At 43.7% G+C, this 135,161-nt stretch overlaps 5 protein-coding genes and 1 non-coding gene across 8 annotated transcripts in view; 1 reads left to right on the forward strand and 5 right to left on the reverse strand.

The window, feature by feature from the left end:
- Positions 1-5,035, reverse strand: part of LOC143139639 (enhancer of polycomb homolog 1-like) — a 19,895-nt gene extending 14,860 nt beyond the window's left edge. The window contains exon 1 of one of the 2 annotated variants that reach the window (XM_076300272.1): positions 4,769-5,035. Coding sequence is in view for 1 of the 2 variants with exons in the window: in XM_076300271.1 (XP_076156386.1) it covers positions 1,042-1,194 (153 nt within the window). In the remaining variant the exon portion in view is untranslated. Of the gene's footprint in view, positions 1-1,041; positions 1,489-4,768 lie in introns of those variants that run through there. The other variant, XM_076300271.1, reaches the window with a different exon arrangement.
- Positions 5,036-5,701: 666 nt separating this feature from the next.
- On the reverse strand, positions 5,702-35,346 carry LOC143139638 (integrin beta-1-like). 2 transcript variants are annotated; one of them, XM_076300270.1, is made up of 16 exons: positions 34,966-35,346; positions 19,906-19,969; positions 19,386-19,471; positions 18,079-18,304; positions 17,474-17,644; positions 16,675-16,913; positions 16,131-16,286; positions 15,755-15,850; positions 15,483-15,572; positions 15,102-15,242; positions 14,811-15,010; positions 11,343-11,581; positions 10,889-11,111; positions 10,356-10,588; positions 10,075-10,241; positions 5,702-8,378 (listed from the first exon to the last, which is right to left on the reverse strand). In XM_076300270.1, exons 2-16 carry the CDS (start codon positions 19,967-19,969, stop codon positions 8,313-8,315), a joined length of 2,397 nt encoding a protein of 798 aa, XP_076156385.1. In that variant the 5' UTR covers positions 34,966-35,346; the 3' UTR covers positions 5,702-8,312. The 2 variants fall into 2 exon arrangements, with proteins under 2 accessions (XP_076156385.1, XP_076156384.1); XM_076300269.1 differs by lacking the exon at positions 5,702-8,378 and adding an exon at positions 9,602-9,757.
- A 40,741-nt stretch (positions 35,347-76,087) lies between these two features.
- Positions 76,088-113,415, reverse strand: LOC143139497 (integrin beta-1-B-like). Its single transcript, XM_076300083.1, has 8 exons — positions 113,400-113,415; positions 111,726-111,751; positions 111,466-111,606; positions 111,181-111,380; positions 108,373-108,611; positions 88,730-88,952; positions 81,932-82,164; positions 76,088-76,341 (listed from the first exon to the last, which is right to left on the reverse strand). The coding sequence occupies exons 1-8, from the start codon at positions 113,413-113,415 to the stop codon at positions 76,319-76,321; spliced, it is 1,101 nt and encodes a 366-aa protein (XP_076156198.1). The 3' UTR covers positions 76,088-76,318.
- A 2,078-nt stretch (positions 113,416-115,493) lies between these two features.
- Positions 115,494-117,712, reverse strand: LOC143139498 (integrin beta-1-like). Its single transcript, XM_076300085.1, has 3 exons — positions 117,649-117,712; positions 116,853-116,938; positions 115,494-115,757 (listed from the first exon to the last, which is right to left on the reverse strand). The coding sequence occupies exons 1-3, from the start codon at positions 117,710-117,712 to the stop codon at positions 115,494-115,496; spliced, it is 414 nt and encodes a 137-aa protein (XP_076156200.1).
- Positions 117,713-122,834: 5,122 nt separating this feature from the next.
- On the forward strand, positions 122,835-122,967 carry LOC143139958 (U8 small nucleolar RNA). Its single transcript, XR_012990483.1, has one exon. It is a non-coding gene; the product is annotated as a U8 small nucleolar RNA (small nucleolar RNA).
- Positions 122,968-127,020: 4,053 nt separating this feature from the next.
- The window catches only part of LOC143139499 (neuropilin-1a-like), a 49,464-nt gene continuing 41,323 nt past the window's right edge, over positions 127,021-135,161 (reverse strand). The window contains exons 13-17 of the mRNA XM_076300086.1: positions 134,921-135,064; positions 133,262-133,665; positions 130,149-130,245; positions 129,536-129,616; positions 127,021-128,238 (exon numbers count right to left, since the gene is read on the reverse strand). Coding sequence (XP_076156201.1) covers positions 127,907-128,238; positions 129,536-129,616; positions 130,149-130,245; positions 133,262-133,665; positions 134,921-135,064 — 1,058 coding nt within the window. The 3' untranslated portion in view covers positions 127,021-127,906. The remainder of the gene's footprint in view (positions 128,239-129,535; positions 129,617-130,148; positions 130,246-133,261; positions 133,666-134,920; positions 135,065-135,161) is intronic.

Here is a 135,161-nt window from a genome sequence, read left to right on the forward strand (position 1 = left end):
TACTACAGGAAATGTGTGTGTGAAAAGCACAGGTATCTCCCGGCACAGCCAAAGTTACCTCACACCCTCGAAACCATGTAGCCTGACATTAACATAACCTATTTTATAACATAGCAAGGCATGGCTCTAGCTAGCTGGCATTTTTTGGATCACGTGTGGTTCAATCAAGATATGTTAACATATTAAATTCAACACTTAATATGAGAATTCAATGACAGATCAACAGGCCCAGGTAGTAAACATGGCTAACTATATAGCTAATGGCTAAGTGGTGAACAAGCTTGAATGCATAAATGCTCAGTTGTGGATAAGAGGTTGGACGTGGAAACAGTCTCTGGTGAAAGCAGGCTTTACCCACTTACTTTGTTTGACTGATGCAGTTATGTGTGGCTAATAATAACTAGCATGATCATGGGATACCGTTATGGCAAGGTAACGTACGTTAACGGTAGCAGATACGGCTATGCTAACGAGCAGCCTACTAGCTACAAGATACTTGCAATGAGCGTTACTAACAAGCAGCTCTGTTTTGAGCAAAAAGAGAATAACTTGTGGGCAAATCGTTTAATGTTGAGTGATGTTGTAAACCTCTACAATTAGCCGCCATTGTACCGGTACATCTGTCATCCTCCGACCAGAGCCGGACATTCTCTGTTTCGACCAAGTTGTTGTGACAGCGAAGCTCACTAGTGCCCTCTGGCATAAATTCTTCCAAACTGCACCACCAAGCAAGGGAAAGAACAAAATGGTGGAATCAGCTTTGATCACGTGATCCTTTTGTACTTCTCAAACGGTCTCATCTGCAAACCGTCTTTAACAAAACGGATTTTGATAACACTCTGAAAAGGGTGGCATGACATTGTTAGGTTAAACCATGGAATTACTGTCTCGCACGATAAAATGGCTCATAACTGATCGTCTGTCTGGACGTAGAATGGCGGCCATTTTGTGTTGTTTGCGCAGACAAGAGACGGGCGCTCCTTCAAATGTGAAAATACACCAGTACTTGGTATAAGCAGGTTTCTGATCTAATAAACGTACCGATTCCTCCTCTTTTTCCATCCCCGTCGGCATCTGTGGCACTGCCCGGTTAATAGAAGCATATTCGTGCAGGTCGGGTAGGTCCTCGCAACGGAAGACGGGTAGTGGCTTGGAAGCATCCAGCGCCCGTGCCCGAAACGACAATTTGCTCATTTTTATATTTCGAGATACAGCATAAATATATCCGATCTCCTAAAATATAACGTTAACACTGTTCTGATTTGAGTTCTCATGGATAATTCTGTGTCGGTATCCTGGAGTCTGTGGTACCAGTGGCTATAGATAAAATACGGCGAGGCGAACAGAGCCGGGAAGGCCCGGATCTCGGTCGCTCTCTATCGGTCTATTTTCCCAGTTGCTTCGCTGTCTATCCGTGGCTCAGTACGCCATGGCAAACATGGCGGACATTAAAAACTCACTACGCTCCGCTCGCTGTCAACCGGGCCCAACCCACCGCTCACCAACAGCCATCCCCACACGGGCTACAGCGCTTGCGCGTTCTCGCAGGTAAGGAGGGGCGCGCTCAATTGACGTGCACAAGTGAATTCCAAGGAGCTCGAGGGCTCGCAGAATATAATTTCAAATTAACATGTAGTGGCCAGTCCCTGTCTTACTCCTCAAGTATCGATGTTGGCAAACTAGGCAATTAGGTTTAAGTAAACACACAACAATCAGAAAATGTTTAAATTTACTTCATATAATCACATTAATTCACATAACAGCTGAACAGTTTGACTTTCAGTTTGCAGTCACACTGCCAGCATATGAAAATATGAAAAACAAGAATAGTAATATAATCAAATTCTAGATAAATCATGAATTAATTTGGTAATAAACAAATGATCCTTCTATCTAAATCTCAAAGCAGGTCCCTTTCTATGTCTGTTCGTGAGATGCGGGTTGCATTGCACTATTTTGCAAGCTTGGCTAAAACGCCTTCACTTTGGATACTGCATTCATGACACTCCCAAACACATGCACTCATCCTTATGTGATGTTCAATGAAGACTATTCTTTCACACACCACTTAGGTGCAAACAATATCAGGGTTTTGGTTGATTAAACCATTGGTTTGCTTGTTATTTCATAGTGATTAAACGTCAAAAAATAGAGACAGGAGTTACTCAACATTAGGCACCTCTGATATATTTTTAAAGACGTCAAATAGCTTGTTACAAAATGATAGCCAAGGAGCCAGAAGTGAACACACATGAATGGCTATAAAAAAAACGGAGTTTTCATTATACAAATACACATGATAAAATACTTTTAGGTCTAACCCTTGAGCCAGCTTATTTCTATGTGATCTTAGCAACAGCATAGCGTACCTGGTTATCACCCACAAATGCCTGTGTGTTTGTGTGAAAGACCCACAAATGCCTGTGTGTGTGTGAAAGACCCACAAATGCCTGTGTGTTTGTGTGAAAGAATAAAAAAAAATTCTGCCTCGCTCAGATGTTGCCTGGAATCTGACCCTGGATGCACTCACACCATTATTTAAATGTAATCTTCCAGTTAATTTAGATTACTGCAACATGGCAGAGTGTGTGTGTGTGTGTGCGCGTGACAGTTTGTACATTAAGGCCCATGGGTGGAAACTTACCATCAGAATCAGACAATCTTTTGAAGATACGAAGAGTTATGGTATATAATAATATTCAATGATCAGATTAACCCTTCACCTGCTGAATACCATAATAATATTCAGTTTAAACAGATTATCCCTTCACCTGCTGAACAGACCATAATAATATTCAGTGTTTTATCAGATTAACCCTTCACCTGCTGAACCTAAGAACATATGGGCGTTTTACAACCTGGGGTAATTCGTTTTGTGGATCCTTGACTTTTGTGCTTAAATGTGCAAGTAGGCCGTGAGTTAACCCAGCTGGCTTGGGTGGGATTGGGTGGGGCTGCTGCTGCTGCCACACAAACCAGGTTCCCTTTTCCACACAACACCACACACACACACACCAGGTTCCCCTTTCCACACAACACCACACACACACACACACACACACACATCAGGTTCCCCTTTCCACACACCACACACACAGCCAGGCAGAGAGAACATCAGGAGGAGTGGGCATCATAGGAGGAGTGGGCATCATCATCAGGAAGAGTGGGCATCAGGAGGAGGAGTGGGCATCAGGAGGAGGAGTGGACATTATAGGAGTAGTGGGCATCAGGAGGAGGAGTGGGCATCAGGAGGAGGAGTGGACATTATAGGAGTAGTGGGCATCAGGAGGAGGAGTGGGCATCAGGAGGAGGAGTGGACATTATAGGAGGAGTGGGCATCAGGAGGAGTGGACATCAGGAGGAGGAGTGGACAGTGATGACTGAGAAGAGATCACGGTTGTGTGGCCTTAGGAGATTCGTCCTGTTGGGACAGGAACAGCTGTGTGGTGTTGTTGGGACAGCAACAGCTGTGTGACTAACGGGACAGGAACAGCTGTGTGGTGTTGTTGGGACGGCAACAGCTGTGTGGTGTTGTTGGGACGGCAACAGCTGTGTGGTGTTGTTGGGACAGCAACAGTTGAGTGGTATTGGGACAGCAACAGTTGAGTGGTGTTGGGGTGATATGTTATTGTGTTGTGTGTTATTTTTGGCTGACTCCAGTAGCCAGTGAGTTGGACCCCCAAATCCCACCTGACCAGGACCACCACAGCTGGTCTCCCAAACCAGGACCACCACAGCTGACCCAATCTGGTCTCCCCAAATTTACAATCTCTCAACCAACTTGGTTTATTCTCTTAATGTATCTCAGGTTTTCAATCTTGATGATTATGTCCATCACCGTGCCATTAGAGATAGGGAGAAGAATGTGTGTGTGTGTGTGTGTGTGTGTGTCATGGTTTTTCCTCAATGTCCCAGTGACAGGTCCTGACACACACTGCTGTGAAGTTTGGTAGCAGTAGGCCGACACAGTGGTCATTTTTAACAGGCAACTTGCCACACGGCAGTCCTAATCCCAACTGATCATTTTTACAGGGTGTGTTCTGTCTAATGCCTGCTAACACCGTCAGTAGAACACCAAGCCTGTCTAATTCTGCCACTGCGCAGGTCTATCCTGACGCTGACACTTGAGCACCCCCTGTCCAACAGAAACACATGCTGGCCAGGAGAAAGGAGATAGTTTGGAAGCACTCAAGCTCTGAGTCTTGATACATTAAATTCGTGAGCCTACCGAGGTTTACATCGTCTGCTGTTAACAAACATAGCCCATTGTTTATCCCAAGTTTATAAAATGTCAAGGGCGCAAGGAAATATTTGAATAGGACCAGGGTCATTAAGACAAAGATTTGAGCTTACATCTTACATCAAAGTAGCAGCATAGCCGATATAAAATCGGTTGGTCATCGTTGGTTTGATGTGCCATAAAGGGGCGCTGACATAGTGGCTGTAATGTCAGCTGGTGAGCAGTTGTTTCAGTGAAGATAGAGGGGGCGCTGAGCAAAAGTTTTCAATACAATAACAGAAAAACAGTACCTTTCAAGATTAGACATCCTAACAAATCCTGCTGATCAAGTTCACGTCCGTAACGTATGCTGTGGAATATTGTTTTGGACAGTGAACAGACACCGAAACTGGCAGATAGACGGGTGATGGGTGGCGGAATGAATCTGAACTAGTAGCTAATGCTAGCTAATGTTTTCAGTGTTGACAAGGACAATGATAATCACCAGACTCCACCGTATAAAAGCGTACATGTGTGTTTTAAACTTACCGGGTACAGACGTCCATAATTAATTGGCAACAGACAGATGATAACGTAAGTTTAACGTTAGGTATCCAGCTGGTGCTCCACAAACAGTCGCTTGGCAGCCGAGTCCCCAAACACAACACTGCCGAATTAATTTATGACAGCAGGGACAACAAGGGATGACCATTTGCAGCCATGTCTTCTCTGGGAATGAAATCTTCTCCGTTGCAGCTTAACGCCCCGGGATCAGAGCGGAATAAGGGCTTTATAAGCGGCGGGAGGGAGTCGGTAGTCGGTCGGTCAGATGGGGTTAATAAGTTTGCCACGGCAGACAGCCGCCTCCTGATTGGCCATCGCGCAGCACCAATAGCCTTCGGGGAGTTCGGGTGTGGTGGTTAGGTCACTGGACAGGGAACGTTTTTCCTGTTCTGCGTTGAGCGATGTGTTAAATTTCTAGATAACCCATATATGCATGCATGCTATGCGAATTCACTCAGCGCTCGCGCTCTCTCCCTCTCTATCTATATTAACCATATAGTTATTCATTATAGCGCACTTGTATGTAGTTGTCCACTATATATCCTTCTATGTAGTAGTATGTTTATTTGCACTAAACAGAGCGCTGCTCGGGGCCAGATGGCCAGCAGAGGTCGCTGTTGCTCTCATCTCACCTCTGCTCAGCTAGTTCATTACAATGGATGGCTGGATCATGGATGATGAACAGATCAGATAGATGGATGAATGGATGACTGAGTCCCAAAAGCACATTTCACAGAGTATATACCATTTGGTGTAAGAGAAAATACCATTACTGTAGTTTTATCATGTTAGCTTTTATGTGTATCAGCTGGGCAGTCAGTGGGGTTTGCCAGGGTCATGTAGGCCTAAGATCCAGACAGCAGCTAAGATAAAGGATAAACAGTCACATACACAGGAAAATGAGACTCTGAAAACAAGTCGTTTGGGTCTTTACTTTAATAAATAACTTCAGAAAACAATAGGATTGCAAATGTGAACTTGAAGTTTTTTTTTTTCTTCAAAAAAGGCACTTAAAAAACATAGGATTGTAATGCATGGACATGTGTTTAATGTGCATGAATAGGGGTGTGGGTGTGTGTGTGTGTGCGTGCACGTGCGGGAGCATGTGTGTGTGTGTATGGAATTGATTTTGATCATATAACACTGAATTAGGCTATTTGAAAAATCACTGATCTCGAAATCAGTGGATGAAATGTGATAACTGATCACGCTATGTGACCATGGCACGCGTTCAAAAAGGGAGAATTACAAGATAACAAAATAATAAAATAAAATAAAACATCATGGAAAATATCAAGGACAAGCAAGCATAGTGAATCCATTGACAGACAGACAGACAGACGGACCTGTTCCTACCTACACATTGAACAACATAACTAGTGTTCGTGAGCACTTGAGGCTGCTCTATTTGGCTTTGAGGACAGCGAGGAGGCTGGGACCTGAGTACATGCTGTAGTTTAAAACACACACCGCCCTGGGGCCGGCACGGCTCTACGAGTGTGGACGGCTCCTCTCCACGGTACACACCTGAGTCCAGGTGCACCTGCTGCAGAACTCCGTCTCGTTGAAGGGGATGGGAGCTCCACGCTACACAGCAATGCGATTCATGAAGGAGAAGCATCTATGTGCTGTGCATTGCACAGTGTGGAGCCATCAGCAGCCACCAGCTCAAAGGGTCTGAATCAGAGCCGGCTGATGTCTGGCTGACTTCTGGCTGACTGATGACCGCCAGCAGGACACAAATTACTGCAGCACATCGTGAAGCACTGCGATTCTACTAATTACAGACTCCTGAGGGTCCACACACACTTACACACTAGATTTCAATTTGGTCGCCTGGGGCAGGGATGCAGACACTTTAGCTTTCAGTCTGGGGCAGGGATTTACACACTATAGATTTTAATCTGTGGCAGGGATTTACACACTATAGAGTTTAATCTGTGGCAGGGATTTACACACTATAGAGTTTAATCTGTGGCAGGGATTTACACACTATAGAGTTTAATCTGGGGCAAAGATTTACACACTATAGATCTCAGCCTGGGTGTCTGGGGCTGATATCCACCTCACCATATCTGTAATGGGTGTGGGTAGTCATGGCGATGGTGCACGGCACACTTCAGGAGGCACCCTGGCTATGACAGAGAAGGTCCTTGATTGACAGACAGCATTCAGCACCAGGGCTAGCATAGGCTACAGGGCTAGCATAGGCTACGACAAACAGCACCAGGGCTAGCATAGGCTACGACATACAGCACCATGGGCTAGCATAGTCATGAATCGCAGCCGACTGATCTACCAGGGGCTTCTGCCAGCATAACACATATGGCTGGCACACACACACACACACACACACACACACACACACACACACACACACACACCTCAGCCAGTATCCAGGGAGGTCCAAGTATAGGTGTCTATCTTCTATAGTGAAATATAAACGGGAGTCTATGTTAATGGTGACTGCTGAAACTACAGATGTGTCCACCATACCAACACATCACTGAGCAGATATGAAGCATGGCGTCTATTATAGGCCAAGTAATTTCTGATAGGCCGTACTGCAGGTGTCCTCTCAACCCAGACCAGCTAAACATAATATGTGAAATACACATCAGAAGGCATTGGGCAGCTGCGCACCAGTGAGATTGAGATCAGAAGGCATTGGGCAGCTACACATTAGTGAAATACACATAAGAGGGCATTGGCCCACAGACCGCAAGAGCTTTCCTGCAGGGTGAAGTATGGCTCTGTCCACTCTAAACTATGGACACATCTAAATCCCTACAGACAGGGAGGCATAGATAGATATGAGCACATCAGCGTCAAATAGCAGAGGGCAGGTCGCAGCACAGACTACTCCAACCAATCCAAGAATCCCTCCAACCAAACCCAGAATTCCAACAGCCAATCCTAGACTACTCCAACCAATCCCAGATTTCCTCCAACTAATCGCAGAATTCCTCCAACCAATCCCAGACTACCCCATCCTATCCCAGATTTCCTCCAACTAATACCAGAATTCCTCCAACCAATCCCAGACTACCCCATCCTATCCCAGAATTCCTCCAACTAATCCCAGAATTCCTCCAACCAATCCCAGACTACCCCATCCTTTCCCAGAATTCCTCCAACTAATCCTAATTCCTATCCTGCCTCACGTTCCCCCTCTGACCATCTCGAAACTCGCCAGTCCTGCGGCCGAAATGAATCATTAAAAAAAAAAAAAAAATTTCCATTTAAACATTCTCTGTAATTCCACGGTTTAAAAAAATACAGATAAAACCAAGTTTATACAAACTGTACACGTTCTGATGCAGCGTAAAAAATAGGAACACAAGGAGTTAGTAAAACAAATACTCAAAAGTAGTGGCAAAAACGCACAAAGAAGCATTTCGGTGATCCAACGGAAAAAAGGAAGTGATGTAATAACACTCTGATCCCGCCCACTCCAAAACCCCACCCTCAACCCGCAGAATGATTTGCATACAGTGTTGTCCTGGAGACAGAGGAGGCAGCGGCGTGATCATTTGCCCTCGTACTTGGGGTTGACGACGGTTGTCACGGCGCTCTTGTAGATGGGGTTCTCGCCCTGCGGACAGAGGACAAGACAGCGCCAGCGTCAGGAGGAGTGGGACCATGGCAACCGCAGAACAACACACAAGACACGCCATATTCAGCAACGCGTTTCACCCTGACAACGCCTGTTAATGTAGTTAGACCAAAGGTAACACAAACATAACCATACACACACGCGTGCATGCGCACACACACACAAAATTCATCCAGACAAGGCCTGTTACTGTAGTTAGACTAAAGGTAGTACGAACATAAACATAAGCACACACACAGACACACATGATACTCCCACTGACATGAGCATAGGTAAGGCAGGATTGATCAATGCAAGTGTTACAAACTTACCGTACGCTACCGCATTTGTGCAATGATTAACTTTGTTATGTGCACCAGATGGCACACACACACACACACACACACACACACACACACACACACACACACACACACACACACACACACACACACACAGTGGTAGGGCAGAGAGAGTGTGTATTGGGTCCAAGTGAATCCTATAAACATTTTGATATGACTTGTACTTCCCAGCATTAAGACACAAATGCTGTTCCATTATTCTGTATCTGGTCAGAGGGCTCCTTTGCAACGCACCCTAGCATGTACAAGCACATACGCTTACACACACACACGTTGGCACGCACACGCACACAAACAAACACACACCCACACGCACCCACACGCACAGGCAAACCATGAGATGTTTGAGTGAAGGGGTGGGAGGGAATGGGGGAGTTGGGTGATAAGGGAGAAACTAAAAACATGCAGAAAAAGAGAGAGAGAGAGAGAGAGAGAGAGAGAGAGACAGGGAGAGAGAGAGACAGGGAGAGAGAGAGAAATAGGGAGAGGAAGAGGAGGAGAGAGTGAGTGAGATGCAGATAGAGAGAGAGAGAGAGAGAAAGAGAGAGCAAGACAGGGAGAAAGAGAGAGAGAGAGACAGAAAGGGACACAGATAGAGAGAAAGAGTGAAGATACAGAAAGAGAGAGGAAGAGAGTGATGGAGAAAAGGAGAGAGAGAGGGCGAGAGATAGAGAAGATAGATAGATAGATAGATAGATAGATACTTTATTGATCCCCAAGGGGAAATTCAAGAAGGAGAGAAGGAGATTAATGGGGAGAGAGCGAGAGAGAGAGGGGGAGAAATATACAGAGGGAGAGAGAGAGAGTGAGAGAGAGGGAAAGAGATGGAGAGAGAGAGGGAGAGAGAGGGAGAGGGAGAGAGAGAGAGAGAGAGGCTGCAGGCCGATGCATGCATGAAAACAGCACAAGGAGAGCAAAGGTACAAACTGTGGTTGGCCTTTAGAGGGCGCCACCCTTGCGGCCGTAGCTGGGGTTTTGGAACTGGTTTATGGGGCTCTTGTATATGGGGTTCTCTTGCTGGGGGGGCAGGGGGGCAGGAAGAGAAATTCAACAGCAGGACAGAGGAAGACATGAAAAAGCAAGAAATCAGACAGAAATGGAAAAATCAAACAAATAAAAGCTCAGGGGACTAGATGAAGAGATGACAAATCTGTGTGTGTGTGTGTGATCACTTTGCATGCATCTTCTCATCTGCATCTTCTTGGGGAGGTATCTGCAGGGAGAGAGAAAGTGTGTGTGTGTGTGTGTGAGTGTGAGTGTGAGTGTGAGTGTGTGTGTGTGTGTGTGTGTGTGTGTGTGTGTGTGTGTGTGTGTGTGAGAGACGAGTGTCTTACCGTGTCCCACTTGGCGTTCATCTTCTCTTTCTCGAACTTGGCGAACTCACGGCGGTCGTGGATGATAGTCAGCAGCTTCCAGATTAGAAGTAGAGCCAGACCAATCAGAACGATTCCCGCCACAACGCCCGCCACGATGGGGATGATGTCAGGACCGTCAGGGCACTCTGGGAGAGCAAAGGATTATGGGAAATGAGTCAAAAACAGACCTGTTCCAGCAGCTCCAAATCTTAAATGTCCTGAATGAATGCACATATGTGTGTGTGTGTGTGTGTGTGTACCTGCAGTCTCCACCACGTGCACAACCTTGGTGGTGTCGTTCTTGACGGCGTAGGTGTAGTAGAACCAGCAGTCGTTGGCGTCGCGCTCCTTGCAGTGGGAGATGAAGGGCTCGGCCCCAGGCTGTGGGAGGTCATCACGGCTCTTCACCATCTCCAGGTGGAAATACATGCAGTCACGCTCACACGTCTCCTTCTTCTCACCAGTACCGAAGGCACGACACTGCACACACTCCCTACACACACACACACACACACACACACTAATTATACTGCTGAACACAATAACGCAGATACACTGTTGACACGGTTGTGCATGACTCTGGTTTGGTTTCAGATAAGAGAGTAAGACAGTGAGGGGGATTATGCAGACATCCACACCAGGAGAGGGTGTCTACATGGCAAGGCACAAAGTAACAACGCCTTGAATGCGTTCATGTATGTGCGTGTGTGAGAGTGTGTGTGTGTGTGAGACGGAGAGGGTGTCTGTGCAGATGTGAGTATATGATGAGTATGTGAGAGAGAGAGACACTCACTTGTGCTCTGTACACACTCCCGGACAGGTGGGACACACTTCACAGGTGGCTCCTTGGAACTTGGGGTCAGTGCACTTACACACTCCACACTCGCAGGTGCCGCGGCCGTTACAGATCTGCTTGTTCTTGGCCAGACAGGTGGAGGTGTCCAGAGAGCAGTCGCAAGCGCTGCCCGTGTAATTAGCGTCACAGATGCAGTTGCGGCACTCACAGCGTCCGTGGCCTGCAGACAGAAGTAGAGTTAAACACACACACACACACATATGCACGCTAGCCTCCACAGCTTGCACGAGTGGGCGCAGTTAGACGCACTTGTGTACATACACACACACACTGACCTCCGCAGAGCTTGTTGTTGGAGCGGTCACAGTACACACGCACACACACACACACACTGACCTCCGCAGAGCTTGTTGTTGGAGCGGTCGCAGTACACACACTCACACACACTGACCTCCGCAGAGCTTGTTGTTGGAGCGGTCGCAGTTGAAGTTGTCACACTCGCAGTATTTGCCGCTGTAGCGCTCCTCGGGGTTCTCCCTCTTCTTGCACTCGCACGTGCCGCACACACAGTCTCCGTTGTTGCTGCAGATGTCCGTTCCGTTGTCCATGCGGCAGCTGGCGTCCAGGTCCTCTGTCCGCACCTCGTCTGTGCTGCACTCACACTTCTGACCAATGCGCCCGTCATTACAGCTGAGACACACACACACACACACACACACACACACACACACACACACACACACACACACACACTTCTGTCAGTTCTTTCTGTTGTGATGTTCTGAAATGATCTGGTCTCATTAATATCAGGGATGCAATCAGGGATGGGCAGTATTTATGATACATGTATTTAAAATACGGATTTCAAATACAAAATACTATTTTGTCATTTGTACTTCATTGGGTTGAAGAAAATGCCTTCATATTTTGTATGAAAATACTTCATAGGTGTGTACTGTAGTTTAAAAATACTGCCAAATATTTTTGGTGAAACCATTACTGTTGGTGATCTGATGACATAAAAGTGCAAAACAATGAATGCAGCCTCTGACTTGTGCTGTAATTTGCCCACACTTGTGATCAGAATATTGAGATTCAGGAAGATGATCCAGTGCAAGATGAGTAACGTGCAGGTAGCTCACACACACACACACACACACACAAATACAGGTGAGTCACGCCACTCCGTCTGGATTTTTTTTTTTAAATACCCTGCTGAAAAAAACAGCCTGACCAGCTAAAGGTGGTTTGCTGGTTGACCAGCTTGATGACCAGCTTGTTTGATGGTTGACCAGCTAGACCAGCAAATCTCTTGCGAAAACATATCTTCAGCTGGTTTACCCAGTTTACGATGGCGAATCAACTGGTTTTGTCGTACCACCTGAAGCTGGTCATTTTAGTTGGTCTAAATTGCTAGTTTAATTGGCCATGCCAGCTTATGTTGGCCATTCTAGCAAACCAGCATGACCATCTTACACCAACAATGTCAAGCTTGGCAGGCTGGTCACCAGCATGACCATCTTACACCAGCTGTATCCTACATGACATGCTGGTCACACCAGCACGACCAGCTTCCTCAGTTGGTCACACCAGAATGTCCAGCTGGTGGCCCAACCAGCGACACCAGCAAAGACCAACAAGAGCTGGAAGAAAACCAACAAAGACCAGCATAAGCTGGTTTCTAGCTGTTTTTTTTCAGCAGGGTGATATTATAATTTAATGTACAGTAATATTCTTTAAGATAAGAGTTACTCGCTATGCATGGGCGTTATTTTCAGTGCGTTCTGCCTCGCTGTCAATAGCCACTTTACATTGGATAGCCTTTTGGACTGCATCAGGCTAAGTTAACGTTAAGTAACCTTGACCAGAGACGGTTGATAGAGTGTTCTAAAAGATCGTTGCCTTGACGTTAACTCAACGTTCTTTGGGCTGGCTGAGACTAGACTGCATGGCTCTGAAGTCAGTCGCTGGCATGATGAACTGCTACTGCCTGCTGAGTTGCACTTCCAGTGCCTGGTTAAAGTATATATATTTTTGGGGGGGCTTTTTTGCCTTTATTTGGACAGGACAGTGAAAAGTGACAGGAAGTAAGTGGGAGAGAGAGATGGGGTGGGAATCCCCTTGGGAACTTGGACCCGTACATGGCCACAGCACCCCTTCCAGCGCCTGGTTGGGGATCTCTTGGCTCTGGGACATAGGGGGTGCCTTGCCTTGCCTATGTCCACCAAGATGGGCTTTCATGCTGGCTGGCTCCGTGTGGATGTGCAGGAATTCACACTAACGGTAGTGGACTTGTCACTGCAGAGGTTCAACGAGCTGCTGATCAGCGGGATAGTTTTTCCAGAGTCTGTTTGCCCGGAGAAATCCCTCAGGACATCTGAGCTGTGCTTTGGGAGCCCCGAAGACAGCCTGGCGTGGCCCTATGCCGTTAGCCCGTGGGCTCTGTTCAAAATGCATCATACTACAGCCGGTTGGACAACCCCAACATGCTACAGCCGGTTGGACAACCCCAACATGCGACTGTCTGCTGAGTCCCCATTGCCCATGCACTTATTAGGCTACTGTTGTCTCTGTCTACGTCCTTGTGTAAAGTGTGTGTGTGTGTGTGTGGCCTGTTGTGTTATAAATGTGTTTTTGTTTGTTATGTATTGATTTACAGCATGTATGTTTTATGTACAATGGTTGCCTAGTTACTGGTACGCTCCGTCTGGCATGGTGTTTTTGTGTGAAGCGCTAGTTTGCACTCTGTGGGATATAAATAAACATGACTTGACAATACACTCCCTCTCTCACACCAACCTCAAGTTTCATTAGAACTCTACCACAGAACCATCCATTTTTTCTTGAGAACTTTAAACCATCCAATCAGAACACATGGACCCGGTCATGTGGTTGGCCTGCCATATTGCTCAACAAGTTGCCCAATGTATGACCTAAAGCCACACGATGACAAATCCATACTTTCCCCCTTGGCGTCAATATAACACCATTTAGCGCTGAACATGGTACCCAGTTAGTTAAAAACCAACTAGGGTCATGATCCTACCTGATCAACAGCGTTACACAGTGCAATATCAAGCATGTGGCCATGTATTGACAATGTCAGAGACTTCATTCCACGTATTTTACTGTATGTCAGCATAGCAGGAGTTTGAAGTAGTTATTTTAAATGTTATTATTATTATTATTTTAAGGTAATAGAACTGCATTGTATTTTGTATTTTATTTTGATATTAGGGTTTTTGGTATTTTATTTCAAAATACATTTTGATGTATTTTTGTTCATCCCTGTGTATAGGGACACATTAATATGGACATAATAAGTGAGCCCAGGAACATGTGTACAATAAATATGGACATAATAAGTGAGCCCAGGAACATGTGTACAATAAATATGGACATAATAAGTGAGCCCAGGAACATGTGTACGATAAACGCCAACTCAGTCAGATGACTGTGTACCGTATGTCCTCGTAGACATAGTTGTGTGTCTCAGTATAAGCACACATTTGTGGTGTGTGTGTGTGTGTGTGTGTGTGTGTGTGTGTGTGTGTGTGCCAACAATGTAGGTGTTCTACAATGTCTGCGTTCTCTGATTTAAATGCCACCAGGCCTGATATTATAATCATTGATGAGCACGATAGGGATGTGTTCATCCTGGAAGTAGGCTGCTGTTTTGATTCATGTCAAGAGGAGGCTTACTAAACAAAACTAGTAAAATATCACCCTCTTGTACAGCAAATAACTGGCCTTGGCTACAAATGTCAATATCTGGTGCCTATTTTCGGCAGCCTGGACCACGTGCATAGTCTTGTCATTAGGGGTCTCAGGATAGTTGCCTTTACAAAAGCAAGGGCAAAGCAAATTTCCTAAATTTTATAAAGTAAATAAATAAAGTAGTTAAAATGTGTGTGCCTACCGGCAAGCCCCACACTCGAAGGTGCCGTTTCCGAAGTGGCAGATTTGGCTGTTGTTGATGCCGGTCTTGTGGCAGTCACACTCGCAGATGAAGTTGAGCTGCACCTCCACCTCCTCAGTGAAGCCCTGCATCTTAATCCTCACCGTCTCCGTCTTAGTGGACGGGCATCCCTTAGACGTGATGGCCACATCAAACGTCACCTGCAGGGACAGACACGGTCAGAGACACGAATGTGTGTGTGTGTGTGTGTGTGTGTGTGTGTGTGTGTGTGTGTGTGAGAGTGTGTCCCACCTCGTCTCCGATGGAGATGTTGGAGCACTTGCGTCCGTCCTCCCCGGTCCGGCTCACTCCGTTCTTGCAGTGGGAGACGTAGGAGATGGACACGCCCTCAGGAAGCTTATTGTTTTCCAGGATCACCTCAGACGACAGGGACTGGGGGGAGGGGGGGGGGGGGGGGGTTAGAGATGGATGGATGGGTGGTGTGTGTGTGTGTATACTTAAGTAGGCCTCAATGATGAAGTTGATGGTGTGTGTGTGTGTGCGTGTGTGTGTGTGGATGGTGTGTGTGTGTGTGTGTATACTCACGTTGTAGGCCTCAATGATGAGGTTGATGGTGTGTGTGTGTGTGTGTGTGTGTGTGTGTGTGGATGGTGTGTGTGTGTGTATACTCACGTTGTAGGCCTCAATGATGAGGTTGATGACATTGCTGGAGTTCGAGGACAGTGTTCCCACTGCAGATTTGGGGATGAGGTTCTGCAACTCCTGATACCCACACACACACACACACACACACACACACACATTAGTCATTTAACAACCATAGAGAAACACACAGAGTAATAGTGATTGCATTAGTAAAGACACACACACTCGCGTGCGCAGACACACTTACACACACACACACACACACACACACACACACACACACACACCCCCCTTCCTACCTTGTAGACAGGCTGGAACTCATTGGTCACTGCAAAGATGGTCTGGATGTTGTTCTCACTCAGCTTCTGCACCAGGTGGGCAATGGAGGGGTAGTCCTGTTACACACACACACACACACACCGGTCAGAGCGACACATACACCAGTCAGAGAGACTGGTCAGAGACCAGCGCACCGGTCACAGAGACACTGCTGAGTGGCGTGACTTGCGCGCACACGCACACACACACACACACACACACACACACACACATACAAACGGTTCAGGATGGAACACACACACACACACACACACTAACGGTTCAGGATGGAACACACACACACACACACACACAGTAACGGTTCAGGATGGACCACACACACACACACACACTCACATAGTAGTGGCTCATGGTGTACATGTTGTTCTCCAGGTGGCATTTGCCGTCGTTGGGCAGAACGATGCCGCCCAGCTTGCCGTCGCCGGCGAAGTGGAACCCGGCGTCCGTGGAGAACACCAGCAGCCGCGTCACGTTCCGCCAGCCAATCTGGTCCTGAGGGACACAGGACGAGACAGGGAACAACTCAGGGCAGGCTACATTTCAGTGTGTGTGTGTGTGTGTGAGTGCGTGTGTGAGAGTGTGCATGTGTATTTAAGTGTTTGTGTGTGAGTGTGTATATGTGTGTGTGTGAGTGTGTGTGTGTGTGTGTGAGTGTGTGAGTGCATAAGTGCGTGTGTGTGCATGTGTATGTGTGTGCATGTGTATGTGTGTGTGCATGTGTATATGTATATATGTGTGTGTGTGTGCATGTGTATATGTGTATATGTGTATATGTGTATATGAGTGTGTGTGCATGTGTATATGTGGGTGTGTGTGTGCATGTGTATATGTGTGTGAGTGTGTGCATGTGCATATGTGTGTGTGCTTGTAAAACCCTTACCCCACACACAGCCACCTGCATGATGGCGTCGAAGCCCCCCTCAGGGGAGTCCAGGTTTCCGGAGATCTGCTGCTGACTGACCAGCTGGTTGAACTTCTCGCCCTCGTTGGTCAGCTTCAGCACGTTCTTGTAGCTGAACGGACTCGTGCAGTTCTGGTCCGTGCTGCAGGGGTTCAGCAGCTTAGCCGGGGTCGTGCTGATGTACGGCATCACCGTCTTCTCCACAAACGACCCAAAGCCTGAAGAGTGTACACACACACACACACACGTTTTAATGGTCTTGTGTGGACCTTAACACGTAGGAAGAATTTACAGATCCAAACAGTGATGGAAGTAGGTGGCACACTTAGACAGGTCTGATCAAACGCATAATGCATCGTGCTATTTTCATTCTTTTTGCACTAGTGATTATGGGTAAACAGTTGTGCTCATGTGAGAGAGAGAGATGTAGAGAGAGAGAGAGGGGTAGAGAGGGAGGTAGAGAGGTAGAGAGAGATTCCTACTTCCTATTCTAACAGGTAAGCTACACTGCTACACTGTAAAGCCCACTATGCAGTTTTGGTTTCTCGCTTTTTGGCCGCAGTTTCTCTGCAGAGCGCCCCCTACAGCTTCAGAGTATATATTTTACGACACTCCTCGCTCGGTCAGTCTGCCGTTTCCTCTTTTCCCCGTTCCTATGACGACCGTTTACTCACTTTCTGCTTCTTTTCGCCAGACCTGCCATGACGAACGCCAGAGAAACATCTAGAATAGACTGTTCAGAACTCCATGATATTCCATGACCCATGGTTGCCCTTACCAATCCTGAAGTCGGAGGTAATGTCCTGCATCCTACGCCGCAGATCGGTTCCGAGGTTCTTGACGTTCTCCAAATCGTCTTTCATGGACCAGCTGAGGTCCATGAGGTAGTACAGGTCGATAGGGTAGTCCTCCGCCCGCTTGAACTTCAGAGTGAACTTCTGAGCCTCTCCTGAACACACATAGGGAAAGTGTTACCATGGTTACATCACCTGTGTGTGTTATGTCACCTTTGTGTGTGTGTGTGTAAGTGTATGTAAGCGTATGTGTGTACATACAGATGTTGCATTACAGGTGAGGCTACTTGATTAAACAGATGTTGCATTACAAACGGCCTCTTGGGGACTAACACATCCTTTTTATTTATCCAGTATATTTTTGGGCTTATTTTTTGCCTTTATTATGATAGGACAGTGAAAAAACAGGAAGCAAGTGGGAGAGAGAGATGGGTGGGATTGGGAGACAACCCACGTTAGACTCCAACCCGCGTCGGCGTCCCCCTAACCCGAGATATCCTTGACCCTTGACCCTACCTGATCTCAGCTTAGAAACACAACTGAGCCCTAGCAGCCCTGACCCTAGGTAGACGGTACGGGGCATGGTCACCTGATCTCAGATTGAGCTTCAGTTTCTGCGGCTGGATCTGGGTGATCTCATCGGGTTTCAGTTTCTCTGCCATGTCCTTGTCCTTGCGGTTGGTCACGTTCTTGTTCTGTGTGATCTGCAGAGATCCGCGGGGGTTCTCGATGCTGACCGCAGCACATTTCCTCTTGATCAGGGAGTCCACCTCATCACAACGTGCTGATGTCGACTCCCCCTGCTTCAGGAAGTCCTACAGCAGAGACAAGAGCACAGAGGGAAAAGATTCTTAGTTTTACTAAGTTTGACATACACAAGGCCAAAGTCTTCTTCATTCCACCCCAGCAAAAGTGCTAAAATTAGCGTCTGCTTCTTGTGGCTCTCAATTTAGCATCTGCTAACATTAGCTTCTACACTTTATAACATTAATTAGGCTTAGGCTCCTTGTAAAGTAAACATTAGCTTCTGCTCCTACAGCTAACATGTAACTTTGGCTCTTTGTAAAGCTAGCATTAGCTTCTGCTCCTTAAATGTCTTGCTTCTCTGCTCTTTGTAAAGCTAGCATTAGCTTCTGCTCCTTACATTTCTTGCTTCTCTGCTCTTTGTAAAGCTAGCATTAGCTTCTGCTCCTTAAATGTCTTGCTTCTGCTCGTTGTAAAGATAATATTAGCTTCTGCTCCTTACATTTCTTGCTTCTCTGCTCTTTGTAAAGCTAGCATTAGCTTCTGCTCCTTAAATGTCTTGCTTCTGCTCTTTGTAAAGCTAGCATTAGCTTCTGCTCCTTACATTTCTTGCTTTTCTGCTCTTTGTAAAGCTAGCATTAGCTTCTGGTTCTTATATTTCTTGCTTCTCTGCTCTTTGTAGCTTTCACATTAGCTCACTCTGTGTACAGATAATACTGGGAGTCTCTCTCAAATTAGCTTTGGGTGTGGGCTTTCCACAGCTGATGTTTACATGTGAAACTAAACTGAAACCTTTCCTGATGGGTCCAGCAGGTGTCAACAGCTCCCCCCACTCCCACCGCCAACAGGTGCTGCTAAACCCTCAAATGCAACTCATTTCATGCTGTTGAAAAGTCCCTTAGTTCAGTTATTTATTGTGAAGTGTGCAAGCAATTGTGTGTGTGTGTGTGTGTGTGTGTGTGTGTGTGTGTGTGTGTGTGTGTGAGTGTGGTGTGTGTGTGTGTGTGTGTGTGTGTGTGTGGGGGGGATAAGCTCAAGTTTGTAGGAAACAAGTTATGTGGAGGTCTACAGGCACTGGGCCTGTCTAGACGGGACAATAGTGCTTTGAGTGGTGTGTGTGTGTGTGTGTGTGCGTGCGTGAGGAGGACTTACAGGGTCTGTGCACCAGCCACACTTCTCTCCAACCTGGATACAAGCTCCACAGGATTTAGCATTGGCTTTGATGCACTCATTCTCCTCTGGAGAGAGAGAGGGAGAATGTATTATTATTAGAGAAACAGTTCAGCCATCATTATAGAAACACACACAGACAGATAAAAGATCTCTCTCTCTCTCTGTGTGTGTGTGTGTGTGGACTACTGCCATGTGAGGGGACATCCTGTGTTGGTTCTGTGCAGCTAAAATGGCGACTTCAGCTCCAGAAGATAAAGATCAGCCGTAATGCCAGTTTGCTGATTGTCCTGCATACCTCTCTCTCTCTGTGTGTGTGTGTGCCAGTCTGCTGATTCTCCTGCATACCTCTCTAATGAGACGCCATTAGCCATGCGCTCTCTGTCTCTTTCGCTCACACAGGAAAGGATAGAGAGAGAGAGAGAGAAAGAAAGAGAGAGAGAGAGAGAGAGAAAGAGCGAAAGATTGTGTCCTGACAGGCAGACGGACGTTGTGTTCTTACCGAGTTGAGCTTGACTCAGAGAAAACACTCCCAGCAGGGCCAACAACAGGAGCTTAGGATCCATCTGAAACAGAAACACACACAGACACACACAGTAAGAAGTCTGATAATAGATATCTCAGACACATCAACATGAGGTTTTGCATGACATTATTGGAGGTGAAATTCAAACAGACTACAGATTAGGGACACACACACACACACACACACACACAAGGATCTAGAGGGAGTTATCTTCCATGGAAAACCACCACCAAGGCCGGGACAATCAGCATTTCAACACACCAATGAGGACACATCCTCAGAGACAGGCGTCTACGCCAGCCAATCAGGCTGCAGGGATACATCACAGTGGGAGAGGCAGCACCACACACACACACACACACACCGACACACACACACCGACACATACACACACTGACACACACACACACACACACACACCGACACACACACACACACACACACACACACACACACACACACACCCCCCCCACACACACACACACACACACACACACACACACACTCTACAGATGGTCAAATGCCTGTGTGTGTGTGTGTGTGTGTGTGTGTGTGAGACAGTACATGTTAATGAGCTCGTGTCTGAACATGGTGAAGAACATGTAGAGATTCTGTTCATGTGCGTGTTCAACCACGTTCTTGAATTTCCCCTGGGGATCAATAAAGTATCTATCTATCTATCTGTCTATCTATCGATCGTTCAACCCGTTCAACCACACGACCCACATGTGTGGTTCACACATATGACCGCATAATGTCCGCATGTTAGCATCATATCTGAACCACTCGAAGGGTCGGACCGTGTGGAGACTGTGTGTGTGTGTCTGTCTGTGTGTGAGAGACACTTTAAATGTGTATATAATAGTCCTCATTTGGCTGCATAAACAAGATAGAAGGACAGGGGGTATCAGACATGATGTCTAAGTGTATGTGTGTGTGTGTGTGTGTGTGTGTGTGTGTGTGTGTGTGTGTGTGTGTGTGTGTATGTGTGTGTGTGTGTGTGTGTGTGTTAAAAACTGAGATAAAAACTGAGCTAAAAGGACAGGGGGTAGCAGACATAGGAATGTCTAAGTGTACATGTACGTGTGTGTGTGTGTGTTACAAAATGTTTAGACCAGTGTAATATCATAGCAGTGTTTCCTCTATGTTGATTTGGTAGTGGCGGCCCCCCACGGTATCAGAAATGGGGCAGACGCACAATAGTCGCAGTTGCCTTTCAAAATTCATTGTGCAGACCTGTTGTAGATTCTCCAAATATACAGCTCAATCACAACTGAAAATAATTAAGCCTCATTGTGTGTGAATAGAGGTGAATACATATAACTGTTTGTGTTGCAGCAAAGTGTCAGTTGTCAGTTCCGTTGGGGGGGGGGGGGGGGGGGTTCGGACAGGCCTGCCCCCACTGCTTAAAAAAATCCTAGAGGAAACACTGGTTTAGACGGTCTAAAAGTACTGTTCCTCTTGTGATCTAACAAAAAACAGCTGCTCTATTCTCAGGTGGAGAAAATGTACGCCTCTCTCTCTCTCTCTCTCACACACACACACACACACACAGAGCAGCATGTTCACCACAAACCACCAGACTAAGCGGGGGGTGTTACTAATGGGTTTCACAGACAACAGTGTGTGTGTGTGTGTGTGTGTGTGTGTGTGTGTGTGAGAGAGAGAGAATCACAACTAAGCATTTAATCTTACATGCAAAAATCCCACCTTTGGCTTTTATATAATATCATGCTTTAGCAATATTATGTGTAGGTCACACCAAAAGACCTACTCAGATTGGACAATGGAAGAGAGGAGGAAGAGAGAGAAGAGAGACATAAAGAGAGGAAAAGAAAGGAAAGAGAGATGGAGGAATAGAGGGAGAGAGAGAGAGAGAGGGCGAGAGGAGGAATAGAGGGAGAGAGAGAGAGAGAGAGGGAGAGAGGAGGAATAGAGGGAGAGAGAGAGAGAGAGAGAGGGAGAGAGGAGGAATAGAGGGAGAGAGAGAGAGAGAGGGAGAGAGGAGGAATAGAGGGAGAGAGAGAGAGAGAGAGAGAGAGAGAGAGAGGGAGAGAGGAGGAATAGAGGGAGAGAGAGAGAGAGAGAGGGAGAGAGGAGGAATAGAGGGAGAGAGAGAGAGAGAGAGAGGGAGGAGGAATAGAGGGAGAGAGAGAGAGAGAGAGGGAGAGAGGAGGAATAGAGGGAGAGAGAGAGAGAGAGAGAGAGGGAGAGAGGGGGAATAGAGAGAGGGAGAGAGAGAGAGAGGGAGAGAGGAGGAATAGAGGGAGAGAGAGGAGGAATAGAGGGAGAGAGAGAGAGAGAGAGGAGGAATAGAGGGAGAGAGAGAGAGAGGGAGGGAGAGAGAGAGAGAGGGCGAGCGAAAGGGACCTATTCTTAGAACTAAGGAGGAAAAGTAGTTTTGCCCAAGCAGCCGAGGAATGAAAAGTATGTTCTTCTCTGGAAGTAGAAAACAACCACACACACACAGACTCTCTCTCACACACACACACACACACACGCACATACACTTATAAGTACAATCTGTAGTTGAACTTAAGGGGACTCACTGGAGACGATTATGCAGAATTATTTTGGTCAATTATAATGTGTAGTTTTAGAATGTGTGTTTGTGTGTGTCTGTGGAGTTTTAGAATGTGCGTGTGTGTTTATAAGTGCTTTTTGCCTGGACCCTGACCAGCAAGGACCCTGACTGTGACTCGTATGACCCGTGCTGGATATATTCTCTGGCCTTCCGTCCTACCTCTATGTGCATTTCAGTAACTGGCTTTACATTTAATAATAAAATAATTTTTTTGTACGTTCCAGCAATTATAATATAGGCCTACAATAAAATACAATTGCATGCAATACAATTAGAGAAATGAATCCTTATTAGTATTATTATTATTATTATTTACTACCTATCTCATGCTAATGACAGTCCTCACAGAGAGAGAGTAGCTTCACCATTTACTGTTTGATCTTGTGCGTATATGATCTTAATCTCCACTTAATCGCCCACTATGTGGATTTAGATTAAGCGTTATTTAGTATAATTTGTATGTTAGTATATTCTTTATCTTCTACTGTCCTTATTGCTTTGTTGTGTTTTTTTTAATATTATATACTTTTAACTACTATTTTCTGCTGTTAGTGAATGTGTGTGTGATGTCTGTATGCTACTGAGACCTTGAATTTCCCCTTGGGGAAATTATCTATCTATCTATCTATCTATCTATCTACTTATTGGGGTTGAGGGTTCGCTTCCTTCCCAGTAGCGTCTTTGCCTTGCCTGTTGATTGATAGGTGCTGTGTTTGCTTTGCCTGTTGATTGACAGGTGCTGTCTTTGCCTTGCCTGTTGATTGAGAGGTGCTGTCTTTGCCTTGCCTGTTGATTGAGAGGTGCTGTCTTTGCCTTGCCTGTTGATCGATAGGTGCTGTCTTTGCCTTGCCTGTTGATTGATAGGTGCTGTCTTTGCCTTGCCTGTTGATTGATAGGTGTTGTGGTGTTTTCCATGTTTGTTTTTGTTTTAAGAGCACTATGGCTGAACTGCGCATGACTGGCGATGCCAATAAAGGTTCTGGGTAGTGAGCCCGATCGTCCAGACCAAGCGTCTATGGCAGTGTTTCTCAAAGTGAGGTCCGGGGACCACTGGTGCGCAAGCTATCCCAAGTGGTCCGCGAGCAGACGTGATAAAATATAATATAGGTCAGTTGTTTGCAATATTAAACCAACTTGTATGTAAATCCAAACAGTTCTGCAACACTGCCTATGTAAGCTACGCCAGTTTAAATCATATGAATCCTCTGACACAATAAGTAAGGTGCAAAGACAAAAAGCAAGGTGGTTCAGTGAGTAAACCTATTGTGTAATACACTGTTGGAGTAGGTCTACTGTTTTTTTTAACTAGGTGGTCCATGATTTTTTTTTTTTATTGGTTAAGTGGTCCTTGGCCTGAAAAAGTTTGAGAAACACTGGTCTATGCGGATGGACAGCACGGAGGAGGGAACCACTGCAGGAGACATAGCGCTGAACCCACTTCCATATTTGGTAAGCCAGCACTTCTGGGAGTTTGGCTTTTACCCCGTCCCAATTCTCCCCTCTCTCTCTACACCCAAGATTGATAGATCTCTCTCTCTCTCTCTCGTCCAGAGTTCCTGCACTGTTGCTAGGCTGAGTGATGTGTTGAGCCTGACTAAAAGCCTGGTACTAAGAACAGGCAGGCAGGCAGGCACTCACACACACACACACACACACACACACACACGCACACACACACACACACAGCTGATTCAGTCATTCCACTGCATCAGAGACTGAGCTACTGCAGAGCTCAACCATTCCCGCAACGCTGAGTAATGGAACAGCAATTTACCTCACACACACACACACACACACACACACACACAACATGCCCAAAAACAGACTTCACCACCCTCATCCACCCAAACAAACACTCTCTCCCTGTAAAACACACACAACTCCCATGACCTTCAGCATAACATATGCAATTTCACCCATATAGACGGCATAGCAGGTAAACTGGCATATGCAACTTCACCCATATAGACGGCATAGCAGGTAAACTGAGGTGATTTTACTAATGATTATGCAGTAGAATTAAACCTCTACAAATAACTAAAACAAGACCTGTGTGTGTGTGTGTGTGTGTGTGTGTGTGTGTATGTGCGTGCGTGCGTGCGTGTGTGTGTTCGTGCGTTAGGGCTGTCACTTTACGTTCGAAAATCGATTGCACAATCGATTGGACCAAACAACACAAGTTTCGAAAACTAAAATAGGGAATCGATTTTAACCAAATATGAACACTATTAATTTTAAACGAATTAAACAAAATTCACAAACAAGAATATAAGAATATAAAAGAATTCCGAAGTGCAGTAAGCATTGCGAAAGCTAAAAAGAAAATTCCCACCAATTTTACGCACCGGAAACAGCTGTTTCAATCAGCTGCTGTGTTGCTCGGGTTTTGCCAAAAATGGAGGACAACGCGATCAACCTGTTCGACATGAGAGAGAGGAGTGATAGGCCCTAATAACTTGAGGAGTTCGGTGTGGAAGTACTTCGGATTTTTTGGTATATCAAACTATGGAGAAGAACAAAGCGGTAGGCTATGCAAACTGTGCAATGGAGTTCTACGTAGGCGAAATTTGTTTGACATTTCTAATCGTAAACACAGCTACGTTGAAGTCTGCAGTAATGTTTGTCACTGATGTAATGGCAGGATACTCGGCTTATTGTTTTTCGAGAATGTAGCACTCCTGTTTGTCATTGTGCACGAATCTTCACGCCAATAAATCATCAGAAATATTGCTGGCTTGCGTCTACAAGCACCCTCTTTACGTTCGTCCTAATGCCTGTTATTTTTTTGTGGATTGGCCTATATTTGGCGTTGAAAATGGAAACGTCTTTAGACATGAAAAATCGATTTTACAATCGATTCCATGAACACTTATGTCTCAATAATCGAACAGGATTTTTTCACAAAAGTGGCAGCCCTAGCGTGCGTGTGTGTGCATGCATGTACGTGTAAAGTATAACCACTTCCTGTGGGAACAGGGTCTAGTTCCTGTGAGAGCCCTGACCCTTCCCACAATGAAGCCTGACCACACATCAGCAGAACTGCCCTCTCTGACCAGCACCCACAGACCAGAGAGAGAGGGAGAGAGAGAGAGAGAAAGAGACAGACAGAGAGAGGGAGAGAGAGACAGAGAGAGGGAGAGAAAGAGCACAAGAGAGACAGAGAGAGAGTGCAAGTGCAAGAGAGAGGGAGAGAGAGAGCAGGGAAGAAAGAGAGAGGCACCCTCTGAATCTCACACATATACCTACTATAAACTAAACTATGTTTGTTTACCATCAGAACAAACCGACTTAGTTTCTTTACCCCTTACGGTGTTGTTTGCAGACTAATAAGAGAATGAGATGATTATTAGACTGTAAAAATCCCCACTGCAAGAGTAAACAAACTAATCTAATGCAAAACAGTCCCCACTGCAAGAGTAAATAACCTAATCTAATGCAAAACAGCGAGTCAGTCTTTACAAATGGAATCCAAAACTAGGGCTGGGATAAACGATTATTTTTTAAACGATTAATCTAGCTATTATTTTTTCGATGCATCGATTAATCTAACAATTCATTTTTTCAGTCCGATTTGATTTCGACTCAATTATCTCCCCATGAATTAACTAATAGCAATTTATACATGTTGATTTACATATCTGAATGAAAAAACATGAATTCCTTAACATTGCAATATATGTTTATTGCTCTTAAAATTCCAAAATAAAAGACTATACAAGTGCAAAGTAATGCATTCTTAGTCAGAGGTAGCATTCAATAAAACCTTGAAGCCTTGAAATCACATACTGTAGGCCTATCTTACTGAAAACACATACTGTAGGCCTATCTTACTGAAAACACATACTGTAGGCCTAGCTTACTGAAAACACATACTGTATCTTACTGAAAAAAGTGCATCTTGTAATTCCTCTTTCAGATGAAAATTTAATGTCTAGATGTCTAATTTTGCGTTCATCTTACCCGGTTTCACAAATGCAAAGCCTGTGTATATGATATGCAACAACGCTGTCGCTGTTTAAAAAGAATATCATACGGCACTACAAAACGGAGCGGCCCCTTCAAGGTGGCCTATCCGCTCCAGAGAGACATACGGTAAGCGCAATATTGAAGAGCTGGCCGAGGGTTATGCACAGAGTAGCCTAGGCTAGCAGGATCTAATGGGGTCTGATGTTCTTCTCATATTTGTTTAAGCACCCACCCGCAGTCTGATTGGTGAATAGGCTTTTGTAAATCATTGTTTGTAACATAAAAGATTAAAATCGGACTGCCAGAATTATTTGGCTGGGCCAGATCATTTGGCAGAAGCCTACTAGGAAGTGTCTGTGGCAGTTTGAGGACAGGAAACGGTGCATCAAATGGTCAAAATTTTGCTTCAAAGTCAACGGTTACGTCGACGCGTTGTCCCAGCCCTATCCAAAAACAATACCTCAATCTCCCACTGTGTTCAGGGCTCCAGACTAACTTTTTGCACTGGTGCGCCTAACTTTTTTTTCTTAGGTGCACCAGCACAAAAGTTAGGTGCACCCAAAGCAGGTTTACTTTTTTCCCTTAATTACTGTCCTAGGTTGTCCTATGACTTATGATTTACAATTCTACAAGAAAAGTAACTTAATGAAGTGTTGGTGCTTTAAGTGCTTCACTGAGCTGAAATGTAAACTTAAAACATATCAAGATTAATTAAATAAAAATAACAGTGAGTAAATTAACAGTGCACGTCTTTTAAGGGCTTCAAATCTCATGGCTCAATGTCTTACATACTATCCTTCATGATCTTTAGACCTTGGCTAAACCAGCTCGCCATGCTAGCATCTTCCATAGAAATGTATTTGAGCACAATTTAAAGAGATGTTCCAAGTAGCCTGGGGGATTTTTATGTGATTTTTCAATGATGATTGCAATAATCATTTGACGGCCCCACAATGCAATTTACTTTTTAATTTTAGTATTTTTAAATTTTCAATAAGAACATCACTATGGTTAATGCAGTAACGAAATGGTAGGCCTATTATTATAGGCTATTGCAATGACTTGCCATGCTCGATCTAAATGTGTCCATTCAATTCACCGTACACAATGACCACAGTTATACATGCAGGGAATATTCGGGCTTTAAATGTAGCAGAGATATTCGGTTTGCGCCAAATACCGGATTGAATTGATTGATGCCATCAGAATGAGTTTACACAACTCGCGCGCAAAACGAGTATTGCTGTTGAAAACCGGGTTACTCCCTGCATGTAACTGCGGTCAATGACGCACTCCTTTTCGGCGATATCTGTATCTCTGTCGTTCGGGAAGGCCTTGTATGCATTGTTCGCAATTTTAAGACGTCTTTTAATCTGCAATGACTCCTATAAATTTGGCGCAAATGGCATTCCTGTACGTCGGGTTTACGTTCAAACTATTTTTCTGATGAATAATTATTTTGGACTGAACTTGGTGAAGGTAAGTTTCACTAGGCCTATTGTAGGCAACAATAAACTTGATCATCATCTCGGGCTCGTCTAATCGGTTTGCTGCTGCCAGCCGCCGAAAGGCAGTGGGGAGAGGGGACATTTATCTCGGCCTATGTGACCACACTGTAATGCACATCTACAACTACATCCACACTGTTTATCTGACGGGTCACTGACCTCTCTCTCTCTCTGCAGCACGTACGCATTTTCAAATTTACACACAGGCACTGGGCCACGGCCAATCAGAGGGGAGGTCCCGCCCTTCACTATCTGTGATTTGTTTAAACCACGATATTGGCCAAATATGTGTCTGTTATTGAACCAAAGGTAGAGTTTCAATGCGGACACGTTTTCCTCTCTAATAGCTGATCGCACCGGTGCGACCTCCGATTTTTTTTAGTCACACTTTTGAAAAATTAGGTCGCATATGCGACCAAATTGGTCGCACTCTGGAGCCCTGGTGTTCCTACTGTACTGGTCAACTGAGGGACAGTTCCACTGTGTTCCTATTGGTCAACTGAGGGACAGTTCCACTGTGTTCCTACTGTACTGGTCAACTGAGGGACGCAGTCGGTAGGTTTCCAGTTCCCTGCCCCCAATGCGACATATTTTAACTAGGGCTGTCAAAATAAGGCCTTAATTTAGATTTATTAATTACAGAAAAATGTATGTGTTAAAATGAAATGAATAAGCAATGCAAGACAAGCATGCAACATAGCCGACATTCAAAACTGACCGTGTCCTAAGTTAGTTCAAGTGCCAAGTCATCAGGAAGCTTCTGCACAGGTAAAGGAGCCGGCATATGGACAAGAGCAGGCTACCTTTGCTGCACAGTGCAATGCTAACAAGACACCAGTGTTAAGCTAATGCAGTGCTAACGAGACGCCAATGTTAAGCTAATGCAATAATAACAAGATGCCAGTGTTAAGCTAAGGCCATCCTTAAAAATATTTTTGTTTGCAGTAACAGCCGAAAAAAAATAAAAATGGGTCGGTAGGTAGGTCAATATTTTTTTTTCCAAGATTCAAAGTAAAAAAAAAAGTACAATTTTGGTCATGGTGATTATGTAAGAATGAATTTACACAAATGTGCATATCGTGACGTAACTGACTGGGTCTTCAACCCGTGCCTTCAGGCGCACCATTGCAAACCTCATTCTGATGCAGGTTATATAGACCAGCCTTTCTCAAACTTCTTTGCCCTGAGGCCCGGTCATGGCAGACTTTGGGGTCATAGGGCTCATCTACATGTACCCAGAAAGGGAAAGGCTACAATAGCTCTTGGCCACGTTATATTGAAATTTGACTATACAATACTCAATGCTATACAGTGTATTATACAGTCTCTGCTCTGTTTCTAAGGAAGTTCCAAAAAACAACGTCGTTCTATTAAGTTTCGTTAAATAAATAGCCTTCCAACAGGTTGAAGCGGAGCTTTGATACCAACGTTATCGATTAGTTTCAGTTTCTCTCGCGCAGACGCGCATTGAATGAATGCTCATACCACCACTTAATTGTAGGGCTCCATGTTTAATGACATCGATAGCAGAAACGTTTGTTTTCTTTTTTCGTCGATCCGCGGTTTCTTGATCAACTGCGCAGCAAATTATCAGATGAAGCACCGGGCCTAATTTCACTCCACGACTCCGCGGACCAGCAGTCTCCATGTTGCGGACCCATATTTTGAGAAATGCTGAATAGACCACAACCAATTTCAATACTCCGACACGGTCACCGTTAGACTAGGGGGAGAAGGGATGAGAAAAGATCTGGCCACAGTTCTTCCAGAACTTCGTGCCAAGTAAAAGCGTTATCAGTTTGTGTGAATGAAACGAAGCGTAGGCCATAGTGTGACATGCGTAAAACCAATGGTGTAGAGATGACGCCACAGGGTTTTATTTAAGTGAGCCACGTTTGCATGTAGGCAATTTATATTCACAATACTTGGGCCTACTAAAAGAAATATTATTTTATTGCATTTGTATTGGTTGTTTAGAGTAAAAAAAAACAATCGGTCGGTATTAACGCAAGTTTACAACCGGCAAGTCGGTCGGACTAAAAGGGGGAAAAAAAAAATATTTGGGTCGGTTCTAAATTGACAGGGTCGGTCGGGTTACTGCAAACAAAAATATTTTTAAGGATGGCGTAATGCAGTGCTAACAAGATGCCAGTGTTAAGCTAATGCAATGCTATCAAGATGACAGTGTTAAGCTAATGCAGTGCTAACAAGATGCCAGTGTTAAGCTAATGCAATGCTAATGAGACGCTAGCGTTAAGCTAATCTAATGCACAAGATACATTAGTGTCTATGACGGGCTGATATGTTGTGGCCTATGATTTACTAAAACAAATATCGTCACCGTTTCAAACATCCCATCATCCATTCAAACATCCTAGGTCACTTACCACACACACACTGCCATAGGTAGGGCAACACAGATTTATTAGCCACGTGAACTCTCTCTCTCTCTCGCGCACATACACACACACAGACAGACACACAGACGAACATTCCAGGCAATCTTATATTTACACCACAAATGCATGCTGCTCTGTAAAGAGAAAACACCAAGGGTCTCCCAAAAGACTAAGCGCGCCACACACACACACACACACTCAATACAGTGTTACTGAATATGCCGACTCAGAGGTACAATAATAAAAAACTTTGGTTTTCATGGGCCTTCCACACATGCAATAATAATTTAATACAAAATACATCATCTCTCATTCTAATGCCTCAACAGGCGAGTTGAGAATACTTCCCCGCTCAGAGATAAGAGTGTGGGTGTGTGTGTTTGTGCTATCTTTCCAAAACTCTCTGCCCTGAGGCAGAGGTTGAGTCTAACATTCCATCTCTAAACCGCCCACTCCCTCCTTCTTGGCCAATGACAGCGCACACCAAGTGACGGACAGCTTTTATCTAAATTATGGGGCTCTCTGGGTGTGTGTGGGCCCCCTTAATGTGAACTTTGTGAAAAAGATCATAATGTTACTGCCATTTCTAGTGTTCTAAAACACTATGTGTGTGTGTGTGTGTGTGTGTGTGTGTGTGAGGGAGAGACGTTCAAAAACACAAGGTCATCCTGAGGTCACTGCAGCAGACCCTGAAACTCAGCAACTGAGCACACACACACACACACACACACACAGCTACCCCTCCCACCTGCTCAGAAAGCTCACAGTAGCAAAATGGTCCATTTCCTTAATTAAACTGCAGTACAAGCGTGCGCGTGCACACACACACACACACACACACACACACGCACACACACACACACACAGCCCTTCCTGTCCTCAGACACACAACCCACTCTCCATAACTAGATTTCTCCTGCAAAGACTGACTGACCTCCCTCTGCATCTCACGACTGAACACACACACACACACACACACACACACACACTTAAAGGGTGGAGTTTCCAGCCAGCACAAAAGAGAGCTTCCTCATCACTCAGCGTGTGTGTGTGTGTGTGTATGTGTATGTGTATGTGTATGTGTATGTGTATATGTGTATGTGTATATGTATGTGTGTGTATGTGTATGTGTATGTGTATGTGTATGTGTGTGTCCCATCGTAGTCTCACTCATCCAGCTTCACACCAGTGAAGGACAAGCAGCCAAATGCCAAACAAGTCCAAACAACAACTGGTACCAGTCTAGACTGCAGCAACTAGGTGATACACGCACGCACGCACTCACTCACACACACGCACGCACACAATAATAACAATCCAATATTTCCGCTAGGATTCTGTGTGTGCATCCTATATAGCCTATAATTCCGCTAGGATTCTGTGTGTGCATCACTGACATACAGATCCGCTTGGAGAATCACACACACACACACACACACACACACACACACACGCGCACATGCACACAATAATAATAATAATCAGGATTCAGGAGTGACTATATCGGGGCGAAGCACTGCTCTTTGGGACTATATCGGGGCGAAGCACTGCTCCTTGGGACTATATTGGGGCGAAGCACTGCTCCTTGGGACTATATTGGGGCGAAGCACTGCTCCTTGGGACTATATTGGGGCGAAGCACTACTCCTTGGGTGCAGAGATTGTCCGTGCTGTAGCGAGTGAGACAAGGTACTCGTGTGTCGCGTGATATCTCTACGCCCAAGTAGCAGTGCTTCGCCTGTGCTTTGCCCCAATATAGTCCCAAGTCAATACCTGCTTAGGAGATCACCTCGTCTTAATTTGCATTGCCATTCGTCCTCATTGTGAAGACGGAGGCCACAAGAAGTAATTAGGGACTTTCTTTCTGTTCACTCACTTCATTCTCACTTCATGCTGCCCGGCGACGAGAGTCCATTCACTATGCTAAGCTAAGTCCATTCACTATGCTAAGCTAAGTCCATTCACTATGCTAAGCTAAGCTTGGGGGGAGCTGCTGGACTGAGACACTGCATGCACAGAGGTTGGTCTAAGGTCAGGTCTACACGTTGGTCTAGGCCCAGGTCTTAATTAGACCAGGTCTACACGTTGGTCTAGGGCCAGGTCTAAATTAGACCAGGTCTACAAGCTGGTGTAGGGCCAGGTCTAAATTAGACCAGGTCTACACGTTGGTCTAGTCCCAGGTCTAAACTAGACCAGGTCTACAAGCTGGTGTAGGGTCAGGTCTAAATTAGACCAGGTCTACACGTTGGTCTAGTCCCAGGTCTAAATTAGACCAGGTCTACATGTTGGTCTAGGGCCAGGTCTAAACTAGACCAGGTCTACACATTGGTCTAGTCCCTGGTTCATAACTAATCATTTAAGCGCTGCACCTCTACTATGAGACAAGACAACACACACACAACCATAAAACACCTCCACGCTACTGACTATGCTGCACTTTCTCTCTCGTGTGTGTGTGTGTGTGTTTTCTCATAATGCTCTACACCCAAGATTGATCTCTCTCTCTCTCTCAGAGATCAGACAAAAAAAATCAACCATCATCTGAAACCCCACAAGAAGACCTCTCCCCTTGTGCCTTGCACACACAGCAAAGTGTGTGTGTTGCACCCCACCCTATTCACTAGTGTAAGTATCCATAGCAACACTCATGTTTGTCTCTGTATCCACTACTTTTGAGAACGTGTAAGAGGCTACTCTCTTCTCCACTTCTCTCTCTCTCTCTATTTCTATCTCTTCTCCATTTCTCTCTTTCATTTCTCTCTCTCTCTCTGTAAGTGTGAGTCAGAGAGAACCTCTCCCTAGAAGCATGATCTAATTCAGCTCTGTGGGAACGCCAAATAACTACTCTTGAAATTACACACACACACACACACACACATCAAAAATCCAAATCCAGACCTGTCTGTATATATGTAATGTGTGTGTGTATGAACCACAAACCATGACACACATATGCACATACTGACACACAACTGCATGTGTACTGCCTGTCTAGTCCCTCTGACACACACAACGTGTCACTGAAAAACATCTCTCTCTCTCTCTCTCTCTCTCTCTCTCTCTCTCTCTCTCTCTCTCACACACACACACACACGGTGTGCATGAATTTATTGGTAAAATACACACACCCTTTTTTCATGATATGTGTGTGTTTTCTGGTAATGGGACAGTTCAGAGTGGTACCCTAAAGCATTCTCTCATTCTCTCTTTTTCTCTCTAGGGGTAAAAGGTTATTGCTCTCCATTCTAGGGCCCTGACTGTGCAGTCAGTGTTCTATGGGCCTAAAGCGTTCTGATGCTGTGCAGTGTTCTAGGGCCCTAAAGCATTCTGACGCTGTGCAGTGTTCTATGGCCCTAAAGCATTCTGACGCTGTGCAGTGTTCTATGGCCCTAAAGCATTCTGATGCTGTGCAGTCTCTTGGCGTGGGTGTCAGGCCAGAGAGAAAAGACGTCTAAGGTCCAAAGGTGCTGCATTGCAACTACATCTGACTGCACAGCTGAGATGCTGTATTTTGGAAATGAAACTGCATTGCAACTACATCTGACTGCATGACTGAGTTGCTGTATTAAACTGCATTGTACTTCAGAACAACTGCAGTATACAGTACTGAAGTTAGGCTACCTTTTGTTAGAGGATGACCTAAGGCAAATTGCAAATTGCTTGCAAACACACACACACAGGGAGAGAGCTATGGGCGCTTTTCCATAACAATTCCCTTAACTGGTGATGTGTGAAAACACTGCCCCAGGGAGGGGTCTGCTTAACGGTTAAATCAGCTAAAATCGGCAACAGTTTGGCCTATACTGAGCTTACAGGCAGCAGGCGATCCTCCACATAACCCTCAAAATCTAAAAGAGGCAACAGCAGCAACGACAAACCAGCGGGGTTTGGGACGCGTTGGAGAGCTCCATCATGTTGTGGTAAACTTCGCTCCTCAGTGGATACAGTTTTGCGTCGAAGTGCAACATTGTTTTAAGTCTACTGGGCAAACATTCTTATGCGAACACATTACCAGCTGCCTCTCACACGACAGACACAGCTAGCGGCCTGGCTCCGGTTTGACTTTGAGTCGCTTTTAGAGTCAACAGCCAACTACCAAATAAAGCGCTCTGCCCCTGGGCCCAACCCCCACTCCGACGCCCGTGAGTCGGGGCCTCGAAAAAAAGGAGTTGCCAACAGTACATCTTAGGCCTACAAAAGACAAAAGATCTGGGATGTCCGAACGAGTTGGAACGCATTCGGATTCGGAGTCCTCGTTCGTTTAGCTCACGTCTCGGCAGAATGACCCACATAATCCACACAATTACCGAGTGAAAAACGGAATCGCTTAGATAGGCTACGGGCGAAGAGCCGGACCCCCACCCTTCTCCACCGCACTGGGCCATAGGATATCCATTCCCCACCCAAAGTTACCGAGAGACCATAAAAAGATCCACAAGGCTACAAAATGACACGGGACACACTCAAAAGAAACCGTAACACCACAAGTTTAACTGTTAAATAAAAAAGGCTAAGTTTCTGATCGTGATAAAAAAAAAACATAGCCAAAGGGCACAGGTTTTAACTCTGGAAAAACTTACCTTGACACGTGTTCACTGGCGATAGAATAACAGTCTATTTAGCACACCATAAGCAGAATAAAAATCCTCTGTCCGTTATTGTTCCGATCCAGGGCTCGGTAAAACTGGATCGGTTTGGCCCAGCGTGTCTTTGTTGCTTGCCCGTTCCCTTGCGATCTCGCTTTCCGATCAACAGGCCGTCTAGACTCCGCGTTACACTTCTGTGACTCAGCTACGAAAGCCCTACTTAGAAAAATAACAAATAACTTTAAAACACACAAAGTCGTCGTTAATATAAAACTTTAGCTATGGGCAGAGAATCCAGCTCGCCCTCTGACTCGGCCCGGGGTGACTTGGGTTTCCTTTCCTCCGACACTTTTTCGTTCCGACTCTCCCGACGACGCCAGCGGCTGACACACATTGGCCCTCCTACTTCTCGCTAGACACGCCTCACAGGAAATGCCAGGGAGCGGTTAGTCACTAAAACACACACACACACACATCTGATTGACCGCTTGCACAGGCACAGTGACTCACTGTTAGAGGTGTGTGGATTGTGGGGTTTCACAGCTTTATATGGTAAGGGGACAGAAGCAGCGCTGCGTTGAAACACACCATCCTGTTGCCCCGTCAGGAACCTCCAGGCTTGTAAACACACAGCACTCCCACACGGAGCCTGGAGCTGGAGTAGGCCTAGCTACTGACTGGGAGAGCGACCAGGGAATCAAACCCTCCAGGGGCTTTGGCGCACTGTCTCCCGGGGCCCCTCCCACACGCTTACTCTGATCAACTACGTCCAGTTAACACACACTCATCACAGTGAGGGCAACTACGTCCAGTTAACACACACCTCATCACAGTGAGGGCAACTACGTCCAGTTAACACACACCTCATCACAGTGAGGGCAACTATGTGTAGCTGTCATTTACTGGGGGGCTTCCGTGTGTGTGTGTGTTCCAGTAATACTTGGCTCGGGCATGTCCTCTCCCAGAGCTCGTATTACTCTCTGAATACGTCAGGCCTCCCAATATATACATTACACACACACACACACATTCAGACCTACATGGAGACACACACACACACATTGACAGACAGACCTCGAGACACGTCACACACATTGACAGGCTTACATGACTTAGATGTAGACCAACACACATGTTTAGTTGAGTGTGTGAAGAAAGTAGGACTCCATAATAATGGTGTTTGTATGGTGTTTGTATGTGTGTGTGTCAGTGGCGGAGCTAGGGGGTGGCTTACGGGGCTTAAGCCCCGAATCTTTTTTCAAAAGCCCCGAATCTTTTTTTAGTGTTTTAAATTCCCGGCAACTCTTATTTCCAATATAACTCCCCCTCGGTTTCTCTATAAATGTCACCAAATGCTCTATTACTGAGGAAATATATCCCTTATTTTCAAAGCCCAATATTGAAAAATAATTTGACTTGCTACACGATCTATGCCACGTCTCTGGGCTATCCGCTATGGTGATTTCAATGGTTAGATTGATTTGTTTAGATCCAGTGAAAATGCTGCCTTGACAACGCTACGTCATGGCTTCGGTGTTCCAAAAAGCCTCTGTCAGAAGTCTGTCACTTTTACAATCTGTGATAAAACACTTTGTGTACATGTTGTTGAAACGTTATGGATATTAGAAAGTTTTTCAAAAGACCACCCAGCTCCGTTCAAGCAACAGCATCGCCCAGTGAACTGACGGATGGTGTTGTTTCAGGTTGGTGATTTCACGTTAAGAGCTTTCAGTCAGTTAGGCAGGCTAACGTTAGGCTACTTGGCTAGCTCCCTAGCACTAAATGCTTTTAACGTTAACGTTAAATGTCCTCGTTCGTCGGCGGAAAAGGCAAATTCAATACTCTCATAGGCTAGCTAAGCCTACTGCAGAATAAGAAATTCCAGCTCCCAAAACAAAGTGATCCTCATCTTGTAATAAATTAGGCTACACTGTTTTGAAATGTCAGAAAAACCCATTAACAGTTATCTGCCCATGTCAACTTTTCAGTGTCATATGTTGCACAAAATAATGTTAACTGTTAGCCTACCTTAAAACCTTGTTGATATCCTATCCACCACCACAGATCTTATAATCCAAGAGTCCACATAAATATAAAAGTCATGTTATGTTGTTTTGGCTGCCTAACTAATTATTAACTAAAAAAAAAAAAACATTACAATGATATATTGAGAGGAAAGGGCCCTTTCCATAAGTGTGTTAATCAAGCACCATGCAGTCTGCATTCATAATCTAGGTGCTTGATTTTATGCACCTGTGTAAAGGGGCCTGATGAAACCTATGAATAATCTTGCTAAATTACAAAATTAATATAATTTAGAAACGCCTATGTCAAGATGATAATGCATTCCTTCTAAAATACCCTTGTATCATGATGACTGGCCATACTGTAATTATATCATAATATTATGTATATTATAGTATAAGATATTCTATATATTTGTCACACAGATGAGATCAGGGAAGAGGAAGAAGGAGAATAGCAATAATAAACAATAATGTCATATCAAACAATAGCCTAATGAAAATAAACAAATACTATAATATACAAACCATAAGAAACGCTTAATTAACTAAGTACATGATAAACAGATATGAACAGATATTGCCTCTTGAAAGACCCAAAACTATAATTTTACACAGTGTTGTGCCAGTCAGATACCTTGAATCTGTTGAATGTTAGTTTCACATTTTTTAAGTCTCAATGTGTCCATTAGTTTACACAAAATTCACTAGAAGTCATTATTTAGGGGGTTATTTAAAAAAAAAATTAAATGGGCTAAGCCCCGAATGTTTACAATGTCTGGCTCCGCCCCTGGTGTGTGTGTGCTAAAGATAATAATGATGTTAAAAATTGTGAAGGTGTGTTTAACAATTATGATGGTGTGGGTGTTAACCCTTAAAGGTGTACCGTCACACGACGGGAATGTTGGGAAATCAACTTTCTAAAGAATATCTGGGTTCATTGAATTCAACATAGAATTTAACTTTCACACCTTTAAGGGTGTTAAAGGGACACCAGGCAAGCTTGATGCTTTTTCTCTACGAAACTCCCCCTCGCTCGGTCTGAAGCTCTTTTCCTTTTCTTTGCATCTTCCGTCAAAGGTTTTCCCTGCTTCTTCGCTGGCTCTGCCATTATACACATGTTTGCAACAATCGCTAGAGTTTCGTTAGCCTGCCTCTGTGCTGTATGCAGGATGTAAACTGATCCTGCTTCGGTCGGCGGGTAGGATACACCGAACTTGCAAGTGGGATATTCTTCTTACAGGCAGTAGGGGCGGGCGAGAGAGTCTTCATTCGCCCTGTAATGAGTCATTTAACCATATACCGACTTACGAAGATGATTAATTAACGCGAAAACGTTGCCTGGTGTCCCTTTAAGACTCATCTCAGGGTCAAAGGTCAGACTGGCGCTGGGGAGATGGGACCTCTGGATTTACTTTTCCCCCAGAGACGTTGTACCCACCCAGATGTTTAGCATCTCCACAAGGATACAGGTTATAATGGGCAAAATGCTCAATTTCATATCTCATGTCTCTTGGTCAAGGCACAGAGGATGAATGTCTGCACTCAAAAGCTCCAGGCTGCTCTCCAGCCTGCTCTCACATGCATGGAGCTACTACAGCTTCCTATATTCACTGTGTTGGGCTCAACATAGGCTCACAGACTGAGGTTTGGGTTCAACATAGGCTCACAGACTGAGGTTTGGGTTTAAGATTGGGCTCACAGACTGACATTTGGGTTTAAGACTGGACTCACAGATTGAGATTTGGGTTTTAAGATTGGGATCACAGATTGTAATGAGTTCCTGTTTAGTGGATTTAAGATTGGGCAATAGTGTTTGGGGCCACAATGAGGAACTGTTTAAGGTGGGAACTGTTTAAGGTGAGGAACTGTTTAAGGTGAGGAACTGTTTAAGGTTGGGTTATAAATTTGAATGGCTCTTTTGTTTATGTTATCAGTGTCTGAGAAACTTCCGGAGGTTCTGTGACAGCCAATATTACTCAGGCTGAGTCAGACTGCTTATCAGAGTAGCGTGAACACTCCTCCAAGAGGAAGCCACACACACACACACACAAACACAGCCATGCGCAAAAACTACTGGCCCAATTTCCATGTAATTTGAAGGGTGTAGCAGGTAGAGAGGTGTAGCGAGGCCCACACATGAGACTGGACTCTCTCACACACACACACAAACACACACACACATATACACACACATGAGACTGGACTATCTCTCACACACACACACACACACACACTCACACATGAGACTGGACTCTCTCTCTCACACACACACACACACACACACATGAGACTGGACTCTCTCACACACACACACATGAGACTGGACTCTCTCTCTCACACACACACACACACACACAAACACACATGAGACTGGACTCTCTCGCACACACACACATATACACACACATGAGACTGGACTCTCTCTCACACACACACACACACACACACACACACACACACACACACACACAAGCCCATGCCATTGAGGAGGAGAATGGACTGGCCAAATGTAGTGATGTCATTGGATTCAGTTGGGCTTTGGCTTCTCTTCTGCCATGCTTGCCTGGTTTGTTCTCTTGTTTTCAAACAAAGGAAATGCATTTCTGATTGGCCAGCAGCCAGACCAACGGATACGCTGTCTGCTGAATTACTGAAGCTAAGCAGGTGTGGGTCTGGTCACTGCTTGGATGGGAGACCTCCTTGGAAAACTAACTTGCTGCTGGAAGTGGTGTTGGTGGGTGGCCAGTAGGTGGCACTCTTCCCTCTGACCAAAAAGATCAATCCCAATGCCCCAGTGCAGTGACGGGGACACTGCACTGCAGGAGATGCTAAACTGAGGTCCTGACTCACTGTGGTCATTAAAAATCCCATGGCACTTATCGCAAAGATTGGCTCATTCAATCTGACTCCCTAACCATCCCGCAGTGTGATTGGCTCATTCAATCTGACTCCCTAACCATTCCGCAGTGTGATTGGCTTACTCAATCTGACCCCCTAACCATCCCGCAGTGTGATTGGCTCATTCAATCTGACCCCCTAACCATCCCGCAGTGCAATTGGCTCACTCTGATATCTTGAGTTTTGACTTGCACAGACCAAGCTGAATGGTCTTGTAGGTTTGATAAAGTTTCTTTTTTATTTATTGTTCTAAAAGCCATTTAATGTCAGCTCTACTGGCACCGACCTGCTTACAGTGCCCCCCCCCCTTGCTTACAGTGCCCACCCCTACCCGTACTGTACAATCAGTTTGATGCACCGCACCATGAAGCACCATAGTTGTAATAAACCTTGTTTTAAAGCTAAGAGTCTCATGCACCATAACATGAAGCACCGTAGTCGTAATATACCTTGTTTTTAAAGCTAAGAGTCTCAGGAATCGATCAATGTTAATCTTTCTATGACAAAAGGTGTTTTGTGCATTACTGTATTTGATTATTAAACAGACATCTCTCTGGGGATTCTGCCAATGCTGGTTGACACCTATAATCTCTGTGGCAAACGGTGGCAAAAAAGCCAAAGAAACTGCTTCAAAGGATTACACTGTTTGGCCGCTTAGCCATTGCCAATGTTAGATGTGTGTGTGTGCCATTGCCAATCTTAGATGTTTGTGTGTGTGTGTGCCATTGGCAATGTTAGATGTGTGTGTGTGTGTGCCATTGCCAATGTTAGATGTGTGTGTGTGTGTGTGTCATTGCCAATGTTAGATGTGTGTGTGTGTGTGTGTGCCATTGCCAATGTTAGATGTGTGTGTGTCATTGCCAATGTTAGATGTGTGTGCCATTGCCAATGTTAGATGTGTGTGTGTGTGTGCCAATGCCAATGTTAGATGTGTGTGTGTGTCATTGCCAATGTTAGATGTGTGTGTGTGCCATCATCAATTTCACAACTGCCACTGTTATGCTGCTCACCATGTGATAACTCTCATTTGGCTTGACTGAAGATATAAACACACACATATGGGTGTATAAGGTCGTGTTTGTACATCCTCTATCTTTTGTGTGTGCTGGTGAGTTTGGGTGTGTGTGTTTCTGTGTACATGTGTTTGGGTGTGTGTGTGTGTGTGTTTAAGGAGGAGGCGATGTTGTGTTAAAACCTCAAGAGCAAAAAGGAAGTGGACAACAGCAAAAAGATAGTCTCTTGTGAGTGTGTGTGTGTGCGACTGTGCGTGTGTGTGTGCACACGTTTCTATGTATTAGTGTTACTTGGCATATGTGTGTGTGTGTGTGTGCGTGTGTGTGTGTGTATGTGACATGTAGTTGTTCAACTGACTTCATATGAATATCGTATGAAGTCCTGCGCTAATCAACATGTGATTGTTTTATTGACGACACAGTGTGCTCATCTAGTCCTGTCAAACAACATGACACAAGCACATGCACTGTAATATTGATGCAGCAGGACAGTGTACGTGTGATGTGTTGGTGGCATGTTTAAACAGGAAGTATTCACCTGGGGGGTTAAAGTGGCACTGAAGTGTGTTTGTCTGTATGTGTGTTTTTGTATGGTCATATTTCACATAATTCATTGTCCAACCCTAACCATACTCTGTGCGTAGCCTATAAATTCTCAAAAATAAAAAAACCCTCAAGAGCAAACAGGAAGTGGACAACGGCAAAAAGATATTCTATTGTGTGTGTGTGTGTGTCTGTGTGCCTGTGCGCACACGTTTCTATGTATTAGTGTTACTTGGCATGTGTGTGTGTGTGTATGTGACATGTAGTTGTTCAACTGACTTCATATGAATATCGTATGTCCTGTGATGTGTTGGTGGCATGCACTGTGATAATGATGCAGCAGGACAGCGTACATGTGATGTGTTGGTGGCATGTTTAAACAGGAATTATTCAACTGGGGGGTTGTGGCAATAAAGTGTTTGAATGTGTTTTTGTCATATGGTCATATTTCACAAAATTCATGGTCCAACATAGTCAATAAAACAATTACATAACCATACTCTATGTATATAATTCCTCGGAAACAAGAAGTAACATGGTTAGTTATCACACACACACACACACACACACACACACACAAACCGTATGGTTTTATTTGTGACCCTCGTAGTTGACTTTGAAGCCGCAGCAGGAAGGTTCAAACAGGAAGTTAGTTCAGTTGATGAGCTGAGACGCAGGAAGTAGCTTCAGCGGTTTTTAGCAAAGACGCCACATGAAAACACCACATCTCCACAGCAATGACCTCTGACCTTGCAACAGCAACATGTGTGAACCCAGACACCATGACAACGGATCTGTTGTCATGACGACACATGAGCTGTGTAATACACACTTGCCTGTATAGTGCTGGCAGTGGGATTCATCACTCCTGGATTTGCCTGGCGATGAGGTGCAAATCACAAGTGCAGGAAAGATCTCTGAGATGCCACCATTATATCTGGGAGGGGAGGCAGTGCCTCTGGTTCTGAGATGCCACCATTACTGTATATTTATTTCATTTAAATAGTATATTTAGTATTTAGTTTTGTTAGTTTTTCTTATCTTCTACTGTCTCTATTGTATAGTGGAGTTTGGTTACATGTTTATACTTATACTTATATTTACCATTTCTGCTGTAAGTGCATGTTGTGTGTGATGTCTGTATGCTACTGAGACCCTTGAATTTCCCCATGGGGATCAATAAAGTATCAATCTATCTATCTATCTATCTATCTATCTCTGGGAGGGGAGGCTGTGCCTCTGGCTCCAACTGCTCGCTACCTGGGCTGGCGTGTAGACTCCTCTCTCTCACACACATCAAGTTCAGGAAATGGTACATAAGGCATCCAAACGTCTGTATCGGCTGAGGGTTCTGGCTCGAACAAGAATGACAGTTGATGACCTCCTGCTGATCTACTCTGCTCTCATTAGATCCATGCTCTAGTGTGGACATGTTGGTGACCTCCTGCTGGTGTGGACATGTTGGTGACCTCCTGCTGGTCCATAGTGTGGACATGTTGGTGACCTCCTGCTGATCTGATGTTTTTTGTAAAGCAGGCATATCTGCGGGCATGTAATTGGGCTACAGGTTTTCTGGAGGAATAGCATGTTTGTCACGGGCACTGCACTAGTATAATAACTTTCTGCAGCATTCAGAAAAACCCTATAGCCTAATAAGCACACACACACACACTTTCTCTCTCTCTCCCTCTCTGTGTGTGTGTGTGTGTGTGAGATGCAGACAGAGACTTTCTAATGAGACAGCACTCAAAGAATCTCCCATAGAAATGTATGGGGTTAGTATCTCCCATAGAAATGTATGCATAGAAATGTATGGGTTTAGTATCTTCCATAGAAATGTATGGGGTTAGTATCGTTAGTATCTCCCATATGTATGGGGTTAGTTCGTAACGCAGACATTGCAGTCGTCTGCACATATTCTGCCCCTTTCGCCACCAAAAGTTAACATGTGAATACATCGTGTGGCATGTTGTGAATATATCGTGTCAATCATGTGTTGTGATCTCGCAGCTGGAGCGAGGTTGATGTGTCGTGATTCATGAAGCCTTGCGTACACGGAGTTCTGCCCGAAATAGATGTCCGATAAAAAGCCCAAAAAGCGTTTGTGTTTCCAGGAACCTGCTCTGGCCTGGTCCACTCAGTCCTTGTGTTTCCATGACGATTGAAGGACCCTGGTCAAACTCGCCAGCCTCTGGAAGTTCTTTACAGGACCTAGGCCTGCCCATATGCAGCTTTTGCTGCACGATCGCGACACTAATTAACTAAAATTGCATAGCAGCTGCAGCAAATACTCTCCCCACACTGATACACCTTTGCTAAAGCCTTTATTATCATTTACTTACATGCAGAGACAGTAACCTAAACATTCTTACTACCTAAATTAGTCTATCCTCCTCGGAGGCGAAAGTTCCAGGTCCGGTGTTCCAGTTTAGATGGTGAGCAGGTTAACTTGTGATATTTGCATAATATCCGTGAATATTCAACAAGACCCTGCCTACTTGTTAACAACGCTTTGCTCTGCCTCCGCCCTTCCAGTGCTGGAGATTCACAATTTCACAAGCCTGCAGTGCACGACAGAATATGAAGCAAAATCTTGCCGAAAACATGCGGGAATCGCTATGTAGCCTATAATGCATGTCTGCTTAAGCATCCACACAAAATGTTGTGCAAACAGGAAATGTGTCAAAGTAAATCAGCGAAGGTTTTGTTGGGTTTCGAACATGAGTCTCACTGAGGCAAAATGTTCTAAGCAGTAAGCACTACCACCACTACGCCACAGAGAGCAACGCTTGTTATTAGTCTATTAGACTACTAGCTTACTAGCTATCCTGATGTCCATGTTAACTGGTGATAGCCTATAACATGAGCAAACACAGCAAATGCATGCCTTGAATAATGCAGATTAATTTTGCCTCAGTAATTTTGCATCACAAACAGTAACAAATGACCCAATCAGACGTTGCTCGTTTTTTGTGCAGAAAGCAAAAATTATGAAGATCACTTGGGCCTCGAACTGCTCACTAAAATAGCAAGCTAGCAGCAATAGTCCACACTGCTAACCAATTGCACCACTGGTTATTTTGTATCTATGCAATAGCATGGTGTTCCTATTAAATGAATGTAGGTCTATGTTGTCTTGTGACAGCTTATTTGTCAATCGATCAAGATATTCATTATAGCAAACATCTAGGCTAAGTGAATGTTTTGCAACAGGCTGCTGAACGAGCAGTAAGTAGGCTAAACTATTTTCTAATTTAGGCTACGTGGGAATCTGAAACAGCAACATCTGTCATCAAACTCTCTAGCTACATCAAAGTTTTGTAATATACCATGATAACCATTTTGTGTCGTCAAATTAGGACCAACAAATTAAATAATATTTAACTCGGAGAAAATAAGTTTCATGTGTTCACTTCAAATCATTAGACAGCTCACTGCATAACTTCACCGAGACATGACACTAAGTTATGATAATTTTTGCACATGACTGACGTATTTCATATTATTAACCCCCAAAACGGAATAAAGTGTTAGTGGGACATGCCAGTTTGTTGTACATCAGTTAGGTTTTGGTATGTGAGGCAAAGATGAACCTATTTTGTTGTTTTGAGGCTTGCATATGCCCATGTTAAATTGTGATGGCACCAGTTAACATGGGCGTATATTTCTCACTTATGTTAACCTGTGTTAACTTTGACTAACAGTTCAATATAGAAATCTGGCATCAATTTCAGCGGCTCTTAGTGTAGTGTTATAGACGATGTAGAAGCTCATCCAATCAACTTTCTTGTCCATACGTGGTTCGAATCCCAGCTAGATCGCTAGTTTTATTTTTTTCCATTCATTCAGTATGTGTCATATTTGTGGATAATGCTTAAACGGACATGTATTAGACATACACTGGTGATGTTTTCAGCGATATCCGTTATATTGTCTCACTTGCAAACACTTTGTGAAAATGTAGCCTAATATAAACCTGCACTATTGGAGGCAGAGCAGATTAAGAAGTAGGCAGGGTCTTGTTGAATATTCACTGATTTTATGCAAATATCACCAGTTAAACTGCTCACCATCTAAACTGGAACACCGGTAGTGGAAACGGGCCTTATGATGCAGCTCAGTGGCGCTGCTCTGTAGATGCGCTGCTGTGTGCTATGCTGAAGTCCCTGATCTCCCTCTAGTGGCCACTCTTCAGAACTACAGCTAAAGAGCACCCTGAGAATTGAGGTAATGGAACAGACAAAGAGAGTGAGCGCCCCCGTGTGGACACACACAGAAATAACACACATACACACTCATGAGACTTTTTGTGTGACGAACCCACACACAACACCCTCCGAGAAAGTACAAATCCAAACGGGTTTTGAGAGAATGTCAAACGATTCTAAAGGGATTTAAACCAAATGTGTGTGAGTGCTGGGTAATTAGAATGAAATGTGTGTGTATGTATGTGTGTGTGTGTGCGTGTGTGTGTGTGTGTATAGAATAAACTGAGAATAAACTTTACAGAAAATATATTTCAAATCCTACTCCTGTAAACCATGGTATGTATAAATCATATAGAAATAAATATATTCATTCCATCAGATCTGTTAAAATGCAATATTTTCACATCATCATATACATTTGGGGGCATCCGTGGCCTACTGGTTAGCGCTTCGAGGGTTGCCGGTTCGAACCCCGACCAGTATGAACGGCTGAAGTGCCCTTGAGCACTAACCCCTCACTGCTCCCCGAGCGCTGCTGTTGTTGCAGGCAGCTCACTGCGCCGGGATTAGTGTGTGCTTCACCTCACTGTGTGTTCATTCGTGCTGAGTGTGTTTCACTAATTCACGGATTTGGGATAAATGCAGAGACCAAATTTCCCTCACGGGATCAAAAGAGTATATATACACACAGTATGCATTCATACACAAGTGACTACATACAAATATATATACAGAAACATACTCATCTGCAATATCTTTATACGCATATATTTGCATGTCATATACCTATATACCAGTGTTTCTCAAAGTGTGGTGGTCCGCAAGCTATCCCAAGTGGTCCGCAAGCAGACGTGTTAAAATATAATATAGGTGAGTTGTTTGCAATATTGAACCAACTTGTATGTAAATCCAAATAGTTCTGCAACACTGTCTATGTAAACTATGCCAATTTAAATCATATGAATCCTCTGACACAATAAGCAAGGTGGAAAGACAATTAGCAAGGTGGTTCAGTGAGTAGGCCTATTGTGTCTATTAGCTAGGTGGTCCGTGAGGTTGTTTTAATGGTTAAATGGTCCTTGGTCTGAAAAAGTTTGAGAAACACTGCTATTTACATACAGACAACATGTCTATCTACACATGTATGCATACATGCATTCATACATGCATACATACCTAGACTACCCTTCTTTTATAGACATTAATTATGTTAATGTAAGACATGAGATGTGCAATCGTCATCTCAATATTACATTTGAAACATAGAACACAGTTGGCAGCTATCATCTAACTATAATATTGCTACAGATTTGTTGTTTGATTTTGTGCCAAATGTTTGGGGTACCTGTGTATTTGGGGTACCTGTGTATGGGGTACTTGTGTATATGGAGTTAGGCATTTGTTCCAGAGTCAATAATGGTCCAAATGTTTGTAGCCATGTTCATTCATTAATGTTGATAGTGCTCTTCCACTTGACTGCTATGACCTTCTTGGCACTCATCAGGCCAATAGATAATAGTCCTGAAAGGGGGCCAGTACATATTGTCCATATAGTTAAAAATGCATAATGTAGGGTCTAGAGAGAGCTTTTCTTTAGTAATCTTAATTGTTAAAAATAAGTGTAATATGACATTCTTCCAAAAATGTGTGTAATTATCATGTGGAAGTAGGTTCCTTTCACTTTGTTGCAGTGCCAACATTTGTCCTTGTTGTGTGACCCATAAGTGCAAGTTTCCTGGGAGTATAGTATATTCTATTGATGATGAACTTAAAATGTATAGTTTTGTTGCATGCAGAATTTGATATCTTATGCTTTTTCTGCTAGACTGATTGCCAACTGGCTGAATCTATACTTGTCTCTTAATCTTTGGCCCAGATCTTTTCCAGCGATGTAACAGCATAAGTGAATCCAGTTGTTTATTATCTTCAGAGTTCAGACTTCAGAGTTCAGGGGCCGTATTCACGAATTTTAAGGCTAAAAGTAGCTCCTAAGTGGCGAATTTAGGAGACACTCCTAAAAATAATGGGCGTGTCACTCCTAACTTTAGGACTCCTAATTTTTCTCACTAAAAGTAATTCACGAAGCATTTTAGACCTAAAAGTAGCACCTAAGTCTGGGACAGCTTAAAAGAAGTCGAGAGGACTCCTAACTCACTAAAACCGCTTTTTGTGGCATTTCACGTCGCGATGTTTTGAAATGCGAATGCGGCTACAGGAGCTTCCAATCGCGAGGGAACAATTTTGCATTGTAGGCATAAAAGGGGTGCAATAACGCCACCAACAACAACCAAAACTACTCATTGTCAACATGTACATTAAATGTAACGTTTCATTGTGAATCAAATTAAAATGTTCTCCTCTTTGCAAACGTAGGCATATGGTGACAAAATTCATTTAATAATGTTGCAAAGATACTGCTTCAATCTGTTTCATTAGGCTACTAGGCTATTTGTTTTCCCTTACTCCATTTAGGCTAGGCCTTTTTATTCAGTTATTCATCATCTTCCGTCCTTCGCACTACTTGTTAAACGATACATGAGTTAACATTGTCACCGGTGTCTGTGTGATTCTTATCAAACATAACATTTGGCGACGAAGATGGCTGATATCGCTCTCCCACCACCTACCCCCTTCCTGGCACTACCTGGTGAGCCTCCGATCCCCTGGACTCGCTGCTTAAACGCCTTTGAAACCTTTCTGCTGGCAGTGGGGCTCACCGATGTGAGTGCAGCCTGCAATAAGGCGCTGCTGCTGCATTGCCTGGGAGCCGAGGGTCAGCGCGTGCTTGGGACGCTTGAATCGGGCGCCGTAACCACTTATGACAGAGCTGTGGGACTACTGGCCGGACACTTTGCTGCCCTACAGGGTGCTCTCCTGCGTCGGTTTTTATTCCGCCACCGACATCAACTGCCTGGTGAGTCTGTGCAACAGTATGTGGCTAACTTACAAGCACATGCAAGTTCGGTGCGCTGCAGGACGAGATGATCCGCGACCAGTAAATGGAACACACCAACAATGCAAAAGTACGGGAGACTCTTTTACTCGAACATGATGATCTATATCTGTCCAGAGGAGTTACGATTGCATTACAGCTAGAGAGTGCAGCTCAGTATGCTAACTAAACAGCAAGTAGTAACAGCCAGCCCAGCTCCTTCTCTTTCCCCTGCTCTGACATTGCCGCCCAGCCAGAGCGACATGCTTGAAGCCGACTCTTCAGCAGTCATGCTACTGCGGCGCCGTTACGGGAACGCTGGCGAGACACGCCGCTCCGTCTGGCATCATGTTTTTGTTTGTTTTTATGTAATGTTCGTAAATTTATGTAATGTCATGTTTATTTTTTGTATTGGTTTGTCTAGTTAAATGTTTTCCCTATTTATTTACGCTATTTTTGATAGTTTTCGTGTTATTCTTAGTCCTTTTTACTTCTAAGTCAGCTGATGTCGTTGACATTTGTCTATTGGGAGCTTGCTATGGCTAGCTTTTGCCCTAGCTGGGCATCGGACATCCTTCCATCTATCCGTGAGCGGTGCAGCACTTCACTGTCTGGTCGAGGGGATCTCTCGGGACAGCTGGACCTACTCTGCGAAAGATCTGCCGTGGCCGCCGAGCTGTTGCTGACCTGCGAGCTGCCATGCCAACTGCAGACTAACTGGGCCTCTGACATCCTTCCATCCATCCGTGAACGTTGCATTTCACTGTCTGGTCGAGGGGATCTCTCGGGACAGCTGGACCTAGGCTAGCTACTCTGCGAAAGATCTACCGTGGCCGCCGAGCTATTGCTGACCTGCGAGCTAGCAGGCCTAGCTTGTAACGTTAACGTTATCTCCAGACTGCCAGTGAATTCACCGGGTTGGTCAGTTGCTAAAGTCCGATGCGCTAACCAGTAGGCCACGGCTGCCCCTAAAATTTACACCTCTTCAGTCAAATGTGGGCACCATCCTGGCTATTCCCGAGCCCACCTCAGCTGCACAAGTCGCCTCTTTTCTGGGCATGACCGGCTACTATTTGAAGTTTCTCCCGCACTACTCTACTACCACCGCCCCACTGCGCCACCTGCTGCGTAAGGGTGAGCCGTGGGTGTGGTCACGAGCGTGCTCTGATGCTGTGCGTTCCCTCAAGGGGCAACTTACCTCAGCCCCGGTGCTGGCTCACTTCGACATCTCTAGCCCCACCCTGGTTACCTGCGATGCGTCGGCCGCAGCCATGGGAGCGGTGCTGTCACAGACTCAGCAGGGCGTGGAGAAGCCCGTCGCCTTCGCCTCCCGGGCCCTCAATCCGACAGAGCAGCGTTACTCAGTGTGCGAGCGGGCAGCATGAGCCTGCATCTGGGCGAAAGGTGGCACCTGTACCTTTATGGCCGTTCCTTCACCCTCAGAACAGATCACCAGGCCCTGACTGCACTGCTCTCCACAAGTGGGACAGGCCACAGGCTGCTGAGGCTGCATCGCTGGTCTGACCGCCTTCGGCAATAGAACTTTGACCTGAAGTTCACCCCGGGCAGAGATAATGTTGTAGCTGACCTACTGTCCCGCTCTGTTCCACCCCACCCTGCCATACACACACACACTGACACTGACTGTGTGGAACACGACATTGTCCAGATGCTACACAGTCACACACCCCTCCAGACCACTGTACCTTTCCCTTACCCTGCTGGAACGGCACCTGTGTGGCACGTGGCCTTTGCACAGTGGTTCCCAGCGCTCTGCGCGCACGTGTCTTGACCATGGCTCACGAGGACCACCTAGGTATCCTGAAGCTGAAGCAGCGCTGCAGGGACCTGGTATGGTGGCCAGTAGGGGTGTCACGATTCTCCAAATCCTCGATTCAATGTAATTTTCGATTGTAAAGTCACGATTCGATTCTTGATCTTTTTAAAAACATTATTATTAATGTATTCCTTATATGTTGTTTACTCTTTTTGGCATTTTCCTTTTCTGTTTCCGGGGGCTTTTATTTTGAAACCGCTTTTTATTTTGAAACCGTTCCAACCGCGAGCTTGTAATGTAAACAGAACTAACATTAGGCTAAAACAGAGACGTAAACATAGTGAAATGAAACAACACAGAATGATAATTTGATTGTTTCAGCACACTCCAAAGAGACCCAAGGTTAGTGTTCATGGAATATGTACTTATCAATGTGCATTTTAAGCCTTAAAGTAACTTTGGACTGTAACTAGATCACCATTTCACTTGCTAAGTTGAGTAGGCTAAGTTAGTTTTAATTGACATAAATGAATGAATGAATACTTCCACACCGGTGATTTCAAAGTAGCAAGAGGGGCTTTGATTTCGGTAGGTTGATGTGTATATTTTAACTGGCTGCAGCCTAAAATTAGAGGAGTGTTGACGCTGCAGTTCAGCACGTGCGTGTGTGTTTGTGCGTGCTGGACGTGACATTGGGGGTGTGGCTGCATCGGCGATTCTACTTTTAAGTTCGAAGTTCGTGATTGAGATGTAATTTCGATCGATTTCGACACCCTTAGTCAGGGATAGACAGGGATATCGAGGCCCTGGTGAAAGACTGTCCTGCCTGCCTCTTGAGTGGTAAGACTGGTCAACAGGCTCCTCCACCTCTACAACCTCTTGCTTGGCCTACTGGCAACGGCCCTCAACTCGTCTCTGCAGAGTTCACATCCTACCTCAACAGGTGTCTCCCCAGCGTCTCTCATGCTTTGGCCGTGAGCTCCGCCTTCCCCTCGACCACCTCAGCCCCGTCACGCCTCAAGGGCCACCCCCTGGGGTCAGGGCCTCTGTTGTCCCTCAAGGGCCACCCCCTGGGGTCAGGGCCTCTGTTGTCCCTCAAGGGCCACCCCCTAGGGTCAGGGCCTCTGTTGCCCATCGGCAGAGGCGGATGAAGCAAAGATTTGACTTGTCAGCACTCGTTAAGGTTCCCGACATCAGCGTCTCAGATTGGGTCAGGGTCCGCAGGCCCCACAGAGGCAACATACTGGCCTCATTTTGGTCCTCCCCTCTCCAAGTCACCCACCAGTTGGGTGCAGCCACATTCTCCCTCAACGATGGCACTCGGTGGCACTCAAGCCGCCTCCGCAAGGTTCTGTCTCCGGAACGTACAACGGTGGGGACACCCCAAACCACGCCTCCAGCTTGGCAGGACGTCCCGGTGCCTCAGACAAAGTCCTTTTAGTTAAGTCCCTCCAATCGGCGGCCATATGGCAACGCTTTTTGGGCACTCATCGGCCATCCTATTCGGCAGAAATGCGCGTGCGCAAGGCCTCACGACACCAATCTTGCTCCAGCGGCGAGTTCACAACACATGATTGGCACGATGTCTTCACAACACACCATATGATTGGCTCAGTGTATTCACATCACACCACATGATCAGCTCAATGTATTTACATGTCAACGTTTTGCCGAGGAAGGGGTGGGATATGTGTAGACAACGGCCAGCGTTACAAACTAACCCCATGCATTTCTATGGAGGATTTGAGTGCTGTGTCTCCTCATTAGAAAGTCTCTGCCTCAGATAGCTCCCACACAGGTCCCAGACACGCCTCTTGATCCGCTGTCCGAGACTGGTACCTATTCATCACACACTGCCCAGCCTCAGCCTCATAGCACTCTTTTCATGGGAAAACACTGAAGAAATTACACTTTGCTACAATGTAAAGTAGTGGGTGTACAGCTTGTTTAACAGTGTACATTTGTTGTCCCCTCAAAAAAACACACAGCCATTAATGTCTAAACTGCTGGCAACAAAAGTGAGTACACCCCTAAATGAAAATTGTGCCCAAAGTGTCAATATTTTGTGTTGCCACCATTACAGTATTTTCCAGCACTGCCTTAACCCCTTCTGGGCATGGAGTTCAGAGCTTCACAGGTTGCCCTTACACTCCTCCATGACAACATCATGGAGCTGGTGGATGAGACCTTGCGCTCCTCCACCTTCCATTTGAAGCGGGTTTAGCGGGTAGTTAGAAGATTGATAAGTAAACAATACATGAGTTAACGTTATCACCGGTGTCTGTGTGATCCTTATCAAATATAACAGTTAGGCTATAAAAATATTAACCATCATAATTAGCCCACCAATAAAATACAATCTTGGGTACAAAGTCATCACCCTTAGGCGAGAATCACATCAGCCAGCGGCAAGCGGCAGCGGCAAACATAACGCAACGCTCAGACCATAATAAGTTTTATCTCGTTCCTAAGCAACACAAACGGTTTGTCAATTGAATACGCTCGCGTTGTGCTTTGAAAGTTGAACCAAGTTCAACGCTCAGCTTGTTCAACGCTAGCGTTACGCCAGCGTTGCCACCGTTCCGCTGCCGAACCATAGAGAACAATAGGAAACCTGCTGCTTGCCGCTGGCTAATGTGATCCCGCCTTAGTGTTTATGATGTTACATGGCTTCTCATCTCATCTCTCTCATCTCATAAAGTGAGACTTAGGTGAATTAATATAAAGGTGTAGGCTAGCATTTAGACTGGACTCCTACACACTTAATGTATGCATAAATTGTTATATTTCATTATAGGTAGTTTGCCTGTAAGATTTCATATTTCTTACTTTATATGGTTTTTAGGCCATTCTGATATAGTCTACTGACTACATCCTGACATTTCAGTTCTCTCTTTATTGTGACTTAATAAACTTCATAGACTTCAACCATATTTATTCGTTCTGGAGTTAACAATGAACTTCAATTAATGTAGGAAATGAATAGTGATTTTGTGGCCTATGAAAGAACACCCAGTGGTAGACCTGATACCATCAAATGGTAGCCTATAGCGATGTGGTCAGGATACACACTAGTATACCGTGGTCTGCTTTACCGGTGACCGCCTCGTGGTCTGCCTGATCACAGAATTTATAGCTTACCCACCTCTTTTTTTTTACCACTACACCTCTGGCTACAGTGCAATCAGGGCAAATTAATTTACGAACCAGAACGGGCCATACAGTTCTCTAAGCCTATAGCTTGTAGGCCACTTGATAGTTTAAATCGCCAACAACATTGTTTTTTGCAGAAACCTATACCTAGGTTAGTTCTTAAAAGTTATTTCTCCACTTCTGGGTCATTTATCAAACAGATGCTTTCTCTTCGACCTCCAAATATTAAGCTACAGGTAATTCTGTAGCCGTTTTAATAAATTTGCGTTTGCGATTGACAACGCAACTGACAACGTTGGGATTAATAGGCTATAATACTAACTTTTGAAAGTCAACTTGAATGCATCAATTTTTTTTTTGTGATCAACTTTTTATTAAGAAAAGTCATGACATGACAAAATAACATGACAAAATATCATGGCAGAAACCTATTTACACATAGCCAGAGCCTTGTGAGTTACCTACACATATTTAGACATATAATACTGAGAATAATAATAAAAATACTGATAGCAATAATTTTTGTTGTGTTTTAAGACTAGTTTTAGCTATGTGGCCCCTCTTGGCATTAAAACAAAGACACCCTCCCCTCCCCCAATGAAATGCTAATGTACTGGTTCCAAGGGCTATCAGATCCACAAGACAAAGGATGTTACCTGGCTATACTGAATCCATGTGTCATGAAATTGTAATGATTTGATTGTGAGAATGTTTGGAACATTCTACAAGTGATATTTCTGATATATAAGATATCTCTCCTCATGTTCTTCAGATAGGTGTGAAGTAGGTGTGAGTAGGTGTGTCTGATGCCAAGTGGAGAACCAACCAAGTGGGCTTGTTTTGCCTCCAATTCTTCCTTTGTTTAACCCATACAAAAGTGATTAACTTGCATTGTAAGAACTGAACTAGAACATGGAGTACTGAAGAAGAGAGAGAGAGGTTTGGGGCAGCCGTGGCCCACTGGTTAGCACTCTGGACTTGTAACTGGAGGGTTGCCGGTTTGAACCCCGATCAGTAGTCATGGCTGAAGTGCCCTTGAGCAAGGCACCTAACCCCTCACTGCTCCCTGAGCGCCGCCGTTGTAGCAGGCAGCTCACTGCGCCGGGATTAGTGTGTGCTTCACCTCACTGTGTGTTCACTGTGTGCTGAGTGTGTTTCACTAATTCACGGATTGGGATAAATGCAGAGACCAAATTTCCCTCACGGGATCATAAGAGTATATATACTTATACTTATATAGGGATCAAAAGAGTATATATACTTATACTTATACATAACAACAACCACACAGAGGCTTCATTCACCATGAGCCGACAGCAACATTGGGCAATAGTTCAGTTGGGTGGAGAAGATATTGCATGAATAGCATAAAAATACATTCTTAGGATGGCAGCATAGCTAAAGTAATAAGTCATTTGTTTAATAAAAATACATTCTTAGGATGGCAGCATAGGTAAAGTAATAAGTAATTTGTTTAATAAAAATACATTCTTAGAATGGCAGCATAGCTAAAGTAATAAGTCAGTTGTTTAATAACATGATGGAGGATGGGTTGAAAGATCAGCATAAGGAAGATTGGGGAACACTTTACTTGGATAGTCTGTCTACAAAGACTTTGCAGATGGTTTGTTGAAATATACAGTATGTGCTTTAAAATTGTTTAAAAATCTTTAAAATGACTGGACATCAACCCTACCCCTAACCTTAACCCTGTAGTGTTGTTAATCCTATGAGCCTAACAGGCGCAAATTGCATCCAGATTGACACACATTATTTGTTCAATTGAATTGATTGAATCTGTTGAATTGTCATGCATACCATGTGAAGGTAAGAAGCATGATGTTGTGCTGATATGTGCTGACATAAATATGTTATTCCTTATGAATTCAGTGAAGTCTTGTCACTAAACCACTGGATGAAGAATGTGCCTTGTGCTCCTCTCCTCTTCATCAGTTTAGCTGGTTCCCCGGAATGCAAGGGGAAAAAGTAACGCGCATCATTGCTCTTTGCCAGAGTGTCTCGCAGAGACAATTCCATTGTGCTCTCGCGAGAACTCTGGATTTCCAGGGTAATTTTTGGGTGCTATTACATTAGAATTTTAGCCCAAAGTTGGAAACAATGTAGAAACCAGATCACTCGGAAGCCCAAAGTTGGAGATCACTCGACCACAACAACCACACAACATCAACAACATAACATCAACAACATAACATCAACAACATAACATCAACAACATAACAACAACAACATCAACATCAACAACATAACAACAACAACATAACATCAACAACATAACATCAACAACATAACATCAACAACATAACAACAACAACATCAACATCAACAACATAACAATGATGATAATGATATGAAATATGAATAACTGAATAATGATCAGTTAATTGTCCAGAGGTCTTGGTATGGTATGGCATATGGTACCTGAGTGATGAGGGTTAAGATCAGTAGCTGACATTCACACATACACTCACCCACTCATTTACTCTCTCACACACAAACACGCAAACACACCAATTTGTGTCATCGTACATGAGGTAATTCTGAGTGCTGACTCAATAGCATGACCCCCCCACACGCAAACAAACAAACCCCACACGCAAACAAACAAACCCGCAAACAAACAAACCCCACACGCAAACAAACAAACCCCACACGCAAACAAACAAACCCCACACGCAAACAAACAAACCCGCAAACAAACAAACCCCACACGCAAACAAACAAACCCCACAAGCAAACAAACAAACCCCACACCAAACAAACAAACCCCACACCACACGCAAACAAACAAACCCCACACGCAAACAAACAAACCCCACACCACCCCACACGCAAACAAACAAACCCCACACCAAACATTCTCTGACAGCCAGGGGTTAAAGTGGGTTGGGGGGAATGCAATTCCAGCTCAGATAAATTAATATTAAATACATTCTTTCATACCAACAATTTAGCGCAATGTTATTGTTAAAATAAATAGTGAGTTAATTTTTCGCGTGTACGGAGGTGACCAAGAAGCTAGCAATTCTTGTCCAAAAAGTATTGCTACACCACGATACTCAATATGTTGTCCAACAGTGAGTGATTTTCCCCCGTTGCACCGACACTGATTTTTAAGGTTCCCCACCTGCCAAATCACACTTTAACCACTGCCCACAGTGCAAAGTTGTGAGAATTTATGATCAACTATTTTTCATGCAGGGGAAGTATTAGTGATAAGATCATTGTGGAAATAATGCTTACACACCCAGACCGTTAAAACTTGTAAAGACTTGGGTTTCCTGTTGTCTGTGTTCCATCAAAATATATAAGAAGCAGACAAACATACACTGTGCCAACACCAACATACACACACGCACACGCACACACACACGCACACGCACACACACACACACACACACACACACACACACACACACACACACACACACACACACACACACACACATACACGCACACACACACACACACACACTGACTCGATAGCATGCACATGCACATGCAGACACCCAAACAGAGAGAAACACATACACAATCTTTGCACATATTTATATACGGTTGTGCTGTCTCAATAGCATGCACATGCATACAGCCACATGTGCAAACACACACAGACACAGACACACACACACTCACACTCACCTGCAGTAGAACGGCATGGGCAGCGCAGGAAGGAAATAAAACAGAAAGATAAGAGGCCCCCCAACCCCCCACTCATGCACACACACACACACACACACACACACTCACCTGTGGTAGAAAGGCATGGGCAGTGCCATCAGGAAGGCGAGCACCCACAGCGCCAATATGATGGCCATCAGCGTCCGCTTGGTGCGCAGCTGCTTCGTCACGAACGGACGGCTGTTGGCCAGCCAGCGCCCGGCGCTCATGAGGACGATCAGGTAGATGGACGCGTACACCTAGCAGAGAAAACAAAGCTCTCAAACACTGAGATACACAGACAGTTATTATTATTACATACTTATTTGGATATTTCTTACATTTTTAATCACCCATTCGATTTCCACCTAAATTCCATGTTCAAGATTATGTTTATGATTATGTATATAGCGACTTACAGTATATTAGTTAAGATTAAGTTGAACATTTAAAAATGATAATAATAATAGTAGTAAGAATCACAAAAGTATCAATAACAAAATCAAATATCAACCATGAAAATAATGAGTTTTCATATGAACAAAGAACATAAACATACAACACGTGACTCAATTAATTCAAACTATGTAGATTGTTATTCCTCATCAAGTCTTTCGATAAAAACATATGCTAAAATTGTTTTGGGGTATTTTTTCCTCTGCAGACCTGCAACCACCTTAACTATCCTAGCAACAACCTAGCAACCACCTCAAGTAACCTAGCAACAACCTAGCAACCATCTCAAGTAACCTAGCAACAACCTAGCAACCACCTCAAGTAACCTAGCAACAACCTAGCAACCACCTCAAGTAACCTAGCAACAGCCTAGCAACCACCTCAAGTAACCTAGCAACAGCCTAGCAAACACTTCTACGTTACAGCCTAGCAACTAATATAGCAACCAATGAGATTAACCAAGCAACCAGCATAACAACTTACCCTAGCAACCAGCATAGCAACCACTTCATTTGGCATAGCAACCATCATGTGTACCCTAGCTACACCATTGTAACTATCTCTGCATTATCTGTTTTTACTCTATGATATTTGGATATTTGTTATATTTTTATTTCATTCGATTTCCGCCTAAATTCCATGTTCAAGATTATGTTTATGATTATGTATATAGCGACTTACAGTATATTAGTTAAGATTAAGTTGAACATTTAAAAATGATAATAATAATAGTAGTAAGAATCACAAAAGTATCAATAACAAAATCAAATATCAACCATGAAAATAATGAGTTTTCATATGAACAAAGAACATAAACATACAACACGTGACTCAATTAATTCAAACTATGTAGATTGTTATTCCTCATCAAGTCTTTCGATAAAAACATATGCTAAAATTGTTTTGGGGTATTTTTTCCTCTGCAGACCTGCAACCACCTTAACTATCCTAGCAACAACCTAGCAACCACCTCAAGTAACCTAGCAACAACCTAGCAACCATCTCAAGTAACCTAGCAACAACCTAGCAACCACCTCAAGTAACCTAGCAACAACCTAGCAACCACCTCAAGTAACCTAGCAACAGCCTAGCAACCACCTCAAGTAACCTAGCAACAGCCTAGCAAACACTTCTACGTTACAGCCTAGCAACTAATATAGCAACCAATGAGATTAACCAAGCAACCAGCATAACAACTTACCCTAGCAACCAGCATAGCAACCACTTCATTTGGCATAGCAACCATCATGTGTACCCTAGCTACACCATTGTAACTATCTCTGCATTATCTGTTTTTACTCTATGATATTTGGATATTTGTTATATTTTTATTTCATTCGATTTCCGCCTAAATTCCATGTTCAAGATTATGTTTATGATTATGTATATAGCGACTTACAGTATATTAGTTAAGATTAAGTTGAACATTTAAAAATGATAATAATAATAGTAGTAAGAATCACAAAAGTATCAATAACAAAATCAAATATCAACCATGAAAATAATGAGTTTTCATATGAACAAAGAACATAAACATACAACACGTGACTCAATTAATTCAAACTATGTAGATTGTTATTCCTCATCAAGTCTTTCGATAAAAACATATGCTAAAATTGTTTTGGGGTATTTTTTCCTCTGCAGACCTGCAACCACCTTAACTATCCTAGCAACAACCTAGCAACCACCTCAAGTAACCTAGCAACAACCTAGCAACCATCTCAAGTAACCTAGCAACAACCTAGCAACCACCTCAAGTAACCTAGCAACAACCTAGCAACCACCTCAAGTAACCTAGCAACAGCCTAGCAACCACCTCAAGTAACCTAGCAACAGCCTAGCAAACACTTCTATGTTACAGCCTAGCAACTAATATAGCAACCAATGAGATTAACCAAGCAACCAGCATAACAACTTACCCTAGCAACCAGCATAGCAACCACTTCATTTGGCATAGCAACCATCATGTGTACCCTAGCTACACCATTGTAACTATCTCTGCATTATCTGTTTTTACTCTATGATATTTGGATATTTGTTATATTTTTATTTCATTCGATTTCCGCCTAAATTCCATGTTCAAGATTATGTTTATGATTATGTATATAGCGACTTACAGTATATTAGTTAAGATTAAGTAGAAAAATTAAAAATGATAATAATAATAGTAGTAAGAATCACAAAAGTATCAATATATGCACTGTTAATTCCTTGGAATTGCATTTCTAGTTTTCTCTGCTGACCTGCGGTCAGGAAGCGCAGGAAGAGCGGAGCGGTCAGCAGGACGAGGGCGTCGGCCGAGGCCAGGTTGAGCACCAGGACGCCGGTGACAGAGCGTCGGCGCACGCGGCACGGTTGCCGGGGAAACCCAAGATCAGCGCCACGGTCAGGATCCTGGTGGGAGACGGAAAGGCCTGGAGAGGAGGAGGAAGAGGAGGAGGAGGAGGAAGAGGAGGAGGTGGAGGAAGAGGGTGTGGAGGAGGAAGAGGAGGAGGAAGAGGATGTAGAGGAGGAAGAGGATGTGGAGGAGGAAGAGGAAGAGGAGGAGGAAGAAGATGAGGAAGAGGATGAGGAGGAGGAAGAGGAGGAGGAAGAGGATGTGGTGGAGGAAGAGGATGTGGTGGAGGAAGAGGATGAGGAGGAGGAAGAGGAGGAGGAAGAGGAAGAGGATGTGGTGGAGGAAGAGGATGAGGAGGAGGAAGAGGATGAGGAGGAGGAAGAGGAGGAGGAAGAGGATGTGGTGGAGGAAGAGGATGAGGAGGAAGAGGATGAGGAGGAGGAGGAGGAAGAGGATGAGGAGAAGGAAGAGGAGGAGGAAGAGGATGAGGAGGAGGAAGAGGATGTGGTGGAGGGAGAGGATGTGGTGGAGGGAGAGGAGTCATTGGAGGAGAGACGGAAAGGCCTGGAGAGGAGGAGGAAGAGGATGTGGTGGAGGGAGAGGAGGAGGAAGAGGATGTGGTGGAGGAAGAGGATGTGGTGGAGGAATAGGAGGAGGATGAGGAGGAGGAAGAGGATGTGGTGGAGGGAGAGGATGAGGAGGAGGAAGAGGATGTGGTGGAGGGAGAGGAGTCATTGGAGGAGAGGGAGGGTTGCAGGTGAAGGGATAGCATGATGGCCAAAGCCGTGAATTTGTGAAGTTTTGAGGCCACAAACTCCATGGTGACAGGGTTGGGCAATAGCTTCAGCTGTACGCTGAATGTCACTTGTTTATCTGCAGAGAGAGAGAGAGAGAGAGAGAGAGAGAGAGAGAGAGAGAGGAACAATGGTGGGGGTGTGAATGGAGTGAGAGAACTGACAAAGAGAGAGGCTATCAGACAGTTGATGAGAATAGTATAATAGCTTTGCTTTATCTGCTCAACTGAGTCAATTAAAGCTGCAGTTGGGAACATTGCACATTGAGGGGACTTAACCAAAATTTTGAATGTTTACAACTCTCATGCCCCTCCCCCTATATGACTCTCGCAAATGAATTGTCTAACAGCAAACGTTCAACAGAGTGTATGCCAAAAGTACCGAAACAAACACGATGGAAAGGGAGAGAGTGTGCAGTACCGACATTCTGACTGAACAACAGAAGGAAAACTTTGGGTAAAAATTCCATTTCCTTGCCTCTGCATACCACACTTCCTCAACATCACTGTGCTGGTTCCCCCGCAACCACACGGAACTCTAATTGGCTACTGTGTGAAACGAGGCTAAAAGAAGATTTATCAATATAATGTGGTGCTTCCTAACCAAGGCGCACATTAGTTGTGTTTAGCTGATACAATTGTCTGGAGTTGTTTGACATCCATTTGTCATAGGCCTACTGTGTGAAACATTTGCATTTGATGTTCTCAGGACCCTGCAGGAGAAAGCCGAGCAGGATAAATGCAGTTACCTGTTGTTGTGGGTCGGGGAGAAAGGCAGGGATGTATTTAATACTTGGACATTGTCGAGAGATGACACTAAAAAGATAAAGATGTACTACGACATGTACACAAAGTATCTCACTCCCAAGTCCAACACCATTTACGCTAGATACCGTTTTCATGCAAGGTGACAAGGAAACTTTTGAGCATTTCATTACCGAGTTGAAGCTACTCGTGAGGGACTGTGGCTACCTGAATAGCGATGGTTAGAGACCGCATAGTCATCACAACCAACTCTCTGCTCGTACGCGAGAAGTTGCTCAGCTATGGTGCAGACCTCACGCTAGAAAATACTATCAACATAGCACGGTCCTACGAGCTAGCCCAAGCGCAAATGAAGGAAATGTCGGGTAATAGGGACCATGATAGTGAAGCAGTACACGCCATTAGCAAGATACCTGACAACAGGCGGCCATTTAATAGAAGGCCAAGACCAAGGGAGCCTCCCTCGGCCAGCACAGTCTGTGGCAGGTGTGGAGGCCAACACAGCGTCAATGATACGTGCCCGGCAAAAGGCAAGCAATGCCTAAACTGCAGGAAGAGGAACCACTTCGCCAAAGCATGTAAACCGTAAAGCCATACACGCCTTGATGGAAGCGAGCGACGAGGAGGAACAAGAGCTCTTCATAGACGGGCTCACGACGGAGAGCACCAGCAAGGATATCGAACGAGCCTACGCAGAGATCAAGGATATCGAACGAGCCTACGCAGAGATCGAACAAATATCGAACGAGCCTACGCAGATATCACGGATATCGAACGAGCCTACGCAGAGATCACGGATATCGAACGAGCCTACGCAGATATCGAACAAATATCGAACGAGCCTACGCAGATATCACGGATATCGAACGAACCTACGCAGATATCACGGATATCGAACGAACCTACGCAGATATCGAACAAATATCGAACGAGCCTACGCAGATATCACGGATATCGAACGAACCTACGCAGATATCGAACAAATATCGAACGAGCCTACGCAGATATCACGGATATCGAACGAGCCTACGCAGAGATCACGGTAGCCACACAGAACATTATGTTGAAGATAGACACTGGTGCGCAGACTAATGCCATTCCTGAATACATGTTTCTTGAATACATGCACCTTGTACTCTCAGTCGTAGATTCTTGCACCTTGCACCGCTTCCCTTCTTCAAGTTTAGTTAAAATCGAGTAGGCCTAGTCGTTGGCCTATACAATTTCGAACCATTATCCTTATATTCAGCGTTCTCACATCGAGTCATCATATCTTTTATGAACTTCATCACTCGTCATCAGGTATGTTCTAGATACCCTCCATCAATCATATGTCATACATATATCATATGTTTCGGAATCTGCATATGCAGTGGTATGTTGGAGAGGAAGCATAAAGAGGAAGGATGCGGGGCGACTTGACAGGCTGGTAAGGTAAGCTGGCTCTGTAGTGGGAGCTGAACTGGAGTGCATCACTTCAATATCTGACAAAAGGACCCAGAACAAACTGATCAACATCTTGGACAATGAGTGTCATCCACTCCACAGCACTATTGTTAAGCAGAAGAGCCTGATCAGCTGGAGACTTCGCTCACTGCCTTGCACAACAGACAGACTGAGAAAGTCATTCGTCCCCAGGGCCATTGAACTGTTCAATGCTTCACTTAAGGGAAGAGGAGAAATAGACTTCTCCGCATAGTCTGTCTGCCTCTTCACCCCCTCCATGTTTTGAACTGTCTGTCCACTAGCCACTTTTTACCACTGTCTTCTGCCTCACTGTTTGCGTGCTATATTAGCACATATGCATAACCCCTCCCTCCATGCCACAGCCGAACTGTGGACACACTTATACCTATCTTAATATAGTTATATAGATATATAGACTTTATTCTTGCACTGTTGGACTTACTCATTTGCACCATCACCATGACACTCATTCACACAGAGCACCTTACCTTACCTTACCTTATGCACAGACAATCACAGGCTCAGTCCCTGCCTCAGTCATTGCAAGCGCCTCTTGATTGATTAATCACCCACTATGTGGATACATAGTATAATTATTAAGACACAAAGGGCTTAGGGCGCTCAGGAGACTTCAGATAATCATCTGAGGAGACACAAAGGGCTTAGGGCGCTCAGGAGACTTCAGATAATCATCTGTGAAGACACAAAAGGGCTTAGGGCGCTCAGGAGACTTCAGATAATCATCTGAGGAGACACAAAGGGCTTAGGGCGCTCAGGAGACTTCAGATAATCATCTGTGAAGACACAAAAGGGCTTAGGGCGCTCAGAAGACACAAAAGGGCTTAGGGCGCTCAGGAGACACAAAAAGGCTTAGGGCGCTCAGGAGACACAAAGGGCTTAGGGCGCTCAGGAGACACAAAGGGCTTAGGGCGCTCAGGAGACACAAAGGGCTTAGGGCGCTCAGGAGACACAAAGGGCTTAGGGCGCTCAGGAGACACAAAAGGGCTTAGGGCGCTCAGGAGACACAAAAGGGTTTAGGGCGCTCAGGAGACACAAAAGGGCTTAGGGCGCTCAGGAGACACAAAAGGGTTTAGGGCGCTCAGGAGACTTCAGATAGTTACTTGCTCAGGTGCTCTTCTGCGACGGGTGAAGTGAGAATCCAAAAAAGAAAAAAAGAAATTGAAGAGGCACTCTGAGGTTGAAAAAATATAAAAAGCCTTTAATTCATCATGGCAAGCACATGTGCTTTTAACCAGTTCTTGCTTGCCATGATGAATTAAAGGCTTTTTATATTTTCTCAACCTCAGAGTGCCTCTGCAAACTCTTTTTTCTTTGGATAGTATAATTATTATTTAATTATTATTAGTTATTTAGTATAATTTGTATTTTAGTATATTTAGTATATTCTTTATCTTCTACTGTCCTTATTGCTTAGTTGTGTTTTTTTATATTATATACTTTTAATTACTTTTTCTGCTGTTAGTGAATGTGTGTGTGTATGTTGTCTGTATGCTACTGAGACCTTGAATTTCCCTTGGGGATCAATAAAGTATCTATCTATCTATCTATCTATCTATCTATCTATATATCTTCCATCAGGCTATCATGACCCTGATAAATCCCAGTCTCTTGTCGTATCTATTTATCCTACCGAATACCTCAAATCATCATCAATCATGTGTCTTCGTCCATCATCACACAGAACATCGCACCGCAGTAGGCCTATAGGCCATGATCGGGACATAATGGTAAATTCACTCCACTTTCTATAGGCATAGCTACAAAGTAGCTTATATTGCACCTTGTCTCCTTACCTTAATTAAGCATTTAACGTCACCCTGTCAACCACGCGGTGTTATGTCAATTTATCCCAGGTTCAAAAGTTTTATGTATCTTGTAAATTACCATTTATAATATGTTATAGTCTATTTCAGTGGACATGATCCCCTGAGAGAGCTGTGCATGCTAGAGCACGTGCACCTGAATTCTCTGGTGCACGAGCTTTCTTTTGCTGTGTGTGTGCACGAGTGTAGGCTAGTATCAGAAGCCTATCCATAGCAACCGGGAATCGGGGAAATAAATCAGTAGAACACAAGTAAGAATGATTTTAGATAGTCAAGTCAAGTTTATTTATATAGCGCATTTCATTAAGAGGTCATTCAATGTGCTTTACATAAACAAAAGCAAACAGTAATAACAAATAAAAGCATAGAGGGGCAATATAGTCAAAGAATAGTTCAAAAGGTAAAGATCATAATAAAAAGAAAACATAAAACACACAAGGTAAAATAATTTAAAAATTAAGAATAATTAAAGGTTGTATAAGCGATAGCGGGGATACGTCACTTCTGTTGATGTTCAAACAAAACAGAGAGCTAGCTCACTACTCCCTCCCATAGATATTAGAAAGCTAGATACCGCATTGGGCATCAGAACGTATCTAAATAGCGACGCCATCTTGGTGGGGGCAGCAATCACTGGAGGCCAATGGTGGAGCATGTGACTCTGACTGGAAATCAGACAGGTGTCTGTGATTGCCTGCAAATGTTGTCCATAGGCAATAAAGGTGCTGCCCCCACCAATATGGCGTCCGCGTTTACGATGCTACCTAATAGAACTCGACAGTCAATGCGGTATCTAGCTTTCTAATATCTATGCTCCCTCCCCCTCCATCCCGTGCAATTAAAACTCTCCTAAACACGCATCTCGTCGGTTATTGGTTGAAACACTTTATTTTGCTTTTGAGGGGTTGCCAACTCTTGTTGGTTGCAATTGTTTTTGTGTACAGATCTCGGAGCCTAGGCTGCCTACAGAGACACGTTTTTTTGATGGCTTGCTTATGGAGCAGGCAGATAGCGGATCGTTAGGAAAGATTAGATGAATGTGATCATTTATGTTTGGTCCTGAAATCGCTGATACAACCTTTAATAAGCAAAAAAACACAGGCAAAAGTAGTAAAAAAGTATTAAAAGACAAGGTAGAATCATTTTCCAGGCAGATTTAGAATTTGTAACTCAGCGCAGTTAGCAGAAAGCATCTGAGAACAGTTTGGTCTTAAAGGTTGTATCATTCTACATATGAAAGAAAGCAGTAATGGAAAGTATGTTTGATGTTGGTATTATCAGTTTACAGAATGTCCATTTTTTCTAAAAAGTCTCAACTATCCCTCGGGGTAGGACTTGTTTGATAGCTGCTGGTAAAAAAGACTTTTTGGTGGCATACGGTTCATCTTTTGCTTTGGAAGGTTCCTAACGGATTGAAATGACCCAGAAATATCAGCTATTGCCAGCCTCCAACGTGTCAATGCAAATGACCATATATGGTGTTTTAGATCACTTCAGTCTGGTGTAGGGTGGCCATCCGTCTGGATTTCGTCCGGACAGTCCGGTTTTTGAGCTCTCTGTCCGGACAGAGAGAGTGTGTCCTCCTTTTTGGACATTTGTCCGGATTTTTGTCATGGGTTAGCCTGGAAAATCCAGACCCTGAAAATCTAGAAAGATTAAGGGTCTGGCAAAGAACAATGTAATGGCCCAACTCGAGGGGCGGCAACAAGCATGCATTTAAAAATCTCACTGCAATTGGATAACACTAGACCAGGGATTCCCAAACTGTGGTACGCGTACCCCCGGTGGTAGGCGAGCTGCTTCTAGGGGGTACGCGAGATGCAAAGGGTTATGGCGGACCAGTGTAAAATGAAAATTTTAAATCTTTTGTAATTAATTCATGAATAAATACATAATTTCGAATCAGGTCATAATGATATGGAAACATGAAATTAAAGGATATCATTTATAAACTCTGTATGTGTTCATCAAAAAAAGGGCAGCTTATTAAACATGACGCCTGGAATAGCTTATAATGCGTTACTTTTGAATGCGTTGGATGGTCCGTGGGGGGAAAGTTTCGCGGATATAACAGGTTTTTGAAAACAACAAAAACAGAAAGGAGGGAAGGAGCAAAGCTAGGAGTTATTTCAGATGGGCAAGAAAGGTAACATTAAGCTAGGCTTTACATTTAACAAACTAAAGGTAGCCTAAGTTTAGCCTTTCTAGGCTGTATAGCCTAATGTTGTCCAAACGAATACATCCTTGTCAGGCGTTGTTGTAGGCCTATTATAAGATATTGTATGTGGATGTAGTTAGGCTACTATGCAGGCTACTTTTCATAACTTTTTAACTGACCAAATGCACGCACCTAAAACCGGGAAACGGACAAATATTGTCAGGGGGGGGGGGGGGGGGGGGGGGTTATAGAATGCGTTACGTTTTTATGTGTTTATGTGTCGGATGGTGGGGGTACGCGAGCCGAGTCGGAATGTAGGCGGTGGTACGCGGGGGGAAAAGTTTGGGAACCGCTGCACTAGACCATGTTTACTCTGAATGATTTCGGACTTTGACGCAATCGGATAACACTACGACCAATGTGTACTGTCCTCCAACGTTGCAGTGCTGTCTTCATCAGTTTAGCTGGTTTCCTGGAATGTTGGGGTAAAAGTAACGTGCATCATTGCTCTTTGCCAGAGTGTCTCGCAGAGACAATTCCATTGTGCTCTCGCGAGAACTCTGGATTTCCAGGGTAGTCATGGGTGGCCATCTGTCCGCATTTCATGAGCACATAGGCTACGGCTCATTTCAAGGCCTCTGTTAAGCTACTCATCTCTTTTACGTGTCATCATTTCTGACTCTCCGCCACCACCGTAGCACGGGACATCACAAAACTCCACCGATTTCCTTTTCGCAAAGCAGTCAATGCGACAACTCCCCTCGTGATTGAATGAATGAACACCGTAGCTGAGCCATAAGTTGCATATGGCGAAACGAAAGACGTCTTTCAACTCTGCGTGGTATTCTGAACACCACTTTGCTACCAAAAGCAGGACAGATGCATACCATGCATTTTGTAAACTATTGATGTCAGTTCCAGGGGTAAGAGTGCCATAGAGAGGCACGCTCTCACAGGCAGGCACAAAGAGAAAGCCAGATCTGCCGGGAAATCCTCTCTGGCATCGTTTTTGCTCCAGCAACAACCACAGCTGCAGAGCTCACTAAGTTATTAAGTGTCCAAAAAGTTATTGGGTTAAAAAGGTGGGTTTGTTGACTAATGTGGAAAAAAACACACACACACACACACACACCAAAACTAATGTTACTATGTTATTATAATAAGTATGGGAATGTTGGAAATAGCTGACTAATGTGAAAAAAACAACAACAAATGTTACTATAATAAATTATGTTATAATAAATAGGTGCCTTCTATAGAAATGGTTTATTTTGGTTATTCCCCATATGTTACTCCGATTCTGTATGTGTCCTCACTTTTGGACCTTTGTCCTCACTTTTGGGCACAAGTGTCCTCATTTTCAGTGTCATGGCGGTGGTCACACTAGTCTGGTGTGACAGGATTACCCTGCTGCTGAATGTGACAAACATAACAACATGAATGTGACAAACATAACAACATGAATGTGACAAACATAACAACATGAATGTGATAAACATAACAACATGAATGTTACAAACATAACAACATGAATGTGATAAACATAACAACATGAATGTGACAAACATAACAACATGAATGTGACAAACATAACAACATGAATGTGACAAACATAACAACATGAATGTGATAAACATAACAACATGAATGTTACAAAGATAACAACAAGAATGTTGCAAACATAACAACATGAATGTGATAAACATAACAACATGAATGTTACAAAGATAACAACAAGAATGTTGCAAACATAACAACATGAATGTTTTCAGAATGATTTCAGGCGCAAGCTCTCCCCTCCCCACATCAGTACTAACAATAATTTGTGTGTGGTGGTTGAGACCTATATTGTTATCGGTGATATTGTTGTCTATGACCTTGGTTGTGTTGTTTTTTGTCATTACAAACAGGGTTGTAGCAGAGGCTAAACACAAGTAAACACAGTTTACCCACCTCTGAAATTTCAGAAATAGAGTTTATCCACCTCTTATTAGAGCTTATCCACCTCTCAAAAAAGTTTATTCACCAAATGCAACTTTACACTCATCAGCACCCTAGGAACCATTTAATACCATTGGTGTTGTTATAAACATTGGACAATAACCTCCACCATCATCAAGCATGTTGCCTTTTTAGAAAATCCGATACCGCATAGCGCAGTCCACCTTACCGTAAATCATAGAATAGTTTACCCACCTCTTATTTTACCACTACACCCCTGATTACAAATACACTGATAACATTTCTGGACAGCAGTACCTCTGTAGATTATTCTAGTTTGAGTTTAGGACTATTTAGCATATTTAACTTGTTGGCACACTAGGGGCTTTATCATTACATTAGAGCCACATAGGTGAAATAAAACCCAGAAATGCAGAGGAATTGTGGAATGTAGTTCAATCGTCCTGGGCTGGAATACCTGTTCACAGGTGCCAGTAGTTGGTCAACTCCATGCAACAGGGCCATTCCATGTCAATTCAACCAGGGCCCACGCACTTAGGTCTCAAAAAATTCTGAAAAACTTACTAGGTGTACCTATCTTGCCCAGGAGACACACTGTAAAATTACTTTAATGTAAGATCAATACTTTCCAAGATACAGCCAGTTTTACGGGGGGAGGGGGGTGCCGATTTTGTTCAGCCTCTTTTTTTTTGTCAAAGTTCACAAGCCCATAGTGCAAGAACTAAACCATGTAGGAGGCTCTAATGTTGCATGCTGGTACATAAATAGGAATAGTATGTAGCAAAATCGTCAGGTTTGGTCTGGATGATCCTGCATGGTCATAGCTGTCCCTCAAAGTTGATCAACATTTTATTGGAGTTTTTTGGCTGGGCCTAGCTTTCAGGAGTTCTTCACTGCACTCTACTACACCTTTGACCGGGTATGAGGAGAAAGTCAAAGAGCTGCTTAAACCTTTCCAAGGGGATGAAATAAAAAACCACATCTCCAACCTGTCATTCAGTTTCTGTTTGGCCTCTCAAATAGAGTTGTATGCGTTGTCCAAAACTTTTTGTAAGTTGTGATCTAATTTGAAGGTATAACCAGAAATCTTGGTTTGTAAGCTCAAAATTGTTTTTCAGTTGTTCAAAGGACATTATAGTGCCTTCAGAAAAAAGGTGACCCAGTGTACAGAGCCCCATTCTTTCCCACTCCTGATTTTGCAGTGTTTTCCCATCAACTGTAAAAGCACCGTTCTCCCATATCGTCGTATCGAGTATTTGGGGAGAGGTGGGGTTCAAATTGTAACATGTTATGTAGAAGTTTTATTATTTCACATGAGAATTTTATGATGGGATTATCCACGTTCCTCAGATATTTGGTATTGAACCACACAAAAATCCAACAATAATTCCGTGGAAATGCATGGATTCCAGTTGCTTCCAGTAGCAGCAACTGGAATCCATGCATTTCCACGGAATTATTTTTGGAATCTGATCCCTTATCATCCCTGTTCATTCGTACTCGTCGCTCAACTTATCATGACTAAATTCAACATGGCGGCGAACGGCAAACTTCCTGAAGGTACTGTCTGTATAAATCGTCTTGTAAATAAACTACCAGTGCTTTTTCAAAGTTCTCAATGTCTCGTTTTAAATGTCAGGGCCCTCGGAAGTCTACCAATGAAGTGTGGAGCTACTTTGAGCCTCGTAAATGGTGTAAAACAGTGATTTATTTGCATGGCTAGGCCGATGCCCGAGGCACCCCCTTTGAAAACCTGTTAGCATCGGCTAACTAACGCCAGATTTCAGAGTGCAGGGGACAAGCCGAGATGAGCTTTGAGACATACGTTCACACTCTGTATCATGTTTCAACACACTTTAGGTCAATATCACACCGGAATTCTCCTTTAAAGGGCAGATTTCCAAGACACTCTTTATGACAGGATTCGTTAAGTGGCAATGCCAATTGACTGACATTTTTAATTAATTCTAGAGTGTATGTTAGTGAGGAGACAGGATTTAGTAGTTAGTAAAATATCATCGCATACAAGAAAAGCTTTACAGAAAGGTCTTTAAATGTCTTTATTTGATCTCATTTGGCAGGCAAGTGATTCTAGAGAAAGAATAAAAAGTAAAGGTGATAAGGGGCAACCTTCCGGGTACCCCGATGTAGAGGAAAGCCTTCTGAAAGTATACCGTTTGTGGAAACCTCTGCAATTGGGTTACTATAGAGCAATTAAATATATTTAATAATATTTTGACCTAAACCAAAAGCTTCCAAGGCTTTAAACTAGAAATGCCATTCAGTGCGATCAAAAGCCGTTTCGGCACCTAAAGAAACAGCCACTGCTAGGTCAGGTAGAGTCTTGGCATAATGAAAAGTGTGCATTACGCATAATATCACCAATTAATCTGTTTTGGACAAAGCCTATTTGGTCCTTATGTTCAAGGCAAGGCAGTATTTCTTTTTTTTTCTTTCATTCTGCCTGAAATTATTTCCCACAGAATTGTATTGTCTACATTAAGTAACTGAATGGATCTGTGACTTCCACACTGCAATGGACCTTGTTTTTAGATTAGATTAGATTCAACTTTATTGTCATTGTGCAGAGTACAAGTACAGAGACAACAAATAGCAGAAAAGTGCAATGTGATATACAAAGTATAGACAGGTCAGGTGGTGCATAGACAGGACGAGAAATATCGTGCAGTGTAGACAGTACTATACAGTTGTTTTGCAGAAGGTGGTTTAGAGTAGTATACATTAAATATAAATATGTGCAGTGTATTATCAGTTACCTTATAAGAGCAGAATAAATATGGCTATGTAATATGAACAATGTATGAACAACACGTACAGATATGTGCAATGTAGTGGCAGTACCCTTACAGTAGTAGTAAGAACAATATAGATATATGCTGTGTATTAACAGAATATATTACAGAAAAACTGAATAAATATGGATATTTACCTCTTAAAACAAATGTGTTAAGCACAACTTGTGTTGTTTTGTTTTAACACTTCTCTGTGCCCAGATAGGGACAACACAACTTGTGTTGTTTTGTTTTAACACTTCTCTGTGCCCAGATAGGGACAACACAACTTGTGTTGTTTTGTTTTAACACTTCTCTGTGCCCAGATAGGGACAACACAACTTGTGTTGTTTTGTTTTAACACTTCTCTGTGCCCAGATAGGGACAACACAACTTGTGTTGTTTTGTTTTAACACTTCTCTGTGCCCAGATAGGGACAACACAACTTGTGTTGTTTTGTTTTAACACTTCTCTGTGCCCAGATAGGGACAACACAACTTGTGTTGTGTTGTTTTAACACTTCTCTGTGCCCAGATAGGGACAACACAACTTGTGTTGTTTTGTTTTAACACTTCTCTGTGTCCAGATAGGGACAACACAACTTGTGTTGTTTTGTTTTAACACTTCTCTGTGCCCAGATAGGGACAACACAACTTGTGTTGTTTTGTTTTAACACTTCTCTGTGCCCAGATAGGGACAACACAACTTGTGTTGTTTTGTTTTAACACTTCTCTGTGCCCAGATAGGGACAACACAACTTGTGTTGTTTTGTTTTAACACTTCTCTGTGCCCAGATAGGGACAACACAAGTTTGTGTTGTTTTGTTTTAACACTTCTCTGTGCCCAGATAGGGACAACACAAGTTTGTGTTGTTTTGTTTTAACACTTCTCTGTGCCCAGATAGGGACAACACAAGTTTGTGTTGTTTTGTTTTAACACTTCTCTGTGCCCAGATAGGGACAACACAAGTTTGTGTTGTTTTGTTTTAACACTTCTCTGTGCCCAGATAGGGACAACACAACTTGTGTTGTTTTGTTTTAACACTTCTCTGTGCCCAGATAGGGACAACACAACTTGTGTTGTTTTGTTTTAACACTTCTCTGTGCCCAGAACAAGTTTGTGTTGTTTCCTTTTTTTATTTGTTACATAGAATGTGTTGAAAATAACACAACTTGTGTTGTTTTTTAACACATCACTGTGTCTAGATAGGGACAACACATTCGTTTTAAGAGTGTAGTACAGGGGTCTCCAACCTTTTTGGGAATGAGGGCTACTCATTTGAAACAAACAGACCCTCACCCCTTTTTTGAGAGGGTAGTCCTCCTAAATTATAGGCCTATGTGATTTTTACTTTTAAATTATCAAAATTGTGTAGGCCTATAAGTCTTTATATATTAAGCAACTGAATTTTCATCTGATTCTTCAATACTTTAATATCAATATACAACACTACCAACATTTTTGTTCAGTTTGTTCATTTCAAAGTTTGCATGGGGAATCTGATCTTAATTTTTTAACAAAAAAAACAAAAAAACAATCATTTTGTGCAATTAGTAATTTGGGTTACAATTTGTACCAAATTTATACCCACCCACCATTATTAATTCAGGGGTTGTTTAAGTTCTGATTTTAGTGGACAATTCGGTTTTAACATTTCAATAGTAATCACCCACACCACCCTAACATATGAAGAATCCTTTTAAAGTTAATGCACACCTGAAATCTCTCCATGACCTGACAAAAAAGGTAATGCACAGTCCTGCAGTCACGCATGCCACAACATTTTCAGCGCTATTATACGGCAGGAGCCTACGGAGGAGAAAAGGCCTGTGAGCTAAAGCAATTGTTTTTCAGTCCTTGAACAATCATGCAAGAACCGTATTTGATGAACATAGAATGGCCACAGAACTTTTGCAAAGATATGTTTCCATTGGCTACACCAGACGAGCAAGTTTTTTCCCCCTTTACTGTCTATGCGTGCGAGCAGCGTGTATCCGCTCCGCTTCCGCTGTTTAAAGATTGAATGGGAAACGGATTTTACGCAGCTACAATTTGTAAGGTATCACCAATATCAATTTAATGTTACAGATGTATGGCTACATACATTCTTAAAATGGTTCTGGTCTAGACTTAAAATATCTATTGAAAACTTCACAATGGAGCGTGTTTTTAGAGCGTGATCTGCAGGCGACCTGTTGGCTATTTTTAGAAGGTGCGCTGGGGGCGCCTCATAGCCGTCCCGCGGGCACCGTGTTGGAGACCACTGGTGTAGTATGAACCATATAGTGGTTCTGTATGGTTGGAGTGAGAACAGTCTTTGATGATGCTGCGTGCCTTGCGCAAGCATCGCTTGGCCTGGATGGCCTGGATGGAGAGGAGTGAGGAACCGGTGATGCGTTGGGTAGTTTTCACCATCCTCTGCAGAGCTTTCCGGTCGTGGGCAGGGCAGTTGCCATACCATATTGTGACACAATTGGTGAGGATGCTCTCGATGGTGCAGCGGTAGAAGTTCACCAGGATCTGAAGATTACTGGCTTACATAGCAATGTTATTATTGAGGTATTCATATTTTGGGGAAGTGCATTATAGTTATATTTTGATTCAGTGTATACTTGAAGAAGTTTATCTGCCAGCAGATCAACAAAGGTGTTGTAGAAGTTTGTACAGCCCTCTTCTCCTGGAGCTTTATTGCTAGATAAAGACTGAATTCCATTTATCACTTCTCCTGGGGCCTTATTGCTAGATAAAGACTGAATTCCATTTATCACTTCTCCTGGGGCTGCTAGATAAAGACTGAATTCCATTTATCACTTCTCCTGGGGCTGCTAGATAAAGACTGAATTCCATTTATCACTTCTCCTGGGGCCTTATTGCTAGATAAAGACTGAATTCCATTTATCACTTCATATTTTGTATTGTCTTCATCCAGCTTGTCTTTTTGAGATTTGGACAGCGTTGGCAAATTTATTCTTTTAAAGAAACATTCTTTAAAAGCTTTTGCTGTGACATCACTTTTATATAGCTCTTCATAAAATTCCTTGATTTTTTTTATTAAAGATGCTCTAAGCGATGCCACACGTTTTTTAGGCTAAAACATTTTATGTCACTTACTGCAAACATCACCTAACCAACCGCTAGCTGTCTGTGTCCTGAATACACTGTAAAAAAATGCGATCTCTGTGGACAGCCCAGGCTCCAAAAACGGCAACAAAAACAACCTGGGCAAACCTAGCCCATAAAAAACATAACAAACTGTTCCAGCAAATCACAGACAGGATGCACATTTAGGAGTTTCAATTGCACGGGAGCAGCATGAGAGGGAGGGGAAGGAAGTAGCGAGCTAGCTCTCTGTTTTGTTTGAAAGTCAACAGAAGTGACGTTACCCAGCATCGCTTAGAGCACCTTTAATGCCTTTAGAGTCTTTTATGATGTTTGATTTTACTGCTTGAATGATTGGAGATGTTTTTTGTCTTTGAAGTCTTTGAGCAAGTATTTTACCTGTTTTCTGTCCCATTTCATAATTTTTACTTTTCAATTGATATAGAGCAAATTGATGTTTTTTTTGTTAGAAAGTCCATTTAGTTCCAATTTTACTTTAACCAGCTTTAACCAGAAAATGCAATATTTTAATTAAACATTTTTGAGATTTTTCCTTAGTCTCTGAGGAGGAACATTTTCATATCAAACCGATTGCCTACAGGTGATCTACATCTTATGATTATTGTTAGACAGTGTTTATCTCGGCATATAAAAGCCAACATATTTATATTAATTATATAGTAATTATATTAATTATTATTATTATTTATATGAATTAATCTCGAGTTTGAGCTACATGAGGAGGATTGTGCTCTCGGAGTGCTCTGCTTGTTCAAAGGTTCTCTAAGCACGGTTGGGTAACGTTACTTCTGTTGACGTTTCAAACAAAACAGAGAGCTTGCTCGCCCCTCCCTCCCGTGCAATTAAAACTGACATGAACGCGCATCTCGTGATTGGCTGGAACAGTTTGTTATATTTCATGGTCCAGACTGGATCAGGCTGTTTTTGTTGCAGTTTTTGGATTTTGGGCTTTTTACAGCGCATTCAGAGGACAGGCCGCTAGTGAACCATGAGGAGATGTTTGCTGTATGTGACCAAAAAAAAAAAAGCCTTGAAACCGCGTAACAAGACTTAGACAACCTCACAGCGTAATACATTGAGTAAATTCTCTTTCAGTTATGGACACATTGATATTAAGATCTAATTCAACATTCAACAACGTTTTGTCCTCACTCACAAAACCAATATAACTGAGAAAGACACAAGTCCAAAATGCTTCACCAGAACAGTGCAGAACAGAAGAACAGCTAGTTAACCAAATGAAGGAACCGCAGTTTCCTGCTATATTTATTTATTGAACATTATTTTCTCACATAAGCGCCCTGAGTAAGTTTGTGTGTGTGTGTGTGTGTGTGTGTGTGTGTTTGTGTGTGTGTGTGTCCGCGCGCCTGTGACCTATTCCGTATGGACGACCTTGGAGGTGTCATTCTTTACACCCATCCCTTCAAAAAGGCATTCCACGGCATTCTGAGAGAAAAAAAAGGAATTATGGGACATGGAGTCAAAAACAGAACTCTCTCTCTAGCTCAGTTGTTACAAATAGTGGAACTTTTCCTAAAAGTATGTGTGTGTCTGTTCAGAACTCAGCAGCTAGGCTCTTAACAAAGTCTAAATCTAGGGAACACATCACCCCAGTTCTGGCCAATCTACATTGGTTGCCAGTGAGTTTTAGGATAGATTTGAACCCCCTACTGTCAGGCTCGGCCCCCAACCTGGGCCGTTTAGCTGCTCCGAAAGTAGACTTTCAAATAAGGGTGACCGATCTTTTGCAGTTAGAGCACCCAAGCTCTGGAAAAGCCTCCCTTACAACATTAAAGGTGCTCTAAGCGATGTTAGATAACGTGACTTCTGTTGACGTTCAAACAAAAAACAGAGCTAGCTCGCTACTCCCTCCAGTTGCAATTGAAACTCTCTGCATCTCGTCTGTGATTGGCTGGAACAGATCGTTATGTTTTTAGGGCTGCTCAATTATGGCAAAAATCATCACGATTAACGATTATCGATTATCGATTATTATTACACATTAGCCTTATGTGTTATATCCACAACGATTATTCATGGGGGGGGGGGGGCACATTAGCCTTATGTGTTATATCCACAACCCTAGAAAAATATCACTAATAGGCAATAATAGGGAAAATAAGGAAAACAAGTGAAGTTAAATAAGTTGTAAATTGTTGACAAACATTCTAAATCCAAAACAAATCTTCTGGATATTGTCAAACTGTGTATAACGTGTTCTACACCACTTTTGATGGCTACAGTCAAATAGCAAAGGATGTAACACCACTGGCTTTCCTTAGGGCTCCCAAAAACCCTGTGTATTTCATTGTAGTCAGTACAAACAGCAGTTACACAATACAATATGTAATTGGTACTAATGAATTATCACCTCAAAAATACACACAATAAATAATATTCATAGGAAAATATTAATATTATTACATACTCAAAATATGCACACGTCATAGGCCTAAAGTATTAAATTCTACTCAGCCTATTCAGCACATGCATTACATTGTGATTACGTACTGTGTGGTGTGTGACATATTCAGGCATTTTGGATTAAATCCAGTGACATGTTCGCTGATGATCTGATACAAATGCCCTTTTGGCATGCGTGTAGGCTTGCCTACATTACTGCTTCTATCTGCACTAGTTGGCTCTCTGTCGCAGCATATTAGCAGCTTTTCTCTCTCTTCTCTCCTGCATGTTTTCACTAGTTATCTTTTCTCTCTCTTCTCTCCTGCATGTTTTTACTAGTTGTCTTTTCTCTCTCTCTTCTCTCCTGCATGTTTTTACTAGTTATCTTTTCTCTCTTCTCTCCTACATGTTTTACTAGTTATCTTTTCTCTATCTCTCCTCTCCATGTTTTTACTAGTTATCTTTTCTCTCTCTCTTCTCTCCTGCATGTTTTCACTAGTTATCTTTTCTTGGCTCTCTGCTTCAGCTGCCACAGCAGTGCTGGTTGAAACCACTGGTTGATAGCTGGATAGCTAATATATATGTAAATCACGGTGGTCGGAGTGTTTAGTTTCCCACGTGTTTTCTAAGTTTGCAACGTTAACCCTTTAGGCGCCAGAGGTTTTTTTCCGAAACGTTCGACTTTGACATCTTAATTTCAAAAGGCTATATCTTAAAAGTGATAAGAGATAGACACTTTATATAAATTAGAGAAATATTAAGGATGACCCAAAGTTTATGTAGGGATTAAATTCCCCCATCTAATTTGCATATTATGACGTCATATGACGTGGCGGCCATCTTGGATTATAGAATTTTCATGAAAAGTCACATGTTTGAATGATAAAATTCAGCACTTCTTTCCCCCCAAAATGTCCCTCACCTTCTGTGTGCTATATTGCACAATACTGAATGCTCAGGTAAATAGTAAGTAGTAAACAAACTGTGTAAATCATTACTAATAAATGGCAGTAACAAACCGAATGAATGTAGCGGTAGGTTGGCCTTTTGCTGTAGAGATTTTCCATTTACTATATACAGTAGGCACTCTGAAGCCATGTATGGGGCACATATATATTATTCATATGACACACAAACACAAGTAGACAAGACCTGTTTAGTTCAAAAGCTCACTCGCCACAGCAAGGCACAGATCAGGAGTGAGATGACGAGACAAGACGAGAGACAATGTTAGTATTTTTTTTTTCTTTTTGTTGTTTTTGTTGATGTTTTTTTGGTTGTTTTTTTTAGCTGACAAAGACACATATTCTTTATTTTTAAATGATTTTACCTTGTTTTATGCTTTCTTTTTATTATGATCTTTATTTGTTATTATTGTTTGGTTTTGTTTATGTAAAGCACATTGAATGACCTCTGTGTATGAAATGCGCTATATAAATAAACTTGACTTGACTTGACTTGACATACATCACAAGGACATGAACTCACAAAAAAGAACACATAGTGTACACTACTAAATGGTCAGGGAAATAGATAGTAAATCAACAGTCTAAATCATTACTTATAAATGGCAGACAAAAAAAAGAATTTATGTAGCAGGCCTTTTGCTGTAGAGATAATGACTCCCTATCCATCCAGGTGACATTTCTTGTAGTGTTTCAGGGTGTGGTACCTCTCATTGCAAGGCACAACACAAAGACCCACCCTACACTGCCATGTATTTTGTCTGACGTTGGCCTTTAGGGCGGGTCCGATCAGAACAAACGACACAATCTGGCTTACCATCAGCCTGGCAGATAAAGTGGCGTTCAGTGAGTCTCTGTGGCATGTCTCCCAGTGAGGATGACTTTCGGCCTTTGTTGCTCTCTTTCCTGGAGAAGCCTTCCAGTAAAGCAGTGATGACATCCTGCACGAAGACTTTCAGGGGCTTGTGAGGGGCAGCAGTGCAGCGGCAGTAAGTGATGTGGGCATTCACCATGCTTACACTGAGAATGCCATTGGAAATCCTATTGTACCATTTCCTTCATCTATGGGGAAAGAGGTAGGTCTTCATTCTCTGGTCTGCTGTGTCAACACCCCCCATGAAAGAATTGTAGTCATCAACACAAACAGGCCTATTTATCTCCCTATAGCCACTATCAGTGTGTTTGGTCCTGATGCGCTTTCTGACACATGTGTTGGAATGCAGTGAAGAGAGCATTGTGAGGCGCTTTGTATCATGCCACGCACAAGCTAGCAACTTCCCCTTCCTCATGAAGACTGGGTCATCTCCCTTGCTCAATGGTAACCGTTCACGGGTGAGGCCCTTTGGCGTCCCCTTCCTGTTACTGCTGACAGTCCCACACAAACCCGAATCATTGTTTGCCAGCTCATCTGCTATGGCTGGCGAGGTGTAATAGCTGTCCATGTACACCTCATGCCCTTTCCCTGTGTACGGGGCCATCAGCTCACGGACAACAAGGTGTGTGGCACCGAAATCAGCATTAGGCCTATTTTGTCCGGTGTACATGGACCACTGTAGCACATAGCCTGACTTTGCTTCACTCAGAACAAATACTTTGTAACCATATTTGTCTGGTTTGTTTGGGTTATACATTTTGAGTGTGGATTTCCCTTTGAATGCAATGGTCATTTCATCCAGTGACAGCTGCTTAGATGGGCCATACACTGCTGAAAACCGGGGGATGACCAAATTAATGATTGGGCGGATTTTGAATAGCCTGTCATAGCCTGGCTGAACCCTGTCAACATACTCCTCATTATTGCTGAAATGAAGGAAAGACAAAATCATCTCAAATCTATTCCTGGACATCACCTTCCCAAATCCAGGTGTTGCTGTTGGCCAATATTCAGCCCAATAATCCTCCAACTCTGACTTCTCTACCAGACCCATACTCAAATGCAGAGAAAAGAAGGCTTTCATTTCACTGACAGTTACGTCAGACCATTGATGAAATCTGGAGTGTGGCTGGAGTTGATGGAAGGCTAAAAAAGTAAATTCCAGAACTCATCAGAGAGAAAGAGTGATAGAAAATCTAGGGGCGAATTGGCATTGGAGAGTTCTCTTTCCCCTAGATAACCAATTGGCTGATCAAAGGGCGTGATCCAACTTTGGTACTGCTCCTCATTGGCCAAGTACTCAAAGCCATCATCTTGCACTAAACTATGCATGGCTCCTCTGCCACGTGTCACACCGCCTCTGCTCCTGCTGCGACAGCACGGCCTGATCTGCCTCGCGCGCGCGCCGAGTGGAGAGAAGTTGCACAGCTTGAACTAGGCCTACTGTCATTCTCATTGCGACTCCCCCTGCCTCCACGTTGCCCCCTAACTGTCCTATGAACACTTCGACCTCGTCTAACATCCCCAGTGGCATTAGACAAATGCTCCACCACGTTACTGTCGCCGCGATTGCGGAGAGGCACACGGTCAGAAGACAAAGAAGCTAGCTGGCTAGCGCTGTAAAAAGACTGGACCCCCACATAACTTACAGCCTCGTTTCCCACATCACTAACACGCCTGCCAACTTCCCGATGAACACTACGACCCCGTGAAACATTGTTCCCAGCACTGACATTGGGCAAAGGACCATCTACATTGGGCAAAGGATTCATTTGTGCTTGGTGTAGGTCTAAACTTTGTCCAGCTGCACCATTGCAAGGCAGGGACGAATCTGAAGCGTGGTGAGTAAACGAATCACCGTCATTTTCCAAAGGCAGATATTCTCCTTCAGAATCAGGGTCAGCGAATAGAAAACCCAACACTTCATTGCGGGTAAACTTTTCTGATGCCATTACACGATAATGTAATGCAAATACTCTCTGACGTTGACAATACCACTCTGATAAAAATGGCACACACGCACACTAGCTCCGGTATTTCTCGCACTGATTCAATGCGCTCTAGCGGGAAGATTTTGTATAGAAGCATGACGTTTTTTCGACTCAGTGATGACGTATGACATGTCTGCCATCTAGTGGAGAGGAGTTTGAACGAATTATGACACCCTATTTGACAAAATCGGCCGTTTTATTCAGTTCCGCATCTTGTCGACAAAAGTCGACCGTGGCGCCTAGAGGGTTAAATGTAGGCTAACCGAGAGGCTTCTCCCGTGGGTCTTTGAAAATACGTTTCATAATCTGTAGACAAAGGAAGGTTTGCCGACAATTTCGGTGCAACCAGGCCAGGACAGATACTTTAGAGAGAAGGAGAGACGCTGGTGCAACTCAGATGTCTTCTTAATTTCTTCTTAATAACTACTGAAGATGTGAAGATGTGACTACAAGATGTGACTACATCGAAACGTTAGTCAAAGTTTAATAATGTTCTGCACCTTTTAGTAAAGAATAAAGAAAATTAAGAAGAGTTGCACCGGCGTCTCTCCTTCTCTCTAACATATCATAATCCATTGGCATTGGGACTGAAGGAGCAAACAATCAGTGTTAGTGATCTAAAGGTACATTTGCGTTTGCCGAATGTTATCCTCGCGTTTGCCTAATGTTATCCTCACGTTTGCCTAATGTTATCCTCGCGTTTGCCTAATGTTAACTTGTGCACTAGTAGAAGGTAATAGACAAGTTGTAACGTGCTGATTTCAAAAATGTGTGTGTGTGTGTGTGTGTGTGTGTGTGTGTACCTGCAGTCTCCACCACGTGGACGACCTTGGTGGTGTCGTTCTTGACGGCGTAGGTGTAGTAGAACCAGCAGTCGTTGGCATCACGCTCTTTGCAGTGGGTGAGTAAGGGCTCGGCCCCAGGCTCTGGGAGATCAGCACGGCTCTTCAGCATCTCTAGGTGGAAATACATGCAGTCACGCTCACACGTCTCCTTCTTCTCACCAGTACCGAAGGCACGACACTGCACACACTCCCTACACACACACACACACACACACACACACACAATAATTTTACTGCGGAACACAATAACGCACATGCACTGTTGACACTTAGCATGTTTTCATCCAATTTCCTAATGCGCATTTAATCTATTCGAATAAGAAATCCCGGTTGGAAACACGTGAAATGCGCATAAAAAATCCTAATGCGCATCTATATTTGATTCGCTAGAGGGGGGTGAATTAACTCTCGATGCGCATAAGGTATAATGCGAATAAAGTTGATGGAAACGGTTTATTTGCATTGTGTGACGTAACCTTCAGAGAATCTCAGTAATCTCTGGCGCTTCCCTAACATTAGGCAACTTGATGTGCTCTCTTGCTTGTTTCCGTAGAATAAAACACACTGAATACACACATCGGTGCACAGTTGTTTTGCTGACGCCAAAGTTTTCGCCAACAACTCTGTATTCGGCCCACATCGCAAGTTTATACAACTAGTGCAGTGCCCATTCAAACATGCCATTCCTGTAGAAAACCTGTAGCCCAATTACATGCCGGCAGGTATGCCTGCTTTAACAATAGGATGATAGGGAAAAACATCATTCCATAAGCATTCAATAATGAATACTGAATATCATAATATATTAGCCTATAATTAATGTGCAGTAAGTAGAATTTAGGCATGACTGCATGTGACATTTATACAGATCAGAATGGCATAACAAATGTTTTGAGTTAAGGCTATAGCTTATTTACTTTCCATGTTATTCAATAAGCAACGAGTACTCGGGGCAACAGCAGGGTCTATCATTCGGCATAATTCTTCAAACCATGACTTGCTGAATCTAAAAGGTCTCCACCCGGCCCCAGCAGTGGCGCGACTGGCTGGGGCACCTGCACCGTACGCCAGCGACCCGGGTTCGATTCCCGCCCTGTGGTCCTTTCCGGATCCCACCCCGACTCTTTCTCCCACTCACTTCCTGTCAATCTCCACTATCCTATCTAATTAAAGGCATAAAAAGGCCAAAAAATATACTTAAAAAAAAAAAAAAAAAAAAAAAAAAGGTCTCCACCCACAGTTGGTCAGTGAGGTAAAAGTTAGGCCCGACAAGACCCGAGCCCCACAGAAAGGCATCAGCCCAAGCCCTGACCGAGCCTGACAGCTTTTTAAAAGCCCGAACCTGTTTACAGCCCGACATTATTCAAATGTCCGCACGCACGCAGCTCTTTTGCCTTTTGTCAAGAATGAGTAACATTTAACATAATTTATTCATGACTAACGTAGGCTAGGCCACTTGGAAGTTGGAACAAAGAAATAAACTAGATGTACCGCAGAGCGGTACAAAATATGACCGCTGCCCAGTCCAGCACTTTTTTTCCACAAAAATAAATCACACTGCAAGGCATATATGATTCTAACTGTCTCACTAAATTGCATTATGCACACTCAATTTTCACTGGTATCTGCTAGACAACAAGTACCAAAACATGATTAGTTCATAGATTTCACATGTAAAATTCATTTTATACAACGCCACCCCCATCTTGCCTGTTCATAATTCTGAGAAATTCTTGAATTGTGTGCATGTGTGCGTGTACATGTTTATGTTTATGTGTGTGGGTGTGTGTGTGTGCGAGCTTGTGTGTGTGCCTGTGTATGTGCCTGTGTTTGTGCATGTACATGCATGCGTACATATGTCTACTGTGTGAGTATGTGTCATACGTATGATTACTGTGAATGTATGTGTGTGCGTGTGTATCTGTTTATGCACATGTGTGCATATGGAATGGGTTAACATGACCCCTGGAGGCAAACATACGGAAAAAATTGGTCATCCTAGGCCCTACGGTTCTCAAGATATTCACAGAAAACTGTTGGTGTACGGTCACTAAATGTACACATAAATTATTTTATTGTAAGGCCCCCCATGAACGAAAGTTCACGAAACTTGGCATGCATTCGGAGGGTGTCATAATGATCCTACACTTTCAATTTCGTGCAGTTTTGACCATGTCAGCCAGAGATATTGTGATGAAAACACTTAATTTTTTGCTTTTTAATTTTTAACTAGGTGGCGCTATACATGAAATAAGTGGTAATGGGATAGGTTGACATGGCCCCTTAAGACCAACATACAAAAAAAAGGTGGTCCTCCTAGGCCCTACGGTTCTCGAGATATTCACAGAAAACATCTACAGGCCAGTTGGTGTATAGTAATGTGAGAAAGTGAACCTCACTTCTCACTGTTACGTACTCCCCCATTGACTGTGAATTGCGTTACCCGCGAGAGCTGGAGAATCTTTGGACATTTGCACACGCACGTACATACACCCACACGCTCCCGTATAAACATTATGACTGCTTAAAATAATGGTGTTATTTTGTGAAGGTGTATGGACGGCTTATGAACACAGGGGTGATGTGTTTAAAGGGAAGGCCGGCGCGGGGCTATGCGAACACAGGGGGTGATGTGTTTAAAGGGAAGGCCGGCGCGGTGCTATGCGAACACAGGGGGTGATGTGTTTAAAGGGAAGGCCGGCGCGGTGCTATGCGAACACAGGGGGTGATGTGTTTAAAGGGATGGCCGGCGCGGTGCTATGCGAACACAGGGGGTGATGTGTTTAAAGGGATGGCCGGCGCGGGGCTATGCGAACACAGGGGTGATGTGTTTAAAGGGAAGGCCGGCGCGGGGCTATGTGAACACAGGGGTGATGTGTTTAAAGGGATGGCCGGCGCGGGGCTATGCGAACACAGGGGTGATGTGTTTAAAGGGAAGGCCGGCGCGGGGCTATGCGAACACAGGGGTGATGTGGTTAAAGGGAAGGCCGGCGCGGTGCTATGCGAACACAGGGGGTGATGTGTTTAAAGGGAAGGCCGGCGTGGGGCTATGCGAACACAGGGGGTGATGTGTTTAAAGGGATGGCCGGCGCGGTGCTATGCGAACACAGGGGTGATGTGTTTAAAGGGATGGCCGGCGCGGGGCTATGCGCCAGTAACGCATTCGCGCTCATTGTGTTTGTTTGTAACACGGTTAGTGCGCGATTTCATTCACAACAATCAAAACTCATTTGTCACTGCTTATAACTTTATACTTTACCACCTCCATGACATGTAGTGCGGTACCCACTATTTCATGTCCCATTTACTTCCTGTTTCTGTCTAAAATCCTGGTTAACTCATACATACTGTTACTCACACATTTCCTGGTTCGCGGTCCAGTTTGGAGAGGGAGTTAAGTCATTTAGAGACGAGTGACCGTCGCAGGAAGTGCATCATAACAAAGGGACGCCAGACCCTCTTGTAACAGCTGTACTCGGTGATACTGCAGACTCATAAAATAGTTAGAAAATAAGGCAGAAAAACGACAAGTTTCCTCATGCTGCTTCCTTATGTTGGAATGTACAAAAATATACAAACAATCAAGAGGATGCTTTCTTGTATGTGATTTCTGCAACAGTGATACTGCAAACATGTTGATAGCCTATTGTTGTTTTTTATGCTGTAGTGTAAAGCATGTCACACAGTAGCCTAGCCTACAGAAAACACTTGATTGATGTGATATAATGATAACTTGTTAAATGCCTATAATCATAGTCATTTATTTCGTCAGTCATCATGTTCATGTTAATGAATAAGGACATTTAAACCATAGCCATAAATCAAAATTTCGTGCAATATCATGCCGTGAGTCCCTATGCGTGAGTCACAAGCTCCTCCCAGCTGACTCTTGCAGATCAAGTGGACAGTCAGTCGCGATCGATTATTTAATAAATAAATGTGAATTACGAATAATAATAAAAAGCTTCTACCTAATGTGACTATTTTTTCTATGAACTGTAAAAGAAAACACGTGTTTTCCCGCTGTATAGACCTCTGAAGTTCGCCTACAAAAAAGATCCAAAACGGCCATCTTTGCCCATATAAGGAGATCCGGTTGTTAATTGAAGCTAACTACCTATGGCAAGTTGCATTGAAAGTTAGCTCTGGAGTAGCAAACATCTAAGTGTGCCGCCTTCACTTACCGGAGATCACAGTATCCACTCGAAGGCAGAGGACAAAAGTGTGTTCAGGAAAACGTCTGCATTTCAGACTTTTTCATCCCCACGAGACTTTAACAGGTGCGATTATTCAAAATCCCCATGTTATTTTCCCATAGGAAAAATCGCCAGATACCGGATGTCAAAGATGGCAGCTTTTTTGTAGGCGAACTTCAGAGGTCTATTCTCCATAAAGAGTAAAATAAATTATGTACTTATTTCCGGAATTGACGTCACTTCCTGGACTCGTCTGAGGCTGGTCTGAGGTCTCTAAATGACTTAACCCCTACTGCCAGTTTGACTGTGCCTATGCGGATGCGCGCGACGCTGTAGGGGCAGTATTTCTCCCCGTCCCAGGGCAGAGGGGGCAAAGCATTGTACACAGGGGTGTTTGGTTTGTAGTAATGTTTTGTATGTATATATGTGTTGTAAATAGGTGGTGTAAATGTGGTATAACACGGTTGATATAATAAGAATAGTTTGTTTCATGTAATGTTTATTTTGTATTTAGTTAATAGATTATTTATGGCCTTAGCCTAAAAATAATACCCTGATAGTTGGTATGGTCCAATTAGTCCTGAAGGGGCCAATTTAGCCTAATACTTTGGCCTATTTAAGAGGGCCTCATTCTGCATTAGGGGGAGAGGGTGAGTACTAGCTTGCTGTGAGGCTATGTACAAAGTATTTTGTTTGTTGTGCTATTGTTTGGAGCTAAAAGCATTGTGCTGTTTTGATTTATTTTTTATTATTTTTCTTTCTTGAAATTCTGAGTTAAGTATAAATAAAATTTGATTTGTTTTGGATACAACGTTGAGCTCTGGTTTCCGTGATTTCCTCCTCCACTATCTAAAGCCAGTGAGCCTACACATCCCAATACTTGGGGTGACGCTCCGGTCCCTCACAAGTAACATAAATTAATTTATTGTGTGGCCCCCCATGAACTGAATTCCACGAAACTTGGCGTGCATTCAGAGGGTGTCATAATGATCGATCCTACACTTCCAATTTCGTGCAGTTTTGAGGTCACAGATACCTGCGATTACACCTCATTTTTACTTTTTTGTGTTTAACTAGGTGGCGCTGTGCATGAAATGAGTGGTTATGGAATGGGTTGACATGGCCCCTTGAGCTCAACATACAAAAAAAAATGGTCCTCCTAAACCCTACGGTTCTGGAGATATTCACAGAAAACTGTGTCTGCCCTACCCTCCTTTCGGGGGGTCCAGTCCAGCGGGGGGGGGGCTACAGATCAAAACGAAAAACGATGGTTCCATGCTATCCATGTGGGGTTACATGCCCACCAAGTCTTATGTACCCCGGTCTTTCAGTGTCCAGGGAATCCTTGACAGAAATTTGGACATGCGGAAAAAATAAATAAATAAATAAATAAAAAATCTGACTAAACAGCTTCGCTGCGCGACGGTCATAAATAGCCCAAGTCATCTCAGTATTCTGAAGTTTGTGGGAACCCTCATACGCAGTCCCGACATTAATTAGTTCCTGCTTTTCAAACCCATTTGTTTCACCTTTGCAGGGTTTGGTTTTGTTGCTGTAGCCTAACAAACAATGTGATCATGATGGGCACTGGCAGCTTTGATCAACATGCCTTATCAGCTACGAATTCCCTGTCGTTCTACAGAATGTTGCATCCTTTGGATTTTACATAACCACTGGCTCATTATTCTCATTATGCACATGATCAAAACTTTTCCACACCTCAGACTTTGCTTTCTTTGCCGGTGCAACTAAAACGCCAGTCACCAGAGGCCAGCCTGTGTTTCTCCTCCTAATTAAGCATCCATTTCTGCATCTTTCTTGCAGCTAACCGAAACGCATCACCTGACCGCTCGTGTAGCCTACCGCGCAAGCCCAAGCCCAGCCCAAGCCCGAGCCCGCATGAAATGATAGAAATGAAGCCCGAACCCGACCGAACCCGTCTGGTTCGGGCAAACATTTTCAGCTCTACAGAGAAGTGCCAAATTTGACCAAAAAAAAAAAACTGCCGAGACCTTGGTTGTTCCCAAGTGTATGGCGGTCTCCGGCAATGGGAAGCTGCCAACACCCGATTGCGCGATATAAACATTCTCCGCCTTCTCCTTCTAATCGATATTAAACAAAATATTTTCAAAATGAAGGAATGAATTAGGCCTAGGGCCTAGGCTATTCCGACCGCAGAGGATGGCGTCCATTTCACTCAACGTAGGCAAAGTGTCCCCAAATACTTAGAATCAATAGGTGTTGGAAACGCTGACTAATACACATTATATTTATGCGCATTAGCACGGATGCACATCACTAATTCGCATGAGTTGGATGGAAACACGCTAACTGTTGTGCATGACTTTGCTTTGGTTTCAGATAAGAGAGTAAGACAGTGAGGGGGATTATGCAGACATCCACACCAGGAGAGGGTGTCTACATGGCAAGGCACAAAGTAACAACGCCTTGAATGCGTTCATGAATGTGCGTGTGTGAGAGTGTGTGTGTGTGTGAGACGGAGAGTGTGTCTGTGCAGATGTGAGTATATGATGAGTATGTGAGAGAGAGAGACACTCACTTGTGCTCTGTACACACTCCCGGACAGGTGGGACACACTTCACAGGTGGCTCCTTGGAACTTGGGGTCAGTGCACTTACACTCTCCACACTGGCAGGTGCCGCGGCCGTTACAGATCTGCTTGTTCTTGGCCAGACAGGTGGAGGTGTCCAGAGAGCAGTCGCAAGCGCTGCCCGTGTAGTAAGCGTCACAGATGCAGTTGCGGCACTCACAGAGTCCGTGGCCTGCAGACAGAAGTAGAGTTAAACACACACACACACACACGCACATATACACACACACACACACACACACATACAGGTGCTGGTTATATAATTAGAATATCATGATAAAGTTGATTTATTTCAGTAATTCCATTCAAAAAGTGAAACTTGTATAATATATACATTCATTCCACACAGACTGATATATTTCAAGTGTTTATTTCTTTTAATTTTGATGATTATAACTGACAACTAATGAAAACCCCAAATTCAGTATCTCAGAAAATTAGAATATTGTGAAAAAGTTCAATATTGAAGACATCTGGTGCCACACTCTAATCAGCTAATTAAAGCGATGGTTCGGAGTAATTTCACCCTAGGGTCCTTTGCACCATGACCCCAAGCCAAACACCCTCCAAGAACGTGTTTTCCCTTGGTCGAACCCTGATCGAGTAGCGCTGTCAGAAACGAATGACTTTCTGCAGGCGTAATGGAACCTACTTTTATCTCGTAAATTACCCCATTAATAATGTCCTGAATGGTACGAAACTTCTACAGTAATACAACTATGCTCTTTACTCATAAAACGAGGCATTGAAAAGTTTGTAAGTACACCAGGAGTTTATTTAAATAACACTTGCCTGATGGATGCTACTATACCCGACTATACCGCTGCGTCGACGTTACTTCCGTGATTTGGGAAAAGCCCGTAAAAGTCCTGGCAGGAAGCATGCATAAGGATGTAGATCCAGGAATGCACTAATATTTTGTTCGTAGTACCAGTTTGCAACAATTATTAGTTAACACTAAGTTGTAAACACTTTGGAAAAAAATATTAAAAATTGGGATATACCAAAAAACGTTGATGTAATCGCTTCCTGCCAGGACTTTTACTGGCTTTTCCCAAATCACGGAAGTAACGTCGAAGCAGCGGTAAAGTAGCATCCATCAGACAAGTGTTATTTAAATAAACTCCTGGTGTACTTACAAACTTTTCAATGCCTCGTTTTATGAGTAAAGAGCATAGTTGTACCACTGTAGAAGTTTCGTACCATTCAGGGCATTATTAGTGGGGTGATTTACGAGATAAAAGTTGGTTCCATTACGCCTGGAGAAACTAATTAGTTTCTGACAGCGCTACTCGACCAGGGTTCGACCAAGGTAAAACACGTTCTGGGAGGGTGTTTGGCTCGGGTCATGGTGCAAAGGACCCTAGGGTGAAATTACTCCGAACCATCGCTTTAACTCAAAACGCCTGCAAAGAACAAGAGAGAAAGAAAACACGCGTCTCGCCTGGACTAAAGACAAAAAGGACTGGACTGCTGCTGAGTGGTCCAAAGTTATGTTCTCTGATGAAAGTAAATTTTGCATTTCCTTTGGAAATCAAAGTCCCAGAGTCTGGAGGAAGAGAGGAGAGGCACAGAATCCACGTCGCTTGAAGTCCTGTGTAAAGTTTCCACAGTCAGTGATGGTTTGGGGTGCCATGTCTTCTGCTGGTGATGGTCCACAGTGTTTTCTGAGGTCCAAGGTCAACGCAGCCGTCTTCCAGGAAGTTTTAGAGAACTCATTGGCATTTCTCAAAGTCAAGGATTCGTGCTTGGTAGAACGAGTCCTGCCGAGTCGAATCCTTCAAAGACGAGGCAAGGCTTCTTCTTAGCATACGGAAAACACACAATGGAACAGGCTAGCAAGTGTGCAGGAAGCTACAGGTGCATTAGTAAAAATCATGTGCGCACAGGATTGTGGGTGTTACAAACACGCAGAGGATACACGCATGCATCCTCGAAAATCTTAGAACGAAGGACTCAGTACTTGATAGTATTTTGAAGCACCCTTGACATTGGAACAGTGCTTGGCGAGATTTGATGACGTAACATCCTTGAAAGAGCGGCTTTGAAGGACCCATCCTTGACTTTGAGAAACGGTCCATGCTTCCTGCTGCTGACCAACTTTATGGAGATGAAGATTTCATTTTCCAACAGGACTTGGCACCTGCACACAGTGCCAAAGCTACCAGTACCTGGTTTAAGGACCATGGTATCCCTGTTCTTAATTGGCCAGCAAACTCGCCTGACCTTAAAGGGGTGATAGAATGCAAAACCGAGTTTACCTCGTCATAGTTGAATAACGACAGTTCGGTGGGTGAAATGGACACAGATAGAACCTGAAAACCCCACTGACACCTCCTTCCTATTCAAATCTCACAATTCGAAACTCAGCCATAAAACGGGCGAATCCCAACGAATCTAGAAGTTTACGCAAACTCAGGAGCGATACCTTATTTGGCTCTGGACTGTACCTTTGTAATGCCCCAACATTTACATACAGACCAGCCCACTGGTGCTCTGAGCCCAGGAACATGAATGGAGATCGAAGATCAGACAGACACTAGTTTAGCTGCCTGCTCGTTTACTTCCACAGGAATTATAAAGCAGACAGTTCTTCAAGGATATCGAAAATGAGCCATGGTCGTAAATGCAGTGTTCCAGGCTGTAACTTACGGAGAAAGCGGAGACTTTTCATAGTCTTCCCAAGGATTAAAATGTTCGAGGGGCATGGATAATATTTTTCTACCAGAGGATCCCTGTGAAGTTCGACACTTAGTTATTAATTTGCAAAACATCTCACCCAAGGCAGTTTTCAAAACCTTGGACAGTTTAAAGCAGGATTTGCTTAGCTGCTGTTACTGAAACGAGGGGCTGTTCCGACCGTAAGGTCATCACAACCGCATGCTGTAAGTATTATTTTGGCTATTTAATTTTCCTGACTGTGTTTCATTCGGATAAAACCTGTGTTGTCATGTTAACTTACAATTTACGATGCATGTTTGTCGAGATCTCTGACAGGTTATGTTCTCAGCAAGATAGCTAACTGAAGCTGAGTAACACGATAGTTTGGTTGCTAAGCTGTAATATAACCCACATAAGTCTTCGATGTCAGAAGTGGAAACAACTTAACGTTATCATTTCAAATGATATTGTAGCGTGACTTTACAATGTGAAGATGTGATAATAATTAATAATCAAACTCATGATTTACTATTAAAAGAGTTTTAGTCATATAACTGCTTAAATCCAGCTTGCTCTAAAACAAATAAAAATGTGCAAATGCTGCAAGATAATGATAGACAACCAGTGTGAAACAAGTTAGACTTATAATGTTTAAAAACTTAGAAGTTTAGAATTTAAGTGTGTTTTCTTAATTAAAAGCATAAATTGTTTTTTTTCTAGAATAATCTGTTATGATTTTGCTTAAACTTAAAGGGTGTTTTTTCTTAAATATATATAAGAAAGTTTGCTTATAAAACTTAAAATGTTTTGCTACATAAAATGTGTTTGCTTAGATATGAAAAGGTTGTGTTAAGAATTAAAGTGTGTTACTGTATGCTAAATGAGATGTGCTTTGAACAAAATGTAAAGACAGAATGTAAGAACATAATGTAACTGTTTGTCAGCAAAACAAAAAGCTGACTGGCAACCAAACAAAAACCAAAAAGCAGAACCAATATTTCATGGCAAGACACAATACCAAATTTGGACATGTTCTGTCTGACCGAGAGGGGTATAAAAAGAGAACGGCCCCTTGTTCAGGGCTTTTTGATCTTCTTTTTTTCTTTGGATCGAGCATTTTGCTTTTAGACTTAGACAGTTTTCTTTCTTTGTATTTTTTTTTTTATTTAATAAAAGTCAAAATCCTAACCTTTGATTAGGGGTTTGTAAAAAGGCCGTCTAGCGTTTTCTCGTATTTTTCTGCCTCTCCTGTGTTGCTGAGAACCCCGGATGCCTTGCAATAGGGCCTCCTGCTCCAAAGATTTGACATCGCTCCGGGTAAGTAAGGCGTCCGTTTGAGGGCTACTTTCTAAGACACTGTATATGGGCAAAAATATACTGCACACGCACTGACACACACAGGAGTAGAGAACTCAGCCAGGCATTTAGGAAGGAAAGTCCTATGCTCCAGGGCAAACAAAAAACCAAATAGGCTTTGTTAGCAAATGTATTTGTTGTGAAAAATTGTTTGTGAAACTAAGGTCTAGGACCCGTTGTGGTCTAAACGCACATCACACACCCAAGCGAGGATACGGAAATCTAAAATCATAAAAAGGAGCTTTGATTTAATTTTGACAAGAATCCCCAAATAATAGGGTAGTTGATTTTCTCTCAAATCTGGACGGCCAGATGAACGTCCGTAGTGAGTTTCTGACCTCTCTCAGATTTTGATGACAAACAACTCTTGCAAATACAGCTCTGAATTTCTTCCTCTTTTAGTGAAGTTAACCCTTAGAACCCTAAGCTGTTTTTAGGGCATTTTCACTACCTTTATTCATAAGGATTTATTCTGGTCATTGTAAGTGCCACACACATATATTATATATTGTTTTTTTCAGAGGAGTTTAGGCTATTCTGATCTGCCATCATTTCATGTATTAATACTAGCATTGATTTTATTTACATTTTTAAAGAATTAAAATATAAAAAGTGTATTATAAAAATTCTTATATTTCGACATGTATCTCACCACAGCAAGCTCACAGCTCTACGTGCATTTCATGTGTGTGTAGGGCAGACTGTCCTGAATCGGGCAATATAATTGCCATGTTGGAGGGATACTCTGGGGCTGAGCAATTTACAGAAATATTTGCTGTGTGATTTACAGAAATAAATGCCATTTTTTATTTAGTGATGAAAAATGACCTTTCTGCGCTCCATATCTGTGACACGAACTGATCTGACCTGACTTGACCCGAGGTTGCGTGTTAGCCTGCGTGCCTGTGTGTATGCAGTCATAATAATTCTCAACTCTTTACTGCATTGCCATGAACAAAGTAAAGGCAAAAAAGGTGTTTATTTGTTGAACAAATTGGGATGCAATGTGAGCCTTGAATTGGATGCCATGCAGGAATTTGCTAGGATCTCAAAACCAGAATATGAACATGCTTTGCCATAGAGAAACACATGATAGCATTGGATTATAAACATGCTTTGCCACAAGAACAGACAAAAACGTGGGGTAAGTCCAGCTATATGAAGTTATTCTTTTGCTGTCACTTCGTCTGTTTTATAACCCAGAAGGATGTACTTGGTATCAAATGATAGCTCTGAGTCTCCTCTTTCATCTGACATGCGTGGCATATCTATGCGATCACGGGTCCGCGAGTAATTCAAACGAGAGTAATGAGTGTGCAGCGTTGGTTTGTGTACATGACGTTATTATTTTGCAGTCACTTCGTCTGATTTTATAAGCCAGAAGGATCGATAAACATGGTACCAATGGATAGCCCTGTGCCCCCTCTTTCATCTGATATGCTTGCCATATCGATGCGATCACGGGTTCGCGAGTAATTCAAACTAGAGTAATGTGTGTGCAGGTGAATGCAGAGAAGTATAGACTGTAAATATGATGCAATTTGATTTAATTTCATGATTTTTTTTAATTTTCATACTTGATCGTACAGACAAGTGTGTAGTCTCGTTGGAAAGCCCCACTTCTGCTCTGTCGTGCAATAAAGGTTTCATCTCGCTGCGATGAACCGTTCTGGAGCAATGTAACAGAGAAGAAAGGGTGTGTTTTTTGACGCACTTTGCGTCAATCGGGTTCTAAGGGTTAACCACATATTGAAGTACGAACCAAGGGAATAGGGAACAGCGACTAAGAGATAGAAAGTGACTCTGAAGTAGTCCACCTTCCTTAGCCCCCAAACCCCAAATTAGGGAATTTGATTCAGATAGAGAAAACCTCTCAACAAAGTCAACCCTATCGTACATCCTAAACCCGTTGAAAAGGGGCCCTCGCATGAGACACATACACTGAAAGATACTTCCTCTTTTACCCTGTGATATTATCACAGTCCGAAGACAATTACACACAGGAGTAGCGATCTCAACTGTGTTAAAGGGAATCAATCCCTTTAGACACCAGAGTAGTCACAAAACGCATACCTCCTCTTTTACCCTGTGAAATCCTCACAGTCCGAAGACGAGCGCACCCACACCTACAGGAGTAGCGATCTCTACTGTGTTACGGGAGCCCCGTAGACACCAGAGTGGACACAAAACGCAACATGGCGCCCAACGTGTAGGCAGTGATTGAGTTAGACGGACAAGTCACCACACTAGCCTGAGCGCTCGGACCCAAATACCCACGAGAGTATAGGGAACGACCACACAGCCTAAGCGCAGGAACCCAACATACCCAGAAAGAGTGTATGGGGTAGGCTTATACAGTCTAAGCGCCCGAACCCAATATACCCGGAAAGAGTGTATATAAGGTACGATCAGGCAGAAGAGCACTTTAGATAAAACCCGGAGAGCGCACCGGTGAATCTGGAAGCTCGAAAAAAGCGCAGGAAAGTCTTGATAAAATAATAGCGCAGGCGCAAATCGGCCCAGTAAAGGACAAAGAAGGACAATAAGGTACCGGCTCTTATAAATCCTGGCCATATAATTACTGGCAAACCAAGTCGATCACTGAAGCCGACAGAGGCTGACTGTATCCGTAGATAAGGTATATCTTAGGTGTCACTGACTGTATCCGGAAAGAGAGCTCAGAGCACATAGTGAAGTGGGGAGTGACGACTACCCACAAGGAACCGCACCTACAAACCCTTAACAAAGAGGAACAGTTTTTAAACAGCCGAGACTAGGGTGACATGGCCAATGCAGCTGCAGATAGTGAATGGACGGATGACGCAGATCATGCCGAAGAAGCCGACAACGTGCAAGACCATTTAACATGCAAGCAATAAGAGATGCCATAGCCCGCCAGCAAAGCCCGGGTGGTAGGAGACGGCTCCGTCAACCGACAAGCACATCTAATCCCACACAGAATTGCAGGTTGAGCCTTGAAAGTGTGTTAGATTTAGACCTCGGCACTGACAGGAGCACATTCCTTAACCCGGCAAACATCCAACTGTCACACTCAGCAGGAGTAGCTGCTGCAGTGGAAGGACGATGGAGCAAAGAGACCCGAAACAATAGGGCCCTCTTACTACCCCAACTCCCGCTGAAGTCGGGAATAGTGGTGACAGAAAATCATAACTGATCCACAAGTTAGCACCGTCCTACATGTGGCTTATGAGGCTCATGATGGGACAATGAACCACAACCAGCAAGTACAATACTTACAAACATTACTGCAGAAAGCCGTATTAGCGGCATCAGGGTCAATAACAACCACACCATTTGGTGATGGGGTTTTCTGTTATGATGCAACAGCAGCAGCGGAAGCACTCAGGAACGTAATACTATTAAATTCAGGGAAAAAGTTTGTAGTAGTAGCGTTCACAGAAGAAGCCTTCCAAAAACTAAATACAGCATTAAGAAAACCCATGGCTCAAGCCCCTGCAATTCAAAAGGAGACAAAGAGTAGTGTGACAAGCACCCCTATGGCACCCTTGTTAACCGACCTCACGCCTCCACTGCCAGACACTCTAGCTCCGGCATTAGAGCCCATGGCGGCTTAAACGGCTAGAACAGCCCCAAATACATACTCAATAGAGTTTGAATTCCCAGACCCCCCTAGGCCAAGAGAATAGGGGGAGAAAAAATGATATTCTTAGCAGCACCACCAGATCAGGTGCCCTCTGTTATCATGGGAGCCTTAACCATGTTAAGACAAGTTGACATTATGACAGACCCTCCCGAAGAAGCTAAAGTAAGGAGGACATTCAGTTCAGCTAGATACCGTATAGCTCGTAGTACAGTGGCCATCAGCATAGGAGAGCCCAAACAAGAGCAAATGGTGAGACTGAACACCCCAGGGTCTCTTAGTGAGTGGTACTCCGCAGTGCAAATGGGAACCGCCACGAGTAACCTGACTATAAGGTTCGTAGTTGATATAGGAGAAAACTAAGCCTTTTTAGAAAGTCTGATGAGACAGGCATATGCATGCAGCCCAGAAGGGGCCTCTCAGATTATCACCACACTTCCAACCACAACGGAGGAGGAAGTAAAAGAGCAAGAAGAAGCAGACTCAGAAATACGCAAATCTGCAAACACCCAGACCCTCTCCTCAGGGAGAAAACCCTATTGGCCTTCAATATGAAGGGTCATGATTACAAAACTCTGCTCCCCTAGAGTTCAACAGGGACCACACCATGCTGACTCATATAGAGCAGGAACCCCCCCCACCCCCCCACCCCCCCCCATTGTGCAATCTGCGTCTCACAACGACGCAGTACAGTACATAGAAGGGAAAATAGAAGATTACAGCCAGTCATATATGGTGTGCAGGACCACAATGCCCCCATGTAAACCACCTGTATGATCGATCAACCAATGAAGGTGCAGCCTTCTGCCCACTAAATACTTCCCAGATATATCAGTATCAGTAAGGAAACAGAGAATAATAGTCTGAACATTTCCTGGCACGAAGCCTAAAGAGAAAAAAAAAAAGGGAAGTAACAAACAAGACGAAAACAGAGTTCATAATCGACACTGGAGCTGACCTTTCTGTCATATCTGATACCGATGGCAAAGTAATTAAGGGAAAAACACAAATACAGCTAGCCGATGGGACCATAGCTTTGGCTCAAAATAGAGCTGTAGGAGACTTACAGGGAATTTCAGGGAAGAAAAATCTGTTAGGATTGAAAGATTTAGACAAAGCCCTGCCACACATAGGATGGTTGAAAGAAATCAACAATGACAAAGTGTTAGAAGGGATAATAGAGAACACTGACCTAACTAACATCGACCGATTGAGGGAAATATTACAACAAGGATTGTATTCAGAATTTAAAAATGATGTAGGGCTGGTGAAAGAAGTGTATACAATCAGGGGAGGAATGCCAGGGTGTGAAAGCCAATATCCAATAAACAAAGATGCAAGGGAAGAAATATGTCAGACAATACAGGAACTGACGGCCTTGAAGGTGATTATACCCGAACCCAACCCCCCATGTTCAATGCCTATTCAGGCAATAGCCAAACCAGACGGCACGTGGCGCATGGTCCACGACCTTAGGGAATTGAATCGAAGAACAGTGAAAGACAGACGAAGCCTTATCAACCCCTATAGAACCCTGACACAAATACCTAACAAAAAGTTCAAGACATGTCTCGACCTGGCAAACGGATACTGGTCCGTACCCCTAGACGAGTCCAGTTCATTGAAAACGTGTTTCACATTTGAAGGACAGGGATATAGGTGGGGGAGACTTCCCCAAGGGCTATGCAATAGCGCAAATCAATTTCAAACCGTAATGGAAAAGATCCTGGAGGGACTGGAAGTGCAGGTGTATGTGGACGATATTTTTATCACCCATGACAGCGAAGACGAACACCTAGATTGCCTAGCAGAAGTCATACACAGACTGAAAGAAGCTGGTCTGAAAATAGGACTCAAGAAATGTGAAATGGGACAGCATAAGGTCAAATACTTAGGGTTTGCATTAACCAGTGAAGGAAAGGCCCCCTTAGAAGGATACATGGAAGGAGCCTGGGCCAACCCGATCACTGGGGTGAAGGCCCTTGAAGTACTGTTAGGAAAACTAGAATACGTATCAGCACACATACCAAACTACAGCCAATACGCTGCTCCTTTGCATGCAGCCAAAGGAAGACTCAGGGTGATGGAAAAGGGAAAGCGAAGAAAACACGTGGACTCCCCCTTAAGACCCGATGAAAAGATGGCTCTTGATGACCTAAAAAGACATTGTGAGGGCAATACATTGGAGCTAGAAAAGAGAGTACTCGCTTCCCCATTAGAAGCTTACTTACACATCTCCGAGAAAGGTGGCTTGATAGAGGCCAGAAATTATTCATCCAAGAAACCTTGTTTGTTGATGTCTATGACCTGGTCCCCTGCCGAGTCTCGATACCCAGAGGAAGAGAAATTACTGACTCTAGCATTCCGATTTTATCCAACAATTGTTAATTTAGGATCCCCTCCTGAAGTGTTGTTTTTGACCCAAAACACTCTTCTATCAGAAGCATCAAAAGACACAGTACAGGGCAGCAGGGCTCTGTCCTCTAGATGGGGGAAGTGGCAAATCATGATGACTGATCATAGAGTCAAGTTCAGATGCCAGAAACCAAAATCCTCCATACCAGAAACGAACAAGCCAAAAGCAGAAGTGATACCACAAGCAGTTATATTTACTGACGGTTCGAAGCGAGTTGATGAAAACCTTGCCAAATGGGCCATAATAGCTAAAACTCCTGAAGGGAAACACCTATATCAGAAGTCAGGCTATGTAGAAGGATCAGCACAAACAGGTGAAGTGACCGCATTGAGAGAAGCGTTAGCCTGGGCTGACTCCAGAAAAAGAAAAATCATACAAATAGTGACGGATAGTCAGTATTGTTATAATGGAGTTACAGAGGACTTGGAGTTTTGGGAACAGAGAGAGTTTCAGAACTACAAAGGAAAAGAGCTCCAACACGCTCATGAGTGGGCTATAATAGCTGAGCTACGCAAGAAAAAACACATACTGGTGAAGCATGTAAATAGCCACACACAGCTACAGGACTTTGAACACAGAGGAAATGCAGAAGTAGACAGATTGGCGCAGGATAGGGCAGACTACCCGGTCTCTGCGGCAGGTATTCTAAGCAATGCATTATGTGTTTTTCCTGAAGCATGGGAAAGAGAAGGGTTTATATGCATCCCCAAAGGAGAAGGAGAGAGAGTGTTAACCAAAATACACAACGCAATAGGACATAGTGGTCTGATGCGGACTCGTGCTTGGTTGACCAAAAACAAAATACAGATAGCAGGTTTGAACCCACTATTTGGAAAAATAAAAAGCAACTGCGAAAGCTGTGCCAACAAAGGAGGAGGTCCCATTCCGAAGGGAAAGATGTACCCCATAGCCATTAAAAAGCCAGGGGAGTGCTACTCTGCTGACATCGCGGGGCCTCTGCCTACCCCTTCATTAGGAAATAAATATTTTCTAATTATTACTGACAATGCAGCAAGAGTTATTGCAGATCGTATTGCACAATACTTCACCCACAAAAACTCACTGTCATTGAGAATGGACAATGCCACTCATTTCAAAAACAAGATAGTATTAGAATTACTAGAAGAAATAGGCGTCCAAGCAGTATTCTCAATGGCATACAAACCACAAACAAATGGGTTGGCGGAACGCGGAGTGAGATCGGCAAAGGAGTACATTAAATCAAACTCGACTGCAGACTGGGACAAGCCCAGGCAGCTGATGTTACTAAATGAATACTTATCACAACCTAAGCTCCCGGTAACCGACAAACCACCCATAAATAACGACCCTAAGCACTCATGTTCTGTTACACAGATCGGACAGAGAGTCTGGGTCAACAGACAACAGGCGACAAGAGGCCAAGGTGTCAAACACACAAACGAAGGTGGGGACGTAGTAGTGAACGTAGAAGACAACGTGGTGACCTTAGCGAGAACAGGCAGGGTACATCTCTCACACATACGTTTACAAACATGACAACACCCACAACACTAATGCCCATGTGTCTTGCCCGAGGACTGCCTATTGTCTCAACCACACAGGGGAGGGCTCGATCGGCTGGGGCGAGGTGACCCATCGGACCCAGCTGAAGCACCGCTCAGATGGACAGCTTATACACCAGGAGAGTGTGCTCACTGTGGAGTACAGTGTACCGTGCTCCACTGGAAAGGTGTACGAAGACTTAGGGGCAGCCTGCCCAAACTGAAGAAATACAAAACAAATTGTGACAGTATTGTCCTGTCTTGACTATGCATGTCCTGTCTAGATGGACAGGGCAGACTCTATAACTATCTACAGTATGGATCATGTCCTGACTGGGAACTGTTTACAGGAGGGATTCTATGGCCTAATCCCGAGCAATTCCAATCTGAAACCCCTGAACGGGCGATTAGGATTTTTTTTTTTAGCCACACCGGTTACACAGACACTGCTATTAGTCAGTATTTGCAACGTGCTTACTGCACCACTCTGCCTGATTGTCAGAAATAAGAGAGAACTAATAAAAATGCCTGAAGCCTTCTGAGGCCAGGCTCGAATACCACAGGCTACAAACCACAAGAAAACAGAGCATCACTGGACTGTGAAAGCGATCAGTGGAAGCAGTATAACGGGCCCCTATGCTAGGCCCTCTACCAGCCTACATGGTATGATCAATTCCAGCATGAGCAATGGAATTGGAAACATTTTTTAGACTTGTTTGAAAGAATAAAGTCACCTGAACTCAACTCCTCATGCATTAGTGTAAACAGAGACGTGTACACTGGAGAGGAGGGAGAGCTCAGAGCCACATGTAATCTTCAAATGCACAAGACAATATGTAAACTTGAATGTTCTCACCTGCGCTAGCTTTATAGCACATGGGATAACCACGAACCCCTGGACTTTAGAAACAAGTAGAGCAGGACTGTTCAGATACGAGAACTGCTCATGTCAACAACACCCAACTAAAGAAAAAATTAGCTGCAGTATACCTGATTACCCAGAAATCCTGACCATGATGGTCAACATGCATCCAAATATATGACTGGAACAAGAAGTAGTATCTCCATATCACACTTGGAGTTGTAGCAATAGTTGTGTTGGTGAAATTATCCTATTGCTTACTACTCGAATTATCATCCCAGAACAAACCACTAAGAGAGAAAATAGCCACTTCAGACACAAATGAGAGAGAAAAAGGGAAGTGAGTAGAAAACTGACAGACAAATATGTGTATTGCTGTGACAGTTGAACAGTTGCGTAAGCTGGCTGGTTCAACGAAACCACAAACCAAGACACCCTAGATGAACTGTGAATCTGACCTTTGCTGATACATAAAACGAGCAGAAGGGCTAGACTAAAAATCACAAGACCTCTGATTCTCCGCAAACAAAATGAATTTATCCGACAACTCTTTGAACACCAACTCTTCGACTACTCCTTTCCCTGTGGGGACCCAGCTGGTAGGCACCTTTTTAATTTCAACAATGATGACGTGTTTTCTGCTGCCGAACCTCATATACTACTTTATTGGAAGTACGTTGTATGCAGCAATTAATCTAGGCAGACTGTACATGCTAGGCAAGACTATACCTAGTGCAACAATTGTTTTCATGGGCTTAGGCGTCAAAAAGACAGGCCTCCCTGGTTGGACAACCATTAATGCCATAATGATGTTGATAGGGCTGACAAATGATGTGATGAAATATTACTTCCCTGAAGCATGGTGGGCCCCGTTTATCACAGACTTGTTGATATTGATGATGTATTTTGTCACAATAGCCTCAACTATGAAAACAGTCAACCTCAAGGGTGAGATACTGTTTATCGGCGCCCAGATTATAGGATTGACAATAACATGTGCTGTGCTTGACGTACTGGGCATACTTATGTGTGCATATGTGTATTACACCGTAGGGAAGGCTAACCAAAGCAGACTGTCCTCCCCTATAGGGAGACGTTATAGCCAACGGCGGAATGAAAAGCCGGCGACTATACTTTTTTCTCAAACACCTGCATAATAGCAAGAATTGGGCCTGGATAGAGGGCACCATGGCCTTCTGTGAGAATCGAATAAGACCCTTTTCCCCTTTTCTCTTTTTCATATTTTTGTTTTGTTTATTCATTTATTTAATTTAATTATTTTTTCTCTTTTTCCACTCCCCGTACACCTCCTCAAATTCAGAGATGGTGAATGAAAGTAACATAGAGCCATGAACATAGAAATAATATTCATTTTATATGATGTCCATGATCATAGGATAAAACAAAAGCCAGGTCTACGGAACAAGAGGCTGGGATCTTCAGTGCACCAAAGAGAAGCCGCTCTCTAGAGCCAGCCCCTACAAACGGTGACTCACAAGACATGGCAGGGAAAAGGAAGAAGGGGAAAGAATACAAGATCAGACCACGCACCCTTGTAGACATCCATAGTGACCTGTCCCCCCGATTTGGCTGAAGGGCCTGGATCCGCTCAGAGACAGATGGACCCCCCCACAACCAGTCATTGAGTAGAACGCAGGGGATGAATTTGATCAACCCCATATGGCGCAGAAATTCAATATTAGCTTTTATAGCACTTTCCTTGATGAATCCATTGCTGTTAACGATTTAGTTACCAGACAAGATACTGCAACACACCCGGTACAAGAATGGGTGAACATAATAGATGGCAATAGTGGCCGATACGCTCCAATGGTGGAGGCGGAGGGAGAAACTATGATGATGAAAGCAGAAATAATGCAACCGATGACTGTCAGGGTGCAAAAAGAGTCTGTACAGACTGCAGACATGATGGAGATAGAAGAACAGGCGATGCCTGTACATGCAACAATTAGAGGACACAGTTTAGCCTCTACAGCGCGAGCTGAGCCTGTGGGGGGAGAACTAAGTCCTATTGAAGCGAGAGAAATGAGAAGGTGTTACCTATGGGCAGATGAGGAACATAGAACACACAAACTGACCATTAGGGGCCTTGAAAGATCCGAACAACTGGAGATTGATATCCCACATGAAACCCAGAATTAAGGGAGTCCCTTAGCTTGAGGCCAAATGGACTTAAAAGAAACGACAGGAGATGTATCAAGATTCTGTCCTGATTTTCAATAGGGAAGGACGGTAGGATGTCAACTTACATGACAGCCAGTGTACGCTCAGTGTCTGAGAATTTATAGATGCATGACAGGGCACGCTGGAGTGCGATAAGCAAGCCAGAGTGCATAAACGGGAAACCCTATTGTCTTTATGGCAAGATTCTTGGAGCGGGTCACCGCTGACACACACAAACCCATCACAAGGCGGGACATCAAGAACGCAGGATGGTGCAAACATAGCTGACCAGAGGAAATGGACCCACATGCCATCATCATCCTCGACCCCAGCCAAATGAACAACGGACTTGACACCATTAAGCCTCTATTGGACTTTTCCCCTGACCAACGGGACCGACCGGATCGTCGTGACCGCCAGGACCAGGAATATCACATCTCCAAGCGTAGGGTGTAGCGTGACTTTACAATGTGAAGATGTGATAATAATTAATAATCAAACTCATGATTTACTATTAAAAGAGTTTTAGTCATATAACTGCTTAAATCCAGCTTGCTCTAAAACAAATAAAAATGTGCAAATGCTGCAAGATAATGATAGACAACCAGTGTGAAACAAGTTAGACTTATAATGTTTAAAAACTTAGAAGTTTAGAATTTAAGTGTGTTTTCTTAATTAAAAGCATAAATTGTTTTTTTTCTAGAATAATCTGTTATGATTTTGCTTAAACTTAAAGGGTGTTTTTTCTTAAATATATATAAGAAAGTTTGCTTATAAAACTTAAAATGTTTTGCTACATAAAATGTGTTTGCTTAGATATGAAAAGGTTGTGTTAAGAATTAAAGTGTGTTACTGTATGCTAAATGAGATGTGCTTTGAACAAAATGTAAAGACAGAATGTAAGAACATAATGTACCAGCTGTAAGAAACTGTTTGTCAGCAAAACAAAAAGCTGACTGGCAACCAAACAAAAACCAAAAAGCAGAACCAATATTTCATGGCAAGACACAATACCAAATTTGGACATGTTCTGTCTGACCGAGAGGGGTATAAAAAGAGAACTGCCCCTTGTTCAGGGCTTTTTGATCTTCTTTTTTCTTTGGATCGAGCATTTTGCTTTTAGACTTAGACAGTTTTCTTTCTTTGTATTTTTTATTTTATTTAATAAAAGTCAAAATCCTAACCTTTGATTAGGGGTTTGTAAAAAGGCCGTCTAGCGTTTTCTCGTATTTTTCTGCCTCTCCTGTGTTGCTGAGAACCCCGGATGCCTTGCAATAGGGCCTCCTGCTCCAAAGATTTGACATCGCTCCGGGTAAGTAAGGCGTCCGTTTGAGGGCTACTTTCTAAGACACTGTATATGGGCAAAAATATACTGCACACGCACTGACACACACAGGAGTAGAGAACTCAGCCAGGCATTTAGGAAGGAAAGTCCTATGCTCCAGGGCAAACAAAAAACCAAATAGGCTTTGTTAGCAAATGTATTTGTTGTGAAAAATTGTTTGTGAAACTAAGGTCTAGGACCCGTTGTGGTCTAAACGCACATCACACACCCAAGCGAGGATACGGAAATCTAAAATCATAAAAAGGAGCTTTGATTTAATTTTGACAAGAATCCCCAAATAATAGGGTAGTTGATTTTCTCTCAAATCTGGACGGCCAGATGAACGTCCGTAGTGAGTTTCTGACCTCTCTCAGATTTTGATGACAAACAACTCTTGCAAATACAGCTCTGAATTTCTTCCTCTTTTAGTGAAGTTAACCACATATTGAAGTACGAACCAAGGGAATAGGGAACAGCGACTAAGAGATAGAAAGTGACTCTGAAGTAGTCCACCTTCCTTAGCCCCCAAACCCCAAATTAGGGAATTTGATTCAGATAGAGAAAACCTCTCAACAAAGTCAACCCTATCGTACATCCTAAACCCGTTGAAAAGAGGCCCTCGCATGAGACACATACACTGAAAGATACTTCCTCTTTTACCCTGTGATATTATCACAGTCCGAAGACAATTACACACAGGAGTAGCGATCTCAACTGTGTTAAAGGGAATCAATCCCTTTAGACACCAGAGTAGTCACAAAACGCATACCTCCTCTTTTACCCTGTGAAATCCTCACAGTCCGAAGACGAGCGCACCCACACCTACAGGAGTAGCGATCTCTACTGTGTTACGGGAGCCCCGTAGACACCAGAGTGGACACAAAACGCAACAATATCTAGTCGATATGTTGAAAACCGTGTTGTCTAGATACAATGGATTTATTTGCACATTCTTATTTTAGAACATTACAAGAACGACAACATGACAAACGCACTCATTTTTGATTATTGTACTCTACTCCATGGTACTATGTAAATTGCCCCTTGGGGATAAATAAAGTGTGTGTGTGTCTGTCTGTCTGTCTGTCTGTGAATTGAATTGACACAAATGAGAGTAGGCCTAGTAATATTTTCGTTGACCTCGTTTCACTTCAGCTATTAGGGGTTTGCACGGCGTGTCATCAGATTTGGACGTTGCCATATTGGAGATACTCGCCTCATTAGAAAGCATTAGGCACTGAAGTAAATCCCTAACATCGTCGAGGAAAATGGTTAATTATTGCCGTGTTTTAGGTTGTACCAATAGGTCAGACTGAGAAAAACATCTGGTGTAGGTATCAACTTCCAAAAGTTATTAGAAAACCAGGGAGAAAGGAGAATAATGCCAGAAGTTATCAGAGGAAGGGGGGCGCTTGTGGTTGAACTTGGTACTTCGTCTCCCTCACCCAACTCATATGGATCTGCGCTGCCCATAAACTGTAATTTCTCGAAACATCGCGCATTTTCTTGTGGTCCAAGTCCTGCCCTATATGCCTTTGCATCTTAGACGCATTTTGATGAGCTTTTCTGTTGTTTAGACATGGCTACAATCACGTAAGATATCCAAAGTGCATAATACCCCATAGTACTTCATTCACTGAGTACCGCCAATATGGCCGCGCGTGCTGGGTTACCATGGTTACCGGCCAGAACGTGACGTCCGTGCAAACCCCTAATAGCCTACAAACTGCACAGAGCTCCTGCCCAGCTAACTGGACGTCCCGTTGTTGGATCACATACTAAATGGAAAGAAAGTACAAATCTCGATAATCAGATGACTTAATCAGCAGGATAGTAGTTACAAGAGTACATTAGACCTACTGACACAAACGTAATATTTTCATTGACGTGAGCAGTAGGCTACTCGTTTCACTTCAGCCATATAGCCTACGAACTGCACAGAGCTCCTGCCCAGCTAACTGGACATCCTGTTGTAAGATCGCATATTACCACTACAAAAATGTATGTTTTTCTTAATCAGATGACCTATTCAGCAGGAGGATATACTTACTGACTAAAACGAGTTCTCTTAATCAGATGACCTATTCAGCAGGAGAATATACTTACTGACTAAAACGAGTTCTCTTAATCAGATGACCTATTCAGCAGGAGAATATACTTACTGACTAAAACGAGTTCTTTCCTTGCAAGCAGCACTCCTTTCACTAACGTTACAGTACGGCCTGAACTGCCCACAACTGGCTACGAACTTTTCAGCTAACTGGACATCTTGACAAAAATTGCACGAGGGTAGAAGTTGTAAACCATTTGTTTGTGTGCAAATTAATAACTTATGTTGCTTACAATGCTAAAAACAAACCTAATACAAAGTTTAGCTTAGTCTACGACACTAAGGTGCGAGTATTACACTAGTATTACAGCTAACGGGGCTACGTGTGGCAAACTCAAATAAATGACAAAACTTACCACTCTGAAATAGTCATTTCCAATCTATGGGCGACTGGTTGCTCCTCTATATCAGATTCTTCCTCTGATTCAGGCTCAAATATGCTGTTCAACTAGCCTGGCGGGCCATCCTATATCATTGAAATGTATAGTCTGGAATCGACCCATTCACCTCGCTTAATCCAAGAGGTGGGCAGAGAATTGTCTTTCAAACTGCCTAGGCATGCAATAGGCCAGCGCTACGACCATATCTGTATCCGGTCGGCAAAACGGCAAATACATCCTTCTTCGAAAGGAATGACTTAAGTGCATTGTGTTGCTCAACTTTCAAAGAAAAGCACAAGTCCAACTCCTCCAAAGTTGACGCCAACGCCGATTCAAACAACCGCTCTTCGTTCGCCATAGCCACCTTCCTTGTTGTTCACCGTCGCAGGACTGTCATCATCCTGTTAAGCCCGCCTTAAGACTCTCTAACAAAATAGAGCGCTGTGATTGGATGACGTCCACGGCGTCAGCCAATAGAAATCCCTATGGTTTACTACTAGACGTACAGGCTGAGCAAATTAATTTGCCGCCGCTAGGGTGCGTCTAGATTTCTAGGCTACTGTTCAAATCCTATGTCTCCATAGTATCTCCATATATCTGTTTCAGTGAGTGCTCAGTGCTGTTGGCCATGTTGGCGTCTTTGCTCTGGAGCTTCGCTCGTTGTAAACCAACCAATCAGCACGCAGTTCATCTAAATATTCATGAGCATACCATAAAAGGGATTTCCTAGGCTCTAAACAGAAGCGTTCACGCTTAAACACAGGCATACACACACACACACACACACACACACACACACACGTACATATGCATGCTAGCCTCCAGAGCTTGTTGTCTGAGTGGGCACAGGCGCAGTTAGACGCACTTGCAAACACACACTAACACACTGACCTCCGCAGAACTTGTTGTTGGAGCGGTCGCAGTACACACACTAACACACTGACCTCCGCAGAACTTGTTGTTGGAGCGGTCGCAGTACACACAGTCAGACACTGACTTCTGCAGAGCTTGTTGTTGGAGCGGTCACAGTACACACACTCACACTGACCTCCGCAGAGCTTGTTGTTGGAGCGGTCGCAGTACACACACACACACTGACCTCCACAGAGCTTGTTGTTGTAGCGGTCGCAGTACACACACACACACACACTGACCTCCGCAGAGCTTGTTGTTGGAGCGGTCGCAGTTGAAGTTGTCACACTCGCAGTATTTGCCGCTGTAGTGCTCCTCGGGGTTCTCCCTTATCTTGCACTCGCACGTGCCGCACACACAGTCTCCGTTGTTGCTGCAGATGTCCATTCCGTTGTCCATGCGGCAGCTGGCGTCCAGGTCCTCTGTCCGCACCTCGTCTGTGCTGCACTCACACCTCTGACCAATGTGCCCGTCATTACAGCTGAGACACATACACACACACACACACACAGGTGAGTTACGCCACTTTGTCTGGAATTTTTTTTTTAATTACCCTGCTGAAAAAAACAGCCTGACCAGCTAAAGGTAATATCATAATTTAATGTACAGTAATATTCTTTAAGATGGAGTTACTCGCTATGCATGGGCATTATTTTCAGTGCGTTCTACCTCGCCGTCAATAGCCATCGATAGCCTTTTGGACTGCATCAGGCTAAGTTAACGTTAAGTAACCTTGACCAGAGACGGTTGATAAAGTGTTCTAAAGGATCGTTGCCTTGACGTTAACTCAACGTTCTTTGGGCTGGCTGAGACTGGACTGCATGGATCTGTGAAGTCAGTCGCTGGCATGATGAACTGCTGGCATGATGAACTGCTGGCATGATGAACTGCTACTGCCTGCTGAGTTGCACTTCCAGCGCCTGGCTGGGGATCCCTTGGCTCTGGGACACAGGGGGTGCTTGCCTATGCCTTGTCTTGCCTTGCCTATGCCTTGCCTTGCCTATGCCTTGCCTTTGCCCGCCAAGATGGGCTTTCATGCTGGCTGGCTCTGTGTGGATGTGCAGGAATTCACACTAACGGTAGTGGACTTGTCACTGCAGAGGTTCAACGAGCTGCTGATCAGCGGGATAGTTTTTCCAGAGTCTGTTTGCCCGGAGAAATCACTCAGGACATCTGAGCTGTGCTTGGGAGCCCCGAAGACAGCCTGGCGTGGCCCTATGCCGTTAGCCCGTGGGCTCTGTTCAAAATGCATCATACTACAGCCGGTTGGACAACCCCAACATGCTACAGCCGGTTGGACAACCCCAACATGCGACTGTCTGCTGAGTCCCCATTGCCCATGCACTTATTAGGCTACTGTTGTCTCTGTCTACGTCCTCGTGTAAAGGGTGTGTGTGTGTGTGTGTGGCCTGTTGTGTTATCAATGTGTTTTTGTTTGTTATGTGTTGATTTACAATATGTATGTTTTATGTACAATGGTTGCCTAGTTACTGGTACGCTCCGTCTGGCATGGTGTTTTTGTGTGAAGCGCTAGTTTGCACTCTGTGGGATATAAATAAACATGACTTGACTTGACAATACGCTCCCTCTCTCACACCAACCTCAAGTTTCTTTAGAACTCTACCACAAAATCATCCACTTTTTCTTGAGAACTTTAAACCATCCAATCAGAACACATGGACCTGGTCATGTGGTTGCCCTGCCATATTGCTCAACAAGTTGCCCCATAAAGTATCTATCTATCGGAACTCCCCCTATTACCATCGATCCCATATGTCCGCCGTCTTTCGTGTATGTGTCACTTAATATCCATTTCTATTCAAACCAAGACGGCGGATTCCTAAAGAAACGCAAGCACCCACACCATAGGTGTATCTAAATTATCTATGTACCTAAAATGACATTTTACCGTAACTCGAAGAGCTTTAAACAGCGTTGTAAGGCTGCGTGTACACATCCGCTTGGAGCTCCAGTGGAATTTTAATTTTATGACGAGAATTCTCGGTCTAACCGTTCATGTGCCGTTGAAACGGCGTAAATAGGCGGCCCATCATGCCAGCATTATAACTCCGAGCATGGTAAACAAAATCGGATATTTCAGGCAGTAAATGCTCCCGTTAAGAACCAAACCAGATTTTGTTCAAATCTACACACCTATGGCTACTGAAAAATGTAATGTTCATTTAGCAAATGTTATTTTGAGTGTTAAAAAACATTGTTGTTTTAGAATTTCCGAACAAAAGTGGTGATAATTGGGGGTGTTACGATATCTATGTATGAACTAAAGCCACACAATGACAAATCCATACTTTCACCCAATAAATATGGACATAATAAGGGAGCCCAGGAACATGTGTACAATAAATATGGACATAATAAGTGAGCCCAGGAACATGTGTGCGATAAACGCCAACTCAGTCAGATGACTGTGTACCATATGTCCTTGTAGACATAGTTGTGTGTCTCAGTATAAGCACACATTTGTGGTGTGTGTGTGTGTGTGTGTGTGTGCCAACAATGTAGGTGTTCTACAATGTCTGCGTTTTCTGATTGAAATGCCACCAGGCCTGATATTATAATCATTGATGAGCACGATAGGGATGTGTTCATCCTGGAAGGAGGCTGCTGTTTTGATTCATGTCTAGAGGAGGCTTACTTAACAAAACTAGTAAAATATCACCCTCTTGTACAGCAAATAACTGGCCTTGGCTACAAATGTCAATATCTGGTACTTTTTTTCGTCAGCCTGGACCACGTGCATAGGCTTGTCATTAGGGGTCTCAGGATAGTTAGCTTTACAAAAGCAAGGGCAAAGCAAATTGCCAAATACTGCTCAATATCCTCCATTATGGGAAGTCACCATATATGGAGAAGAAGGTGTTGTGTGTATCCATAAATCTGCTGTTTGAGATTGTCATCAGACCCACATTGGTAGATCATGCCATAGCAATGTTCTGTATCTGTAACATTTATGTCCTTATATACATTTATTATGAATTGTGGACATAAATAAAGTAGTTAAAATGGTGTGTGTGTGTGTGTGTGCCTACCGGCAAGCCCCACACTCAAAGGTGCCGTTTCCGAAGTGGCAGATTTGGCTGTTGTTGATGCCGGTCTTGTGGCAGTCACACTCGCAGATGAAGTTGAGCTGCACCTCCACCTCCTCAGTGAAGCCCTGCATCTTAATCCTCACCGTCTCCGTCTTAGTGGACGGGCATCCCTTAGACGTGATGGCCACATCAAACGTCACCTGCAGGGACAGACACGGTCAGAGACACGAGTGTGTGTGTGTGTGTGTGTGTGTGTGTGTGTGTGTGTGTGAGAGTGCGTCCCACCTCGTCTCCGATGGAGATGTTGGAGCACTTGCGTCCGTCCTCCCCGGTCCGGCTCACTCCGTTCTTGCAGTGGGAGACATAGGAGATGGACACGCCCTCAGGAAGCTTATTGTTCTCCAGGATCACCTCAGATGACAGTGACTGAGGGGGGAGGGGGGGTTTAGAGATGGATGGGTGGTGTGTGTGTATGTGTGTGTGTGTTTGTGTGTGTTCTCCAGGATCACCTCAAACGACAGAGGGAGGTCCACAGCATGTCTGACCTTCAGCCGGAACTTCTGAGCCTCTCCTGAAACCACACAACCAATGGGGGAAGTGTTACATCTGAGTGTGTGTGTGTGTATATCAGTATATCTGTGAAGAGGTTATATTATGTCAGAGGAATGTGACCTTCCAGATTAATTTGGCTGCTTTTCTTTACAATTCCCAAGGACATATTGGTCAGAGTAGACTGCAGGGTTTTTAATAGAGATATAGATATTGGTCAGCATAGACTGCAGGGTTTTTAATAGAGTTTTTTGGTCTAGGTTGCCACCTGCAGAGATGACTGTCAAGTCACAATAAGCAATTGTCACAATCAGGGTAGGAATTTCACGACGGCCATAGCCGTCGTTGCCCCCTGCGTTGGCCGTGATGCCCCTTTGAAAATCAGAGGTTTACAGGCCACGGTGGCCTTGGTGCCCCCTTCTTTCAATATTCTGCTTTGCGTCCTACTAATAGCGATTTTTATTTAGCCTATGGCCTGTCAAAATAATTTTAGCATTCACAGCGCAAATTAATTTTGTCTTTTACGCAGTGGAGAAAGTGACAGAGCAAGATAGAAAGTGCGTCCAAATTCACACATTCTTCTCAGTTGAACTACTCGCGAAGTAGCCTACTCATCACACAGACATCACAAGTATCACATGAAAGAGCTTTTTCTCAGGTTTTAAACAATGTTAGCCACTTATTGCTGTGGTGAACGGTTCGCGAGAAAAGTAAATAATATAATTAAATGTAATTATTAATTCTACTGAAGGTTTTGCGTCCATCTCCCTACCCATTCATCTCGGTGGAATACTTCACGAACCCTTCGTTTAACACACAACAATCCATATATCAGAATAAACCTTAGGACCTTATAGACCTTACCGAACACAAAGGTGTAAAGCAGTCCTCTGTACAGTTAGCCGTTCCAGAGAAATCCAGTTTTGAATTTTCAGTAAATTTCTACATGCATGGATGTCTCCAAATTTGGGCTTTAAGGTTTACAATGTGTTTAAATTGTTCCACATGATTTCATAATGGGCCAAATACAAAATAAATGTTACAAATATCGCCTAGATATTGGTAAATCAGAGGACATTTCATGTTTTTGTAATGTTTCATACAGTGATGCAGGTCTACTGCAGTGAATAGGCTAAATAAAACTTTTATCATTTTTATAGCCTACTACTGTATAGTTAACTTTGGCCTTGGTGCCCTGACATGTGGCCTTTGTGCCCCCCACCAAATATGCCCAACTGAAGGCCAAGTGGCCTTGCCCCCAGAATGGTGAGATTCCAAGCCTGGTCACAATGCTTGGTTTTGTTTGGACTGAAATGCAAAATAAAACCAGTGGTTTACATACACAAGACTTAAAGGTGGGGTATGGGATTCGCAAAACGGCCGTCAGATTTTGAAACTACACAACTCAAACTTGTTTCATTTCAATTTCAGTGCTTCCATCTCAGTGGCTGTAAGTGGGTTAGGAATAGGATTTCAAGTGATTTTGTAAAAATGGCCAAAAAAGAGAATCCCATACCCTACCTTTAAAGAACACAGAACAAAACGTTGGGATATGTTGTAACCCTGGTTCTCTGAGTGAAGAGACCATCTCTCCACTCCGTTTCATATTCCATATGTACGGGGAATGACCCCCCACCTGCTAAGGACCGTGGATTGGCTTTAAGACACACCGGCTTGCCCGGACATGCCCACACCCGAACCTATAAAACACCTGTGTTGGCGACTTGGCGTGTAATCACTGATAGTTTGATGGGAACGGGTCTCCGAGCGGCCTGAGGACTGGAGAGATGGTCTCTTCACTCAGAGAACAGGGTTACAACGTAACCCAACGTTCTCTATCGTCTCGAGGCTATCTCTCCACTAAGTTACATATTCTATATGTACAGGGTAACTCTTTAAGACGCCCCGCGAGGAGACCCCCAAAGCACCGTGTGCCATCAACAAATTATTTACAAATGTACACTATTTACATGCCAATCGGGACGATGCTCAGCAAGACGCATGGCCAAGCCCGAGGGTAGTGCGGGACGCAAGACCCAACCCTGAAAACAGAACAGGCCCCGCCAGGCCAACAATGTGACGATGGGCCACCCAGGTTGGCCCGCAAGATGCAACGGCAACCAAGGGAAAGGGGACTCCCAGTTTTACTCCGGAGCCACATCAGGCACACGCTCGACAAAGGAGGGGCCGGCCGCCACATTCAGGCGGCTGAGAGGAGAGGCTGGCTGGCCCGGAGATTGTCCGGAACGACGAAAGCGTCTGGAGGGGCCCTGGCTACTAGCACGCTGGCCCCCACGACCAGCTTGTGGGCGGTCATCCCGCCCCCACGACCAGCTTGTGGGCGGTCATCCCGTCCCCACGACCAGCTTGTGGGCGGTCATCCCGTCCCTACGACCAGCTTGTGGGCGGTCATCCCGTCCCAGCTTGTGGGCGGTCATCCCGTCCCTACGACCAGCTTGTGCTTGTGGGCGGTCATCCCGTCCCCACGACCAGCTTGTGGGCGGTCATCCCGTCCCTACGACCAGCTTGTGGGCGGTCATCCCGTCCCTACGACCAGCTTGTGCTTGTGGGCGGTCATCCCGTCCCTACGACCAGCTTGTGGGCGGTCATCTCGTCCCTACGACCAGCTTGTGGGCGGTCATCCCGTCCCTACGACCAGCTTGTGCTTGTGGGCGGTCATCCCGTCCCTACGACCAGCTTGTGGGCGGTCATCTCGTCCCTACGACCAGCTTGTGGGCAGTCATCCCGTCCCGAGGGGTGCCTGGAGCCGATGCCTAAGATCAGTCGGCCCCCAAGCTGAATGCTCTAAGGTAGGTGTTGGCTGGGGCGTGGATGTCCCAGGGCGCCCAGTGCTCCAGGCACGCCTGCCAAGAGACTGCTGCAACAGGGTGGTCGCCTGTGGTCCCAACATGGCCTTGGGCTCCACAGGCACTCTCAGAAGATGCTCTCTGTCTGCCTGCTGGAGCTGAGATTGAGACAGCCAGAGATGGCGTCTGGCTACCCAGAACTGAGCCAAAGAGCGGCCCGATGACACTGCCTGCTCCTTGGACACTGAAACGAGGCACACAGAGGCTGACCGGAGCTCCCTTAAAAGAGAGGGATCCCAGAGAGGTGATGCACATACAAGGACAAAATGGCTGCCGTGTTAGTCAGACGGGCCTGCATTGCTATGGACATATGCAGTTTACCCAGCAGAGCCTCCATAGTCCTACCATTGCAGTCATCTATTATTTGAACTCATTGGCAAAGTGAAACTAACTTCACCGTGGTGTCATACAACGACAAAACAGTTATACACAGTTACTTTCACTAGGTTACCATCGAAACATAGCCTGAAAAAAGCAGCACTTACCCCAATAATGTCCGAATGACTGAATAAAAAACCTAAGGACATTTATCCTGCAGAGGTGTGTTGATAGGTGTGTGTATAGAGCTGTGCTCCATATGTGCCTCTCGCCTAATCACTTTTAACCGTCATTACCAATTTGCAAATGATGGTGAATAACATAATTATAATAAAGATATTACGAAATACGTCTCACAATGAGTGAGTCCTCTTATTTGTATGAGAACACTTCTTGTCAGACGACTTCAAATGGACGTGATGTTGCTTAATTTTGTGTAACTTCCCGGTTTTCGTAAAATGATTTTGGTAAAATGACAACGGGAACATACGATAGATGTTAAAGGGTGTGGCTTCTTGACCCTAGGTAAATGGTAGGGGGCATGGCTACCTGACCCTAGGTAGACGGTAGGGGGCATGGCTACCTGACCCTAGGTAGACGGTACGGGGCATGGTCACCTGATCTCAGATTGAGCTTCAGTTTCTGCGGCTGGATCTGGGTGATCTCATCGGGTTTCAGTTTCTCTGCCATGTCCTTGTCCTTGCGGTTGGTCACATTCTTGTTCTGTGTGATCTGCAGAGATCCGCGGGGGTTCTCGATGTTGACCGCAGCACATCTCCTCTTGATCAGGGAGTCCACCTCATCACAACGTGCTGATGTCGAACGCCCCTGCCACAGGAAGTCCTACAGCAGAGCAGGCAGGACAACAGCAGGCAGAGAGAGAGAGTGTGTGTGAGGACAGCACAGAACAGATGAGTTTAACTATGGGTGGTATTTTCAATTTGACATACAGAAGGCCAAAGGTTTCTTTATTCCACCACAGCAACAGTACTACCATTAGCTTTTAGCTAATATAGCATCTGCTAACATTGGCTTCTGCTCTTTATAACGTTAACATTAAGCTTAGGCTCTTCGTAAAGTTAACATTAGCTTCTGCTCCTTAGTGAAAATGTAGAAAGTCTCATATTTTGCAAATAAAAGATTTGCAAAGACCCCAGATTTGATTCAGACAGAGAGAGCCTCTCAGTCGGGTCAGCCCTCTCGTATATCCTAAACCCGTCGGGTCAGCCCTCTCGTATATCCTAAACCCGTCGAAAAGGGGCCCTCGCATCACACACATACACTGAAAGGTGCTTTTGTGCTGTGAGAACCTCACAGCCCTAAGTTTCAAGCATGCGTGCACACACACACACACACACACACACACACAGGAGTAGCTATCACAACTGTGTTACGGGAGATGTAGACACCCGTGTGTAACAGCTAACTGCATCCCAGTCTAGGGCATTAGTATAGTATAGTATATATACTCTTTTGATCCCGTGAGGGAAATTTGGTCTCTGCATTTATCCCAATCCGTGAATTAGTGAAACACACTCAGCACACATTGAGGTGAAGCACACACCAATCCCGGCACAGTGAGCTGCCTGCTACAGCGGTGAGGGGTTAGGTGCCTTGCTCAAGGGCACTTCAGCCGTTTCATACTGGTTACAAGTCCGAAGCGCTAACCAGTAGGCCACGGCTGCCCCCTTTGTTATGTCCTTGTGGGACATAAAGTTTTTGGGTAACACTTTATAATAACTACACACAATTCATCATTTATTAAGCCTTTGTTACTTATTAGTTAATGGTTTGTTTTCCTGATTTCCTGTTCATACATAATTTATCATCAGTAAAGCATTTGTTATTATTCATATTATTATTCATATCACGTGAATGTGTATGTCTGTGTGTGTGTGTGCGTGCGTGCGCGTGTGTGTGTGCGTGAGCAGGACTTACAGGGTCTGTGCACCAGCCACACTTCTCTCCAACCTGGATACAAGCTCCACAGGATTTAGCATTGGCTTTGATGCACTCATTCTCCTCTGGAGAGATAAAGGGAGAATTTATTAGCCTTATGCTTTGTTGTGCTTTTGGCTAGTGGGACCCTGATTCCTGTGAGCTTTGTACTCGTTCTCTCTTACGTCTGGCCAAAAGAGCTAACTTTCACAAGGAAACAGCGCCGCCACTCCTACCACGCGCACCACGCACTGTGCATTGGGCACCAAAGGACAGAGGAAATCATGAAGGCAACAAAGATGAGGCTAACGGCCATTTGCCCGGTTGCCCGGTTCCCACTTCTGCCCATAACTGGTGAGAGGGCTCTTTAACAAAGGCTGCAATCAATGTGATTTGGAACATGGATGAGAATGTAAAGACTAGTCTACGAGTTTGGCACCACAAAGCTACTCGCACATGGCACCGGAATGACCAGCAGTGGCACTGCAAAGGAACCAAAGGATACTGTACATGCCTGCCCGAACAGAGCTTACTTTAACAAAGGAACCGAAAGATACTGTACATGCCTGCCCGAACAGAGCTTACTTTAACAAAGGAACCGAAAGATCTTTTCCTTGCAAATACGGGTTGTTGTCACTTATAAAACCTTGGTTCTCTGAGGGAACCGGAGTCAGACACAGCTCACACATGGGAAACTATCGAATAAGTCTCTGATATAGATAGAGAGATCTGAGATAGAGAGAGAGGGAGAGAGAGAGATTGTGTCCTGACAGGCAGACAAACATTGTGTCCTTACTGATTTGAGCTTGACTCATAGAAAACACTCCCAGCACGGCCAATAGCAGGAACTGAGGATCCATCTGAAACACACACACAGGGTGCGATTTGTGTAAAAACTAGAGGGGGGGATGATTTTGAATAAGTTTGTAACCCCCCCCCCCCCCCCAAAAAAAAAAAAAAAAAATGAACGAACAATTCATAGCCTAGTAATGTCATGGCTAATAATAGCCTATATTAAAGGGACACCAGGCAACGTTTTCGTGTTAATTAATCATCTTCGTAAGTCGGTATTTGGTTAAATGACTCATTACAGGGCGAATGAAGGCTCTCTCGCCCGCCCCTACTGCCTGTAGGAAGAATATCCCACTTGCAAGTTCGGTGCATCCTACCCGCCGACTGAAGCAGGATCAGTTTACAGCACAGAGGCAGGCTAACGAAACGCTAGAGATTGTTGCAAACGTGTGTATAATGGCAGAGCCGGTGAAGAAGCAGCAAAAACCCTTGACGGAAGACGCAAAGAAAAGGAAAAGAGCTTCAGACCGAGCGAGGGCTCGCACACGGAGTTTGGTAGAGAAAAAGCATCAGGCTTTCCTGGTGTCCCTTTAATTTTGCCACCTTTGTAACATTTTAGTTTTAGTGTACCGTGGTGTATGACTTTAAACAGCGAGTGTGCTTGGTATGATGATCAGCTCCTCTAATGCAGGGTAGGACTACGTTTTGACAAGCATACAAATTCACCTTGTTCTTGTCCCATCTGAAATGACTTCTCTACTTTTGCTGCCTCCATCCTTTCTGTATTTATTGTGTAATATAACGTTGTATATGATGGCACTGAAGTCTTAAGTTAGTGAATTGGCTAACAGTGTTAGTTGGTAACCAAATAGCCTACACATTGCGCTACACGCTGCGTAGGCTACGTGCATTCTCTCCTGCTGATTTGCGTTCAGTAGCCAAGTGCGTAATATTGCAAAAGTTGAAAAAATAAATGTGTTTATTGTAGCCCACAGAAAATAAATAGCCTACTATCATACTGTCAGTTAATTGGCTACAGTGCAGTCACAGTGAAGAGTTTGGAGAGTAAAGTTATAGGGCAACTTTAAGTTTTATGAAAATAATTTACGAACCAGAACATAAAGACCATGAAGCTTCTATTTCTTGCAGCTATTAAAACACCCGCTAGATAATTTAAATACCCACCAACATTCGTTTTTGCAGTACAGATTATTTCTGAAAGTTATTGTCTACTATGCCTAGCCTACTGGCTGATTTATCAAACGAGTGCTTTCTCGTTCGTCCTTCACAAACTACAGGTGTTTCGGTAGAGAGCCATTGAATAAGTGATGCCAAGCAATTTCTGTAACACTTTTTGCGACATTCAGCAAATATCTCCTCATTTAATGTACGTTCTACTCTACGTGCAGTTGTCCTCCATCTCAGTTGAATCAGTTTTCTAATTTTGAAGGTTCTAAAATATGACGATATGCTTCACTGAATCCTTCTCGTTTTCTTTCATTTGTCCAGCTAACTTTTTCATTGAAACTAGCCATTTATGATGGATTACACACTCGACATTCTGAAATGTCCTGCACGATCAAGGCCAAATTAAGTTATCACGCAGCCACTGTGTCAGCAACATGAGTGCTGACGGTGACGGTGCGTTTCTGATGTCAGATTATTATGTAGGCTAGCCTACTAGACTGTTCTCACGTTGCAGCGCTTTACTTATATGAAGTAGCATTAATCAATATGAGGGGCAGATGGGGATAAATGTTGTCCCCACCGGGGATAAAAATAATTTAGCAGAGGTAGGGATAGGAAAACCAGAGGGGGGGAAATCCCCCTCCCACCCTGCACCCACACACACACACACACACACTACTACTAAGACTACTACTACTACAGTAAAAAGCTTGACAGAGTTGATATCTCAAATCTTGATGTACCTGAAATTACCAGACAATGTTTAATCAGATTCATCAATCAGTTCTATCTATCAATCTAGATGAAATGAAATGCAAATGCATCTTTCGTATGGCATAAATGTGGCACAGTACCTCAAAGCAAGAGCAGGACGAGAACAGAAGGAATGTGTCCAGCAGGATGAGCAGAGAATGGATGTGTCCAGCAGTTCAGTGACGAGTTCAGCTCAGTTATTCTGGCATGAATCTTACTCTGCCAATCAGAATAACACATCTGAGTCAATATCTCAGTCAGCATCAACATGTAAACATGGACTTTGCTTCTGGACAACGCCACAGAGGTCAGTGGAACTGAGGTTTCTGATTGATTGCAGCCATAACCAGAGGTGTTGCCAGGCTGTCGGGCATTTTCCAGTCAAGGACACATTGGCAGACACACGGGACCCATAGCCTAGCCCACATGTTGGACCCATAGCCTAGCCCACATGTTGGACCCTTAGCCTAGCCCACATATTGGACCCTTAGCCTAGCCCACATGTTGGACACATATTGGACCCTTAGCCTAGTCCACATATTGGACCCTTAGCCTAGCCCACATATTGGACACATGTTGGACCCTTAGCCTAGCCCACATATTGGACCCTTAGCCGAGCCCAGATGTTGGACCCTTAGCCTAGCCCACATGTTGGACCCTTAGCCTAGCCCACATGTTGGACCCTTAGCCTAGCCCCCATATTGGACACATATTGGACCCTTAGCCTAGCCCACATATTGGACCCTTAGCCTAGCCCACATATTGGACACATATTGGACCCATAGCCTAGTCTGGCTAATGCCAAACCTTATCTCATTGAGATGGGGTCTGGGAACTACATGTCCATTTTTCTAATATTTGAAACATGGTTTACGAATGCCCAGAGCCATTTATTGGGCGCTACGAATGCCCAGAGTCGTTTATTGGGCGCTATGAATGTGCCAGAGTCGTTTATTGGGCGCTATGAATGTCTATCAAATGTACGTAGCTCATAACCGCTTCGGTGTGTCGTCATCGTCCATGGAATCCAGGCTGCCTAGAAGCGTGAATAAAATTGTGCGCGTAAGGTAGCATAGGAAAACCCATTCTACCCTTAGGGACTGTACAATATTTACCGGGGGGGGGGAGGGCCTAAGAGAATTTTTTAAGCCTTAGGGGAAGGCCCAGGATAATTTTGTTGGCCTGGGGGGAGGGCCGAGGAAAATTATTTTTCCTGATCCATGATATTTTTTTCCCTGATCAATGATCCGTTTTCAATATTTTAAAAGGTTTATAGGCCAAAACATGATTCACGTCTCTTTGACAGAGTGGGCGAGTCCAAAAAGTCGCAACCCTACCTGAATCTCCCACAACCCCCCTCGTAAGCTTGCAGGTCACCCGCGGTTATGAGTCATAAACAAAATATTTTAATAATATTCGGGTCATTTGCGGGCGGGTAGGTTAAAATTAATTAAATATATATTTTCTACAAATAGGCCTTAAATAACACGAGAAGGCTAGCAGACATCCCAAGTCTCCCGGAAGTTCCGGGAGTCTCCCGCATATTGATAGCGGCTCCCTGACGCCCGCAAATTAGGCAAAATCTCCCGGAATCTATAGTGAGCGATCAAGAGCGCGCATGCGAGACCGCGTGTGCATCTGAGAGTAGCGTGCGCACGACGGGAGAGAGAGAGAGAGGGGTGGTGCTGTGTGTGTCTGAGCGCATCCAAGACAGAGAGCATCCCGATTGGCCTGTTTCTCTAAATCAACCAATCAGTTTTCAGTGTAGGCGGGCTTTTATCTCTTTTCTCCCGAACTAATTAATCAGTTCAGTGTATAGGACCAGGAGCGTCATGGAGAGTCAGTGCCTCAAAAAAGAACAATGTTTCAAGACCCATTTCAAAGTGTAGGCTATTGTCTCATAAGAGTTAAAAATAATGATAGGCCTAGTCTTGCACGCTGCACTGTTTGTAACAGTGACTTTAACATTGCCCATGGCGGGTTAAATGATTGCAAAAACATGTTGAGGTGAGTTTAACAAGACTGTCAATTCATGTGCATATTATTCAGGCCTATACTAGATGGCTAGTTACCAAGGCTACATGAAAAGACCAAACTACCAAAATCTACATATTTTTTTTTCACAATTTCTATCTAGGCCTTCCTTATTTGGTGTACTGACTAGACATATTAAACATATATATATATATATATATATATATATATTTTTTTTTTTTTTTTGAGGGGGGGGGGGGGGGGGGGCTTCGTGATACCTCCCTGAAATGACTTTTTGCAGGTTGGGATGTCTGGGCTAGCATCAGTAAAGTAACTGACTGTACAGGCTAGTACAGTAAAGCATCAATACAGTAAAGTCAACAGTAAAGAAGCTGAAGACGCGAGTTAAAATAATAAAGACACCCCTTCAGGAAAAGCGATATAGGCTGTGGGAAATATTGGGAAAAGATGACAGTAGTACAAGTTATGGTCTATGTAGGCCTACTTCTTGCGAAGCCATTTAAAAGTATGACAGCAAAAATGGGCAGCCTGCAGGAATAAATGTTATGGCACAGACTACACAGCCATATCTACCGGTATGTATAGGTTCGCGCATGCATAAAAGTTACCTTAGTTCGTTGTGTTTGTGACTTTAAACAGTGGATGTGCTTTAGTAAAGCTTTGTGCTTCATTCAGCATATAAACCTGTTCTTACGCTAACGTTTTGACCAGCAATGTATCTCTCTTGCCTACCTTGCCTCACCATTTCTGTTTTCGAAAGAAAGATGTATGTCCATGGCCTTCAAATCTTATCCTAGTGTTCTAATCCTTGGTGGTTGCGTGCATGCTTGCGCTCTTATTCTTATCTCTCTCCTGCGCAAACATTACATTATGTCCTGAATGCCTACTGCGTGTAGTTCTACTGCATAAAGTTTCGCAAATAAATTAGTTTGTTTTACAGAAATGGCCTACATGCATGCAGGCTATAACCAAAAGCACACATTTTGTAAATAAGCGAGTCGGATCGCGGGTCGGGTATAATTTTGTCCTAATTAATATTCACGGTTAATTATAATTAATATAATATTTTTATTCAAAAATATCCTAAATTATAAAATATATACCAGTAGTTGTTATTTAAATTCTATTATATATTACACCTGCAGATATGATGAAAATGCAATAACCATTGATTTTTTACAAACAAGTCAGTTCTCAAATGTGCTTAAGAGTGTTCTTGAGTGTTCGTAGATTCTGTTCTTACCTAAGAACAAGACAACATTGGTGAATATCCTTACCTGATGCGCTCTAGAGGAGCTTCAGAACATGATGAATGGACATGGATGAGATGTTGATTAATCTCTACTCTTCTAGAAGGTTGGCAACACCTTCAAGAAGCCATTTAGGGGCATTCGTGGCCTACTGGTTAGCGCTTCGGACTTGTAACCTAAGGGTTGCCGGTTCGAACCCCGACCAGTAGGCACGGCTGAAGTTCCCTTGAGCAAGGCACCTAACCACTCACTGATCCCCGAGCGCCGCTGTTGTTGCAGGCAGCTCACTGCGCCGGGATTAGTGTGTGCTTCACCTCGCTGTGTGTTCACTGTGTGCTGAGTGTGTTTCTACTAATTCTACTAATTCACAGATTGGGATAAATGCAGAGACCAAATTTCCCTCACGGGATCAAAAGAGTATATATACTTATACTTAATACCATAATCTTCGTAAAAACTGCGTAAGTGGGTTTTAAGAACAAATTTCTTCGTAAGAACGGTTGGTGAATGAGGCCAATTGCCTGCCTCAGACCACAGTACTTTTGAATGATGAGGATCTGTCAGAAATACTATGTCTCTCATTCTCTCAAAGGTACTTCAAACAACAAAACGGTGGATTATCTAAAAAAAAAAAATCGTAGAAATGGAAATACTATTAATTATTAAAATCGTAGTAATGGAATTATTATTTTCCTGTGATTGAGAAAGAACAGTTCAATATGAACTGAAAATGCTGAAAAAATAACATGGAATATTTGAACTAATTTTTCTATGATCAGAATCACAAACAAATGCTTGGAAAACCAGATATTTAATTATTTAGTCAGTTGTTTAAACCACCAAGTCCCACATCGATCCAAACTCTTCCATTATTATGCTAAATATTTGAGAAAATACTTACATGAAGTGTTTCTGTTAAAGGAACAATATGTAAGATTGTGGCCAAAACTGGTACTGCAATCACTTTCAAATTACTGTAGAGCGATGTATCCCCTCCCCCTCCCCCCTGACTCGAGGTTGCCAATCCGGATGCCGAAACACTACTGACTTCGTGATTAGTAGATAGGTGGAGGGTGGCGCATCAGGCCAAAACACAACATGACATGACAAAACACAACATCAACATCAGTTGAGGGCTGCAAGTTCACATTTTAAATGACAATATCCTGGCCGGACTACTGTTGTCAGTGATATAAGTATTTGAAATAAACATGATTTCTTAATGTCTAGTGACATATTAGGGCCATTTTATGATTAATTGAAATACATTTCTTACATATGGTTCCTTTAAAACTGAATATTGGCCCAAATGTCATATTTAAATACTAAAACACCCAAATTAGTATTGGTCTCCCATATTGGTGAGCGTCTTCGAATGGACGACCTTGAGAGGATCAAAGGACACATTTGTACACATCATCTAAATAAAAACATTTATTTGTTTATTTGGAATGTCATAGTAGTCACTGCTAGAGACAGACAGCTGTAGGAAGATGTAGACGTGTGTGTGTGTGTGTGTGTGTGTGAGAGAGAGAGAATCTGTGTGCACATAGAGTATTTGTAAGTGTGTATGAATGTGCCTGCTTGTGTGTGTCTGTGTATGCAGGTGTGAGGGAGAGAGAATGTGTGTGCTTTCATGTCAGGTTGTACATGGCAGTGTGTGTATACAGCGTGCCTGTGTAGACGTGTGTGTGTGTTTTTATGTGTGTGTACAGCGTGCCTGTGTAGACATGTGTGTGTGTTTTTATGTGTGTGTACAGCGTGCCTGTGTAGACGTGTGTGTGTGTTTTTATGTGTGTGTACAGCGTGCCTGTGTAGACATGTGTGTGTGTTTTTATGTGTGTGTACAGCGTGCCTGTGTAGATAAGTGTGTGTGTGTTTTTATGTGTGTGTACAGCGTGCCTGTGTAGATGTGTGTGTGTGTGTTTTTATGTGTGTATACAGCGTGCCTGTGTGCGTACAGACGTGTGTGTGTTCATCAGTGCAGCTGTCTGTCAGCTCTATGCTTGGTGCATATGTGTGTGATCCGAGTTGTGTGTGTGTGTGCGAGCATGGATTTGTGTATACTCCAGTGTAGGTACATCAAAGTCTGTGTGAGTGTGTGTGTGTGTGTGAGAGTAAGTAGGTAAGTAAGTACACGTGTGAATGTGTGTGAGTGCATGTGCAAGTGACTGTGTGTGATTGTATTTGTGTGTCTAAGGTGTGCGATTGTTAGTTAGTGTGTGTATGTGTGTGTGTCCCTATGTTGAAACTAAAGTGTGTTGTCAGTGTGTGTGTTTGTGTGTCCTATCTGTGAGTCTTTGAAACACTCCTTCATACTTCGCCGTCCTTCCTGTTTTACCCATGCGGTAACAAACCCCGCCTATGGTGAGGTAGCCATCCAGTCAGCATTCAGATAGTCATTGAGTGACAGTAAAATAGTTGAGTTAACGTAGACAGTGACCCTCCACACTGCAAAAACTGCTTATCTAACAAAATCTAACCAAGTGTTATTAATCTTATATCAAGATAAGAAAAACTAGTTGGTATTGTTTTCAGTATAAAGAGACTTACCTAGCGCTTTCTTGTGAAATCATTTGACTTAATTTAAAAGATAATTCACTTATTTTAAGACATCTTATCTTGAAAACAAGCAAATTTGTCTGCCAGTGCGTTAAGCAAATTTGTCCTAAAAACAAGCAAATTTGTCTGCCAGTGCGTTGAGCAAATTTGTCTTGAAAATAAGTTAAAGTCTTCTTAAATTAAGTCAAAATGATCTTTTGAGAGGGCTCTAGGTAAGTCTTTTCATACTAAAAACTAGATTTTAGATTTAAAATTAGATTTTTTAATCTTAATATAAGATCAATAACACTTGGTTAGAATTCATTTTTTGCAGTGCATCTTATTAAGGTGATCAGTGATGACTCTCTCCTGCCAGAGGAGGGCGCTCTCTCACCAGTCTTAAGAACACCCAACATGTGACATTCACAACCATCGCATTACCCCGTAGATAGTCCCCGATAATCAAAACAATCACGTCCTTCTGGACAAGTGAAACGACAACATTCAGCTTCAGAAGACCACCCACACACACACACACACACACACACACACCCTCCATGTGATTATTCCAGCTTTCGGTGGCAGACATAAAGCTCACGTAGAAGGAGTACAAAAGCAGGTAGAACAAGTCAAAGTTCAGCTCGGGGTTTAGGTTAAATATTCCTGTGTTAGAGTGTGAGTGTGTGTGTGTGTGTGTGTGTGTGTGTGAGTGTGTGTGTGTGTGTGTCTGTGTGTGTGTGTGTGAGAGTGTGTTAGACGGGGACATAAGTGTTCTGTTCAGTAACATGGTGAGGTCAGCCTGTGTGTATGTGTGTGTGTCTGTGTGTGTGTGTGTGTGTGTGTGTGTGTGTGTGCAGTGTAAGAACAATGTAGAAGTGAAGCATTACAATGCAACAAATAGGTGATAAAAAGACAACCAAAATATTTGTTTTGAAAAGGCACTGTAAGGATGCACACACACACACACACACACATGCGTGCACACACACACTGACCCATGTCATACATTTACAGAAACACCTACGGGAACATAAATACACACACACAGACACACACACAAAGATGTGTCGTGTCATTCATTGCCCCGGCCGTGTGTGTTGCTAGGGCAGCTGCAGTATTGAGTATGATTTCCACCAAAATGACACACACACACACACACACACTAAAGAATTCTGGGTTATATTTTCAACCCAAACGCTGGGCTGAGGCTTTTGGGTCATCTTGTGGGGTTGTTTCTGTACCAAGCTCGCTGGGTAAGACATTTAGGACAGTGAGATCACAACACATGATTGGCATGATGTATTCACAACATACTGTAGGCTACATGATTGGCATGATTGACATGGTATTCACATGTCAACTTTTTCCGGTGGAATATGTGTAGACGACTGCCATGTTTGCGTTACAAACTAACCTCATGCATTTCTATGGGAGATACTTCGAGTGCTGTCTCCTCATTAGAAAGTCTCTGACCATACTTTAAAAGTGTGTTGCACTTACGTTTTGTCTCCTGATGGATTTTATTCATCCACATAATTCATTGATTTTTGCTCATGAATCATGACAGTCTTACACTCGACATGAAGTTCAGTATTCTAAAAGCTGTTTTTTCCCCCCTGACTAAATAAAAGTTCCTGTAAACTGTCAAATAAATATCAAACTTGTTTTATTTCATTGCATTGCTAGTTAATAACCCAGCACTTGGTTTGAATTTGGGTTGTTTTTAACCCAGCATTTTTTAGAGTGGACACACACACACACACACAGAGAAGAATATTGATGCGCCCGCAGACCAAAGCAGCAGAATCCGCTCAGAGGAAACAAGTAACAGTTCACACCACATTCCCCCACACACACACACACACACACACACACCTTCTTGAACTGTACACTTGGCACAATCTTCTGCAGGACCTCCAATAGTGCGGTTCTACTGAGTCCCACACACATGTCCACTCAATGTGTCCACTCTGCAGGGGAATTCTACACAAACACTTCATGAAACACTTCATGTCCAATGTCCTCCTGTCCTGCAATGTCCTCCTGTCCTGTTCTGCTATAAAACGCGCTAAAGAAGTCCCCAAAGAAGCTCTGTCCAACGTCCTGTTCTGCATCCTGTCTGTCTGACAGGTCCATCAGATGTCCAGTTAAAAGGTTTCTGTGTGACAGCCCTGTGTCTCTCAATGGCATCTGTGAGTGACGTCCTGCAGGAGTTATGAGTTATCATTGCTGTCCAAACAACTTCACCCAAGAGTCTCTGTCTCTTTGTTCAATTGTGTGTTGATGTGTATGTTTATGTATGCCTGGACGTGGCAGTGTGTGTTGATGTGTATGTTTATGTATGCGTATGCCTGGACGTGGCAGTGTGTGTTGATGTGTATGTTTATGTATGCCTGGACGTGGCAGTGTGTGTTGATGTGTATGTTTATGTATGCGTATGCCTGGACGTGGCAGTGTGTGTGACATATTTTGTCCCACCTTTTCAATCTGTGTGCGTGTATGTGTGTGTGTGTGTGTGTGAATCCCCTTGCATCCTCACACCTCCATGAAAGACTTCTGTGAGTTCAGTTTCTCCTTCTTCACCAGCTCAAAGTTGTAGCTCTTCATGGCCGAGATGTTCCGTGGCGGTTCCGAGCCCTGTCCCTCGGTACCAATACTGTCTGCAGGCTGTCCACACGCGCAGTACAACAGAACCCCACAGACAGCCCCCAGCAGAACCCCCAGAGCGCTCATGGCGATGATGGTGATCAGGATGGGGTCCAGGGAACGCAGAACCATTCCAGAACCCACAGAGGCGCCGTTAGAACCGGACGAACCGGAACCTAGCCCACTGCTCATGCCGGTTACTGGGGAATCTGTAGGAAAGGCTGGAGAGGGTGTGTGTGTGTGTGTGTGTGTGTGTGTGTGTGTGGAGGGGGGGGGGGGGGAGAGAGACTTTAGATTTCATACAGCATTGGGTCTGAGAATGTCACTCTTAAACAGTGTTGGAAAGAATACTTTTAAAATGTAATCAGTTACAGAATACAGAATACATGCCCTAAAATGTAATTTGTAACGTATTCCATTACATTACTCCATCTAAGTACCGTATTCTAAATACTTGGATTACATAAGCGCTGTTTTACATTTTATCAAGTGGGAAATCAAGCTGCTATTTCAGTTTGTAAGACCCACAGGCGATGTCAGCAAAAAACCCACAACTTAACTTTATAGGATAAACTGAAACATTATACATTTTAACAAGATCATCTCACAGAAATATTAGAATTTCAGTTCAAAAAGCCCAGAAATTCATATGAGAAGGATTCTAAAAGTAACCCCTTAAAATGGCCAAAGTAACTGTATTCTGAATACCACTCATTGAAACTGTAACTAAATACAGTTACTCATATTTTGTATTCTGAATACGTAATCCCGAATACATGTATTCAGTTACTTCCCAAAACTGCTCTTAAAGTAAAAGAACACCAGTCAAGCCAGCCCCTGAGCACAATGTGAATTTAAAGAAGTGGGAGATCATTTCTGTCCCACAAGTGCAGCAGCCTACTCCTGCAGAGATAGTTTAATGCCGATCACAAAACAAGGAAACTGACCAGACCAGAGCTAACTGCACTGAGGATTAGCTGCTCTGAGAGTAGCTGCTGTGAGGATTAACTGATCTTACAGTTAGCTGTTTTAAGAATGAGCTGTTCTGGGACTTAGCTGCTCTGACAGTTAGCTTCTCTGAGAGTTAGCTGCTCTGAGAGTTAGCTTCTCTGAGAGTTAGCTGTTCTGAGAGTTAGCCGCTCTGAGAGTTAGCTGTTCTGAGAGTTAGCTGTTCTGAGAGTTAGCTTCTCTAAGAGTTAGCTGTTCTGGGACTTAGCTGCTCTGAGAGTTAGCTTCTCTGAGAGTTAGCTGTTCTGAGAGTTAACCGCTCTGAGAGTTAGCTGTTCTGAGAGTTAGCTGCTCTGAGAGTTAGCTTCTCTAAGAGTTAGCTGTTCTGGGACTTAGCTGCTCTGAGAGTTAGCTTCTCTGAGAGTTAGCTGTTCTGAGAGTTAGCCGCTCTGAGAGTTAGCTGTTCTGAGAGTTAGCCGCTCTGAGAGTTATCTGTTCTGAGAGTTAGCTGCTCTGAGAGTTAGCTTCTCTAAGAGTTAGCTGTTCTGGGACTTAGCTGCTCTGACTTACTGAAGAAGAGGACCCCAGGAGTGGTGGACAAGGACAGAACCTCAGGGGAAGAGGATGTCGACAGGGACTTATCTTCAGGGTCTAGGACAACACACACACACACACACACACACACACACACACACACATACACACACGCACAAACACACACACATAGGGAAAAACACATATTCCTATGTTATTTTTGATCTTCACCCATATTATAGTTTACTGATCACAGTGGCTGCATGCTTAAAACCTTAGAGATGACTTTCTTTACTGGTTGCTTTCGTCCTACTAAACCAGCCAGCAGAATACTACAGAATATGAGTTTATGAGCATCAATGGCAGCACACACAGATACATACATACATTCTCTCTCCCACATACACACACTATACATTCTCTCTCTCTCTCACATACACACACTATACATACTCTGTCTCTCTCTCTCTCTCTCTCTCTCTCACGCACACACTATACATACTCTGTCTCTCTCTCTCTCTCACATACACACACTATACATACTCTCTCTCTCACACACACACAGACTATACATACTCTGTCTCTCTCTCTCTCTCTCTCCCTCTCTCTCTCTCTCACACACACACACACACACACTATACATACTCACCTTTACACTCTGCAGGGCTGATCTGATCCAGAATCTTTATATCATCCAGAGCCAGGCCACCTGAGCTATGGCTGCCAATCACAGCCTCAAACACCACCTGTACACACACACACACACACAGATACACACTTAAACTCAAACACCACCTGTACACACACACACAGATACACACTTAAACTCAAACACCACCTGCACACACACACACAGATACACACTTAAACTCAAACACCACCTGTACACTAGAGTTGGATGTCTCGAGACCGGTTAGCGGTCGGGAGATTTGCAACAAATATGTCCATGATACAAAACATAACATTAAATTATTTCGCCTTTCACGCCCTTCAAATGCAACCTTTCAAATGCAACCAATCAATGACATACATGTATTTTGTTGTGATTAAGAAACTGGCGCTCATCCAATCAAAAGACGCAAGTGTAGCCAGCGCGAAACGTTAGGTTTACGTCATAGCTGTCAGTCTCAGTCAGACCTAGTAGGCTAATAATGTCAGCGAATTCCGCCATCATTAAATTTGCATTCACGGAACATAAAGAAATTTGCAGTCCAGAGGCAAGAAAGAAGCATTCTGCAAAATGCAAGTTTTGCAAAGTCTCTCTCTCTCATCATTGTCATGCAATTGCTATAGCCTACATAATTTATCTCACCCAGTCTACGAAAACATTTACAGTGAGTGAGCTCACAGTCACACACATTAATGACATGCTCTGTCTCTGCATTGTTCTGTCTGTAGTTGAAATAATACCTTCTTAAATTTAATTTAAACTGGGACTGAACCTCTTACCCAGCAGGGTTCTCAAGTCTCACGCAATGGGCGTGAGACACACGCAATTCAACAAGTTCACACGCTCACACACCACACCTTGCATTTCTCACGCAGAAATATTACTAGGGATGTCAAGGTATCTGCATAATTATTAGAGGAGGCGCAGGGATACGAGAGGATTTCTCGCAGGGTTCAGAACTAGCGCACCACTCACCAGCAAAATCAAAAAAATAAATAGCCACCGACATCCAATCAAAAAATAGTAGGCTATTCGTTGTATCCGGGTAAAATTCCAAAATAGCACATCCCCTCCCTACAACCACGTTATGCTTGTGTGGGGTTACACGTTTAAGATTTCAAAACTGCACCAACATTCTTTTTATTCAGAAATTCAACTGTGTCATTTGGTAAACCAGCCTACTTATGGTACTTTACAGGGTGTGTAAATTAAGCCTTTTCACGAACATTTGGCCTAGCCTACTTTATGGCAAAATTATTTCTTATCTATAAACTAAACTAAACTGTCGGTCATTAAGAAAACCTAATGATTGTGTCGTTATAGCTTTGTGTAAGCCAGACATCAGCAACGTTCATTTTACACGACCAATCACTCTCGTGGCTGCCTGCACTTTCCCTGTCGTCACGGCTGCAACTTTCGCACTCGTTTGTGCTTTTTAGCGCCGTGTTCATCAGGTCCCGGGACACCCATCTGATCCTCCATGGACCATGTCAACAATGAATGAAAATTAGCTTATTATTAACGAGTGTTATCAATTTGAGCGAGTATGCTACACATAGGCCTACATTTTTTTCTAAACATACAGGACTGCTGCAGACAATGACCTGCCAACCACCATAATGTATAATGAACTTGCTGTCCTCGGTTTCGGCATGCACATGCTTAGTCTAATGATTCAGTGACAATATAGGCTACTCAAGTGAATAAAGTAATTAGCCTAATAAATAAAATATTTGTCTCACTCAGTACATATAGGCCTACATCTCGTAAATTGGTGAGCCATAGAATATCCCAGCGTCACGATTATTATATTTCAAGATTCCAATCTATCCCACCTAAATATGAAAAGTTATTTCTACTGACATGCTTCCTGGTGACATAAAAAAACAAATGGTTTCCTTTAATAAGGCTGACATAAGAGACATAGGCTATGCATTAATGCATTATACTTTCCCAGACAAAAAGAAGATATAGGATGTATAGATTACAATGACAAATTCAAGGTCTCAAAGGGTTAATGCTTCTTTCCAATTTTTTTTTATAATTAGTGAGTGAGTGCACCCCCCCCCCCCCCCCCCCAATCTCACTCCAAGCTGAGCTCAAAACTTGAGAACCCTGCCCCAGTATGCTGCTCTTATTCAATTGATGCAAGTTATGGTGTAACACCAGAGACTTTCTAATGTGGAGACACAGCACTCAAAAAATCCTCCATAGAAATGCATGGGGCTAGTTTGCAACGCCAATATGGCCGTTGTCTACACATATCCCACCCCTTCTTCGCCAAAATGTCGCATTGTGTATACATTGAGCGAATCGTGTGGTGTGAGTTGACTACTTTGAGCCAATTATGTGCTGTGTTGTGCAGACATTGTGCCAATCATGTGTTGTGAACTCGACACTGGAGCACGGTTGGTGTGGTGAAGCCTTGCGCACGTGCATTTCTGCTGAATAGGATGCCCGATGAGTACCCAAAAAGCGTTGCAATATGGCCGCCGAGTGGAGGGACATGCCTAAAAGGACTTTGGTAACACTAGCTCGCTAGCTGTTTTTTTTTTTTTTTTTTTGGTCTCGGTCTTGGTCTCGGTCTCGTCTCGACTTTGTCTTGGTCTTGACTCAGTCTGTCTTGGCCTTGGTCTCGTCTTGGTCTCGGTCTTGATACCCTCTGGTCTTGGTAGTGTCTTGGTCTCGGTTTAGGCGATCTTGACTACAAGTCTACTGTACACACACACACACACACAGATACACACTTAAACTCAAACACCACCTGTACACACACACACAGATACACTCTTAAACTCAAACACCACCTGTACACACACACACACACACACAGATACACACTTAAACTCAAACACCACCTGTACACACAGACACACACACAGATACACACATAATAAAGGCTTTATAACCTGATAGGAGAGTGTAATAAAGGCTTTATAACCTGATAGGAGAATGTAATAAACGCTGTAATAAAGGCTTTATAACCTGATAGGAGAATGTAATAAACGCTGTAATAAAGGCTTATAACCTGATAGGAGGGTGTAATAAAGGCTTTATAACCTGATAGGAGAGTGTAATAAAGGCTTTATAACCTGATAGGAGGTGTTGGCAGAGGGCAGCAGCACACGTCCCTCTCTCCAGCGTGGCATCTGTTCCCCCCCAACCATCCACAGGAGACTCTCCATCTCATTCTCCTTCTCCTCCTCCTCTTCCTCCTCCTCATCCTCTTCCTCCTTCACCTCCCGCTCTCTCAGCCTCCGAAGCTTCAGCTGCAGGGAGTCAGAGTGTGTGTGCGCTTTGCCCGTATTGTACCAGAAGGACACACACATCTCAGACACCGGTGCCGTCAGCACTGGACCTGCCAGGCGTGCACTCATCCTCTCTTCCTGCCATTCTTTCTCTCCCTCTATCCCTCTCTCTCCCTCCGAGCCCAGTTCTGTCTCTCTCTCCAGGCTGTCTGAAGACGGAGCTGCATAGATGAATATTCCGGGACTTCCTGCAAAAATCAAAACACACACACACACACACACACACATGTACACACACACACACACACACACACACACACACACATGTACACACACACACACACACACACATGTACACACACACACACACACACACACACACTGTGTTTAGATCTGTTAAAGTGGCTACAGGGCAACAGTGGGCCAGATAAGGGTCTGTGGCCGTTGCACAAAGTTACGTTTTTCCCTTAAAATCTGATTTAAGGGTCCCTTAAAACAAACATGGTTGCACAAACACCCTTAAGTTAAGTTTTTCCCTTAACATCTGATTTAAGGGTCCCTTAAAATAAAAACGGTTGCACAAACACCCTTAAGTTAAGTTTTTCCCTTAAAATCTGATTTAAGGGTCCCTTAAAACAAACATGGTTGCACAAACACCCTTAAGTTAAGTTTTTCCCTTAACATCTGATTTAAGGGTCCCTTAAAATAAAAACGGTTGCACAAACACCCTAAAGTTAAGTTTTTCACTTAAAATCTGATTTAAGGGTCCCTTAAAATAAAAACGGTTGAACAAACACCCTTAAGTTTTCTCCTTAAGGTTTCCTTAACATTTTCCCTGTTGCACAAACGACCTTAGTAGTCTAACTAAGGGGAAAAACCTAAGGGACATCTGACTATACCTTAACCATATTATTAACTGAATTGATGCTGATAAATGAAGTATATTAACTACTTTTGATAATAAAACCTCTCTAATAAATACTCTGTCAAATAGGCCTATCAGAAACATGGCGTATTATTGTGTGGTTTACGTAGGCTAACGTTAAGAATTCATGTGGATGTCTTGTTAGCCTATGAGCTTCGGTTCGGTTCACTAAAACGTTGGTGCACTGATGACAGTCAGGATCATCTCTAACTTGCCAACTAGTATTGTTCAGTTCATGTATATAACATGCTTTACTTGCTACCTCGATAATTTCCGCGAATATTATTAAGGTAAGATGAATGATAAGATCATTAAGCTTTACTGTTCGGTGGGTTAACTAACGGCATCGCGGCAAAGGCAGCTAGTACAGCTGTTGAACAATCTCTGTGGAAACTATAGAATTTTTCGTGCCGGAAAATCCCTTTCAATGCAGTAAATCCCTTAACTAAGGAAACATTTTAAGGTATTCTGTGCAACACCCTTAAGGAAATCCCTTAGGAGAAATTAAGCCTTAAGGGTCATACTTAAGGGAAAAAACTTAAGGTGCTTTGTGCAACCGGCCACTGCTGTTTGCATACCTGTGTGCTCCTGATTGGGCACTGGTGGGTTGGGGGTGGTGCCAGGGATGTGGAATAGCCAATCGGCTCCACCGTCTGTCTCCGGTGTCCAGGTACAGTAGGAGGGGCTTCCCCAGCCGAAATCACAGGAGAACCAAAGATACTCTACAACACAGAGAACCACATCAGGGACTCTCCACCACATCAGGAACTCTCCACCATATAATATGGAACCACATCAGGAACCCTCCAACACATCAGG

This window comes from Alosa pseudoharengus, unplaced genomic scaffold (assembly GCF_046254945.1).
Source record: "Alosa pseudoharengus isolate Yale_2024_CS ecotype anadromous, Long Island Sound unplaced genomic scaffold, YU_APseudo_1.1 YU_APseudo_1.1_scf_22, whole genome shotgun sequence".
NCBI lineage: Eukaryota > Metazoa > Chordata > Actinopteri > Clupeiformes > Clupeidae > Alosa > Alosa pseudoharengus.

What these genes read in the sequence shown, in the direction of transcription:
- LOC143139638 (XM_076300269.1), bottom strand. Translation starts at nt 19,969, where the DNA reads ATGGATCCTAAGCTCCTGTTGTTGGCCCTGCTGGGAGTGTTTTCTCTG. An exon ending in TTCGAGTGTGGGGCTTGCCG is followed by an intron (nt 11,582 to 14,810) that starts GTAGGCACACAC and finishes TGTGTGTCTCAG; the next exon opens with CTGTAATGACGGGCGCATTG. An exon ending in GGAGTGTGTACAGAGCACAA is followed by an intron (nt 10,589 to 10,888) that starts GTGAGTGTCTCT and finishes GTGTGTGTGTAG; the next exon opens with GGAGTGTGTGCAGTGTCGTG.
- LOC143139497 (XM_076300083.1), bottom strand. An exon ending in CTCAGAAGTTCCGGCTGAAG is followed by an intron (nt 111,607 to 111,725) that starts GTCAGACATGCT and finishes CTCCCCCCTCAG; the next exon opens with TCACTGTCATCTGAGGTGAT. An exon ending in GGAGTGTGTACAGAGCACAA is followed by an intron (nt 82,165 to 88,729) that starts GTGAGTGTCTCT and finishes GTGTGTGTGTAG; the next exon opens with GGAGTGTGTGCAGTGTCGTG.
- LOC143139498 (XM_076300085.1), bottom strand. Translation starts at nt 117,712, where the DNA reads ATGGATCCTCAGTTCCTGCTATTGGCCGTGCTGGGAGTGTTTTCTATG. An exon ending in TATGAGTCAAGCTCAAATCA is followed by an intron (nt 116,939 to 117,648) that starts GTAAGGACACAA and finishes TTATCTCTCCAG; the next exon opens with AGGAGAATGAGTGCATCAAA. An exon ending in GTGGCTGGTGCACAGACCCT is followed by an intron (nt 115,758 to 116,852) that starts GTAAGTCCTGCT and finishes GCTCTGCTGTAG; the next exon opens with GACTTCCTGTGGCAGGGGCG.